Raw genomic sequence first — 135,280 nt, forward strand, 5'->3', positions numbered from 1 at the left:
GAATCTTGCAGCCAAATCAAGTAGCCTATATTTATAGGCCTTTATATGGCTACAAACTTCTGCTCGGTTTCTAGCTGGCTACTTGTTACCAAGTTACAACTTTGTTGCAGGGGCATTCTTTGTCTACATTGCGAGCTAACAGTGTCCGGTAATTATGTCGCTATAAATAATGATGTTAAACCGAGACCACTAAGCCCTCAAAGAAAATGTAAGGTCAAAGAAACAAAAGAAAGGTTTGAGGTTACTCTGAAAATTATTAATAAAATAGGCTTCTAATATTAAACTGCTAAATCCTTCTCTAACTAGGCTCCTCTATGATGCATAATGAAACTTAACGTTTTTTAAGTAATCAAGAAGCCTACGCTTGCCCTCATTACTCAAATGATGCCGTTCAGGGCGTTCAAATTACATAATAGGGCGATGATAGGAGGATAATAGGACATAATAGGGCAACCAACAAGTTGTTTATATCTGATTACAATTTAATAAGTTATCTAGCGCTGCATCTTCATGAGCTACATTTGGCCTCCTTCTCTTCCAACCAACCAGTATCACCTCTCCTCCATCTGAGTGATGCATGTCATTTTTACAAACTTATTATCAAGGGAACACAATGGTCAGAACTGTAGTCATACACTTAAATGCTTTTTGAAATATGTAAACACCAGGAGTGTATGGAAAGCTGGGGCAGCCACAAGCACACCCTCACAATTTCCCCAGAAATTGTATGCTCTCTAGTTACGTTTGTCATGCCGTGAGCATAGCGTTCATTACGAAATGGTTAAATCTGCTTTAAAATAACGGGCATAAACTCTACAAACAACCGTCATGTATGTGTGCAACCATTTGTAAAACGTGCTACAAGAAAAGCAGGCAACTGTAGATTATCAAGCCCTTTCTCCTTGTCCTCATTCAGCTCAGGTAAATCAGCGATTTGCTGATGTTCCCTTTTGTGCTCGTTCATTGTTCGTATCCGCGAGCACGTTTCCAGGCAACTTTTCTTGAAGTAAGCAAATAAATGAAAAATTATTCTATAAAAAAGCTAGTAGTATGAGCCAGGTTCGAGAATCGAACAAAAATTATTGGGGGAGATAGTTTTGTAAATGTTGACTGGATTGGAGTTAATAGAATAACGACCGGAAGACACGGGAACCTAACCATAAATGCAATACCACCTACTTCTCTCAGCTTGCTTTCTGATTGGATATGTTTCGTTTCACATGATAAACTCGGCGTTTGTCCTCGGGGTTCCCCCCACACATATTGTTGAATATTTAGGATTCACTTCACACCAAGGGAACATCTGATAAAATAATCTGAAGAACCATCAAGATAATCGTGATGTTACCTAGGATTGTGGGAAGGGGCGAAATCGGCCCAATTATCCTGTAGTTAGTGTGTCCCCAGCATAAGATGCTTCCTTGTTCCAACACACCTGATTCAAATGAATGGTCATTAGCAGGTTTCTGCATAACTAGATAACGACCCATTCATTGGAATCAGGTGTGTTGGAGCAGGGAAACATCTAAAACATGCAGGGCAGGGAGGCCCGAGGACCAGGATTGGGAACCCCTGCCCTATATACATCCACTCTGCTAAAGTCAAACCTATTTCCATGTCTATGGTTATCAAGAAATGCTCAAATCTAATATGTGAGTGGCTTGACTGAAATACACACACAGCAACAAACAAATACCAACATGCACACGCACACACATCCAGTATATCCCTGCTGAACATGCTGAAAATGATTAGACTGGCATGCAGCTCTCAGATACTACAAGTGTTGGTCAAATGTATTGACACCAATCAGAAGAGAAGCATTTCAAAGGGATGCTGATTATTGCCTTGTGAAAGACAGTTGCTTCATGACATTCTGATGTGTGTCACACCACAGGTGTGGTGAAAAGATACTGTCATTTGGTGTGTCAATTGAACATGTGAACTCATTGGGACCCCCAAGGCGAGTGGCGAAGTCAGTTACCTCGCTATATTGTACACTTGAGATTTACTTGTGTAATAAAAACTGTTTTAATTTAACCGTTTTCTGATTTTTTGGGAGCAGCAGTTAAGCGATGGCAGCGTTTAATTGAAGAAATATGGTACTTGTAATAATACTGTAGTACCAAAGTGATCAACAAAAAAACGTATTATTCTGCTGTCTGATCCACGTCTCTGTTCATCCCACACTGCTGTGGACCTCTACTGGTGTGGACTTCAGACGGCAAAAGGCAAACCCTCGACCCCTCATCATCAATCGTGAGGAAGTGGAGAGGACCTCCTGCTTCCAGTTCCTGGGGGTTATGCTCTCAGAGGACCAGAAATGGAAGATGAACACAGTCCAGAAAGCACAGCAGCGGCTCTACTTCCTGTGAACACTGAAGAGAAACAGAGCTGTCTCCAGAGCTGCTTCAGTCTTTTTACCACTGTGGCATTGAAAGCGTCATCACAGACTGTATCACTGCATGGTACGTCAACTGCACAGACAAGGACAGGAAATCCCTCAGTGGGGTCAGAAGGTCTGCTGAGAGAAGAATCAGACTTCCACTGCCTCCCCTGGACGACATCCTGAGGACACGCTGCCTCGGCCGGCCAGGGGGCATTTGGAAGGATGAGACTCACCCTGCAGATCTCTTCTCCCTGCTGCCCTCTGGGAGGCGCTAGCGGGCCACCACAGCCCACATTCAGACTGCAGGACAGCTTCATCCCCAGGGCCATCACAGAACTACACACCCACACAGCCCTCCTACCCCCCACCCAACAAAACTATTCATGTTGTTCATATATTTACAGTGTTATGCAAAAGTTAGGCACCCCTCTGAGGCTGCATGATAATTTGCTGTCTTCACCAAAAAAGATCAATATAATATTGTAATATTATTTTTCTAGTTAACACTGAATGCTGGGGTGTTTTACAGAAAAGGATATTTGGTGTAGCAGTATTTAGTTGTGTGAAATTAAATCAAATGTGAAAAATAGGCTGTGCAAAAGTTTGGACACCCTAATCATTTATTTGATTTGAATACCTCTGCCTACTAAATGCTGATTAACTGCAACACATAATTAGTCTGATTAACTCGTTAAGCCTTCAATTACATAGAAAGGTGCATTCAATCATTAGAAAGGGTATTTAAGTTGGCCAATTGCAAGTTGTGCTTCTCTTGAATTCTCCTCTGAACAGTGGCAAAATAGGGGCTTCAAAACAGCTATCGAAAGATCTAAGACAAAGATTGTTCAGCAGTATGGTTTAGGGGAAGGCTACAAAAAGTTATCCCGGAGGTTTCAGCTCTCAGTTTCCACTGTGAGGAATGTCATTAAGAAATGGAAGGCGACAGGCACAGTTCTTGTTAAGGCTAGAAGTGGCAGGCCAAGAAAAAACAAGAGGAAAAGGTGAAGAATGGTCAAGGACAACCCTCAGACCACCTCCAAAGACCTGCAAGGTCATCTTGCTGCAGATGGTGTCACTGCAGTGCTCGACCGTTCAGCGCACAGAGAACAGCTGTATGGGAGAGTGATGCAGAAGAAGCCTTTTCTGCACACGCGCCACAAACGGGCTCTCTTGAGGTTTGCCAGACTACATTTGAACAAGCCGGGCTCATTTTGGAACAAAGTGCTGTAGACTGATGAGACAGAGAGCTATTTGGTCACAATGAGGCGTTACGCATGGAGGCGAAAGAACACAGCCTTCCTAGAAAAACACTTGCTGCCCACAGTAAAATGTGGTGGGGGTCCATCATGCTGTAGGGCTGTGTGGCTAGTGCAGGAACTGGGAATCTAGTTAAAGTTAATAAAGGTCTCATGGATTCAACTCAGTACCAGCTAATTCTGGACAATGATGTTCAAGAATCTGTAACAAAGCTGAAGTTACGGCGGAGTTGGGTGTTCCAGCAGGACAACGACCCGAAACATTGCTCCAAATCCACTAAGGAATTTATGCAGAGGAACAACTACAATGTTCTGGAATAGCCATCCCAGTCCCCAGACTTAAATATAATTGAAAATCTATGGGGTGACTAAGTGGGCTGTCCACGCTTGGTACCCATTAAAACTTACTGAACTGGAGATGTATTGTAAGGAAGAATGGTCCAAATTACCTCAGTCAAGACACTCATCAGAGGATATAAGAAGCGTCTAGAGCAGGGGTAGGCAACCCTGGTCCTAGAGAGCTGCTGTCCTGCATGTTTTAGATCAGAGGTCTTCAACCCTGGTCCTCAGGGACCCCCTGTCCTGCACGTTTTAGATGTTCCCTACTCCAGCACACCTGATTCAAATGAATGGGTCGTTATCAAGCTCTGTGGAAGCCGGGTAATGACCATTCATTTGAATCAGGTGTGCTGGTGCAGGGAAACATCTAAAACATGCAGGACAGCGGCTCTCTAGGACCAGGGTTGCCTTCCCCTGGTCTAGAGGCTGTTATTTTTGCAAAAGGAGGCTCTAGTAAATATTAATGTGATTTCTGTTGGGGTGCCCAAATTTATGCACTGTTTTATTCTCTTATGATGCGTATGGCATTTTCTGTTTATCAAATAAACCTTATTTCAGTGTGTGTGTGTATATAATGACAGAGATCCCCAAAGTAATGGAGATTATCAGGGGTGCACAAACTTTTCATACAACTGTGTGATTGAATAAAACGTATGGTTACATGGCTTACTTCTGTGTGCTCAGTGTCAATGCAGACTGCCTTCATTTAACAGTTGAAAACCTCAGGATCGCCTCTGAAGCATTAGCCCCTCCAGTGACTTGTACTGCCACCTAGCATGTTCCTGACAGCAGCAGAACTATGTTCTGTACCAGCTTTAATGGAGTCAGCACGGTCACCTGCAGTTCCACAGGCAATCCGCTTAGGGGCAGACCACACACACACAGCTAATGCACAAGCCATCAGGGAACAGATTGAATCACTATTGTGAAACGCTGTGACTGCTAATTGTAGGTTCTTAATTATGTTTTTTAAGACTGTAAAGTCTATCTAGATTGCAACACTTTTTGAACCATGTCATACAATGCCATAACCTTTTCACATATGAATATATCAAGGAATATATCACATATTTATTTCACATATGAATATATCAAGGTTGAAATGGCTCGCTGTTAAGTGTCAAGTTGACACTTCATTTTGGCAGCTCTAATCTGCTACAGCACAACAGCGCTCTCCCCCCTCCCCACACCAGTGACCATGCTCATGGCCCAGGCCCTTCTGGAACAGCACAAGGTCTCCCTGGAGCTGTTTGGCTGTGACCACTAGCTGACATCCACAATGTCCACAAAACAACAAACCTATCATGGAAGCGGGTCTTAATATCACCCGATCTTTCTTTCAACACAGGCACCCTGATGTTCACATACAAGATCTACTTTACCTAAAACCTGCAGTAGACCTCATGTTCTGCTCTGTTACCTCTGATCTGTCTCAAGCCTCCTTCATGCTGTTTGTCTGTCTCCTGCCTCTGGCTCTCTTATGGAATGCTCTGCAGGGTTCTAAGGTGCTTGGGTTCGTGTGTCTTTTTCATTGAAGAATTGAACCACATGGAGAGTCTAAGAGGGATTCTGGTCTAATCCCTCTGCTGCATTGTGCACCGTGTTACAAAACTTTTACATTGAAATGATGCCACATTTTAACTTTAATGTTCAAAATGCTGTTGAATGCTGTACTTCAATTATTTGGACCCTAGTGTAGCAGAGACTATATATTTTCATTTTTATGTATATATATGTATATATATATTAGTGCTGTCAAACGATTAAAATATTTAATCGTGATTAATCGCATTAATGTCATAGTTAACTTGCGATTAATCACAATTAATCGCACATTTTAATCTATTCTCAATGTCCCTTGATTTCTTTTTGTCACATTCTTTTTTTCAAATTTTAATGCTCTTATCAACATGGAAAAGTGGTTCGGATTGCTTCGTGGCAATATTTTTTTATTGAAAACAACATTGCAATCGCCTGGCTTTGACGAGGGGGCGGAGAATTCGCATCAGCTGAGTGCTTGGCCATCAAGTGGTATTTCAGACTGGACGTGCTGCTATGATAGCTCAGTTTACAACGACAAAACACAGTGATCACTGGTCTTGTCAATGGAACCATTTGGCAACTTTTTAAAAGTAAACTCTCCATTCAGAATCTTATTGGCATCCATTTCGGCATCTCGCACTCGCCATCCACTCAAAACGTAACGTTAGCCTACTACAAGAGAATGTCTAATATCCGTTAACGGGCTCTGCTACTACTCTTTAGCCGGCTCGCAAGCCAAACAAGTGTTTGTTTCTCTTTAGCCGGCTGTGTTTGTGGCGCGCCTGTTGTTTTGTTTCCGGTCTAGCTAGATCCGGTGTGGTGTTGTAGTTTTTCTAAAATCGGTAATTGTTGCAACAGCATGTGAAAAAAACTACAAAGTCTAAGAAAATTGACGCCGTTAATTTGGGTTTGCGTTAACGCCGTTAATAACGCGTTAAACTCACAGCACTAATATATATATGTATATTTGTAAATCAAAATAATGAACACTGACAAACACGCTATTTTCAGTAAATCCCCATAAATAAAAAGACAACCACAAAAAAAGACATGGCTTCAAATGACATTTTCTTTTGTGCTCAGGCTCTGTGATGAACACAGGTTCTGTCCAAGGGGTCCATATTGATGATATTGCCTGGTCCTCAGGTCCCTCTCACTGTTGGGGAGCCTCTCTAGTCCTCCTCTTCTGAGGAGGCAGAGCAGCAGGTAAAGAGCTTCCTAATTCGACGGAGGAATCCTCTTATCCCCCCCCCTTATCTCCTCCCCTCCATCCTTCTCCTGTTGTCCGCCCACTGAGGAAGAAAACCTGCATTAACACTGTATCTGCATGTTCTCCACACAGCTTCCTGGTATATCTGAGAAGTGTGTATGTAGTAGAACGTGTGCATGTAGCTTCCTGGTAGCTGAGAAGGTACTCACCAATGCAGCTCTCCTGTTCCACGTCAGCTGGGACCTCACTGGTCTGTGAACAGACAATATTAAGCATGTAAGACCATCAACTATACTGTAGAGCAATGGCATCAACTTCCAAACTGAAGTATGTTCATACCACATGTACAATGGTAATATTCAGTCTGATGAAACGTGTCAACAAAAGAATGATGTCATGTTCACACCATGAGGAGTCTTGGAGCCTCCTGAAGGAAGACACCATGGATGCTCAGCAATGGCTCATCTTCTAGAAGCAACAGCATCTTGGCAGAAGCTCCATCCAGGGTCTTGTTTCTGGTGAGGCCAGCTTCTAGATCCAGGGTCTTGTTTCTGGTGAGGCCAGCTTCTAGATCCAGGGTCTTGTTTCTGGTGAGGCCAGCCTTTAGATCCAGGGTTGTGGTGCTGGTGAGGCCAGCCTCTAGATCCAAGGTCTTGGTGCTGGTGAGGCCAGCCTCTAGATCCAGGGTTTTGGTGCTGGTGAGGCCAGCTTCTAGGGCCACGGTCTTGGTGCTGGTGAGGCCAGCTTCTATGGCCAGGGTTTTGGTGCTGGTGAGGCCAGCCTCTAGATCCAGGGTCTTGGTGCTGGTGAGGCCAGCATCTAGATCCAGGGTCTTGGTGCTCATGAGGCCAGCCTCTAGACCCAGGGTTTTGGTGCTGATAAGGCCAGCGTCTAAGGTCAAGGTCTTGGTGCTGGTGAGGCCAGCCTCTAGATCAAGGGTCTTGGTGCTTGTGAGGCCAGCCTCTAGATCCAGGATCTTGTTTCTGGTGAGGCTAGCCTCTAGATCCAGGGTCTTGGTGCTGGTGAGGCCAGCTTCTAGATCCAGGGTCTTGTTTCTGGTGAGGCCAGCTTCTAGATCCAGGGTCTTGGTGCTGGTGAGGCCAGCCTCTAGATCCAGGGTCTTGGTGCTGGTGAGGCCAGCTTCTAGGGCCACTGTATTGCTGCTTGTGAGGCCAGCTTCTAGATCCAGGGTCTTGTTTCTGGTGAGGCCAGCTTCTAGATCCAGGGTCTTGGTGCTGGTGAGGCCAGCCTCTAGATCCAGGGTCTTGGTACTGGTGAGGCCAGCTTCTAGATCCAGGGTCTTGGTGCTGGTGAGGCCAGCCTCTAGATCCAGGGTTTTGGTGCTGGTGAGGCCAGCTTCTAGGGCCACTGTCTTGGTGCTGGTGAGGCCAGCTTCTATGGCCAGGGTTTGGGTGCTGGTGAGGCCAGCTTCTACATCCAGGGTCTTGGTGCTCATGAGGCCAGCCTCTAGACCCAGGGTTTTGGTGCTGGTGAGGCCAGCTTTTAAGGCCAAGGTCTTGGTGCTGGTGAGGCTAGCCTCTAGATCAAGGGTCTTGGTGCTGGTGAGGCCATCCTCTAGATCCAGGGTCTTGGTGCTGGCGAGGCCAGCCTCTATATCCAGGGTCTTGGTGCTGGTGAGGCCAGCCTCTAGATCCAGGGTCTTGTTTCTGGTGAGGCCAGCTTCTAGATCCAGGGTCTTGGTGCTGGTGAGGCCAGCTTCTAGGGCCACTGTCTTGCTGCTTGTGAGGCCAACCTCTAGATCCAGGGTTGTGGTGCTGGTAAGGCCAGCCTCTAGGGCCAGGGTCTTGGTGCTGGTGAGGCCAGCTTCTAGGGCCAGGGTCTTGCTGCTGGTGAGGCCAGCATCTAGGGCCAACTTTGAGGCCTTGCCTCTTTCCAGCTTCCCCTCAGCAGCATGAGCCTCAGCCTCCCTTAGGGTGAGTTTGAGGCCAGACTCAGCCAGAGAAGCTGTGGACAGCTGAGATGCAGTCAGATGTCTGGTCTGACTGGTCTTCATGTCACCTCCAGCACTGGCCAGGGCGTTGATGTCCTTCTGGTCCTGGATGATGGCCTTGATGGTGAGGCTTTTCTCCATTGAGGTAGACCAAGACTGGAGGGAGAATTAAGGTTCAGTTGCCATTGAAAACAATCTCCCATTTGGTCACGATTACACTGAACCCAAAGCCAACTATGAATCAATCTGCTTTCTTCACCTTTTCTGCCTGGGGATCAGTGGCCACGGTGATGCTCTCCTTGAGGCTGAAAGAGCTCTCAGCACCTGGCTTGTTATGACCCTGTTGATAGACAGTTCAAACAGTGAGACTTAGTTTAAGAGCTAGTTTATGCCCATATGTTCTGGATCTGTCGTGAGAGAAACGTGAAATGTGAGTGATTTTGACATCTATAAGCTACAGACTGAAAACACAATGACCTTGTTCCCCCTTGCCAACTCATCGACCACCTTCCTGGTTGCCTCCAGAGAATGCAGGTTGTAGCTGTCATTCAGCAGGCAGAAAGTGGTAGACTCCACCTCAAACCTGTCAAAGACAGCCTTCACCACATCCCGGGCCAGAGCTGAGGTGATGAACACAATCTTGTGCATCGGGACGTCCCAGTACGGAGCCAGGACAGAGGTGACGGTGTCCTTCAGCAGCCACCGGATCTCCTCCATGGCGGCCTTGGCCCTCAGCCCGTCTACGGAGGTCCAGGTGGTTCCTCCCTGTGTACCTCCACCCAGCAGGTGGCGGAAGGTGATGGTGACCAGCCTGGGGGTGATCTCTCCAGTTTCCTGCAGGAGACTGGGAGCTCCGGGGACCTCAGAGGTGGAGTGAGAGGGCATCAGGCTGTGAGGAAGGCCAGAGAGCAGATGTCGGACCTCTGTCTCTACAGACGGTCTGAACATCTTCATGCTCCTACGAAGTCCCTCCATGGTGACCTTCACCAGAGAAAAATATAAGAGAGTTAGAGAGAGAGAGAGAGAGAGAGAGAGAGAGAGAGAGAGAAAGAGAGAGACAGCGCGAGGAGAGAGAGAAAGAGAGAGAGATAGAGAGAAAGAGAGAGACAGCGCGAGGAGGGGGAGAGAGAGAGAGAGAGAGATAAATTTGTCAGTCAGGGAAATAAAGGAAATCCTTTGTTCCAGAATGTGAAGTACTGTTTCTCTGCACCAGGTTGTTGTCCATACCTTTCTGCCAAACAGCCCAGAGAGACGACACTCCTTCTCGGTCTCTCTAAGAATCTCCTGCTGGATCTTCAGAAGCTGGTCGCGTCTCTTCATATACCAGACCTGAGTACAGAAACACCATCAAAAGATCAATTCTGTGCAATCACACACTAACACCTTGAATAAATTAATGTAACTTGCACTGTTACTGTCTTCAATATAGAGACCGTAATACGAGTCTTTGGTTCTCTGGGAGTTTGTACTGTGAACAAGGTCCACCATGAAGCTCTTACCCTTAAGGCAGTCAGCTGTCGCAAGTCTTGATTGCAGGCCCGACACCTTCAAAATAGAAGAAATAAAGAGCAAACCATCACTTTTTGAATGACAATTGTTCTTTCTCTCTCTCTCCCTCCATCTCTCTCTCTCTCTCTCTCTATCTCTCTCATACACACACATTCACACACAACAATCACATATACACATATGTGCACAGACATGTATTTTGTAACTCCCGAGAGAAAGACTAAGCCTGTCTCACTTGCTGATGAAGCATTCTTCCCCAGAGAGCCACTCGGTGATGTCCTTCAGAGTAACAGAGGATGGAACCGCTCCTTGCTCCAGTAAGGACATGAACTGCCTCATGGTTGTTCTCTGGGAGACAATTGTGTCAATGTCTATGCCAGTCATCATATATAATGCCACTGTCATCAAGCACAGTGATACTGTTGCATTGGGTTCTGGTTTATCACCACAATCTTACCTCATCCAGACATTCTGGTGGTGTCAATAAGTCATACAGCTCAGTGAACTTCACAGGAGCATGTGGATCAATGGTGGGAAGTTCCCAATTCATGGCTGCAGGTCTGTGTGGAGAGAAACATGTGTATCAAGACTACAGGGAGTAACATTGGCATGCAGGTTTGGTAATGTTATGTTTTATATCTAATTATTTGTGTTGAAATAATGTTTTGAGGAAAAAAAAAACACACTACATGAGACTGGTCTCCTGTTGAGACACCAAAAGTCATGAATAGGCCTATACAGTTTGAACATAGTACATTGTTTTGTACATACTGTAGGCAATAACCTTCTTAGGTGTTAACTTACCTCGCAGTGAATGAGGAATTTGTTGGTCTGTCTTTCGTTTTTTGTGTAATTGTAATTGTAAAGAGGCAGTGCTTGTCTTGTGTCAATGATTTCTGCTCTGTTTGGTATATCATATTCATGGTAACTTTAGAATGGAATGTTCGACACTGTGATTCATTCATTGTGACAATGGTTTGGAATTCCATCAAACGAGTTTGATCTTCTTGGGATTGTCATGGATACAAATAAATACAACATTTTAGCTCCCTAGTAGGTCAATCTTTTATTGAGTTAATGTTAAAAATCACAATATTTACCAAGATCTTTTGAATTCTTATTGCTATTCAAAAATATGCATGTCACAATAATCGCTATTCCAAGAAATTCCCCAAAACAAAATGTACATTATGTAAATAATCATCAAGATTTTACTGCTAACTAAACTGTCATCCATCATGGGGAATCAAACATAGTTTTTAACAAATTAAATGTGACAAAAGACTGTTGGTGTGATAGATTGATTTTGTGGTTGATTTATTTTATTTTGGAAGCTATTTTGGAATCAATAAGTTCAATAGGTATTAAAAACAGTCAAAGGGGCATAACATGGAAATTCATTTATATACAGTGTTAATCTATGATCGACTTGTTGAGCCTTTGAGGGCTGTGATTGTTTAGTCATGCCTGCAGAGGCCGGTAGGGGGAGTTTTCGGCCACGATGCCTCATTCTCAATGAAGCTGCCAGAAGAAATGCAGCGTGTCCAAGCATCTTTATTGATATCTCCCCTTTTCAGGTACAACATGAGTATTTGTGCTCTTGAACTTTAGAATATGTTGGATAAATTGTTTTGTTTATGTTTTATTAACATGCCAATGTGTGTGATAAAGAGGGGGGGGGGGGGTCTAACTCACTGTGAGGGATAAAGAGGGGTGTTGGTAGGGGGGGGGGTCTAACTCACTGTGAGTGATAAAGAGGGGTGTTGGTAGGGGGGGGGGGGGGTCTCACTCACTGTGAGTGAAAAAGAGGGGTGTTGGGAGGGGGGGTCTGACTCCAGCACTCAGGAACTCCTCCAGGCTCCTGCACTGTGTTGTGTCTATCTGATGACTCTAAGAGCGTGGAGGGTGGTGTTGTCACTCAGGGACTCCCTCAGTTTAAGGAGGTGGGCAGCATCGCCACTCTCAGTCAGGTATCTGCACCCCAGTCCTGGTAGCCAATCACAGCACTTCTCTCCAGTTGTCAGACATGTCTCCCCTCCTCTCCTGTGGCTGTGTCTCTGGACTTCTCTCCAGTGGCCCTGGTCCCAAGTGTCCCCAGCTGGGGAGCTCAGTGGTGGTAATCAGGGAATGAGCTGGGAGAGCTTGGAGAGGAGTGCAGCAGGGGTGCTGTCCATGGTGCTGCTGTCTGATGGCTGGTCACTTCCTGCTGTAGAGACCAGGGCTGCTGTCTGATGGCAGGTCTCTTCCTGCTGTAGAGACCAGGGCTGCTGCCTAATGGCAGGTCTCTTCCTGCTGTAGAGACCAGGGCTGCTTTCTGATGGCAGGTCACTTCCTGCTGTAGAGACCAGGCCTGCTGTCTGATGGCAGGTCACTTCCTGCTGTAGAGACCAGGGCTGCTGTCTGATGGCAGGTCACTTCCTGCTGTAGAGACCAGGGCTGCTGTCTGATGGCAAGTCACTTCCTGCTGTAGAGACCAGGGCTGCTGTGTGATGGCAGGTCACTTCCTGCTGTAGAGACCAGGGCTGCTGATGGCAGGTCTCTTCTCATGTATAAACGTTGTGTACGCTGGTTTCACGCACACCGTGTGATGTTTAAAAAATGAACTTGACGTGAGAATGTGCGGCCCGTCCGCAAAGTCTTGTCTGGCTCTGTAACGTGGCGAATTCTAACTGAAAAGTGCCGAAATTCACCAAATATTACAAAATAAAGTTTCCACTACACTTACTGTCATACGTCTATGACGTTGACGATTCAAAAAACATAATTACCTCCGCTAATAAAAGTTTGATAATTGATGTGGATGATTCACATCAAAATGCCAAACCCAAACTGGAAATGCTTTTAACTGTTTAATACGCCACCACTTAATAACTCCTGTTAAACTTGACGGTGTCAAACGAACGACAAAATCACTCAGGAAATGCATGTCACTCCCTGTATATGGTTAATATTGCACGCAGCACAGATTCTTTACCACAGATGATATATACTCTCTGTGCTGTGCAGCTCCAAGACAGTCATGGGAAAATGCCCTTGTCTTAGTGAGCCTGACTCTGGCTCACCATGACCCACAGGAGGCCTGAGGCACGGGTCCACCTCCACAGGATGAAACACAGTAACAGGTGGGCTGAATCCCTCCCGTATGATGCTCAGTTGATCCTGTGGATGATGTGTAAACCACACTGGGCTTCCTCCCAGCGGGGGCTTTCCAGAGAGAGCTGGCTGAGCGCTCAGGCATTTCCCAACCCTCCCTGAGCCGCACCATGCCAGCTGGATGGAACGCTCTCATCCGTATGTCACCCCGGTACAGACACTTTCCCTTCACTGGCGCTGAGCAGGCCAACATTACACTGCAGTTCGCAGCGATGAGCCGATTTCCTAATGTAATGGGAGCCATCGACTGCACTCACGTTGCTATGAGGGCCCCATCTGATCATGAAGTCGCTCATGTGAACAGAAAACACTTCCACTCTATTCATGTGCTGGGATCTGGGATGCACTCATGTGTTTGACACATGTTGTGGCACGGTGTCCTGGCTCTACTCAGGATTCATTCCTCCTGTGAAACAGCAGTGTGGGGAACAGACTCACACAGGTGCTGTGCAGGATGGCTGGCTTAGTGCTCATATGTGTCATTTAGGATCATTAGGCTACGGTCAAATAAGGCAATGATCTTGTATTGGCATCTGAGTATGTGGTTAATGTATACCCGTAGGTGACCATGGTTACCCGTTGCAAACTTGGCTCCTCACCCGCTGACAAACCCCCAGAATGAGCAGGAGGGGCGCTACAATGCTGTACATAGTGGGGCTGGGTCAGTGGTGGAGTGGACCAGAGGGCAGCTGAAAGGCTGTTGGTGCTGCCTGGATACAACTGGTTGTGTCAGGCCAAATAGTGTCCTAGGGCCAAATAGTGTCTTACCTGACGTCACAATGCCGTTCCGAAGCAAGGATGCGTCCGTCGCTAAGCAGAATAAACTGGTTTAAATAAGACAAAATACAAAACTTCCTACGTAGTATAGCAACCATGACAGTTTCCTGCTAGCACGCGTAGGTATCTCAGGAATTTAAAGGGGGCAGCATCAACATCTTGAGATGATTCCATACTGGGTAGTGGAGCGGAGGGTTGGGGTGGCACGGGGGCAGATTTCTGGGCATGGGGGCCAGGAGTAGGGTGGAGGTCTGGGGGAGGGAGTGGAGGACTGGGCTCTCAGTGGCCCCCACCCCCCGGTGCTTCTGCTCCGTGGACAAACTCCCCACCAAGGGGGAGAAGAGGTGGAAAGGGGGAGGCGGGGGGGAAGGGAAGGGGAGAGTGAGGGACAGAGGGGAACAGGAGTCCAGGGGGGGCCTTGTGCTCCTGCAGCCAGCACCCCCACAGCCTCCCTCCTGCGTCCTCCTCCACCCCCCTCTCACAGGAGGAGCTGCTGCCCCCCCGAGCCCCAGCCGGGTCAGGCCGAGTCAGGCAGCCAGTCCAGCCTCAGCCCTCCCCCTCTCTGGCCCCCCCAGCCATTGTCCCAGCCCACCGTCTGCTCCCCCTCTCTCTCCCGGTCCCCATCCCTCCCCCCTCCGGCCAGAGCCAAGCTCCAGTACCAGAGACTGCCCTCCGTGCCCCAGTCCTGGAGGTTCAGTTCCCCCCCGCTTGCCCCCCAAAGCCAAGAGCCTCCAGCCTGGAGAGGGAGGTACGACGGGGGGAGACGAGAGAGGGAGACACACGAGCCGTCAGCCCCACCCACAACCTGGCAACAGGAAGTAAGGACACCCACTCCTCTACTGAGACCACCGCCGCCCTGGAGACCGTGTACCATGACCCGGCGGCCGTTGCTACGGGAACAGAGACGGAGAGTCGAGCTGTTTGGTGTCTGCTGGTGAGAGCAGCATGGTGATAAGCAGGTCTTAGGGGTGTTTCAGTGTGTGTGTGTGCATGTTTCATTGTGTGTCTGTGTATGTTTTAGTTGGTGTGTATGTGTGGTCTCCTCTGTATGTCGGAGCTCAGACATTTATACCCACCAGTCTAGTCTTGCAGTAACTACAACCACTACACCACCTGCATGCTGGATCCTCCTTCCTGCAGGCAGCATCACCCCCCCGGGCTATCAGCAGGAAGTACAGGAAGTCTCTGCAGTCTTGAAACCATCCTCACCCCCCCATGACAGCTGCTGGGAGGACGTCCAGGGGCGACGGACACATGGATCAGGTCCTGCTGTGTGCTGCTGGAGGGGCATCAGCACCCACACACTCTCCCATGTCCACACCTTCCATCACTGGCCTGACACGGGGGAACTGGGAGCTTGTTGGGCTCCCCAGGAGCTGGAGGGGACCATCTCACAGGAGACCCTCCACGCGGCCATAACCTATCTGCTGGTTACCATCTACCCTCAGCAACAAGGTCCCTCCACCCTCCTGTGTCCACATGGACAGTGGAGCCATCCAGCCCACTTCCACCTGCCTTGGCCCCACACCAACTGTTTGTGCCCTGCAGGCCCCACCTGGGAGAACGGGACCCCCAGGCCGTCACCTCCCAACCTGCCACTCTGCCACCAGGGACCCTCTCTCATGGGGGACAGGCCCCCTCGACCCGGGGGGTCTCTACGGAGGAACAGGGGCGCCGTGTGGAGGTCGCTGACTCAGAGGAACCAATGGACACGGACCACCAACCGTCAGGGGAAATGTCCTCCTCCGATCGTCCCCTCTGCCCCCCATGACGAGCCCCCCGTGGTGGAGGCAGTGGACTGGAGTGACATCGACCATCTGGAGGGTGCTGTGTGAGCAGAACCAACACGGACAGGCAATGTGTCATCCTTGACTGACAACATGTTGTCTGTATGTTCCAGGTACTGTGTGCGTCAGAGGGGGAGGACCATCCTGCAGCAGGGCTGGCTCTCTGCTCCTGGACCAGCCTTGCTGCCCAGCCTCTCCCTGCAGCAGGGCTGGCTCTCTGCTCCTGGTCCAGCCTTGCTGCCCAGCCTCTCCCTGCAGCAGGGCTGGCTCTCTGCTCCTGGACCAGCCTTGTTGTCCAGCCTCTCCCTGCAGCAGGGCTGGCTCTCTGCTCCTGGACCAGCCTTGCTGCCCAGCCTCTCCCTGCAGCAGGGCTGGCTCTCTGCTCCTCCACCAGCACCTGGAGGGACACCAGCAGCCCTTCCTCTGTGTGATGCAGCAGGACCAGCAGCACGCCAGGCTACCCAGCAAGGACGGCCCAGCCCTGCAGCCCCCACTGCCATGCCTATCCTGCAGCCCCCACTGCCATGCCTATCCTGCAGCCCCCACTGCCATGCCTATCCTGCAGCCCCCACTGCCATGCCTATCCTGCAGCCCCCACTGCCATGCCTATCCTGCAGCCCCCACTGCCATGCCTATCCTGCAGCCCCCACTGCCATGCCTATCCTGCAGCCCCCCTCGCAAGGTGCCAAAGGGGTAGGATGTCTCACAAGTCGTGTTATTACATACTGGGGAGGACTTGAACATATGCCTCCATCTATTCTTATAGTAGCAGAGTTAACAGTGTCTGGTCCCTTCTCTTTGTGTCATTTACAGGTGTCTTGGTGTGGTCATCATCAAGCCCTCCCTGAAGTCTGCAGCACCAGGTGATGAAAATGGATTGGAGGGACATTGACCGTCTGGAATGAGCTGGCATGGACCCTCAAATACACCAAGCCATGACCAGGGTTGACAGACTCATCACCGCACCCCTGATAGGAGACACCCAGAACCCTGGTCAGGGGTTGGTTTCAACCCTGAGTCACGGAGCCACTGACGCCAAATCTCAGGGTAGAACCTCCCCACTCTCACCACTGTTGTCTCTGGTGGACCTCAATACTTTTCTCATAAGTAATTGTTAAATTAAATATTGATAAAGCTACCGTTATTTTAAATGAACCCATAGTGTGCCGGCTCAGCGCAGCTGGGAATGTCCCAGACAGCGCTCCATACTACCATGTGTTGTCCAATCACATGCGTTACGTAAATCACTTCACAAAACTCAGACAATCAAAGCGAAAGTTTACAATGCATGTTAGGAGGAGAGAGACAGCGAGAGAAGCAACAGCTGGAGCGACAGAAGTTGTAGAATGGTGTTCGCAAATGTCAAGGTATCTCCATGTGTCAGTTGTCCCACACTCTAAACCACCAGGACCAGGATTCAATACAACATGAACCATCTTCTGTCCTTAATACCAGAACACTTGTAAAGTCTTGACATTGTTTCAATGAGACAAGTGTAGCACCACTAGGGGGCAGCATTAAGACATGGCTGCATTGTGAACCACTTGTCTGGGCCTCCTGTTTGTGTGTCTGTGTTCACCCCACTACCACACAACAACCACACACACTTAGTTAACAATGAAACACAATGAACACCCCCCCCCCCCCTCTCTCTCTCTCTCTCTCTCTCTCTCTCTCTCTCTCTCCCCCTCTGTCTCTTTTTCTCTCTCTCCATCGTTTACTTTCTCCCAATAGCTACTTTAAATGTCAAGTGTTTCACTGGCATGTTTGGATATATAATTGAAAGAAGCCTGTGACAAAATGGGTGAGAATGCTCCTTTTCTCACCACATGGGTTAGGGTCAGAGGTCATCACTGTACCATGTGTGTTTTTGTGCCTTTACCTGGGCTGTTTTAGTGTAACAGGGCTTCAATTACTATCTCTGTTTGTTTGTGTCAGCATTTGGTTATAGCTTGCATCAAAGCACATACACACCACACTGCTAGCTTAGATACCTTTAATTATGACGCAGGATGGAACATAAAAACAGGTTTGAATCATTATGTTCATAGTCAGCATTGCTTGTTCCTTTCAATCATACACACATACACACACATACATGCATACCTCCGTTCATATAGTTATACACATATGGTTGACAGAGTATTGTCTATAATAACTCCCACACCACAGGGTGTTCAATTCGGTGTTCAACTTTGGTGTGCATGCAAGCCCTAACACTCTTGCATGCACTCTTACAGAAGAGAAGTTCCAAGTTAAAACGAGACTCCAAACAGGATCAACTGGTCCAAACAGAAGTGTGTGTGGGTGTATGTATGTAGGAGTGACACATTCAAACTGTACTGTATATTATGTACTGTATGTTCCATGAACAGAAACGATACCAACAGCAGTAAGAGCAGTCTTTAACGTTGGGATCAGATGAGTACAAGGCAGCACTACAGGTGATCAGACTGTCAGCATTACTGTCAGACACACACAGAACCAGATGGAGCACAGAGAGGAGGCTGATGGTGAAACCAGAGTTTTATAAAGGTCAGTAGAATGGTGTTTATTCACATGTTGGAGAGTGGATGATTTACTGTCAGTCCAGAATAGTTTATGATTAAGTAAATGAGCATCCCTAACCCTGGTCTGATGTCTTATCCTTTCAAATACTGCAGGTGTGTTTGTTTGACAGCACAGAACCTAGGCTGTACAATATAACATTGTTTCATGTCCATTAAAGATGTCAAGTGTGTCTGTAAATGTGATCATAAGCTAAAATGTGTTAACAACACAGCCAGTCAGTGGTTAAGGACCTCCTACCTGTGATGTAACAGGAAGAGGATGTACTGTGTATCAGTTAACAGTGGCCATGGAAGGAGACAGGCTATGACAGTTGACAAGGAAACTATACATGTGTAATTAGGGGTTTAAATGAACATATCAAATGTATATATCATATTTAGAGTGCTTTGGTCTTATATAGACTACAGACTGGGGAGCTAGTGCTAACAGCTTTTGGTTGTGGTTCAAAGAGATGGCTAGCCCATGACAACCCATAATGACATAAACCTTCACTCAAAACACCCCCAGGTGTAAACCTGTTCCACATGTTCCTCTGTGCATTGGGGAAGGTTTCATTTGTACAGTGCAAGAGTATCCTGAGCATGAGAGAGACCCTGATCAGAGGCAGGACAGAGAGAGGAGTGTTCTGGCAGGGCAGGTGATCAGAGACAGGGCAGAGAGAGGAGGGTTCTGGCAGGGAAGGTGATCAGAGACAGGACAGAGAGAGGAGGGTTCTGGCAGGGCAGGTGATGTAGGCTGTAGGTGAGGGAGGACACACATCCAGAGTTACAGTACAGAACACAGTACAGTGATAATCATGTGAAAGGATGAGAAGTCATTTTTCTGGAGATTATTGGACATTTGACTGAGAGTTACGAGTTACATAATTTGTCATAATTTGTTCAGATTGTGTTATATTTGCCCATCATTGACCAAATGATGGGACCCACAACTCCTAAAACCGCCCATAATTTCTACTGGCGTCAAGTGAAAAACAATAGTGTTTCCTCATACATGACATCGTTTCTACAGAGCACTGTAACAGCTGAAATGTAACAGAGAAGACATCTGAACCAGATAGACGAGAATCAGACTGAATTCTACAGTGGAAAGAGAGAGAGGCAGAAAGAGAGATTAACCCCTTCTTATTCCTGTTAAATGTGCCCAAAAACGCCTAAACAGCATACCCAAAGTAAATTGACTGCTGTTCTTGAACCATTTGGAGTACATGCAGGTAAATGGACTCTTTTCAAAGCTGACACTCTGAAGTTATGTTCCTTGTTGTCAGGACCCCTGTCAGTCCTACTGGTGTTGAGTAATAGAAGCTTGAACACAAGGAAAGTGAAAGTTTCTATTTCCGCCTAGATTTTGTGTTGAAAACAGAGGCCTGAAGAGGCCTAAAGGTGGTAGGTATTAGCTGGAAGACAGCATTGGACCACAGGTTGAAGCCTTACCCAATTCAGATCAAAAGTCAAACATAATACCACAATATATTCATATTTGACACGTTTTTATAAGAGTACATCCATGCGTTTTCTAAAAGGGCCTTTTGGAGACTCCAGAAAACCCTTGTAACCAAGGTCATATTCTTAGGATAAAAAGGTATAATTGTAATCTCTAATGAAAGGTGGTACTTAGAACTATCATATAACAGCTAAATCCCTCATTAGTATTACTGAAACACAAAAACTGAAGCATGAACACATTGGAGTGCTTTATCTGATTCCCAGGATTGGCGCACAAAGAACACTGACATATTGCGCAATCGACTTTTATTTTGAAGGCTCCACAAAACCTGGCATATGGGGTATCGCCATTTACAGCTAGCGCTAAGCTACAAGGATAACTAGCTCATTTCATAGCCAGTCTAAGCCAGTTAGCAAAAATCGTGTAGAGGGGAGAAGGGTCCAAATGCAGTGCTCCCTCCTCAGGCCAATAGGGTCCAAATGCAGTGCTCCCTCCTCAGGCCCCTCTAAACCGGAACTCTCTCCTCAGGCCCCTAGAGCCGGAACTCTCTCCTCAGGCCCCTTTTTTCATGTGTATCCGAGGTATTAGCGCCACCGCTGGTCGGAGGATACTGTAGGCTATTTATATTAATAGGCTACCTTACATTGAACTTCGGTTTTAGCATAAGTCAATAATGTTTAACAAAGCGGAAATTAGCATTGCGGCTAGCGTTAGGTACAGAGTTCTAAATTAACACCCTCCAAATGCGGGCTAAATTTCATTTTCATAATAAAAACTCGCAAGCCAGTTTGGCCGGTGATAGCCTAAATGAGGCATTTCATCAACGATACATAAGGCTATGTTCTCGGCATGGTTATTATTAATTTATCCCCCTGCAGTAGCCTAAGTTTCCCATGAACACCGTAATCCTACGTTATTGGAATATGGAATATATGTTTAGTGCTCTTACACATCTTTATGATTGAAGTGGTAATTGATGAAGCAACATTTAACATAAATACAAGGATGGATATTGATTTCAGATTAAGAGAGTAGTGTTGTTTGTATTATCAACGTTAAAAAATGAATTATTTCAGAGCCGGCTCTTGTTGCCGTGGAAACAATAAACAATAACACGAGCCAGCTGTTGCTGCTGCAAATGACCAACGGAAAAAATGTGATATTCTATAATGACCACTAGATGACGCTAAACTGCCAAACCTATTTTCTATGCTTGCCAGGGTTAGAACAGTGATCATGTTTGTAATGTTAGCAATACGTAACGCTAGCCGCAATGCTAATTTCCGCTTTGTTAAACATTATTGACTTATGCTAAAACCGAAGTTCAATGTAAGGTAGCCTATTAATATAAATAGCCTACAGTATCCTCCGACCAGCGGTGGCGCTAATACCTCGGATACACATGAAAAAAGGGGCCTGAGGAGAGAGTTCCGGCTCTAGGGGCCTGAGGAGAGAGTTCCGGTTTAGAGGGGCCTGAGGAGGGAGCACTGCATTTGGACCCTATTGGTTTTATTCGCCATGAAAGTTTGCTCAGACAAGGAATTTACTAAGTCAAATAATGCAGCCACATTCTTAAAATCAAAATGCATTTCTGGAAATGCATTTTCATTTGAATTTTGGTCACGATTTGCTTCTATAGTCGCAAAGCATGGTAGGCCTATTGCCTTTGTCTCCGCTCAAAGTGGTTCGTGCGCAACATTGGAGCTACTGACTGATGGCTCCAAATCCACCCATAAAACACTTTAAACTGACGGCTTAAAAGACCTAAAGGGCAATGTATTTCATAGGGTCATAACACAATGTTAAAATCTTAAATGAGTCTTTATTAACAATTCTCGAAATAATTAAAATATGTGTAGCCTATATCTAGGCAAACCCAAACCATAACATATTGTTTCTCAAGTCTATATTGTCATGAGATTATACTGCTGATTATGTAAATAAATAAATAAAAGCGTAAATATATGGCCAACACTAACATGCAATTCATACAAATTAACTTGACAAAAGATTGAGTCATCCAAAGTTAATGTAGCTAGCTACATGCTATGGTAGCCTTCGGCAGTTCTGTTAGCTCAACAGCCTGTTAATGGCCGTCGTTAAATCCATCGCCGTCCAAAATATATGCTCCCTCTATCGACGGACGTCCCTGCTAATCAGGGACGGCACTCTGAACAGCATCGCCGTCCGTCCATCCATGCAAAGATCAGCAGCCATCGCCGTCAGTCTATGGACGTCCATATGGACGGCTATGACGCCGTCCATGATCTATGCTCCCCCTAGCGACGGACGTCCCTGCTAATCCATCGCCGTCCAAAATATATGCTCCCTCTATGGACGGCACTCTGAACAGCATCACCGTCCGTCCATCCATGCAAAGATCAGCAGCCATCGCCGTCAGTCTATGGACGTCCATATGGACGTCCATGACGCAAAAAAATATTTAGCTCCTACTGGAAATATGTATGCTGATGATTATAGCTACTGTAGAGCTAGCTAGCTAGTCTAGCTCTACTTTCGTAAACGGTGTAAACGGTCTCCTATTTTCACAGAGAAGTTAGCTCTAGCTGTTACACCGGCACATCTCTGCTACTATCTGTTACCAAAGGTGTTAGACCGTAAGTTAGAGCTAACTTGCGACCTTGTAGTCTTCCGTTCCAGATCGCTTTGGCCTGGGGAGGTAGCCTACAGTACTGTACAATATGTGGCAGGTAGCTACAGTATAACGACAAATTAGTTAGCCTAGCTGTTAATCCTACAGCTAATTTTCTACCTTTCGTCGTCCGTTCCAGACCGCTTTCGGGAGGTTACTTTACAATTCGTCCAGCCACCAGATAGTGCCGTACTGTAGTAGCCAGATATATATAGCACTATATATATTACATCTCGTCAGCTTTGTTGTCTTTGCGCTGTTGGTCAGCTAGAATACAATGTCATTCTTTACAGTCAAGTAAGTTAAATGTTCGGTTTACATAGTTATAGGCCTACACATTACAACAGATCAGAGTGGTTTACAAAGATGCCTTTTACATTCATACGTTTCTGAGCTTACTTTTAAATAACATAAAACATGTAGTAAGATGCTTTTATTAATCAGAATGACCTACACCAGCTTGCGATTGACTTTTGGGTCGGGACCCACCACTTGAGAAACACTGTCCTACACATAGACAAATGCAATAGACGTCCCATAGCATACACGGGACCCTTTCAATACAGCAAAGATGGGTGTTCATTTTTGAATCATTTATGTGTTGTGTAAAATTGCATTAAATTCGATGTGTTTCTAACCAGGTGCAACTAAATTTATCTTCCAGACCTGCCGTAAAAAAAAATCCACTCTTCCCGGACAAGCCTATAAGCTACATGGCTAGACTGTTGATACAGATCAGAATCCATCATATCTTGGACACTCAAAATCAGCGAATCTTGCAGCCAAATCAAGTAGCCTATATATATAGACCTTTATATGGCTACAAACTTCTGCTCGGTTTCTAGCTGGCTACTTGTTACCAAGTTACAACTTTGTTGCACGAGCATTCTTTGTTAGCTACAAACTTCTGCTGGGCATCTAGCATATGGTCTAGCTGGTTATTTAAGTAACAACTTTGTTGCAGGAGCATCATTCTTTGTATACATTGCGAGCTAACAGTGTCCGGTAATGATGTCGCTATAAATAATGATGTTAAACCGAGACCACTAAGCCCTCAAAGAAAATGTAAGGTCAAAGAAACAAAAGAAAGGTTTGAGGTTACTCTGAAAATTATTAATAAAATAGGCTTGTAATAATAAAACTGCTAAATCCTTCTCTAACTAGGCTCCTCTATCATGCATAATAAAACACGTTTTTTAAGTAATCAATAAGCCTGTGCTTGCCCTCATTACTCAAATGATGCCATTCAGGGCGTTAAAATTACATAATAGGACGAGTGTCTCAGAAATAATATAGAGCAATATTTGTCTTCAAGGCCAAACAATGAGAATATTGTGAATAAAAACAACACAGACACAGGCGGCAAATAAACAGGCAGATGTTAGCCTTGCATTGTTTGAAAAAGAAGAAGCGGGAAGCCAGCTAGTATATAAGAGGCTGATGTTTTGGAAAACCAAAGTCGTCCCCACGTCTGGATCGTTGGCAGCTTGTTGGTCTACTGGTTTGCGCGGCACGCGGAGGTCGGACTGTACCCCGACCTTGCACTGGAGTGCCATATTGAATGGGTAGGGGTGAGGGGCATGAGGTGGGCAGACCTTGTGCCTAAACTCTGTGAGAAGCGTGGCATGCTTCCCAGCCCGGACATAATGGTGTTCCACGTCAGGGGAAACAACCTCGGCCAACTGACCGGGGTAGACCTGACGAGGCAGATGAAGCGAGACCTGGGGGCCATCATGGAGATGTTCCCAAACACTCTGCTGGTGTTTTCGGACATCCTGGAACGCTGCGTCTGGAGGTATCAGAGGAGCACCAGCGCTTCTGGTATCGACAGGGCAAGACGTCGAGTCAACGCAGCCGTGTCTAGCTTCCTGGCCGACCGTGGGATGGGGAGCATTCAACACCCCCAAATAAGACACGGTTTCGTGTGGATGTACCGACCCGACGGTGTCCACCTTGATCACATTGGAAACAATGTGTTCTTGGGAAACATCCAAGACGGTCTCCGATGACTCCTGTGCTAGCCACAGCACACACAACAACAGCTCTTTTAAGGGCCACCCAAAATGTAAAAAAGAGAGCAATTAGACCGTTCAAAGTGCCGTTGTAATTTTACAACCATGGGGCAGGGACGGACTGGGAGTAAAAATAGGCCCTAGACTTTGATCCAGACCAGCCTACCAGAACCGGTCCCGTATACGCCACCACAGCAAGCGCCCTGCTAATGCATACAAATTCTGTGCCTTATGTGATGCTTTGGGACTTCCACGCTTAATGCGAGCTAATTATTTTGGCTGATTTGAGCGAAAAGTATTTTTTTGAGCTTGATGTAAAACAAACAAACATAGCCTTTTGTCCAATTGGTAAAACATTGTCTCGTGAAGGTAATTACGTTTACGTTTCTTAACCTGGTTTTCCATCTTTATATTGTCTCTATAGCTAACTTTAGATCTGTCAGTGTCGCTGTTGTGTATATAAGCGGCACAAAGGGCTGCATAGACGTTCATTTGGAATAGACCAACCGGCCTGGGGGAAAGGGGGGCCGGCAAACCGTGTTGCTCAATCTTCTTCCAACATTTTTATTAGTAGTAAAAAATTATGGGTCGGAGGGCCGGCGGCCCTCCCGGCGGCCCTCCGGCCCAAAAGTGCTTCGGCCCATCGGGTATTCTCCCGATTCTCTCGATGGCCAGTCCGCTACTGCCATGTGGTCTTACAGGGTTAAATCGCACCATCTTTACATCTTTGAAGTGTGTCATAAAAAGCGGCGTCACGTAGGCTAGGGCTAGGCATTGCGAGCTCAGCTCACGGTGTCTGGTAGGCTACTCTAGGCCTATATAGCGAGCAACTCTACATTCATACATCTCTGAGCTTACTTTAAAATAACAGAAACATTAATATATTGACGTTGATAGGCTACATTTAGATGCTTTTATGAATCAATATGTCCTACCACTTGAGAAACACGGTCCTACACATAGACAAATGCAATATTAGACGTCCCATAGCCTACAACCTCATAACCAGGTGCAACAGTTGCCTTGAGAGGATTAAGGAGTTGAAGAAGCAGATGCTGTGTCTTCCTCTTGTTGGGCAACCAACAAGTTGTTTATCTGATTACAATTTAATAAGTTACCTAGCGCTGCATCTTCATGAGCTACATTTGGCCTCCTTCTCTTCCAACCAACCAGTATCACCTCTCCTCCATCTGAGTGATGCATGTAATTTTTACAAACTTATTATCAAGGGAACACAATGGTCAGAACTGCAGTCATACATCTAAATGCTTTTTGAAATATGTAAACACCAGGAGAGTATGGGCAGCTGGGACAGCCGCAAGCACACCCTCACAATTTCCCCAGAAATTGTATGCTCTCTAGTTATCTCTGTTTGTGTTAGCATTTGGTTATAGCTTGCATCAAAGCACATACACACCACACTGCTAGCATAGATACCTTTAATTATGATGCAGGATGGAACATAAAATCATGTTTGATTCATTATGTTCATTCTCATCATTGCTTGTTACTTCCAATCATACATACATACACACCTACACACATACATACATACGTTCATAGTTATACACACATGGTTGACAGAGTATTGTCTAAAGTCTGAGGTTGCGTCTCTTCTTCTCAACTCCCCTATCTTTCCTCCTCACCTCCTTATATCTCCTCCCCTCCTCACTTCCCCTATCTCCCCTTGCCTTCTCTCCTCCTCTTTCTACCTCTGTCCTCAAATCCACCTATTTACCCTTCTCTCCTTCTCCTCTCTCCTCCCTTCCTCCTCCCCTCCTTCCTTTCTCCCCTCATGTTAGGCCATGCATATACCCTTACAGAAGTGAGTTCTAGTAATGACACTCCAAGCAGTGAGGGGTTCATGTTTGGAATTGTGAATTATACCTAATGTATATACACCCTCTTAAGTAGAGCTTAAAATAAAACAATCTATTTCCTTGTTTGTTTAATAATTCCTGTCTCTTTCCCCATCATTCTTATAAGTCATGGGACCTACAAATCTTGGCAGCACCCAACATTTCTACTGGCAGCGTCAAGTTCCAAACCACTGCATTTCCTCATACATTAAATGGTTTCTCCAGAACAGGCTGACAGACTGATAGACATCAGACAGCAGGAATGATGTGTGGAGTTGAGGAGTGAGGGCCTGTTGTCAGAAAGAAGAGCTTCATATCCCCTTTCTACATATGTAATACATTCCATCAGTTACAAAAAGAAGAGATTAACATTGTAAACATTTAATAATTTATGAATGAAGCAAGTCCAAGTCTATCTACTTTCTGCCGAAACTCACAATAAATGTCACAGACTATCTTTAATTATCTCTGTCCTCTTTTCCTCCCCCCTTTCTCTCTCTCTCTCTCTCTCTCTCTCTCTCTCTCTCTCTCTCTCTCTCTCTCTCTCTCTCTCTCTCTCTCTCTCATCCTCCTCTTTCTATCTTCTTCCCTTCTATTTGTCTCTCTCTCCCTTTCTCTCCCCCCTTTTCTCAATCCATTTCTGTCTTCCTCTCTCCCCACTTTCTCTCTCTGTGTATTGTCTCTCCATCTCTCTCTCCCGTCCTTCTCTCTCCCCTCTCTCTCCCTGTCTATTTTTCTCGCTGCCTCTGTCTCCTCCCTCTTTCACTCTTTCTGTCTTTCTTTCTGCCCTTCTCTCTCTCCCTCTACTTCTCTCTGTCTTCCTTTCTCTCTGTCTTCCTCCCTCTTTTCTCTCTTCCTCTCTCTTTTCTCTCTTCCTCTCTCTTTCTCTCTCTCGTCTTTTGTCTCTCCCCCCTGCTGTAAAGGAGCCCTGGAGACAGTGTAACCCCCCTCAGTCTCACCATGTGTCCATCTCTGGGTTATCTTTTACCCAGAGGTTTATGTCAGACAAAACAACCTCTCTGGTACCTGAACTGGTTAGACTAGCTCTGTCTTCTGTTACAGGGAGGGACAAGTTCACAACAACTACATTTCCTCATTCATGACATGGTTTCTACACAACAGAGGCTGACGGACTGGTAGACATCAAACATGGACAGGGATCATGTGAGCAGCTGAGGAGTGACTGGCTGGTTCTAAGAAATAAGAGATTTATATCAGTTTTTTCATAAATGTAATACGGAAGTTCTAAACATCACTTTCAAAAAAGAGATGAGAATATTTTTTGTAAACATTTAATAATTTATACATGAAGCACACCTAAATAAAACTAGTGGCATTTTCCAAGTTAGAGCCTTTAGTCTTTCTGCAGAACCTTACAAAGAACGTCACAGAGTCTGTCTTTATCTCTCTGTCTCTCTAATTCTCTCTACCTCCCTCACAATCTTGTCCTTTTCTTTCTCGTTCCCTGACCCTCCCCCCTTTGTCTCTCTCTTCCTTTCTCTCTCCCCTCTTTTCTCAATCCCTTTCTTGGTCTTCCTTCAGTCTCTTTGTGTATTTCTCCCCCCTCCTTCTCTCTCTCCCCTTCTCCTGTCTTTCTCTGTCTTCCTCTCTCCTTCTCTCTCTCCCCCTTCCTTCCTTCTCTCTCTATTCCTCTGTCTTCCTTTCTCTCTGCAGAACCTTGTCCTCCATCTCCTCTCTATCTTGTTCTGTAGTACAGTGTTGTCTTCTATTCAGGTTCCATGTCCTACTTTGTTCAGGCAGCATCACACACTCTAGCCAGCCGATGTTAGCAGCTAACCCTATTTCTCCTCCTGTCCTCCCCTCTCCTCCTTTATCCTCTCCTCTCTTCCCCATCTCCTCTCCTCCCCCTTTCTCCCCTCTTGTGGGGCATGCATGCACCCTTAAAGAAGTAATTTCCAGTAATGAGACTCCAAACAGGATCAACTGGTCCAAACAAGTGTGTGTGGGTGTATGTACGTGGGTGTGACACATTCAAATATGTACTGTATGTTAGTGTACATTACTGTCAGACACACAGAGCCAGATGGAGCACAGAGAGGAGGCTGATGGTGAAACCAGAGTTTTATAAAGGTCAGTAGAATGGTGTTTGAGAGAATGTTGGAGAGTGGATGATTTACTGTCAGTCCAGGATAGGTTATGATTAAGTAAATTAGCATCCCTAACCCTGGTCTGATGTTTCATGTCCATTAAACATGTCTAGTGTGTCTGTAAATGTGATCTTAGGCTAATGTGTGTTAGCAACACTGTCTAAACAGTCAGTGGTTAAGGACCTCCCACCTGTGATGATTGACAGGAAGGGGATGTACTGTGTTATTAGTTAACAGTGGCCAGGGAAGGAGACAGGCAGTGACATTTGGCAACAACACTGTACAAATATTGAGGCCAGAAGTGAAATCCAAGAGCATAACTTAATCTGAACAAAGGATCAGAGGTACCAAGGGCTAATCCAGAATCAGGTGAGGGTCAGTCCAGGTACAGCAGGTTTTTTGATGAACATTCTAGAATTTTTGTTTGTCAAGTTTGGCCCTTGAAAGCTTCCGGTTTCAGCCGTGCGAATATTGTTTTGATGGAAGTCAGTGAGTTTAGAAGCATAACACCTGGGGACACTGGCTGCGAAGCGCCCTGAAGTCCCCGGAAGCGCCACCAGACCCACATTTCTCCGTGCGGGTCATCAAGCCTTTCACCTCCTCTGATCTTGTCTTTTTCACATGTAACGCTGACATGGTACATAAACATGGCATAGGCTATATTTATGAAATGTATTATTCCAACAGGCGCCCCAACAGCATCCCAGCATGATCTTTACGCTGTCCTTGTAAAATTGGTGCTGGGGTCATACAACCACTCCCTGTGCTTTTCAACTTCGAGAAATAATTTGATGTCGTCCGTTTCAAAATAGACTGGGGGGTTCTCTCGATATGTCTGCAAGCTTGTGTGTTGTGTGCAACGCGTGACAACTAGTTTCTCTCTGCCAGGGCTGGCCCAAACCTTTATGGGGACTTAGGTTGAAGTGATTTGGGGGCCCCTCGTTAACGCCAATACAATTGATTATTCTTAATGCTTGATTATTCGCACACTATTAATCTAATGCACTAATTAGCTTGTGTTGCTTACATAATATATATTATTTTTCAATTAAGATGTCATTTAATGTGCTCTTGGAGGCCCTCTGGTGGCCACAGGGGCCCTAAGCAGCAGCTTAGGTCACTTATGCCTTGGGCCAGTTCTGCTCTCTGTCAATAGACAGACCGTTCAGAAACAACTACAGGCATGCTGGCTCAACAGATCAATCCGTTTATTTTCATTAGTTTTTATCAGGGTAACCACATGGAACGGCCGTTCGTTACCAAGATTGTGTAGTTATCTTAAATTATATAGGGTGAATGTTGGTAAAGTATGTAGGCCTATAAAGTACTATTTAAGAAATAATTATAGGTTACAACTTTACAAATGTTCACCGTAGTCCACAATTAATGTAGTGAAATAATAACAACATGTTTTGTTATTCAAATATATAAAATAATAACATCTCTCATGACGGTGTCTACATCACTGGACTCTGACCAGTTGTATTGTACTGTTCAGTTTACCCAGTGGACTCTGACCAGTTGTATTGTACTGTTCAGTTTACCCAGTGGACTCTGACCAGTTGTATTGTACAGTTCACTGTACCCAGTGGACTCTGACCAGTTGTATTGTACTGTTCAGTGTACCCAGTGGACTCTGGCCAGTTGTATTGTACTGTTCAGTGTACCCAGTGGACTCTGGCCAGTTGTATTGTACTGTTCAGTTTACCCAGTTAAATTTGTGACCATTAAGTTCATCAGCGATAAAATGAGCAAACAGCGCAAAATCGGCCATGATGAATTTGAATTGTATTTATTTACAAAGTTAGATCCATTTGATAGATTGCCCCCCTCGGGCATCCAGTGGGGAGAACTGAGTTCAACTCCCCCTCCCCCCTCCCCATCTTGGAATTCTGAGTGGGAGACCCCCCCAGCCTAGGCAGTAGTCTGCCCAGCTCACACACTAGAGCCCAGTATGTCAAGGTGAATTGTCCCACATGGTGACATTAAAGGCTATCATTTACGTGACCTGCAAATGAGCGATAGAGACTGAATGTTCCGATTTTTTTTGTTTTGTTTTGTGCGGGTGCCCTGTGCCGCCTCCAGCAAAATGCCCTGAATGTACCTGCTACTAAAATGAAGGATGCCCTGAGTGTACCTGCTACTAAAATGAAAGATGCCGACTATATGACCAGACCTTGACCTGTTGTATTGTGCTGTACCTGTAACTAGAATGTTCCAGAGACACTCCTCGTTGAGGAATTGGGGCGAACACTGGGATAACATAGGTAGAACACACGTAGAACAATGGGGCACAGCTGTGGACTTGAGACATAGATCAATGCTTTCTTTTCCCTCCCCAGGAAAACTGCTGATGAGTCTGGACCACGTCCCTCACCCTTCCCAGCCTGCACCTGTAAGTCTGCTCCCCTCCCTTGGGGTGGGCGTGGCCCTAGGGTCGTAGTCGGAGCAATGACCTCAAACATAGGTGTGGTTCTGGTGGAGTTAAGGTACCAGTTCACAGACAGCAATGGCAGCATCATCTCCATCGAACCCAATGAACATTACCTCCTCCTGGAGAAGACCAGTGACAGATGGTGGCTCGTCTGCAAGGATGAGAGGACCAAGTCTTTTAACATCCCCACCAGGTGTGTCAGGGAACTTCCCAGCAGGTTCCCACCAGACCCTGCTGACCCCCCCAGATCAGAGACCAACAGAGTCCCTGAGACAAGACGACAACACAAGACAACACAGGTGGGTTCCAGTGTGGTAAATAGGATCATACTGAATGTAGAACAACATGAGGGATGATGTTCTGAAATACTAGAAACACTCATTCACATGGATTTTGAAGCATGTTTAGTTCCTAAATGTGAGGTGCAGAAGGATGTGTTACAGTAGTGAACACTGAACTGTTTGAGCTGTTTTAAGCATGAGCCGCTGTCTGTAAACACAGGGAGTATCTGTACAGCATGAGCTGCTGTCTGTAAACACAGGGAGTAACTGTACAGCATAAGCTGCTGTCTGTAAACACAGGGAGTATCTGTACAGCAACAGTGGATAACCCCTGACACAGTGTCAACATGTGACTCTGGGGTTTAGGTTTTTGATAGATAGGGTTAGTACTGGCCACTGCAGGATGTAAAACATTTGTGTTTTCTCTTACATTAAGTGGTTTCCATAGGACCAAGCACCAATAATAGAGTATCTCTTTGCAAAGTAACTAAGAATAAGAATTCAAACCAAAAGCCCCAAACAACTTACTCCTTTATACAAAAATACATTTTGAACACTTCCAAGCAGTCTCTTCCAGAATCCAGAATCATATTTCTAATGCCACTGTGTAAACATTTTAATTAGGCTCTAACAAATTTAGATGGCCACTAATCACAAAGATACATAATTATCTTAATAATACTAGTCTAAATGAAGCTGAGAGTTAAAAGCAGTATAACCTAAGCCTGTGACAACTTGCCCTGGTCTTGCCGTGTCATCAATCAATGAATCATCACTGATTTTCAGATAAGTCTCTCTGGAGAACATGACATGGACACCAAAGCTAAGAGGTAAGATGAGAATGCATAACTGTTCATGACTGTTCTCCATCTCAGAGCTCAGCAGTGATATTATGACATCATCATTAGTCAGAATATATAAGAGACTGAAGGTCTGTCTCTGTTGTGTTGAAGCCCAATCCAGCAGGAGAGACCAGCCTCACCTATACCCAGCTGTGTGTCCATGAAGAGTGACTGGTCTATGGATCTACCTGATATGTTCAGAGACAAAGACATTACTACTGAACATAGGTAAGAACTAGTGCTGTCAGTTTAACGCGTTATTAACGGCGTTAACGCAAACCCAAATTAACAGCGTCAATTTTTTTATCGCGTGATTAACGCTCTTTTTGGCCTAGCAAACTTTGTAGTTTTTTTTCACATGCTGTTGCGACAACTACCGAAGTTAGAAAAACTACAACACCACACCGGATCTAGCCAGACCGGAAACAAAATAACAGGCACGCCGCACACACTTGTTTGGCGATCCGGCTAAAGAATAGTAGCAGAGCCCGTTTACGGATAGACATTCTCTGGTAGTAGGTAGTGATGGGCAAATCGTATGGCAGGCCGTTTTAACATTTATTCCTATAAACGTACTAGTCACTATTTTAAAGTTACTAGTACTTATTCTTTAGTTACTAGTAACTAATCCAATAGTTACTAGTATATATTCCCGTTTTACTAGTAACTTTCATTAGATACTAGTAACTATTCTTTAGTTACTAGTAACTAATCCAATAGTTACTAGTATCTATTCCCGTTTTACTAGTAACAAATTGGACAATTTTACAATGGTATCCTATGGGGCTCTGCTTTACAGATATCTACTATTTGTGTCCAACTAGTATCTATTCAAATAGTTACTAGTATCTATTCCAGTTTTACTAGTAACTATTCATTAGATACTAGTAACTATTCTTTAGTTACTAGTAACTAATCCAATAGTTACTAGTATCTATTCCCATTTTACTAGTAACTTTCATTAGATACTAGTAACTATTCTTTAGTTACTAGTAACTAATCCAATAGTTACTAGTATCTATTCCCGTTTTACTAGTAACATTTTAAATTGTACTATCAAGTAGTCATTTTTACTCGTCATAAGCAATGACGAGTAAAAACGCATTTGTTACTAGTAAGAATAATAATGTTACTAGTAAGAATTGTAATAGTTACTAGTAACTAAAGAATAGTTACTAGTATCTAATGAAAGTTACTAGTAAAACGGGAATAGGTACTAGTAACTATTGGATTAGTTACTAGTAACTAAAGAATAGTTACTAGTATCTAATGAAAGTTACTAGTAAAACGGGAATAGATACTAGTAACTATTGGATTAGTTACTAGTAACTAAAGAATAGTTACTAGTAAAACGGGAATAGATACTAGTAACTATTCTTTAGTTACTAGTAACTATTCCAACAAGAGATATCCCGAAACCAATAAGTACTAGTAACTATTGCCAACAAGATATCTAGTTAACATGCAAATTAGCTTTAGAAGATATCTAGTTAACATGCAAATTAGCTTTAGAAGATATCTAATTAACATGCAAATCGGCTTTAGAAGATATCTAGTTAACATGCAAACTAGCTGCCGAAGACCACACCTCACAGAAGGCAGCACTACAGTGAACTTATCGACACGAATTTATTTCAGAAATGGCACACACGTGTTATTGAACAAATTCCAACAAGGCAACATACGCCACGCACAATTGATTGCCTATTGATTCATTACTGGTGAATTTAAGAAGACTCGAAGGCATTTTTTCGATGGAGACATTGGAAGAACGTGTTGCTAGTCTTTCCGAACTCGAGCTCTCATCACCACACGCACTCGATGTCTGCACAGCGAAGACGCCTTCTCAGACCCTCGTATGCCATCAGGTAACTTTTGGATTTCGCTTTTAGAATAACATTACTCATACAATGGTAACATGGTTGGCCAAATATACGTTGTACTAGAGATACCCGTAGGTTATATTATTTAAACTAGCTTGCTAGCTGGCGAGCGCTTATGTTATCTACCTAGATTACCAGGACTTAGCGTTAGCTTATACTTATCAAAATGTCTAGCCACTGCACTGGGTGACCAAAGGCAGGCAAGGGGAACTCATATTAATGTTAAATAACCTCATAAAGTGACATTTGAATGCCTTAAGACCTTAACAAAACAATCACCATGGCAATAACTACACAATGGAACTTGCATTTAGCTTAGCTTAGTTCTAACAATAAGGGCCAATAAATGGTTATAGTGTTGCATGACAAGTTATTGGCTATCCAGTCAGAATATGCTAAATGTGTGTCATTCAACAGTTTGTGATGGTGCCCTTACCTGTGTTGCAGCTGGCTAGGGCACACTCTCTCACACTTGTGTCCTGGCGCTCCCCACTGTCCTATCTGAGGCAAAGGCTACTATTTGACTGTAGTTCCAAATTTGTGTCCTGTTTTTCATTACTGCAGGTACATGGATGACCTCCGCGAAGCAGGACGACTGACATTATCCACCTCTGCTGCTCACCAGGCTGCTGCGCTGCTTTTTGAAAATGGCGTGGGCACAGAATTGGACATGGAAGCTGGGCAGTGCTCTGTCCGTCACAGTAAACCAACACAGCGTACAAAGTAAACTTGTTACACTTCACGTGTGAGGAGTGAAGTGTGGAGATGGTGGCGGGACTTCCGCTTCCTGGGGGTCCACATACAGGACAGCCCATCCTGGAGTGTGAACCCCTCTGAGCTGCTGAAAAGGTCCCAGCAGAGACTGTACTTCCTGAGAACACTCAGCAGGAATAACATCACACAAAGACTGCTGGGGTCCTTCTACTGAGCCTCCATTGAAAGCATCCTCACATACTGCATATGCATTTGGTATACTAGCTGTACAGTGGCTCAGAGGAAAACGCTCCAGAGGGTCATCAATACCGCTCAAAAGATTGTTGGCTGCCCTCTCCCCGCACTGGAAGACCTACACAGATCCCGTTGCCTCAGAAAAGCCCAGAACATCATAAAAGACACTTCACACTCCTGGGGACTCCCTGTTTGAAATGTTGCCTACAGGCAGACTATACAGATCAATTCAGGCAAGGACAAACAGACTAAAACACAGTTTCTATCCAACTGCAATAACCACTGTTAATGTTGCCAAAACATAATGTGCACAATGTTATGTTATGTATTATGTAATGACTGTGTGTGGTTGTTCACGGCACTGTCTTAGGTATATTAATTCTTATTTATTTGAGTAATGTTAGCACTTTAGTAATTTTATCCTTTTTATTGATATTGAGTCAATGAATGATGCACTGACCGGAAGAAGTTAAATTTCGTTGTACCAGTGACAATGACAATAAAGATCTATTCTATTCATTTGTATAGTATGTGATTGTGTTGGGGCACAGCCTGACCCAAGGAGAATGCTGTATACTGTAGTTACATGGAGATTTTTGTTAATGGACCCAGTAGTGTTTGTTAGGGGACAATTTATACATGAGATGATCAATAAAACTACCATACTTGAGAAATCCAGAGAACAATATAATCATCAATTCTTGTAACTGGCTGAGCCTAAAATATCAGAACAATGGCCATTTGGTCTCATAAACACAAGTCATTGTATTCCACACCTACACTGGTACAACATGATGCTAGTGTGGGGGTCTGTCCGTGCGGAGGAGACACCAGAGAAAGAAGACAATATATCTTAATGATTATTTGTATTTTCCCATGGGACCAGTGTGGTATCATCCCTGTATAATTAATATATCTCATATGTATTTTGTCCAAGAATAACTGGTGGAAGTTGTGGTTCAATGGCAAAATGTACAAGCCAGAAGTATCAGCACTACAACAAGCTGGATGATTATCAATGACATTTTCTGTTTTGAGTACAATTGAATAGCTATATTTCTTGATGATGCAATATATGAAGGCTAAGAGAATTCATCATGAATTGTGTTGCCGATGATGAACTCAGCAGAACAGACCACACTACTTAAGGCCTTGCGGTCCCTGTCTGTGCAGCTCCCATACCACACTGAGATGCAACCAGTCAGTATGCTCTCTATAGTGTATCTGTAGAAGTTAGTGAGGATAACTGAGTCCATGCTGAACTTCTTCAGTCTCCACAGGAAGAAGAGGCGTTTACAGGCCGCTTTGACCACCTTTGTAAGTGTGAGCAGACCAGGTGAGATCATTGCTGATTGTAAGGATGAGATCTCCGGCAAGCCGGAAGGAGGCACGACTATTAGAAAAGGGTTGACTCGGTTTTATTAGTAACAACGTCGGATCATGCCATCAGTCCATGACAGAGGGATAGCATGTGAGAGAAACAAGTCTGTCAGAGGTCCATTATATACATGAGCTGGCCCATACAGATATAGTAACCACCAAAACATGCCCTTAAACAGTACACTACTACAGTACAGTGTTTGTACTTTTCTCAAAGGTTAAACAGAGCACATTCCCTGATCTATATGGGTATTGTCAAAGGCCCACTGCGTGACCTCTTGACCACAGCAAGAGACAACCTCACATATGTATAGAAAATCTTAATATCACTGATGTTCACCCCGAGGAACTTGAAGCAGCTGACCTTCTCCACTTCGGATCCGTTGATGTGTAAGGGTGCATGCTCTTCTTCCTGCCGCCTCCTATAGTCCACAATCATCTCCTTGGTCTTGCTGACGTTGAGAGAGAGGTTATTGTCTTGACACCATGATTTCAGGTCATCAACCTCCTCTCTGTAGGCTGACACTGTCTGAGATGAGGCCCACAATGGTTGTGTCGTCAGCAAACTTAACAAGGAGGTTGCCGCACAATCGTGAGTGAACAAGGTTAAGCGCACAGCCCTGGGGGGTGCCTGTGTTGGTGATCAGTGTGGATGAGGTGCGGTCACCGATTCTCACCACCTGCTTCCCCGTCAAGAAGTTGAAGATCCACTTGCAGAGGGAGGAGCTTAGTCCCAGGTCCACAAACTTGGAGACAAGTCTGGAGGGGATAATGGTGTTGAATGCTTAGCTGTAGTCAATGAACAGCATCCTCACATACGTATTCCCTTTGTCCGGGTGGGAGAGAGCGGTGTGCATTGTCAGAGCGATGGCATCGTCTGTAGACCTGTTGGACCGGACAGAGGTCAGTGCTATCGGGCAATAGTGGTTCATACATGTGACCCTGGTGTTCTTGGGCACAGGGATAATGGTGGTCATCTTGAAGCGGTGGGGGGTACAGACAGGCTGAGGGAGAGGTGGAAGACGTCACTGAAGACCCCTGCTAGCTGGTCAGCACAACCCAAGGGCCCTACCTGATATACCGTCTGGGCCAGGAGCCTTGCGAGGGTTGATCTAAGCTGCCTCACCTCAGCTGCAGTTAGTGTATGATAATGTAGGAAATATGTGTTGGGCTGGTTGACCTCTCAGACTGTCTGCCTGAGAGAAAGTGACACACTGTTGTTCTGATGTTTTAGGCTCAGCCAGTTGCGAGAATTGATCATTATATTGTTCTGGGGATTTCTCAGGTATGGTAGTTTTATTGATCATCTCATGTATAAACTGTCCCATAACAAACACTACTGGGTCCATTAATAAAAATCTCCATGTAACTACAGTCTACAGCATTTTCCTTGGGCCAGGCTGTGCCCCCAAACACAATTGCATACTATACAAATGAATAGAATAGATCTTTATTGTCATTGTCACAGGTACAAAGAAATTAAAGTGCTTCTGGTCAGTGGATCATTCATTGACTTAAAAATCAGGATAAAATTACTTAAGTGCTAAAATTACTCAAATAAATATACCTAAGACTGTACCGTAAAGAACCACACACAGCCATTACATGATACATAACATTGTGCACATTATGTTGGTATGTGGTTATTGCAGTTGGATAGACACTGTTTTAGTCTGTTTGTCCTTGCCTTGATTGATCTGTATTGTCTACCTGAAGGCAACATTTTAAACAGGGAGTGCCCAGGAGTGTGAAGTGTCTTTTATGATGTTCTGGGCATTTTTGAGACAACAGGATCTGTGTAGGTCTTCCAGTGCGGGGAGAGGGCAGCCAACAATCTTTTGAGCGGTGTTGATGACCCTCTGGAGCATTTTCCTCTGAGCCACTGTACAGCTGGTATACCAAATGCCTATGCAGTATGTGAGGATGCTTTCAATGGAGGCTCAGTAGAAGGACCCCAGCAGTCTTTGTGTGATGTTATTCCTCCTGAGTGTTCTCGGGAAATACAGTCTCTTTCAGCAGCTCAGAGGTGTTCACACTACAGGATGGGCTGTCCTGTATGTGGACCCCCAAGAAGCGGAAGTCCCGCCACCCTCTCCACACTTCACTCCTCACACGTGAAGTGTAACAAGTTTACTTTGTACGCTGTGTTGGTTGACTTTGACGGCACAGAGCACTGCCCAGCTTCTACGTCCAAATCTGTGCCCACGCCATTTTCAAATAGCAGCGCAGCAGCCTGGTGAGCAGCAGAGGTGGATAATGTCAGTCGTCCTGCTTCGCGGAGGTCATCCATGTACCTGCAGTAATGAAAAACAGGACACAAATTTGGAACTACAGTCAAATAGTAGCCTTTGCCTCAGATAGGACAGTGGGGAGCGCCAGGACACAAGTGTGAGAGAGTGTGCCCTAGCCAGCTGCAACACAGGTAAGGGCACCATCACAAACTGTTGAATGACACACATTTTGTATATTCTGATTGGATAGCCAATAACTTGTCATGCAACACCATAACCATATATTGGCCCTTATTGTTAGAACTAAGCTAAGGTAAATGCAAGTTCCATTGTGTAGTCATTGCCATGGGTATTTTTTTGTAAGGTCTCAAGGCATAAAAATGTCACTTTATGAAGTTATTTAACATTAATACGAGTTCCCCTAGCCTGCCTTTGGTCACCCAGTGGCTAGACATTTTGATTAGTATAAACCAAGCCCTGGTACTGTATTCTAGGTAGATAACATTAGCGCTCGCCAGCTAGCAAGCTAGTTTAAGGAATATAACCTATGGGGATCAGGTATATTTGGCTAACCATATTACCATTGTATGAGTAATGTTATTCTAAAAGCGAAATCCAAAAGTTACCTGATGGCATACGAGGGTCTGAGAAGGCGTCTTTGCTGTGCAGACATCGAGTGCGTGGTGATGAGAGCTCGAGTTCGGAAAGACTAGCAACAAGTTCTTCCAATGTCTCCATCGATAAAATGCCTTTGAGTCTTCTTAAATTCACCAGTAATGAATCAATAGGCAATCAATTGTGCGTGGCGTATGTTGCCTTGTTGGAATTTGTTCAATAACACGTGTGTGCCATTTCTGAAATAAATTCGCGTCGATATGTTCACTGTTGTGCTGTCTTCTGAGGTGTGGTCTTCGGCAGGTAATTTGCATGTTAACTAGATATCTTCTAAAGCCGATTTGCATGTTAACTAGATATCTTCTAAAGCTAATTTGCATGTTAACTAGATATCTTCTAAAGCTAATTTGCATGTTAACTAGATATCTTGTTGGCAATAGTTACTAGTACTTATTGGTTTCGGGATATCTAGTCGGAATAGTTACTAGTAACTAAAGAATAGGTACTATCTAATGAAAAGTTACTAGTAAAACGGGAATAGATACTTGTAACTATTGGATTAGTTACTAGTAACTAAAGAATAGTTACTAGTATCTAATGAAAGTTACTAGTAAAACGGGAATAGATACTAGTAACTATTGGATTAGTTACTAGTAACTAAAGAATAAGTACTAGTAACTTTAAAACAGTGACTAGTACCTTTATAGAAATAAATGTTAAAACGGCCTGCCATAAAATCGAGGCTTTTCGAAACACCGAGACAAGTGAAACACTGGAGTCGGGGCCTTTGAAACGCTCGAAACATGTACTCAACGGCGACATCTGCTGGCAACTACGAATATGGCATATCTAACATTCTTATAGCTAATTCCACATCGTGTTCTTAAGGATCCTTGTGGTTGAACGGAATTATTGCCGTTTTGCAAAGCAGATAGCGTGGTATCGAATACGGAAGCGATGGCCTTCATCGAACAATACAAATACGATCAAATATGATTTTCGAACTGTTTGAGACGATAAACTCAGTGTACAGTTTTACATATTCATATATATATTTAACGTTCTCTAGCCGTCTCTAATTGTCTCAAACTGTCTCAAATTCACAAATCTCACTTGTCTATATTTGATTTACAAATATTTTCTACAAGTAGACCTACACAAATATTTTTTTATAGAGCTCCATCTCCTGGCAATAATTTCACGCAATACCATAGGCTCACGCACTCATTTTATAGGCTACCCCGACACATCAGAGTCTTTTGGCAAGTACGAGACAGGTTTCGTTCAAGATCACGTCACAAAAACGTTTCGAAACACTTTGACAAGTGACCGGAAGTGTTTTCAAAACCGGTCTCGAAACGTTGTTCCGATGCACTGAGTGTTGAATGTGTCGGGACAGTATCGACACCTTAGTACCGAGCAGCCCATCACTAGTAGTAGGCTAATGTTACATTTTGAGTGGATGGCGAGCGCGAGACGCCGAAATGGATGCCAATAAGATTCTGAATGGAAAGTTTACTTTTAAAAAGTTGCCAAATGGTTCCATTGACAAGACCAAAGTGATATGTGTGTTTTGTCGTTGTAAACTGAGCTATCATTGCACCACGTCCAGTCTGAAATACCACTTGATGGCCAAGCACACAGATGATGCGAATTCTCCGCCCCCTCGTCAAAGCCAGGCGATTGCAATGTTGTTTTCAATAAAAAAATATTTGCACGAAGCAATCCGAACCACTTTTCCATGTTGATAAGAGCATTAAAATTTAAAAAAAGAATGGGACAAAAAGAAATCAAGGGACATTTAGAATAGATAAAAATGTGATTAAATATTTTAATCCTTTGACAGCACTAGTAAGAACAAGATGTATTAACTAGAGAGGGTACAATTTCTGGGGAAATTGTAGGGTGTGCTTGTTTGCTTCAGATGCAGGTGGGTCCGTTTTCCCTTCTAGTGATATTTTCAAGCATTTAGCCTACTTATATTGCATAATTCATTAAGAACACCCTTTGAAACAAGGAACCCCCTTTGAAACAAGCTACTGTAACAACGTTGTCACTGGCAGTATTTCAGATGGAATTGCGATTCAAATAGTATCGTCTGCTAACTGAAAAAAAGCCCCCCAAAACGTAAATAAGTTCGATATAGGACATTTCAGCCTGACGTCACAACAACAAATATCTTACTTCCGGGTGGATAACGTCGATCTTGGCTAGCGATAGTTAACCCAGAGCCTGTTTAAGGAGAGCCTTGCCACTCCCTATTAAACCCCATTGTACCGAATTTGGCTGCAGTTCCACCAGAGTTCCACTGGGGGTGATCGCGAGCGAGTGCATGTTGAATGGGAGTCTATGGAGCTAAACGGCTAAATTTGTCTCTTTCGCCTGATTGTCGTTGAAAAATCTCAGATTTGATTGTAGTTTGTGCATGTTCAACATGGATTATAGGTCGAAAATTGAATGAACGAGTACTTATGTCCTTTTGATTTCTTACATGGTGAGTCGTTGTTGCCCATAACACGCTAGCATTCTGCTACTGAATGCTGATTGGTTAGTAAAGGACTGATACGACCAGAGCTCCCGCTTGATGGCATCCGAAGCGGAATCAGAATGTTGGAGCATTAGCAACATTAGCAACAAAATTAGCAAGCCAAAACTCTTTCGAGCATGTGTATTGACAGGTAGAGCCTATCCTGTCAGCTGTGTTGTCGATGCCCTGAGAGAAAAAAGTAAGTGACCAGAGCTTGCCGTCAAGCAGTAGCTCTGGTCGTACGCTCTGTGTATGACGTCAATGACATTTTCAAAAGCTTTTTAGAACAGAAAGGCGACTTTCAAAAAATCTAAAACCCGGCAGTGTGTATTTTTTTGGCCTCCCCTTTCGAATTCAGAATTCAAATTACTGGACAAAAAATTATATCCTGAGAAAAGTGGATTTTGAGGGGTACCGCTCCATAGACCTCCATTCATTCTGCACTCGCTCGTTAGCGCCCTCACATGGAATTTCAACCAGTTCAGAACCCGGAAGTTTCCCGAGAGTGGCAGTTCTCTCTATATTAGACATTCTCTGGTTAACCTTAACAAGCCATTGAAGCCAACAGGATTTTCCATGTCATTTAACCACAAACACGTTTTATGATTATTATGATTATAACACGTTTCATGATTATGCTTGTGAACTGAAGAACGAGACGTTCCCGATGTCGTTGCTGTTGATATTGTTAGCGAATAACGGTATATTGTAACGGTGTATCAAACTTGTATACAGAGTGTTTCATATAGTAGGTATATGTCTGTATATAGCATATATATATATTGTTTTCATATAGTTCAAGTTCAAGTCTTTTATTGTCCAATGCACATTCTTAAGACAACGCAAGCACCTGGCATTTACATAGGCCTAACATAAGTACACAGAACATAAATTACATCTATACTAAGCTTAAATAAGTAAACCTAAATATACATATATCTATAAATAATACAATACAAATTACTGTAAATAATGTGTTTACTGTAAATACTGTGTGTACTGTACTTACTGTAAATACTGTGTTTACTGTGTGTGTGTACTGTACAAATTACTGTAAATAATGTGTTTACTGTAAATACTGTGTGTACTGTACTTACTGTAAATACTGTGTTTACTGTGTGTGTACTGTACAAATTACTGTAAATAATGAAATATTTGTATTTTGCTTTCATGGCCATTTTATAATAGTGTTTGGCCTAGCTACATTTTAGCTGCTTTCTCCCCTTGAGGAATGAAGGCATGACCAGTGTGGCACCACATTTAGCCAGTTCTTCAACAATCAAAAAAAACCATGTCTGCCATAACCTGATCTCCTGAATTGATGCAAGTCAGACTGTGCACTGATCTCCTTGTCTGATATTCTTCCTTCCCACATCTTGGAAACAAATGATATTGAGCCATAGGGCTTGATACCTATTAGAGCCTTGAGTGTGTTATGATGTTTGTAGTTTGACCTGAGGTCTAGGCCCTAGGCCTGAAATTGAATGGCCTGTAAATGAAAAACTCCAGCCAGATCACGCCACTGTGTGTGGTTTGTTTATTTACATCAACTGGACTAGTAACTCTCACGCTAGCAAGCTTGCAGTATATGCTACCCAACGTTATGCTACCCAACAGCAACCCAACAAAAACGTTTTATAAATGATCTGTGAGGAAATGTCTTCCTTAAATCCGGTCATGAGTGGTTGGTTGCCAGCCTGTCCATTGGTACCGTTAGATGCAGCGAGACCGCCCGGTAAACGTAGACTAGGCTATTATAGCTGGATCTGTGCTAACGTTATCCACAGGTTCCGTTGGGTCGATTGCGATTTAACCGTGGCAAAACGGAAAAAGCCTTATCCTTTACATGCCTGTGTACATTTGACATTACAACCCCAAACACAACAAGATTTCGGCATGACGTTTATCTTTTCGATCTAATCTTTTAAATGAACTACTATGAACTACTATGCTATGCTACCATACTAACTGCTGTTGACAGGATGACAGATATATCCACCCGGAAGTGTCTTGGCAACCTTTGTTTACAAACATTCTGATTAGGTCTATTAATTTAGGGGGACATGGCTAATTCAAAAGCAGTTTGCTAGAGGCAAGCTAGATGCCGTTGCTATCCACACCACTGATTGTTTGAAAGTGCAGGAAATTAGAACGTTTCTTTTGTAAGGGATAATGCCACGCGAAGCTGGAGCATTCTACAGCATTAAGAACAGCCGTGTAATAAGACATAATAAAGTTTAGCTATAGCTGTGGCATTGAATACAGTACTGTAGCCTACTATATTGCCAGTGTAGCGAGCCGAGTCTGTGACTCTGTGGCTAACGTCAAAACAAAACGCAGTCTCACTCAAATTCCAAGTTTTACACAAATAACAAACTATGCTGACCCGCTGGCTGTCTTCGCAATCGCCATATCTTTAAAACACTGCTGTCCATTTAGATGTAGAATTGACCCTGGTAGAAATTAAGAAAATACTCACTACGCAGATCGACAGTTGACTGAGTATCAACACTGTTGTTGACAACATTCCGCAATCGTCAATGGAGGCTGACAGGCTCTCACGTAGCAAACAAATCAACGTTTTTACAGCAACCTATATTAAAATCTGTTTTCACAATAGTCATATCGTCATAACATTTCCCTCTTTCAGTTTTTTCGTGTAAAATTGAACTATAAAATTAGCTACTACTAGGACGAGTTCCAGCATGGCTGCCGCCTAAAAGACTAGGCGGTCTCACGGGCGACCTACACTCGCTCAAATTTCAAAGACTATCACGACCTAAATCAAAAATCCGAGATTGCAGTTCCACTCAAAATCGCTTTCTCTACAAAGCCAAATGGTTTAGATTTTTTGTGGGTGGTATTTTTCACTCGTAATCCAAGCTCCAATTTGCAGCTAGAAAGTCTATCACGTTGTATCCATGTGTCGTTGCTAGAGGCGGTCTCACGGGCGACCTGCACTCTCTCAAATTTGAAAGACTGTCCCGACCTAAATCAAAAATGCGAGATTGCAGTTCCACTCGAAATCGCTTTCTCTACAAAGCCAAATGGTTGTGATTTTTTGGGGGTGGTATTTTTCACTCGTAATCCAAGCTCCAATTTGCGAGCTAGAAAGTCTATCATCCATGCGTCGTTGCTAACGTGTGTTGACGTGGTGACGTAGCTAGCACATATTACCCTTCGTCGACAAAATACACTTTGTCCCCACAAAAACGTAACCTCCTAAACTGTGCAACAGAACGTAAATCCAAATACAAGCAACTCAATCTCTACCAAGACGAAACTTTTGACACCTAGGTTGTCTATGTAGTCCAAATATTGACAAAGTTTTAGGGGGGCAAAAAGAATAATAACTAGAAAAGGCTGTTCCTGCGAAACAGCAGTGAGAATGCTGAAAACCTGAATGGGGATAGCTGACCATGCTAAAAAAGCTGAAAACAGTGAAAATTTAGTAGAAAGTTATAAGCTGAATGTCTTGTGAACATTTTAAAGGTTGAATGATGTCTCTATCTGAAAGTATGCTGAAGTAGTTAAGTTTGAAAGGGGAGGAAGCTTTTTTAATGATTTGAAAGGATTTACCATTACTATTAAAGGGAGAATAATTTGCAGAAAAACCTTAACTTTTTTTTTTGTATAAAAGGGAGAAATACCAAAACACAAAGCACACATCTCCTGAAGGAGCTGAAAGTTTTTTTTTTAAATATTTTTTTTATTTTTATTGCTGAAAAGAATTTCAAAAATGTGTGAGTCACACAAAAGAGGCAGTGTGGAAGCTGAACTGCATGATCTAACAAAGCTAAGAGCGAAAATAGCCTACAATGCGGGAGAAGCTGAAAGCTGAACTGTTAAACAGGAGAAGAAGTAGGCTAGCTAGTCGTAACAAGAATATTACCTTTTTAACAGCTGAAATTATAGCCATACCATTGAGTGTATTTACTCGGCTTTCTTAGTAGGATTCAAACATACAGCAGTAGGGCCGATACAAGAAGACACGGCGACACTTTGTTGCAGAAGGATGATGGTGCAAGTTTTGTCCGTGGAGCATACAACGATTAATAAAAATAAATAATCATGTAGACGTGTTTATTGAGTAATCGCATAAATAAGCGCAGCTAGTTCTGGCAGGGCAATCGGGCAGCGCGCGTCAGTCAGTGATCGGGGACGTAAGGCGTCTTACTCCACCTTCCTTACTCCACCCACTACCACACCCATGTTAGCAGCGCCTATCCATTGGGCCACGTCCGATTAGGCGTCTTTAAAAGATGCGCGGATATGCACACACTCACCCCGGTCGTTGTATGATCAGTGCTGCTGCTGCCACCCTCCACCGTCCCCTTCTCCCCCATGCTGTCCCCCATGCTGTCTTTCCAACAGGGGGATTATATCTCTATTGCTCCCTGCCTCATATGTCATGTATGTATGTGTTGCATCGAGGAGGCAGTCCCTTTGGAGTGCTTCCCTTATATCATCCACTCCGCCAAAGTAAATCTACATGTCCATGTCATGTAACAATAAATGCTCAAATCTAATACGTGATTGTCTTGACTGAACTAATTACACATGTAAACGGAGTAATTGTATTTTTGGCATAAACCGGCAATTGCTAGTAATCGGGTTTGATGAATGATGAACTTTATTGGTTCGTCGAGATTAACAGAAATTTGCCTAGCATCTACACCTCAAACGAGTTAACCTAGACGCAAAACTACACGTCCAATCCAAAAAAAAAAAATATATATATATATATTTTCCGAGACCCAAGACTCTGCCAAAATCATTGATATCCTTTATGTGTCTGTGCGGTCAGAAATACAACTCTTTTTGCAGTTTCCAAAACGTTACCCAATTCACCGAGGTAAAGTTAGTTTCATATTCGACATTCGTCTCACATTCGTAAGACGCTACTTTGCAGCGTCGAGTTAGGGACCGGGTGAAAATTACCCATACAATTTTGAAAAATTATGACATTTATAATATTTGTATGACTATAAAACCTAAAAAAACTGCAGAGCATTCCAACAATGTCTGACCTACTTCCACACCCTTTAATTTTTCAATAAAACTTTTTTTTAAATGATAGAAAATCGCTAATCTCTGAAAATAGCATGAAATCATTGATAATCTCAATAACTTTTTCAAACTTGTTTCAAAAACTCTCTAATATACACCAATATTCCACAATAAACATTATTGAAAAAGGAAAGGGTGTGGAAGTAGGCCAGACACTATTAGAATAATCTGGTGTGTATTTGAGATTTCTTGACCCAAATCTGGAAAAGTTATTGAGATTAGAAGGGATTTCATGCTTTTTTCAGAGATTAGCGATTTTCTATCATTTAAAAAAAAACATAATTGAAAAAGTAAAGGGTGTGGAAGTAGACCAGACACTATTAGAATAATCTGGTGTATATTAGAAAGTTTTTGAAACAAGTTTGAAAAAGTTATTGAGATTATCAATGATTTCATGCTATTTTCAGTGGAAGTAGGTCAGACATTGTTGGAATGCTCTGCTGTTTTTTTTTAGGTTTTATAGTCATACAAATATTATAAATGTCATAATTTTTCAAAATTGTATGGGTAATTTTCACCCGGTCCCTAACTCGACGCTGCAAAGTAGCGTCTTCCAAATGTGAGACGAATGTCGAATGTCGAATATGAAACTAACTTCACCTCGGTACCCAACCCTGCTTTCATGGTGCGTGTCTGTTTGGTTGCCACTGCAATGGAGCAGCTGTACTCGCTAACGAGCTGGGCAGAGAGAATGACACATTTAGCTAGCATCCACACCTCAAACAAGTTAACCGAGGGCCAAACCTATACGTCCAATCCAAAAAATTTGGATATTTTCCGAGACCCAAGACTCTGCCGAAACCAGAGATGTCCTTTATATGTCTGTGCGGTTAGAAATAGACTATACCTGCAATTTCCAAAACGTTACCCAATTCTGCTTTCATGGTGCTTGTTTGTTTGGTTTCCACGGTGATGGTGCAGCTATGATTCCTAACACGCTGATGGCAGAGAATAACCAACGTTTACCGAGCATCCACACCTCAAACAAGTTAACCTAGACGCAAAACTATACGTCCAATCCAAAAAATGAGGATATTTTCCGAGACCCAAGACTCTCCCGAAACCAGACATGTCCTTTATATGTCTGTGCAGAAATACGACTCTACCGGCAGTTTAAAAACACGTCTACTTTCGAAATTCTCTGATGAATTTTACCCACCTCTCCATTGAAGTTAGTGAGAGAATTTGAAAGGCTGCTCTCGCTTCAAGGCTCAAAGCTGAAAATCTGTAAATGTGAGCTCTTTAGTAGTTACATTGGCTGAAAGAGGACAAGTTTTCCTACATTTTAAGGTATAACTTGTTTCTGTAAGTTACTATATGAACGTCAGAGGAATTTGTTTGACAATTTAGTTGAATATCAGAAAAAGAGCAGCCAGCAGTGTGCCACTCTGCTGGCTGCTCAATCATAAAAATCAACTAGAAAAGGCTGTTACTGCGAAACAGCAGTGAGAATGCTGAAAACCTGAATGGGGATAGCTGAAAAAAAATAAGCTGAAAAAAGTTTTTTGAAAGTTCTAAGCTGAAGCTTCAAAGCATCCGAAAGATATTTTAAATAGGGGCTGGAGCTGGACGAAGGCATAAAACTACAGAAAAGAGAAGAAAAATGCAAAACAAAAAGTGAAAAAAATCAGGAAGAAGATAAACAATGCATACAAATGTGAAAATGTAGCTGAATAGTATTTGCTGGAGTTTTAAAAGGCCTGAAATGTATTTTTGAAAGGACCTGGTGCAAGATGAAGGCAGAAAACAGAAGAAAAGAATAAGAAAATGCAAAACAAAAAGGGGAACATTTCAGAAAGATGAGCTGCAGGAAAATTTGAAAATTTAGCAGAAAACCAGTTGCTGAAGTCTGGGTTGAATGAATTTGAAGGTAAAAGGTCAATACTGGAATGACTTGTACTTGCTGAAAAAAAAGGCAGAATTGATTAAATGGCTGAAAAAAAAGTTATAAGTCCTAGCAGAAAAAGTTGAAGGTTTAAAGAAGATGGGAGATGAATTATGTTCATATTTTGAATTATTTTTCAATCCTTATAAAATGAAGTCACCTAAAGAAGCTAAATAAATTGAGAAAAGGACAAAATTAGCAGAAATGTAGTTTCTGGAACTCTTTTCAGAGCTGGAAAGTACTTGTGGAAGGACAGTGGAACAGTGAAGTGCGATGGCCAATCGGATTGGTTGCTTGTTTCTTGTAACGTAGCAACCGTTGGTCATTGGCAACATTTCTAACCCAGAATCTAGGTTTCAGGTTCAAACGGAGGAGAAACTAATCATGTGTGCCTGCACACCCAGTCCTGTTCAGACACTTAATTTAAGATAACATCATAATAATAAATAGTGCAGGGTTGCCGATGTTGTCGTTGTCCCTGGTGAGTTTTTTATACGTAAATAATAAGATCATGCTATCTAACCAGCGGATCATTTCTTCTAAGTGTGTCAAAGTGGTATGTATTAACACCGTACTGTAGGCATAACCGGTAGAGAGAGGATGCAATGGAAGATTTCCTACATAAGCTACATCTACTGCTTCAAATTGAAAACGGAGACCATCTTTGGATTAAGGACAAGTTCCTTAACCTCTGTTGTCAATATCGCCAATAAAAAGTAAATACTTCAGTTACGAAGCATTTGTTGGTAGGATTAACGCCAGCTGCAGCATACACTTACCCCAGCCCTGGTTTGGCTGTTCGTGACGGTCAGCTATGACAGTCGAGCCTCGATTTTTGCAGATTTCTCTAAAACTTGCTAAAATAAAAACGATCTAGCTAGATTATGTACACTTTAAGCTCAATGTACATACCTTGTTTGGCCAATTTGGCCGATTGTGGAAAAAAAGTCGAACCGTTATTAGCCTAGTTATGGAGAGCCATCACGCTAGCTCGACTATGAGAAATTTAGCTAGAATCCACACCTCAAACAAGTTAACCTAGACGCAAAACTGTACGTCCAATCCAAAAAATAAGGATATTTTCCGAGACCCAAGACTCTGCCGAAACCAGAGATATTCTTTATATGTCTGTACAGTCAGAAATAGACTCTACCTGCAGTTTCGAAAACGTGTTCCTTTTGCTTTCCTGGTGTGTGTTTGTTTGGTTGTCACGGCAATGGAGCAGCTGTGCTCGCTAACGAGCTGGGCAGAGAATCACGAATTTAGCTGGATTCCACACCTCAAACAAGTTAACCTAGACGCAAAACTATACGTCCAATCCAAAAAATGAGGATATTTTCCGAGACCCAAGACTCTCCCGAAACCAGATATGTCTGTGCATTCAGAAATACGACTCTACCGGCAGTTTAAAAACAAGTCTATTTTCGAAATTCTCTGACGAATTTTACCCACCTCTCCATTGAAGTTAGTGAGAGAATTTGAAAGGCTGCTCTCGCTTCAAGGCTCAAAGCTAAAAATCTGTAAATGTGAGCTCTTCAGTAGTTACATTGGCTGAAAGAGGACAAGTTTTCCTACATTTTAAGGTATAACTTGTTTCTGTAAGATAAACAATATGAACGTCAGAGGAATTTGTTTGACAATTTAGTTGAATATCAGAAAAAGAACTGCCAGCAGAGTGTGCCACTCTGCTGGCTGCTCAACCAAGAAGGAGCTTACCATTACTTTTAATGGGAGAATAATTTGCACAAAAACCTTAATTGTCTAAAAAGTATAAAAGTGAGAAATACCAAAAGTCATAGCCATCATCTCCTGAAGGAGCTGAACGTTTTGATACCAAAATTGTCGGAATCAGTTAAAGTATGCAGGACTAGTTAAAGGCCAAAAAACGGCGGAAGAACTAAGAAGTTGGAACTAGAAAAGGCTGTTCCTGCGAAACAGCAGTGAGAATGCTGAAAACCTGAATGGGGATAGCTGACCATGCTAAAAAAGCTGAAAATTGTGAAAATGTTCAGAAAGTTATAAGCTGAAGCTTCAAAGCCACCGAAAGGTATTTTAAATAGGGGCTGGAGCCGGACGAAGGCATAAAACTACAGAAAGAGAAGAAAAATGCTAAACAAAGTGAAAAAAATCAGAAAGAAGAGAAACAAGGCATAAAAATGTGAACATTTAGCAAAAACATATTTGCTGGAGTTTCAAAAGGCCTGAAATGTATGTTAGAAAGGACCTGCAGCAAGATGAAGGCAGAAAAGTACAGAAAAGAGGGAAACAATTCTAAAGTACTGGCAGTTGGAAGATACTGCTGTGAAATGTATTTTTGAAAGGACCTGGAGCAAGATGAAGGCAGAAAACGGAAGAAAAGAAGAAGAAAAATGCAAAACAAAAAGGGGAACATTTCAGAAAGATGAGCTGCAGGAAAATGTGAAAATGGAGCAGAAAACCAGTTGCTCAAGTCTGGGTTGAACTAATTTGAAGGTAAGAGGACAACACTGGAATGACTGGAACTTGCTGGAAAAACGTAGCAACCGCTGGTCATTGGCAACAGACTGGCAACATTTCTAACCTAGAATCTCAAAACGGAGGAGAAACAAATCATGCGTGCCTGCACACCCAGTCCTGTTCAGACACTTAATTTAAGATTACATCAAAATAATAATTCATAGTGCAGGGTTGCTGATGTTGTTGTCCCTGGTGAGTTTTTTATAGTAAATAACAAGATCATGCTACATCTAACCAGCGGGTCATTTCTTGCAAATGTGTCAAAGTGGTATGTATGTATTAACACCGTAGGCTTGAATAATAACCTAAGGCGTGAAGCTAGAGAGAGAGGATGCAATGGAAGATTTCCTACATAAGTAGACTATATCTACTACTTCAAATTGAAAACGGAGAAGATATTTAGAGTAAAGACAAGAGTGTGCCACTCTGCTGGCTGCTCAATCATAAAAATCAAGAAGGAGCTAAATGTTTAATTTGCACAAAAACCTTAATTCTTTAAAAAGTATAAAAGTGAGAAATACCAAAAGTCATAGCCATCATCTCCTGAAGGAGCTGAACGTTTTGATACAAAAATTGTAGCAATCGTGAAAGTATGCAGGACTAGTTAAAGGCCAAACAACGGCGGAAGAACTGAGAAGTTGAAAAGCAATAGTGAGAATGCTGAACAGCATTCTCACAATAAAGAGAAACAGAAAAACAATAGTGAGAATGCTTAACAGCATTCTCACAATAATAATATATATGTGAGATTACAATGGTTTGTGCTAGCCGAAGGCAAGCACACCCCAATAACATTCCAACTTTCAGATTCAGTGATGGAGGAGGGCCTTCTAATGATGAAGGGTATCTACTGACCTCTGCTGGTGTTCAGTGGTATGTGATGTAGGTGACCTGGTAGTTCTGGAAGTTTAAAGTAGTAATTTGCTTCTGGCATTCCTACTAACTATTCCTAGTGTTTGTCATTCTAGTGAGAAAGGGTATGTACTGATGTCTGCTGGTATTCAATATTATGTGATGAAGGTGACATGGTATGAAGAAGCCATCTGCACTGGGAATCAGCATTCCAAAATTATAATATTGTATTATAGTTCGTTAGTATTTAGATGTTTTTGGGCCCATATGAATCAATACAACATTACATATCCATATGCCACATTGTTGTACCGTATGCACAACATGCCAGACTCAACTGCCCCTACTGTTTATTCTTTTTTATTACTTTACTGTCTAGTTGTTTAGTGTATTTACATTTAGTCATTTAGCAGACGCTCTTAACCAGAGCGACTTACAGTAAGTACAGGGATATTCCCCCCTGAGGGGGTGAAGTGCCTTGCCCAAGGTCACAACGTCATTTGACACGGTCGGGAATCGAACTGGCGACCTTCTAATTACTAGCCCGATTCCTTAACTGCTGAGCCATCTGACTCCCTGTGTATACAGTTGGGCAGGCCACACATTAATTCCCATCACATGTATTTTTGTAATACGGAGCAGTTAAAAGTTTTGGGAAGGAACCATAAAAGGGGACATGCTGGTGACTGGTGAAGACTGTTTTTTTAAGTGAAGAAAATTATAAAGTTATATTTATAATCTAAAAGCCCAATGTAGCCCTTTGCTTTATAATGTAAAATCTACTAAAACACAGGGTTAGAGCTGCTGACTGTAGATACTAAAGTATTCGTGAGCCTCTGCCAATACACATATAGATTGGAGAATGTGCTACTTTCACCTTTGGAAAGAGCAACGCAGATGCTTGCAGAAAATAGTACAAACGATGAGCTATGACCACACCCCCTGTGTATCGTTTTCCCTGTGCAATAAGTTGTAGAATGTGTACTGTTTAAGGACATGTTTTGGTGGTTACTATATTTGTACTGTCCAGCTCATGTATATAATGTCCATCTAAGAGACATGTTTCTCACTCATGCTAGCCATTCTGTTGTGGAGTGATGGTATGTTCCGACGTCGATGCTAATCCACATTAAGCCAAACCCTTTTCTATCGTCGTGCCTCTGTCCGGTCTACCTGTTAAGAGATTTCATCCTTACACACAGGGCTGGAGATACTAAAGTATCCCTCATCACATCCCTACTAAAACACAGGGTTAGAGCTGCTGACTGTAAACCATGTGATAAAGGTTCACAGTGGGAGATACAGAGGAAAAGGTCTGGAAAGATCATTTTAGCAACCCATATTGGCATGTATGGATTTATCTGTGGTATGGATACATCTGTGGTGTCTACTTTAGTGATTTATGTTTGTAAGACTCTTTGTTGTGTGTGTTGACAGGATCAGGCAGCAGAGACCAGCCTCACCTGTACCCAGCTGTGTGTCCATGAAGAGTGACTGGTCTATGGATCGACCTATTGAGTTCAGAGACAAAGACATTACTACTGAACAGAGGTAAGAACATGATCTATTAATACCATTCCAACCTCCAGATTCAGTGATGGAGGAGGACCTTCTAATGATGAAGGGTATCTACTGACCTCTGCTGGTGTTCAGTGATATGTGATGAAGATAGTGGAGGGAACGTCCTCTGTTGTCACTCGGGATGGGCATAATTAAATCGACGATCGATTATTAAGATTATCGATCATTAAGAATTTCGGCGATGACATTATTTGTTCATTGATAAAACTAATGCGTGTTCTGTTGCGTAGTGTGAGTCTTGAAGGAATGCAATGGATTTCGCTATGTGGCAGCAATTAAACATTTTACCAAACGAAGCCAATGTTTGGAAAAAAACGCCACAGGCCTACTCAGTTACCGGCGAGTTTCCATGTATTTCAAAAGTAAACATGAAGAGGTCACGGCAAAGTGTGGCGTGAGACCAGTTTGACTTAAAAATTTCTTTGTTCACTGCCAACACTGCAAAGCTGAGTATAAATACAACTCCTCCACGACTCAAATGATGTACCACTTGAAGAACGTACATCCGACCCTGGTTAGTGGCGGTGCATCCTGCTCTCTGTGTTAGCACGGAGGAGCTGCGATGCACAACGAGCAAAGAAAATTACCCAACGGATCTGCAAGTCCATCGAGATGGATATAATACCCTTAAGTATTGTTGAGGGCAAAGGTTTTTATGAAGCTTTGTTAATTAGCCGGTTTGAGCACCGGCTTCTAGCTGTCGGCTCCGCTTCTAGGAGTTACAGAAATAGTTGTTCTTCTTGTAATAGCTACAGATGTCAATGCAGAAACACGCTGTGTTTTTTCTATTTTCACTGCATTTTAATATAGCCTATAAATAGTGAATTTTAATAGAAAAATGTTAATGATTAATCTAAAATCGATCGTTAATTCTCCGACGATCGATTAAGACAATTTAATCGAATGCCCATCCCTAGTTGTCACCTCTGCTGGTGTTCAGTGGTATGTATGTAGGTGAACTGGAGCCCAGTGCACCAGCTGGGCGTACGCTACGTCTGACGTAGAACTGAAAGTTACGACTAACTTTAAGTTAGACTAGTGCACCAGTTAGACTTAAGCCATTTATGTGCTGCACCTGGGTGTACATTTTACGCCTAGTGGGGAGCAGGCGTAAGTTGGAAAATCAATTTAATCGAATGCCCACCCCTAGTTGTCACTTCTGCTGGTGTTCAGTGGTATGTATGTAGGTGACCTGGAGCCGAGTGCACCAGCTGGGCGTACGCTACGTCTGACGTAGAACTGAAAGTTACGACCAGAGCCTGTTTAAAGGTGACATGACATGAAAACTTCATTTTATGAGGTTATTTAACATTAATATGAGTTCCCCTAGCCTGCCTTTGGTCCCCCAGTGGCTAGAATTTTCGATAAGTGTAAACCAAGCCCTGCGTGTTCTTCTCCGCCTTTGACTAAATGAAGGCTCAATTGCGCTGTTTGAAAATCTCCCCCTAGTGACGTAGATAGGGGGAAGGTTACCTCCCCTCTCTCTGCTTTGCCCGACCAGATCATCTGGCCCGCCCATGAGAAACTGAGCTACCACCGTGCAAGCGCGAGTGCGATATAGTTTTTTCCTGGAGAGACATCATGGCGAGCAAACAAACGAAGCATAACAGTTGCTTAGTGCTTGGATGTACAAATGCAAGCACACATCTTTTTTTAGTTCCTTCATCCGAGCCTCTGCACAACCCGTATCTTAATTGTATTTTCGCTGGAAATGCGACACAACTTCCCAAAGTGTTGTATGTCTGCGCCAAACATTTCCTCAACTTGAGCCAACACAAAGCTGGCCTTGCTGAAATTAAATTCTGGATCATTACTAAATCTCCTTGGTCAAGCTACAAACCTTGGACAAGTAAGTTAACTAACGCTATATAATTTAGTTGCTTTACTGTAACCTATATGGTTACCTAGCTTGCTACCCTTAGAATGTGGCTGTAACATTAGCTCTGCAGCTAACAGCTGAGTTACTGTTGCTAACGTAAAGATAAATGGCATCAAGTGTGTGTGTGAATACAGACGCTGTAACGCCAGTGTTCTTCTTTACACTTCTTTGTTATTTGGATAACCGTTATGCTGTTGGTGTTATGGCGTGCGCGATATCCGCCTTTCCCCTCATTGAAATTATTATGAGTGTGCACCTCTGCAAACCAGGGTGATCAGATGAGAATGGGAAAATTCGAAGCATTTTACAGCAACGGGGCTACGAGCCAGCTGAGTTACTGTCGCTAATGTAAAGGTAGATGGCATCAAGTGTGTGTGTGTGAATACAAACGCTGTAACGCGAGTTTTGTACACTTCTTTGTTATTTGGATAACCGTTCTGCTGTTGTTGTTATGGCTCGCGATATCCGCCTTTCTCCACATTGAAATGACTGAGTGTGCACCTCTGCAAACCAGGGTGATCAGATGAGAATGGCTAAATTTGAGGCATCTTACAGCAACGGGGGCTACGAGCCATTGCGATACATCCGTTGTAAACATTAGCGCATGTTGCCGCCCCTCTTCTCCTCATTAGGATTTAAAGCTACAGACACAGAAACAGCGTTTTGAGGAAACATGATTGTGGGACTACTTGTAGTGGCTATAACTCTGCGCCATGGCTGAATTTCGGGAAAGAGACTTAAGATACAGTATTAGGGGACCACTAAGGCCTATATAAAAGCATCCAAAAACAGCATGTCATGTCACCTTTAAGGAGAGCCTTGCCACTCCCTATTAAACCCCATTGTACCGAATTTGGCTGCAGTTCCACCAGAGTTCCACTGGGGGTGATCGCGAGCGAGTGCATGTTGAATGGGAGTCTATGGAGCTAAACGGCTAAATTTGTCTCTTTCGCCTGATTGTCGTTGAAAAATCTCAGATTTGATTGTAGTTTGTGCATGTTCAACATGGATTATAGGTCGAAAATTGAATGAACGAGTACTTATGTCCTTTTGATTTCTTACATGGTCGTTGTTGCCCATAACACGCTAGCATTCTGCTACTGAATGCTGATTGGTTAGTAAAGGACTGATACGACCAGAGCTCCCGCTTGATGGCATCCGAAGCGGAATCAGAATGTCAGAGCATTAGCAACATTAGCAACAACATTAGCAAGCCAAAACTCTTTCAAGCATGTGTATTGACAGGGAGAGCCTAACCTGTCAGCTGTGTTGTCGATGCCCTGAGAAAAAAAGTAAGTGACCAGAGCTTGCCGTCAAGCAGTAGCTCTGGTCGTACGATGTGTATGACGTCAATGACATTTTCAAAAGCTTTTAAGAACAGAAAGGAGACTTTCAAAAAATCTAAAACCCGGCAGTGTGTATTTTTTTGGCCTCCCCTTTCGAATTCAGAATTCAAATTACTGGACAAAAAATTATATCCTGAGAAAAGTGGATTTTGAGGGGTACCGCTCCATAGACCTCCATTCATTCTGCACTCGCTCGTTAGCGCCCTCACATGGAATTTCAACCAGTTCAGAACCCGGAAGTTTCCCGAGAGTGGCAGTTCTCTCTATATTAGACATTCTCTGTTACGACTAACGGTGCATTCACACTGCAGCGACGCAAATCGCTTGCCATCGCTCACCTTCCCACAGTGCACCACGCTCGGGGGCGTTTCAAACAGATTGATGTAGAATGTAGTTCTCTTAAGTCACTGTTGTAGTTGTCATGGCCAAGTGTGCAGACTTGGGTTTACGTACTCGCAACATCGATCAAAATACCAAACTGTTTAATAGACATACACGTTGACGTGTATGTCTATTAAACAGACGTGATGTGTATTATATTACTCAGTCTCTGCTAATCTGTCGATACGATAGGGAGTTCCAGCCGGGCTAGCTAGCTAGCTAGCTAGTTACTACAGAACAAAGTTACATAATGTCACTAAACTGAATTAGAAAGTACAAGCACCAACAACTTCAGCAACCTTGAGCCATGCTTCGTTTTTTAAAAATTAACATCTCTGTACGAATACAGCTATGTATCATACAGGACTGGGTAAGCAGCCACACAAACGATTAGTTTCTCCTCCATCTTGAAACCTAGAAAGCTAGAAATGTTTACCATGGTTGCTACGTTACGAGAAACAAGAAAACACCCCGATTGGCCATCGCTAGCGAAAATCGCTCCTCATTTGCATAAAGTTGAGAAAATCTCAACTCTGTCACGTCGCGTCGCTACCCACAATGCACCATGCAAGCGATTCGCCTGGCTCCATAGAAAATGAATAGAAAACATGTTGTCGCTCGCATCGCTGCAGTGTGACGTTCCTACTCTCGTCTTACTTTGTCGTACACAACAGGGATTTGTTTTGCCGGAAAATAGCTTCCTATTCTTGCTAGAGGTACCGGTGGAGTTAGCCACTGACTGTAGCCATAGCTGAATCCGGGGAGGCAGACATTTCCACAGAAATACCATGTAGCCTCTTCAGGTGACAACCTAAATTAGCCGTGCTGCCTGTGTACTTTATAGCAGTACGATATATCTTGCCAATTGCATGGGTGTTGTCAAATTGCCCATCTTTCTTGTAAAATTTGTAGGAATGTGTAACTCTTCCTCCGCCATGATAACACTCGCCCAAACACGCCTCCAACTCGCGCGAAACTTTGCCGAGAGACTTCACGAGAATCGGCCACTGGAAGCAGTGGAGATAAGAGCGTGCTTAAGAAACTAACTAAATATAAAATTATTGGTCACAAATCATTGGTCAAATTTCTAAATACTAAAGGTGTTTGCATACACATAATTCTATTTAAATACATCGGATTATACCGATGCAAAGATGTTAGAAACGATGCATCGCAATTTCATCCCGCATTGTATCCGGTGCACACTTTTTTGATCCGGGCCATCGCATCGTGAACTTTTATGCCGATGCACCGATGCGAATCGGTGAATCTTCCCATCCCTAAAGGATATGTACTGAAGTCTGCTGGTATTCAATATTATGTGATGAAGGTGACATGGTGTGAAGAAGCCATCTGCACTGGGAATGCCATAGTCTGTAGAGTTGAACGCAATCACCAACGATTTCTCATAACTTCATTAACACTTCAAACACTGAGAGTTTTCTTAAATGCGTTTCCTTTGATCCTTGTGGTTTTTTAAGGAATCGCATTTGAGACAACTCTGGACGATTTACGACTGCTATTTCGAGTTTGAAAAGTCTTCTTAAGTTCAGAACAAATCCCAGATGAGAAAACTTTCATGAATGCAAAATATTTTCCTAAATACTGTACAATTCAGAAGAAATTCCTTCTTAAATTCTTCTTAAATGCGTTCGAGAATGAGGCCCAATGTTTTGTTTGTTTTTTCAGGTGGGGCAGACAATGTGAGGGCCCTATATAAAAGAAACCTGGAGCTTGATTATAAGAGGCTTTTAATTAAAAAAAACAAGGCTGGAGACAGAAAAGCTGGAATATGAGAAGAGATAGTACATGACGGAATGAATGACACTAAACTTAGTTACACTGACATATTTTTCTGTGTTCGTAGGGAAGGGAGAACACATGAGGATGTATTTGTTAAACTTTTTTCTTTTGGTCTTTTTATACCTTTTTGTGGCTTTCTTGTTGTACCTTTTGAATCTTTTCTGGGGGTTTTCACTAGCCTGGCTGCCAGCCCAACTTCTCCGCGCCCACAAAAAAATGTGGTCAGGAAGTTGGGTCTGGAAGGTCTCGTATTGGGAACAACTACATAAAACCAGGATCGGGACGGACCAATGAAATTGCCAGGGCGGGCTTTATACGATGATGGACAGATGATCAACAGTAACGTAATCAACAACGTCACGAAAGAGCCCTAGGGTTGAATTCGTTTTCAACAAACAACATATTACGTTGCTCTGATTGGTTGTAGGTCTATCCAATTGAGCGAAGAGGCATTTGTTTTACGAGTTCGGTTGAAACACGCCCCGTAGTCACAGCCCAACGGAGAGTTTTCAGACTCATATTCTGACTAGAATTGTGAGTATGACAACGTCAGGCTAGGTTTTCACTACTTATCTCTTTCAATGTCCTATTTATTATTTTTGAAAAATGCTATAAAAGTGAATGAAACATTAAAATTCAATGAAAGTAAAGAAATGATCATTTGTGTATCACTTGTGAAGACCTTTTTACAGATACCCGTTGTTATTTTTGGTTTGAAAGGTTTTGGTTGATATGTAAATGATTAGAAAATGGGTCAAAGCAACCCAAGGACAAAAGGGTTAAGGGGAGACACCCCAGTGAATAGGGATAACATATCAACATGAAACCTCCCCAGTTGAAAACTAATAGTAGGTCAAATATTGTTTTCATTACTAGTTTCCTGTAAATGTATGTTTAAATGAGCAAATGATTAAGTTGTAAAATATGATATCATTTGCATACATTTCCAGAACGGAAATCAGAACATTGAGTGAAAAACCTTGTTTCATTTTGTCAACATATCAGAGTCCAACATTTTTACAAAGGGAACTTTGGATATATATTTTTTCATCAGTCCATTAATCAAAATATGGTGGCAACAGCCGTTTAAGAAAATCCGTTGTAAATTGCACTGCATTTCATTCATCAGACAATAACACTAAACCATCTGGCCATGAAACATACGATCAGAGTCCACGTGCATCTAAAAGCACCGAAATACCTCAACAGATTCTGATGCCCAACGCATCTTCAGAAGCAAAATTTAGAAATGGTGCCATTTAATTTGTCAAACGGATAGTTTAAGGAAATTATTGATTACTCAGTCAGCTAGTGTCCAACAGGAAACCCCCTCATGGAAAGGAACAAATCAGTGCCATCTAGTGGTATAGAAGATAGTCTACTCTGTATCACTCTTAAACAGTTTGTTTGTGTGTATGCATGAATGGAGACAGTCCAGTATTTTAGTCTTAGATATTTAGCCCATGTGGTTCATGTGTTTAAGTAATGTCATCTCTTGTCCACAGAGATCAACAGAAGTTAGACCAGAGTCACCATGACAACTTATCTTCTATATTCACAGTGAGTTTTGTGTTGATTTCAAGTACAAACAAGACATAATCATTTGAATCCATTTCTACTACTGTGTACAGAGTTCCTGGTTCGTCTGATATATTCCCTCTCTGTTTCAGGTGCTTGAGGAGACTGTCATCAGTTTTGTGAAGGAAGAGCTGAAGAGGATGAAGAGGATTCTGAGTCCAGATTTCCCAGAAGGCTTAGAGAGTCAGAGGGAGGACCAGGAAGTGGTGGACCCTGATTATCAGAAGCAGGAGAGCAGTGCCAGAGAGGGAGCTCTGAAGATCACACTGCACGTCCTGAGGAACATGAACCAGAAGGAGCTGGCTGACACTCTGGAGGAAAGTAAGAGACTCCATATTTAGTCTTCGATGACCGACTGATGGTATATGATGAAGGTTACATATATGAAGAAAGTTATGAGTAGTACATAGTAACCCAATGTTCCTATTATCTGGTACTATGTGTGAGTATACAAAGCTGTTTCATTATTGTACCTGATAAATGATCATATAGGTGACATATGTTTAGAATTGAATATTAAGGACATATCGTCAGTTCATATTTTTCCGTTTTTGTGAATAATCAAAACTAAGTATAACATTTTTTGTTGTTTTTTTTCAGATGAGCGTGCTGAAATTTGTCAACAGAAACTCAAATCTAAACTGAAGAAGAAGTATCAGACTGTCTTTGAGGGCAAAGCTCGACAAGGAAACCCAACTTTACTCAATCAAATCTATACAGATCTCTTCATCACAGAGGGTGAGAGTGGAGAGATCAATAAAGAACATGAGGTGAGACAGATTGAGACAGCATCCAGGAAATCAGCAAGACCAGAGAGAGCCATCAAATGCAACAACATTTTTAAACCCTCAGCTGAACGAGACACACCTATCAGAATTGTTCTAACTAAAGGAGTTGCTGGCATTGGAAAAACTGTCTCTGTGCAGAAGTTTATCACAGATTGGGCTGGGGGACTGGCCAATCAGGAAATCCAGTTCATCTTTCCTCTGCCGTTTCGAGAGCTGAATTTGTTGGTTGGAGAAGAGTTCAGTGTGATGGAACTTGTCAATCACTTCTTTTCAGAAAACAGAGAATCAGGAATCTCCAGCTACGACAAGTATAACGTTCTGTTTGTCTTTGACGGTCTGGATGAGTGTCGACTGCCCTTAGCCTTCAAAAAGAACAAGAGCTGGTGTGATGTCACAGAGTCCACCTCAGTGGATGTGCTGCTGACCAACCTGATCAGAGGAAACCTGCTTCCCTCTGCTCTCATCTGGATCACCACTCGACCTGCAGCAGCCAATCAGATCCCTTCTGAGTGTGTTAATCTGGTGACAGAGGTAAGAGGTTTCAATGACCCACAAAAGGATGAGTACATCATGAAGAGATGCAGTGATAAGAAGCTGGCCAGCAGAATCATCTCACACATCAAGGCATCAAGGACTCTCTACATCATGTGCCACATTCCAGTCTTCTCTCTAATTAGTGTGACAGTCCTGGAGCACATGCTGAGAACAGAGAAGAAAGAGAAAATGCCCAAGACCCTGACTGAGATGTACACAGCCTTCCTGGTGTTACAGACCCAACAGAAGAAGGTGAAGTATCATGGGAAAACTGAGACAGATCCACACTGGGATGAAGACAGCATTAAGAGCATTCTGTCACTGGGAAAACTGGCCTTTCACCAGCTGGACAATGGCAACCTGATTTTCTATGAGAAAGACCTGACAGAGTGTGGCATTGATGTCCGTGATGCCTCAGTGTACTCAGGAGTGTTCACACAGATCTTTAGACAGGATGGTAAAGTCTTCCAGGAGAAGGTGTTCTGCTTTGTCCATCTGAGCTTTCAGGAGTTTCTGGCAGCTGTGTTTGTGTTTCTATCATTTATCAACAACAATGAGAATCTGGTGTCTCAGTCCACCTCAGACACATCTGACGTCCACCTCTACAAGAGTGCTGTGGACAAGGCCTTGCAGAGTAAGAATGGAAACCTGGACCTTTTCCTCCGCTTCCTCCTGGGCCTCTCAATGGAGTCCAATCAGACTGACTTACGAGGCCTACTGTCACAGACAAGAAGCAACACACAGAGCCATGAGGAAACAGTCAAGTACATCAAGGAGAAGATCAGAGAGGATCCCTCTCCAGAGAGATGCATGAATCTGTTCCACTGTCTGAATGAACTGAATGACCATTCTCTGGTGGAGGAGATCCAACAGTACCTGAGCTCAGGAAGTCTCTCCAGTGAGAAGAAGCTCTCAACTACACAGAGGTCAGCTCTGTTCTTTGTGTTGCTGACTTCAGAAGAGAAGATTGATGTGTTTGACCTGAAGACATACTCCAGATCAGAGGAATGTCTTCTGAGGCTGCTGCCTGTGGTCAAAGAATCCAAAACTGCTCTGTATGTATAAAGCAATTTTAATAATTATATAATTTAAGACATATTGTGATGTGATATTTGATTATCATATGATCCTATTGTACAAACTATGACTCTGATGATGTGTCATGTTCTCCTTATGTCATTTAGGCTGAATGACTGTAACCTCTCAGAACGGTGCTGTGAAGCGCTGGCCTCAGCTATCCCCTCCTCAGAGCTTACAGAGCTGGACTTGAGTAACAACAACCTGGGGGATTCAGGCATGAAGCTGCTCTCTGCTGGACTGGGGAACCCACTCTGCAAATTGGAGACACTGAGGTCTGTATTTATGTTCAACATGAGACAATAGCAAAGTTACAATAGCACAATGTCTTCATATGGTTGATTTTAAACAATATAATTTATTCTCAAGTTGGATATTAACATCATGCCAAGATTAAGATATGCTTTCTGTCATCAGTGAGGACTAGTTTGATAAGTATTCGATGGTAATTCTGCATACCTTGGTTGTAAGTTAACGAGTGGTTATTTGAGTTATTGTTGCCTTTCCATCATCTCGAACCAGTCTGCCCGTTCTCCTCTGACCTCAACAAGGCATTTTGGTCCACACAACTAGAGATGGTTGTGCGTGAAAATTCCAGATCAGCAGTTTCTGAAATACTCAGACCAGCCTGTCTGGCACCAACAACCATGCCACGTTCAGTCTTTTATTGTCAGATGCACAGAACACCACAAGGTCAGACTAGGCACTGAAATTCTTAGGACAAGACATCGCAAAGTCAGTTAAATCCTTTCTTCCCAATTCTGATGCTCAGTTTGACAACAGCAAGTTGTCTTGACCACGTCTACATGCCTAAATGCATTGAGTTGCTGCCATGTGATGCGATTTATGTTAACCAGTGACCGGTGAGAGTATTTGGGTAGTGTTAACAATCTCGAAGCCTTTGTCCAAAGGGTAATGAAACGCATCTTATTGGGGTGTGCTTGCCTTCGGCGAATAATAATAATAATAATTATTATTTCTTTATGCCCCCCTAAAACGTTGTCAATATTTGGACTACATAGACAACCTAGGTGTCAAACGTTTCGTCTTGGTAGCCATTGAGGTGCTTGTATTGGGATTTACGTTCCGTTGCACGGTTTAGTAGAAATTAAAGTTTTTGTGGCGAAAAGTGAAGCTAACGGTGGCTAACTTGCTAGCCACAGCCACTGACGCCACTGACGCCACTGACACCACTGATGCCACTGACGCCACTAACGTCACGAAAACTCGCGTGACTGTCTCTAGCAGAACATTAGTTTAGCAGCTTGTTAACTTCTGGGAGATGGCTAGTAGTGATGGGCATTCCGGCTCTTTTTCGTGAGCCGGCTCGTATGGCTCAGCTCACTAAAAAGAGCCGGCTCTTTTGGCTCCCGAACGGCTCTTTAATAAATACATGTTTTAACTATGATAGGTGTGAAAACAATTTGAATTAAATTATGAAATGAAATCATACTCGACCTTAACCACATATCTTAAAAAATGCATTGATATGTCATGGCTCTCCTCCGAGTTTTGACTACTTGTCTGACTGTGTGGACTGTGTGTGAGTTGGCTCGGCCCTCCCTCATGCAGTATTGACAGGAACAGAATGTGAGGATGATCGTGTGCGCCTTTAAGCCCACACTTATTTTTTTGTTGTTCTTTGAATTAGTCAATTATTTTATTATTTAATTAAAATTCATTGTTTCATAATCATTTAGTTTTATAGGCTCTATTAATCTATCTCTATAAAATAGAGTCGGCTTTTCAGATATGCGAGCCAGCTCCCAACGTTCACCTTCAAGAACCGGCTCTTAGAGCCGGATCGTTCGCGAACACTAATGGCTAGGCTAACTGCTTTACTGCAAGGCAGCTGCAGAAACGCCACAAGCAAAGAGGCCTGGGTGATAACTATTTGCTCATTTTACTCCGTGATATGACACACAATTGTGATGTGTAATGTACAGTATAAAGTAATATCATTAAGGAAGTACATTTACTTTTGGAAACAGTCGGCTACTATTTCACTGAAGCATTAGTATCATGACATTAGCCTATGTTGCCCGGGCAACACATACTACAGTGGTTTATGATGCATCTGTTTTCAATCGTTAAAATAAACATTCCTCACAAATACATTTTCGTTGTAGGATTTATTATGCCATTAGATTACAAGTAAACGATTTGAGTGAAATTATCATTACCTGTGGTTTCAAACCAGTGTAGCTCACTGCAACGTTGTAGCCTAGTCTAGTACTGTAGCTAACAAAAACAACTCCACGGCTGTAAACAGTAACGCTACTGTTTGAAACGGCAGCACATGTTTGGCACTACCCGTACTTAAATCAAAAGTATTTCAATAAGTGAAACTATCTGATTAGTGACTACAAACCTGAACTCCATTGCCACAGCCTAAACGTTGTCAATCTGTTCCTTAAAATAATTCATTTCAGCCTAGACCGTACAATGGAAGTAAGGTTAAATCGAATTCAACCAACACAATCTCTACCAAGAAAGTCTACAGTAGTAGTAGCCTACAATTTACCGGGGCAGCTTCTCTACACTAGGTCTATATCCCATTTTGCCTTGTTACTGACAATTAGGTCAATTTTTACACCGGTCTGCCAAATGTATTCGTTTTGATTCAACTATGAGGTTGCTGATCACCATTCCCTCTTGCAGGGGAAGTAACAACTTTGTTTCACGAGCATTCTTTCTTACTACAACTTCTGCTTGGCGTCCAGCAGAAGCAGAACGTTAGCAGAATGTTGCGGCAACGTTGTCCATGGGACCAAAAAATACGACGAAGGTACAACGTCGCGGCAACGTTGCCCACAGGTCTAAAAATAACGTAACCAGCCGACCAAGGTACGACGTCGTGGCAACGTTGTCCATGGGACCAAATGGCAACATTCCCTTTTGCTACGACGTTGCCACGACGTTGCCAGAAGATAACGTTGCGGGTTACCAACTGAGCACCTACTGGCAACGTTGCCGCAACGTCATGTGTTAGCTGGGTGGTCTAGCTGGCTAATTGTTACTAAGTAACAACTTTGTTGCAGGAGCATTCTTTGTACATTCGAGCTAACAGTGTCCGGTAGGCTTCTTCGCTTTAAATAATGATGTTGCTATAAATAATGATGTAAACCGAGGCTAAGTCCTCATAGAAAATGTAAGGTCAAAGAAACAAAAGAAAGGTTTGAGGTTACTCTAAAAATTATTAATAAAATAGGCTAATGTAATAATAAAACTGCTAAATCCTTCTCTAACTACACTCCTCTATCTTGCATAATGAAACATAACGTTTTTAAGTAATTAATAAGCATGCGCTTGCCCTCATTTCTCAAATGATGCCGTTCAGGGCGGTAAAATTACAAAATAGGATGCGAGTGTCTCAGAAATAATATTGAGCTATTTGTCTTCATGGCCAACCAATGAGAATATTGTGAATACAAACAACACAGACACAGGCGGCAAATAAACAGGCAGATGTCAGCCTTGCATTGTTTGAAAAAGAAGAAGCGGGAAGCCAGCTAGTATATAAAAGGCAGATGTTGGATCATGGAGACCCAAAGTCGTCCCCGCGTCTGGATTGTTGGCAGCTCGTTAGTCTACTGGCTTGTGCGACACGCAGAGGAGGTCGGACTGTACCCCGATCTTGCACTGGAGTGCCATATTGAATGGGTAGTGGTGAGGGGCATGAGGTGGGCAGACCTTGTTCCTAAGCTCCGTGAGAAGCGTGGCATGCTTCCCAGCCCGGACATAATGGTGCTCCACGTCGGGAGAAACAACCTCAGCCAAGTGACCGGGCTAGACCTGACAAGGCGGATGAAGCGAGACCTGGGGGCCATCATGGAGATGTTCCCAAACACTCTGCTGGTGTTTTCGGATATCCTGGAACGCTGCGTCTGGAGGTATCAGAGGAGCACCAGCGCTTCTGGTATCGACAGGGCAAGACATCGAGTCAACGCAGCGGTATCTAGCTTCCTGGCCGACCGTGGGATGAGGAGCATTCAACACCCCCAAATACGACACGATTTCGTGTGGATGTACCGACCCGACGGTGTCCACCTTGATCACGTTGGAAACTATGTGTTCTTGGGAAACATCCAAGACGGTCTCCGACGACTCCTGTGCTAGCCACAGCACACACAACAACGACTCTTTTAAGAGCCACCCAAAATGTTAAAATTTTTAAATTAGACCGTTCAAAGTGCCATTGTAATTGTACAACCATGGGGTCTTACAGGGTTAAATTGTACCATCTTTACATATTTGAAGTGTGTCATAAAAAGCGGCGTCATGTAGCTTAGCTCACTGTGTCCTACTCTATATAGCGAGCAACTCGACATTCATCCGTCTCTGAGCTAGCTTTAAAATAACAGAAAACATTAATATATTTACGTTGATACATTAAGATGCTTTTATGAATCAATATGTCCTACCACTTGAGAAACACTGTCCTACACATAATTAGACAAATACAATATTAGATGTCCCATAGCCTACAACCTCATAACCAGGTGCAACAGGTGCCTCAAGAGGATTAAGGAGTTGAAGAAGCAGATGCTTTGTCTTCCTCTTGTTGGACAACCAACAAGTTGTTTATATCTGAATACAATTTACTAAGTTACCTACTGAGCGATACCATCTGAGTGATACATGTAATTTAAAAAAAATTATTATCAAGGGAACACAATGGTCAGAACTGCAGTCATACACTTAAATGCTTTTTAAAATATGTAAACACCAGGAGACTATGGGTAGCTGGGGCAGCCACAAGCACACCCTCACAATTTCCCCAAAAATTGTATGCTCTCTAGTTTGATATGTAATCTCTAAATCTATTATGCATGAAGACCAGGGACGGATCTAGAAAAATATTCATGGGGTGGCAAGAGGGTGGCAGGAGATTTTGAGGGGTGGCACCCCGTGGCAGAAGTATATATGCTGATTTAATCGCAGTCATATTAATCAAGGTTTGTTTGGAATCAATGTTTATTTGGAATGCCCCCAAATTAAGAAATTTTAACTCAAAAACATTAGGTAACATTATTATGGCACATTGTTAAAGCCTCAACATGTATGTTTTCATTGATTTATTAGCTATTGGTTAATCAATAATAAACACAACCAAACCAAAGGTTGGACAACTTGGTCAGCTAGTAGTAGAAGAATGTGAAAAAAGTTTGAAGTTTGTATGGTTGATTTTGACAAAGATATTGAAGAAACCCTGAAAATTGTGTGTATTCAAATGTCTGTTAGGTTTTTCGGCATTCAGACTGTCTACTCTTTTACCCCGGTCCCTAAATATGACACAGAACCTGAACTGCTTTCACCTTGGTCTCAGTGCATTGGGGAGGGTGGTTCGAGTTGTTTAGTGCTGCATTCACTTGCAGTGGGATATTAGCAGGCCCAAACGTAATTCGTGCGAGCAGAATTCCGTCAAAAACCTGCGGAATTTCAAATAGAATGCATTGGTCTGAGGCAAACATTTAATAAACTTGTCCACTTATATTACGTCTCTATACTTTCGAAATAATTAACCTTTAAACAGAGCCCATTGCCATCAGTGTTGGTAGTAGGCGTGATAGCAATCAAAGGAAGTTTGTCAACCCTGAAACTGATACAGTAATGTTCACGTTAGTGTAGACAATATTTAAACGTTTGTCAAAAATGCCCAGATTCATTCCTGAAGAACATTCAATCAACCACATTCGGCGTCAAACTGTTGTGGAACATCTTCGGTAGCTCAAACACAAGAACAGGAATACAATTGGAATTCTGCAGATTTTCACTCTGAATAACAGCAGAAAATGTGAAAAAATCCACAGATTTTGTTTGGGTTGTATATTAGAAATTCGCTCTCGCAAATGTCTGATGAGCCGCATGTTTTCTTTGTTTTCAAAGCTGCCAACTGGGGTGGCAAGGCTATTTTTAGGGTGGCAGTTGCCACCCCATGCCACCCCGGTAGATGTTCCCCTGATGAAGACACAACCGGTCATCCATCACGCACTTTGTGAACATCTGGGGTTTCCCTCATAATAGTACAAAAAGACTGAATTCAATCGGTGGACACCACTTGTTTTAGTGAAACTGTCACGATGGCTGGCTGGTTGGTAGACCCAAATGCAAGATTCAGACCCAAAAAGTAAATTAAAGATTTATTTTCTAAACTCAGTTGGAGAAAAGGCAGGACTGCGATAGCGGAGAATCCAGGATGAATACTGGACTGATGAGACTGGAGCAAGCAGGGGTATGAACCGGGTCTAAGAAACAGACAGAGCAGGGGTGCATAATTCGAAATTCGCCATTTTTGATCCAAAATATACGGGAACGGGGCACCCAGCACCGCTCCTCTGGACCATAACCCTCCCAGTCCACAAGGTACTGGAAGCCGCGGCCCCGGTGGTGCACCTCCAGCAGGCGGTTCACAGTGTACACTGGGTGACCGTCAATCAGCCAGGGAGGCGGCGGAGCTGGATCAGGAGGGCCCAGCGGGCTGGATGACACAGGCTTTAAGAGGGAGGTGTGGAACACTGGGTGGACTTTCAGGGAGGCAGGCAGCTTCAGGCGGACAGCTACCGGGTTGACCACCGATACCACCTCGAAGGGACCCACGTAGCAGGGAGCCAGTTGACGCAAGGCCACCTTGAGGGGCAGGTCCTTAGGCAGGAGCCAAACCCGTTGTCCGGTGGTGTAAGCCAGGGTAGGGACCCATCGTCGGTCTGCGCAGCGTTTGGTGGTGGCTGAGGAGCGCAGCAGGGTGGAATGGGCTTTTCTCCACACTCGCTGGCAGCGGCGTACATGGACCTGGATCGAGGGAACGGATATCTCCTCCTCTTGGTGTGGAAACAGAGGTGGCTGGTAGCCCAGGGAGCAGTTAAATGGCGACAAAGCGGAGGAGGTGCTGATTAGGAAATTGTGTGCGTACTCCACCCAGGGCAGGTAAGAGCTCCAGGACGTGGGTTTGGAGGAGCACACACTGCGGAGAGCAGCCTCCATCTCCTGGTTGACCCGTTCTGTCTGGCCGTTGGTCTGGGGGTGTTACCCCGAGGACAGGCTGGCTGTTGCCCCCATGGCTCTGCAGAAAGCCCTCCAGACTTCTGATGTGAACTGTGGGCAGTCAGTCAGTCAGATACGATGTCCACCGCGCAAAAGGGTCCATCCTCCACAGCCCATACATCACCTTGTCTCTCAGGCCGACACTTCCACTCCCATTGGTGAGAGGCCTCATTGTGCTCACACCAGTCCCTGAGCACCACCATGTTCCCTCCCATGTCAGTGTGCTGACCTTCAGCATTCTTATACACACACCAAAGCTACATTTCAGCATGACATAAGTTACCGCACAGACCCAAAATTCTGTTGCATTATCCCATATCCCTGTTCTTATTTAAAGCAATTGATCACAATTGGATATATGTTTTAGTATTAACCATTACACATGTTATATACTTGAGGTAGTGATTAGCAGTATAGTTATCAGTCCTTCACAGTAACCAAAACATGAAGCATACGAACATGAAGAACCTCCACACCCTCGGAAAAAAGGGTGGATCACTGCTGCCATTGAATAAGGTACATTTGTACACACAGGAAAACGCACTCCTGGTTTACACCTGCTTTTAAGAGGCGCAAAATAGAGGTGCGCTCTTACTGGCAGTCTTTGTAAATACCTCAGAATATATAAATAGGCGCGTATCCTCCCACCTTTTTGGGTGGAACTCCCACTTTCCCCATGACCCTCCCACTTTCCCCACGACCCTCCCACTTTCCCCATGACCCTCCCACTTTCCCCATGACCCTCCCACTTTCCCCCTGACCCTTCCACTTTCCCCATGACCCTCCCACTTTCCCCATGACCCTCCCACTTTCCCCATGACCCTCCCACTTTCCCCACGACCCTCCCACTTTACCCATGACCCTCCCATTTTACCCATGACCCTCCCACTTTCCCCACAACCCTCCAACTATCAAACTGAGGCTTTAACGTATCGACCGAGCTTTAACGAGGTTGATACGCCGAAACCCAAGTTATATGGATAGTAAAACTCAGACTGATCGCTTTCGCTCATTTTGAAATTTTCGGCGGAGCGCATTACGGATCCGCATTGAGCTGTGAGTAGGTCACCACGCGGATGGCATGACTGCGCATCAGCCAATCGGAACTCTCGTACTCGTAACTTTTTTGAGTCTTTTGTTTTTAACTCAAGTTTTGTCTCATGTGAGGCAGTTGTTTTTGTTTGTAATAAATAATCTAGTGCGCTGATGAAGTACGGTATGGTTATTTTGTACCATTTCTTAATTGAATTTACAGAACAATTACTATACCGTGGTATATACCGTACCCGTGGAATTACTCATACCGTGATACAAGATTTTGGCCATATCGCCCACCCCTACTGGAAACAGGCGCAAACGGCTTCAAGTTCACTGTCGGATCTGTAGCCCACCCTTATAATGACATAGAACTGTGGCAGACACTGATGTGTGTGTGGTAAAGCTAAAATGGTCAAGACAGGTAGAGAAGGAGGGGCCCCTAAACTCAGCTTTGATTGGGGCCACAAAGTTGACGAACCCGCCTCTGCGCACACCTTAACCCGACTAGTCTAAAACATGCATTTGACACGCTGCACACAGGGTAGGTCACAGGCTGGACGCCGGGGTCTGTCGGGCCACAGTTCAAATGAATTCCGACCCCCATACCCAGCTACCTCTTTCCAGTTTTTCAATCCCTCTCCTGAGTTTAAATCTTCCCAATCCCACACATGCACAAGTTATTATTTATCTAAAATATAAATGGAATGACTGTAGTTCGTCTACCGCAGTCTGCCCTTCTGGTTGCTGAGTCGGTCTTTTCTAGGCTTGTTTGCCAAAGCGACCACGCTCCGTGTCAAGCTTATGGTCAAGCTAAATTAAGATGTGTTGCAAATCATTTCAAACAGGCGGAAACAGAATCTCAATAGAATGCTAGCGTTCCACGACTTCACGACTAACGGACCTAGCTGGAAAATTTAACGAACCCCGTGGGGATCAAAGATTGTTCTTGCTCCGGCTTTAACTTCTGGATATTCGGCAGCGTTGTCACAACGAACCAAATGGCTTCGCTCGCATCTTTCTCCGCTGCAATTACGGAACTACAACTCAAACTAACGCACGACATCAACGTCATCGTTCTCAGCCACTCCCTCTGTTTGCTGATTGGACAGGTAGAAAGTTAACCGGAGACATCTGACTTGCGTACCTCATGCCCAGATGCAGTACAGATGCAAAATCAAAATTGAGCGGAAGTACGTAGGAGGGCAGAGCCAGGCTACTTCTGTTCTGTCCGTGATCGGAAACATAAGTTCAGACTTTTCATCTCATAATATGACCCAGCATGAATGGATTTACGTGTTTACTTCATCTCCAAAGAATGTATTAATTTAAATAAACAAGTTAAGAAATAATGTAACTTTAACTACAAAAGTAATTGGTTAATTGACATAAAACGGAGCCTAAACAAAGCAGTGCGTCTTTGACAAGTTATAATCAATAATGGCGTATAGGCTATCCGTTCTTCAACCCTGTGGATGATGGTGTTCAGATTATACAAAGAGCATTTATTCCACCAGTCCCACGGGTCTTCAGAGACATAAGTAATGCTTCACTGACCAGTATCTGTGGAACAGGTATAGGTTCAGCAGGCCCAGCATTGTTTATCTACATAGATTTTGTCATTCTTTAAAATATGTATATATATTTACATTTAGTCATTTAGCAGACACTCTTATCCAGAGCGACTTACAGTAAGTACAGGGACATTACCCCCGAGACAAGTAGGGTGAAGTGCCTTGCCCAAGGAAACAACATAATTTAACATGGCGGGGAATAGATCCGGCAACCTTCTGATTACTAGCCCGACTCCCTCACCGCTCAGCCATCTGACTCTCTCTATATATACATATAGAAAAACATTTTAGCCTTCAGTGGACACATACGTGAACGTTTTCTGTTAAAAGATAAACTGTCTCTGGATAAAGCCATACAGAGTGCTAATCGAGTGGAATCAGCCGCGCGCAACGCAAGTGAACTCTCAAACAGTGAAGTGCTGGTGAGGGAGATGAATACGCTGCCAAAGAAGGAACCAAAACATCCGAACAGCACAGGGGTTGTTCCATCAACGTCGATTAAGGGAATGCAAGACTTATTTTGTCAAGTCTCACTTACTTTAGCGATAGTTCCGTACCATTAAGGTGGATTATTATAGTTCTAGCTACGTAACCAAAGATCTGGACTAGCCTGATCCGTGTCAGGCTAAAAGTCAAGCTAAACAAAAATGTGTCGCAAATAATTTCAAACAGGCGGAAACAGAATCTCAAAAGACAGTTCCATCGAGTAAATTCCTGCGCGCGAAGCACTTTAGTCCGTGTTCGGGAACGTAAATTCAGACTTTTTGAAGTGCAGACATGAATGATTAGCGTGTTTAGGCCTACTTCATCTCCAAAAAATATATTAATTTAAATTAACAAGTTAATAAATAATGTCACTTTATCTGTTTTCAAAAGCCATTGGTTAATTGACATAAAATAAGTCCTTAGAAATTAAGCAGAGCCTCAAGACAAGTTACAATCAATTATGGCGTATCCGTTCTTTGACAAGCCTGTGGTGGATGAAGGTGCTCAGATTAGACAAAGAGCGTTTTTCCCACCAGCCCCAAGGGTCTTCAGAGACAAAAGGAATGCTTCCCTGACCAGTATCTGTGGAAGAAGTATAGGTTCAGCAGGCCCAGCTTAGTTTATCTAGATAGATTTAATTGTCATTCTTAAATAAAATAAAACATGTATATATATAAAATAACACTTTAGCAACTCTTAAGGATGGCAATGAACACATAAGCAGCCTACCATCCTTTGTAGAAAGTAATAGAAAGGAGAGTAGACTATGATAGTAGAAAGGAGGGTAGTAGACTGCAGGTTATGTAGGTAGGCCTAGACTATGTAGTCTGCTGGAATCACACACAAAGAAGCAAACCCACTGTAGCCAAGCCTTGACACTGTTCAGTGTGTCTGCATCTGTCTATGTCTTTGCATGTGGGACGTTCTTGAACTATTCCAGGAAATATGAAGGGTATACTTTGCTCCAAGCAGTACCTGAATATTATCATCAGTTTTTCAGGTAATCGTGAAACACAAAGAATCAAGGATACTTTTTATTCAATTGTATAAAGTATTTTCATTGTTTAAAGGTGACATGACATGAAAACTTCATTTTATGAGGTTATTTAACATTAATATGAGTTCCCCTAGCCCGCCTTTGGTCCCCCAGTGGCTAGAATTTTTGATAGGTCTAAACAAAGCTCTGGGTGTTCTTCTCCGCCTTTGACAAAATGAAGGCTCAAACACTGTTTGAAAATCTCCTCCAAGTGACGTAGATACGAGAAAGGTTACCTCCGCTCTCTCTGCTTTGCCCGCCCAGATCATCTGGCCCGCCCATGAGAAACTGAGCTACACCGTGCAAGGGCAAGTGCGATATCGGTTTTTCCTGGAGAGACATCATGGCGAGCAAACAAACGAAGCACAACAGTTGCTCAGTGCTTGGATGTACAAATGCAAGCACAAATCTTTATTTAATTCCTTCATCCGAGCCTCTGCACAACCAATATCTCAATTTTATTTTCGCTGGAAATGCGCCGACACAACTTCCCAAAGTTTTGCATGTCTGCGCCAAACATTTCAGCCCTGCTGTTTCCTCAACTTCAGCCAACACAAAACTGGCCCTCCACCTCTGGATCATTACTAAATCTCCTTGGTCAAGCTACAAACCTTGGACAAGTAAGTTAACTAAAGCTATATCATTTTGTTGCTTTACTGTATATGGTTACCTAGCTTGCTACCCTTAGAATGTGGCTGTAACATTAGCTCTGCAGCTAACAGCTGATCTGTTGCTAACAAAGATAAATGGCATCAAGTGTGTGTGTGAATACAAACGCTGTAACGCCAGTGTTGTACACTTCTTTGTTATTTGGATAACCGTTATGCTGTTGGTGTTATGGCATGCGCGATATCCGCCTTTCCCCTCATTGAAATTATTATGAGTGTGCACCTCTGCAAACCAGGGTGATCAGATGAGAATGGGCAAATTCGAAGCATTTTACAGCAACGGGGCTACGAGCCAGCTGAGTTACTGTCGCTAATGTAAAGGTAGATGGCATCAAGTGTGTGTGTGAATACAAACGCTGTAACGCCAGTGTTGTACACTTCTTTGTTATTTGGATAACCGTTCTGCTGTTGGTGTTATGGCTCGCGATATCCGCCTTTCTCCACATTGAAATGACTGAGTGTGCACCTCTGCAAACCAGGGTGATCAGATGAGAATGGCTAAATTCGAGCCATCTTACAGCAACGGAGGCTACGAGCCATTGCGATACATCCGTTGTAAACATTAGCGCATGTTGCCGCCCCTCTCCTCGTCATTAGCATTTAAAGCTACAGACACAGAAACAGCGCATTCTGAGGAAAGCTGATTGTGGGACTACTTGTAGTGGCTATAATTCTGCACCATGGCTGAATTTCGGGAAAGAGACTTCAGATACAGTATTAGGGGACCACTAAGGCCTATATAAAAGCATCCAAAAACAGCATGTCATGTCTCCTTTAAAGTAGCCTATATGTTGACAAGCCTCTATATTACCTCTCCTCTGGCTTCCCCAATATTATAGGTGCAATATACTGTTCCCATGGGTGTATCCAGGCCCATTGGAAGACTCAGGGGGTGACTGCCTGGTGCCCCCATGGTTGAAAGTGTTTCTAAAATGCCTTAGAGTGGCAAAGATTAGACCAAGTGCCCTACTGTCTGCCATTCACATTGTGAAATATGCTTGAGTGCCCAGGATGCCCCACGCAATAAATGACAGTGTGCCCTCTATAAATGTAAAAACATGTCTTAATGAGTTCCTTTATAGTATAGAAAATGTGATGCAGTACCCTATATGGTGCCCTTATAATGGCCTAAATTGGACTGTTCCCATGCCCTTACTTCCAATGGAAAAGGGTGCTTTATGCTGCCCCTACATGACAGTGTCCATCATGTTGCCCTTTCCAAAGAAGACAATTAGATGCTGTGCCCAACAGTCTCCCCTTATGTTCCCAGTAGGGCATGCTTTCCCAAAGTGAGTCTATCACTGTCCAAGCCCCCTCTTGATCTGTGGAGGCAGACTATGTTAATTGGAAATACTCATGGTAAAATAATGATAGTCATGCTGAGCAATTTTAAATGACTGTTCTGCCAAACAAAGTGTGCAGTTTGGGTCACCTTCTGATCTAAAAAGTCAGTGCTGGATCTGTGCAATACTAGTCATTTCAGTGAATCCCTATTTTAGTCATGGTTATCTTTCCCTTTTATCTTAAAGCTCAGCATTTAGCCTATCAGTTAATAAATGCCTGTGGCAAAGTTATTTTGAAGTAATTTATTGATTTTGTTCAAGATGTGAAGACAAAAACATTATTAGCCCACATCAAGTGCAATTAACCATGGCTTTCTTCAGTGTTTTGAATTTTATCCTACAATTTTCAATTGCTCCCACGTTCTTTTTTGGGCTATTATTCTCAATCTCCTGTTGAGAATATCAGCCATAGGCTAGCCTGTCAGAACGGTTTCAGACAGCTCATCAAATTACGCTAATTATCAATAGGCCTAAATGCATATGTTAAGTAGATTTGGTAGGTCTACAATATACGCATTTTAACGGTCGTAATGGTTTGACAAGTTGTCTCCCTTGCCATGTTAATTGCGGCAAGGGGACAACTCCCAAAAAACTCAAAATCAATTTACGCTGCTGAAACAACACCTTTCTGCTGCTTTACGCTTTGCTTTTTGCGACATAACTCCTCTTTTCGACGATCGCCTGATCTGGGCTGCGAGTCTAAGCTTATTGAGGTCTAACTTGAATTAGCGTTGCCTGTTAGTGGAACGGAACGTTAGTGGAACGGCTTCAGGCTTAAGTCTAAGTTGACGTTTACCCAAGTGAGACTTATTCGTGTTAGCGCGACTTGCGTTAGCAACGTTGGTGGAACACCTCCCAGGTGTAACGCCAGAGCCTTCTGCAGCTGGTAATTGGCTGCCACGCTCGGCATCCCCGGAATATTAGGACAATCGGCTGCACCTGTGACTCGTTTAGTTTTGTGTCTGTTTGTGTATTGTCCGGTGCAAAGTCTTGAAACTGTTTTGCTGTTTAGTCCGAGCCTTGTTTTACGGTGGCCGACATGTGCAAACGCGCTGCAAATTAAGACAACACATGCAAATAGACAAAACACAAGGAAATTAAGAAAACATCTTCATTAATTTGACAACACATACGCACAATTCAGCAAAAGCGCTGCAAATACACACAACACAACCAAATACATAAACGCGCTGCAAATACATAAACGCGTTGCAAAAACGAAAGCACGCAAACCAAAAACGCTGCAAATACATAAACGCGTTGCAAAAACAAAAGCATGCAAACCAAAAACGCTGCATCCAGTTTTCACAACGGAAGTTGACCAGGCCTCTAGAGGGAGCGCTAAGTGGAAGAGCTTGATTTTCGACCCCACGGAGTGTAAGAGAGAGAGAGCATGTGAGAAGTTTAGACCAACATCGAAGTAAAGAGGTGACATAAAAAGGTTAGTATTCATTTTTACATGTGGCCCTCCTCTTTTACAGTTTTTCAAAAGAGCAACTGCTATTTTGGTCCCATTTCCAAAACAAACTTGTTCTCTCTCTCGCTCCGTGGGGCCGAAAATCAAGCCACTTAGCGCTCCCCCTAGAGGCCTGGTCAACTTCCATTGTGAAAACTGGATGCAGTGTTTTTGGTTTGCGTGCTTTCGTTTTTGCAACGCGTTTATGTATTTGCAGCGTTTTTGGTTTGCGTGCTTTTGTTTTTTGCAACGCGTTTATGTATTTGGTTGTGTTGTGTGTATTTGCAGCGCGTTTGCTGAATGCTGCGTATGTGTTGTCAAATTCATGAAGATGTTTTCTTAATTAACTTGTGTTTTGTCTATTTGCATGTGTTTTCTTAATTTGCAGCGCGTTTGCACATGTCGGCCACCGTATTGTTTAGCCTGGCTGCCAGCCCAAATTCTCTGAGACAACTCTGGACGATTTACGACTGCTATTTCGAGTTTGAAAAGTCTTCTTAAGTTCAGAACAAATCCCAGATGAGAAAACTTTCATGAATGCAAAATATTTTCCTAAATACTGTACAATTCAGAAGAAATTCCTTCTTAAATTCTTCTTAAATGCGTTCGAGAATGAGGCCCAATGTTTTGTTTGTTTTTTCAGGTGGGGCAGACAATGTGAGGGCCCTATATAAAAGAAACCTGGAGCTTGATTATAAGAGGCTTTTAATTAAAAAAAACAAGGCTGGAGACAGAAAAGCTGGAATATGAGAAGAGATAGTACATGACGGAATGAATGACACTAAACTTAGTTACACTGACATATTTTTCTGTGTTCGTAGGGAAGGGAGAACACATGAGGATGTATTTGTTAAACTTTTTTCTTTTGGTCTTTTTATACCTTTTTGTGGCTTTCTTGTTGTACCTTTTGAATCTTTTCTGGGGGTTTTCACTAGCCTGGCTGCCAGCCCAACTTCTCCGCGCCCACAAAAAAATGTGGTCAGGAAGTTGGGTCTGGAGGGTCTCGTATTGGGAACAACTACATAAAACCAGGATCTGGGCGGAACCAATGAAATTGCCAGGGCGGGCTTTATACAATGATGGACAGATGATCAACAGTAACGTAATCAACAACGTCACGAAAGAACCCTTGGGTTGAATTCGTTTTCAACAAACAACATATTACCTCGCTCTCATTGGTTGTAGGTCTATCCAACTGAGCGTAGAGGCATTTGTTTTACGAGTTCGGTTGAAACACGCCCCATAGTCACAGCCCAACGGAGAGTTTTCAGAATCATATTCTGACGAGAATTATGAGTATGACAACGTCAGGCTAAGCCTTGTTTAGAATATGTAGACTATTACGGACCTTAGCTTGTTTTCTGATATTACGTTTTGGAGCTCCTGTATTACCCTGTCTACCGTGTACCGATCTTTGCTTGTCCGACCATTCTATTAAATCTGCGCTTCGACCCGACCCTGTCTGGCATTCCTTACTGTGACCCTTGAAACAAACTGAGATTCCTCTGGTGACGTACTCAAGACAGAGAATCCCAGTATTGGAACAACTGGATACAAATGGATACATGATGGATGTTCTGCTCCAGCCTCATTTGACATTGTAGAATCAGGTTCACCACTGCTCAGGTTAGACTTAATCCAGGCACTGAAAATGGTCATTGTGGGAAACAGAGTAAAACTCAGATCAGAACAGACAGTGAGAGAAATAGCGGTTCCACCCTTGCCTGCCCCTACAGCTTCACCTCTACCTACCGTGGGCTGTGTGAAAACTTGTGCAGAAAGTAAAAGATTATGTGAAACCTATGCAGCAGAATTTTTTCTGAAAATTGCCCTTTACATTTTTAGTCATTTAGCAGACGCTCTTATCCAGAGTGACTTACAGTAAGTACAGGGACATTCCCCCCGAGGCAAGTAGGGTGAAGTGCCTTGCCCAAGGACACAACGTCATTTGGCACGGCGGGGAATCGATCCGGCAACCTTCTGATTACTAGGCCAACTCCCTCACCACTCAGCCATCTGACTGCCCTTCTCTGTCAGGAAAGCTGTTTCGCTGAATTAAAACGTCTGTTAGACGCTGACATCATCGAAAAGATAGACCCTTTTCCCTGGGTGACCCGCAAATCAGTGTGACTCAAGGAAAGAGCTCAACAAGAATATGGACGTGTACGGACCTCAGGGAGCCCAACAAGGTGGTGCTAACTGATTGTTACCCCATTCCTCACATGGAGGAGCTCCTTTCAGAACTCGGGGGAGAAACCATGTTCTCCACCATCGACCTCGCAAATGCTGACTACCAGGTTCCTCTACATGAGGACAGCAGAGACCTGACTGCCTTCATAACTTATGAGGGGTATGGACTAGCATCTGCGCCGTCAGCATTTCAGAAAATGATGTCCATAGTGCTGCAAGGTCTACCTGGAGTTCAGGCGTATCTTGATGACATCCTTATCTACTCATCTTGCCGTGCTGATCACAAAACTCGCCTGAAAACGGTACTCTAAAGGTTACATGACGCTGGACTACATCTGAATACAGAGAAGTGTAAATACTACCAGGAAAACCTGACCTATGTGGGACACACCATAAGTAAGGATGGCCTTCTACCGAATGATGACCTCATTGTAGCTTTTCATGATTCTCCAGCACCCAGTGATGCTGCGTCTCTCAGGTCCTTCCTTGGCCTGACAGCGTGGTACTCAAAGTTCATACAGAACTACGCAGCCGTCATGGAGCCGATGAGAAATGTACTCTGTGGTGCTACATTCACATGGACCGGGGAGGCACAGAAAAGCTTCCAGCGGGTAAAACCACTTAGAACTGACAGTTCAGCACCTGCTCTGTTTGACCCCTCTCTGCCCACCATTGTGTCCACAGACGCCTCAGACTATGGCATAGGTGATGTACTTACGCAGACAACTCTGAAAGAACCGGGACTTTTGCTTCTCGTCACTACTGTCTGAACCAGCATCATGAGGAGTAGTGTGTATGTGGTCACTACTGTCTGAACCAGTATCATGAGGAGTAGTGTGTATGTGGTCACTACTGTCTGAACCAGTATCATGAGGAGTAGTGTGTATGTGGTCACTATTGTCTGAACCAGTATCATGAGGAGTAGTGTGTTTGTGGTCACTTCTGTGTTCAAACCATTCCAAAACATACCAAAGGATGTATTGTGTTATTGTATTGTAACTCAGCAATTCAGTGGGAGAGTTCCACTCTTCCAGAGGTGGTCGGTGTTGAAGAAGAGGTGCAGACCATCAGCAAAGCATAATCATGCATCAAGAGTAGAGGTAACAATAAAAAGTGTTTGTAATCCCTCCTTAATGATAACCTTCTACAGGCTGTCAGGCTGTCACATCACAGAGGAAGGCTGTGCTTCTCTGGGCTCAGTGCTGAACTCAAACTCCTTCCTGAGACAACTAGATCTAAGTAACAATGATCTGAAGGATGCCGGCATGAAGCTGCTCTCTGTTGGACTGGGGAACCCACTCTGCAAACTGGAGACACTGAGGTATGTAATCAAATTCAACAAGAGACAACAACTAGTTACACAATATCACACACCACACACTGGCTGCAAGTTTGTGGTTAATTCAAGATACAAGGAGGCCGGCCAAATAATATTCAGGGCAGGCTAGGGTCATATTCTACAAGGTAGAGTCATTCAGGTACAGGGCGGCTGGCAGGCTCAGAGTCAGGGCAGGCAGGAGGCCAAGCAGGGAACTAAGAGGTAGAAAAGACTAAAGGAGGTAGAAAAAACACAAGGAAGGCTTTTATAGGCATTGCAAACAAAAACTGTCCCCAAGCAGAAAACACAGAGATAAATGAGGGTAGGAACGAAGATGGGAGACACCTGGAGGGGTGGAGACAAACATGACATAGGTGAAACAGATCAGGGTATGACAGGAATCTGTATAAGACAAACTACTCCATGATATTATTGTAGGTTGACCTGGGCAGTATGTTTTGTATTGTTCTGCCAATGTACTGCTTCACATGTGGTTAACACCCTAACTCTGCATTAAAGTTTATGGGTCAGAAAAGGTGCCTTGTATACTGAGACACCTGCTACTGGATGTAGTATGTAATACATTCTTGGAGTATTGTACAACTATGTAACTGGATTTACAATGTTCTACATATCAAAGGATGGTATTGCATTTAAGATAAAGGGAAAGCTAACCAACCATCTGACTTATCAAACTTTCTTCGGGTTTGAGAGGAAAATGATCAGACTGATTATTCTATATTTCTACCTCTAGAGGGTAGTAGTGTTTGTGATCCCTCCCTAATGATACTCTTCTACAGGCTGTCAAGCTGTCACATCACAGAGGAAGGCTGTGCTTCTCTGGGCTCAGTGTTGAAGTCAACCTCCTTCCTGAGACAACTAGATCTAAGTAACAGTGATCTAGAGAATGCCGGCATGAAGCTGCTCTCTGCTGGACTGGGGAACCCACTCTGCAAACTGGAGACACTGAGGTATGTAATCAATTTCAACAAGAGACAACAACTAGTTTCACAATATCACACACTGGCTGCAAGTTTGTGGTTAATTCAAGATACAAGGAGGCCGGATAAAGAATATTCAGGCTCGGGTCATATTCTACAAGGTAGAGTCATTCAGGTACAGGGCGGCTGGCAGGCTCAGAGTCAGGGCAGGCAGGAGGCCAAGCAGGGAACTAAGAGGTAGAAAATACTAAAGGAGGTATAAAAAACACAAGGAAGGCTTCTGTAGGCTTGACAAACAAAAACTGTCCCCAAGCAGAAAACACAGAGATAAATGAGGGTAGGAAGGAAGATGGGACACACCTGGAGGGCTGGAGACAAACATGACATAGGTGAAACAGATCAGGGTATGACAGGAATCTGTATAAGACAAACTACTCCATGATATTATTGTAGGTTGACCTGGGCTGCATTTCCCGATAACGATGGATCGTAGCAACTATTGAGCAAAAAAATGACACCATCGATATTTCTTACGTGCCTTTCCCAAACATGCTCGTAAGGTGTAGGCTAATCTATGAGCTTTCAAGAGTTACACATTTTCAAAAGACACTTTAGCTACAATGTCTTTGGGAACGGCCCGTAAAACTAAGATTCGTCCTACGACGGATTCTACGATCAACTTAGGCTTACGACGCTTTCGGGAAACGTAGCCCTGGGCAGTATGTTTTGTATTGTTCTGCTAATGTACTGCTTCACATGTGGTTAACACCCTAACTCTGCATTAAATGTTATGGGTCAGAAAAGGTACCTTGTATACTGAGAAACCTGCTACTGGATGTAGTATGTAATAAATTCTTGGAGTATTGTACAACTATGTTACTGAATGTACAATGTTCTACATATCAAAGGATGATATTGCATTTAAGATAAAGGGAAAGTTAACCAACCAGGACAGACAGTCATCTGACTTATCAAACCTTCCTTGTGTTTGAGAGGAAAATGATCAGACTGATAATCTTTATTTCTACCTCTAGAGGGTAGTAGTGTTTGTGATCCCTCCCTGATGATAACCTTCTACAGGCTGTCAGGCTGTCACATCACAGAGGAAGGCTGTGCTTCTCTGGGCTCAGTGCTGAAGTCAAACTCCTTCCTGAGACAACTAGATCTAAGTAATATTGATCTGAAGGATGCCGGCATGAAGCTGCTCTCTGCTGGACTGGGGAACCCACTCTGCAAACTGGAGACACTGAGGTATGTATTTATGTTCTACGTGAGCCATTAGTAAAGTTATAATCGTGCAATGTATTTGTGTGGCTGATTTAAACAATTTAGTTAAGTCTCAAGTTGGGTATAAACTTCATGCCAAGAATGAGATATGCCTTCTTGTCATCAGTGAGGACTAGTTTGATAAGAAACTCACAGATTTGCTGTATCTGAAACACTCTAAAACATGCTGTAGGGGCTTATATTTTATTTTACATTTTTGTTTATTTTAGACAGAATAACAATGTTGATGCAATTGTTCCTGAATGTGCAACATGATTGCAGTCTCTTTGGGTAGTGTTAACAATCTGTATGTCCTTGCCCAAAGGGTAATAAAATACAGCTTAACTTAATTTTCAACCTTAAACCTATTTTTCATTGAAACACAACCTGTCATTCATCAAACTTTGTGAAAATCTGGGGTTTCCCTCTTCACAGTTGAAATACATTGACTTTAATCTGTGAACACCACTTGTTTTATTACAACACTGAAATGTTCAGTCATGGCTTTCGCAAAGAGAGAAATGGAGGTACTGTCATCTTCAGCACCTTTTATAGACTGTAACCTAAATCGGTAGCACACATAATTTCAATTTCTTATTCTGTACGTGTGTGTCAGAGATTGTTGTGATGTATTTTTATGAATGTTAGGGTCACTAGGAAAAGTAAGACATTTGAAGTAAAAAAAAAAAAAAAATCTTTGAGGGTTTTCTCTGCTGTTAAATATAATAGCAGTCATGTTTGACCCTGAGGACAACACAAGGGTTAAGATATACTATTCATCATATTATTGTACATTTACCTGGGCAGTGAGTTTAGCATCTGGCTGTGGCTGTTGTTCCTGTGGTTGACGCCTCTTCCACTACATGAAGGGTTTCAAATTAGGAAGGGCAAGAAAAGTGTGCTTGGATGCATGATACTAAAGCAATATTGTACAAATGCGAGTGAGGTTGGTAGGGGTTCACCACCCGTGGTATATCCCTTACCAACCCCACTCGCAGTCGTACTATATTGCTTTTATAAAACAATTTTACAGTCAACCAATTTACATTTAAACAAAGCTATCGATGAAAAAAATGTTTATTTTGCCATTGTTCCTCCGCAAAGAAAAAATAGTTCCGGTGTTATGTCCCAACTGGTTCCCAATTTAACTGGTTCCCCAGCTGTGCGTGCACCTATCAGTCTGCCTCTATCACCAGATTTGTCACAAATTCACAAACATATTCAGAGCTCTCAAGTGTCACACATTGAGCGTGACAGTCACTCATTTCGGTCTTTTGTCACGTCCTCCGGCCACACATTGTATTTCTCAAGCAGAAAAAAAATATTTATAATATATTTAATATGCCGCAGCACCCAACCAAAATTTGATTCGATTTTTCGTAAAAACGGTCATGACATGATGGCAAATAGGCCTATATTATGTTAAGCACGAGCATAGATTGTTGACATGTCTATCTGGAGCAAAGACGAAGATTAATACTTTAATTGTTAACCACAATAGGAAATGATATATATTTAAATAATATTAGTCTTGCCTTCAGAAGCTTTTGTTAAACACACCCATTATTCTGTTTTTGATCGTGTCATCAAGCCAGACTGCTTTTGTGGGACACAGCGAGCTACTGAAGCCGATGAGACAATTCAAATTCAGTCACAAATTTATCAACTACGTTGGGTTTCAGGCAACATTTTGTTTTGGCTTCTTCTGAAACAACTTGTTACCGTTGACACACTACCCAAATGTAGGCTACTAAAAAAGTATTTGGGGTTAACTCGAGGCAATAGCCATATTCACCAAGATATTACAGCCCCGTAATGGCTACCACATATTGCAAAGTAATACTTACATGGTCGCTGTTAACCCAGACAATATGATCAGTTTAAATGCAAACACTGCCGAGTAGTAGTCTATACATGGGGTAAAATTCTACCTGCAACAGGGCTCTCAAGTTTTGAAGACAAGCAAGGTAAGTTCAAGTTTTGAAGACAGGTAAGAGTGACATTCCCCCCCCCCCCCCCCCCATCAGGGTTTCAACATTAATGACATTATTTTAAAAGTGACCTGTAACATCGACTATGCAAAACACTTAAATGTATTTAGTGCTAATACAATTATTACGCCTATTCGGAAAGAGATGTTTATAATGTGACAATATGTCAGTCATCGTGTGATAACGAAAATATAACTAGGCCTAATATACGTAACAGATGGGGGATTGCAAGCTTCGTGAGAGGTATCGGGCCTATATTAGTCCCGCACTGGGTCCGAACCTGCCACCTTTGACATCTCAAGCGCCACCACTACCAACTACGCCAACGAAAATCTAACGGTTGACGCGGGTGGCTTTTAATTAACTGAGGAGTGAGTTTCACCGATACACACATCGTTCTCAGCCACTCCCTCTGTTTGCTGATTGGACCTACAAAAAATGTGTTTCTGAAAACCGAACTCCCAGACCTAGTACAGAAGCAAAATCCAAATTGAGCGGAAGTACGTAGGAGGGCAGAGCCAGGCTAAGTTAGAGTGGCCAGAGGAATTTTGGTTGGGTGCTGCGGCATATGAAATATATTCAGGGTTCGTACGGTCATGGAAAACCCGAAAAGTAATGGAATTTTAAAATGGTTATTTCCAGGGCCTAGAAAAGTGCTTGAAAAAAATAAAATCCCCAAAGTTTTGGAAAAGTCATGGAAAGTTGTTATAATCATATTTTCATGTTGTTCATTTACGCTGAGTTTTAAATAATTCACATGCTTTTAAAAGAAATACGTTCAAAATATAAGCAGGCATACGCTCTCATACTAACTGAAAAGTTCGATGGCCATAGCAACAGTAACTCAGAGAAGCGCGAGGGATAATTCAAAATGCCAGGAAAGTGTAGATTTAACGATGCTTGGCTACAAATGGAAAGATACATTACAACAGACAAATCCCCGGGACAAGCAAAATGTCGGTTGTGTGGTGGAAAATCATTCGACATTTCAAACATGGGAGAGGCGGCATTAACTAGCCATTCCAAAGGTAGCAAACATCAGAGCGCTGCTGCTAGCAAAGCTACAGCAGCCGGTGATGGGTGCTGCTAGCAAAGCTACAGCAGCACCCATCACCGGCTTTCTCACCCAACGAGGTCCACTGCTACGCCTAGCAGCAGGGGTTGATAACCGATGCCGTGACAATAAATGAAGTCCTAACTGCTGAGGTAATGTGGGCTGAAGGGGCTTATTTTCCCGACTATGACCGGCGTTCTATACATTATGCCTCTTATTACACGGCTACTTGCCAAAAAAATAACTTAACACAGTGTGTCTTTTTACAATTTATTTGTTACCATTCGTAGTGTTGATCAGCAGAAAAATAGTTCGCCAAAGACGTTGAACTTCATAGACGTTGAACATTCTTTAGGCTTCAAATCAGCTGACGTCACTAAGCAACGGAGTACGCTGGGGTTGAAAAGTTACCGGACTGCTTGCGGAGTGCTACGAAAGATGTGAATCCGAGGCAAAAAGGCCACTTCCCTTGATAGCGGTCAAATATGCATAGCCAAGATCAAATATAAAAACTATTGTCAAATATTGTTCACCGCAGAACATTGGGAAGCCCCATTTAAGTGAATGGAGCATTTTACAGTATTACGAACAGCCGTGTATACACCAAGATTTCACAAAAAATTTGGTCTTGGAAATTTGGTTTAATGTCATTGAAAAGGCATGGAAAAGTCATGGAAATCCATTGGTCAAAATGTGTATGAACCCTGTATATTATAAATATCTTTTTTCTGCGTGAGAAATACAATGTGTGGCGGGACGGCGTGACAAAAGACCGAAATGAGTGACTGTCACGCTCAATGCGTGACACTTGAGAGCCCTGCTTTATGTAGCAGATGTCCTGATGTTCCATAAAACTACTAGCACCAAACTGACCACAAACCTAACCTTCCTGAACTGAGGGGAAAGGTCACTCTGTGTAATGAGGGGGAGGAGCAGCTATGACAGCACCTGCCAAACCCCTCTGTGCTGACTCACTCTGGAGGCCCAGATGGATTCTGTCCCAACATTGATCCTCTTTCTACAGGCTGTCAGGCTGTCTGGTCACAGAGGAAGGCTGTGCTTCTCTGGCCTCAGCTCTGAGGTCCAACCCCTTCCACCTGAGGGAACTGGACCTGAGCTACAATCATCCAGGAGAAAAAGGATTGAAGCTGCTCTCTGCTGGACTGGAGGATCCACACTGCAGACTGGAGAAACTCAAGTAAGGACATGTTTGTGTTTTTATATACCTCTTAATGTAATGTTGCTTAACACTGAATAGACATCTAAGTATGTTAATAGTCCTTGCATTTCATGATGATACAATTACAGACTGCATGTTTATTTAGGACAGTGGGTTAGGAAGAGAGAAACCCTATATCATCTACAATAGCCTTTAGTGCAATTATGATTATATAGCTACAATCATAATTGTATTTCCTTGGGTCTATTCCAGAAAGTGGGTTTTAAGTGAAAACAGTGAGTTAGTTAACCCTGAGATGAGGGAAACTCTGGGTTTTCTGTTCCAGAAAGAGAGGATACACAAACTCTGGTTACGTTACCACGGTAACTGATGGTAACTAACCTAACCTGCTTGCTGGTAGCTAACAAACCATGAATTTCTCCCTCTCTCCTCCCTCATGCCGAGCCTGAAGCAACTATCAGACATGGGGTGTCCTTTCCTCATCCAGGGCTCCAGACTAACTTGTTTTACTAGCAGCACTGTAGCCCCTAACTGAACATGTTGGGGGCACGGGCAGAACATGTAGGGGCCTACACATTAAATTGACCTGCAAAGCAATTATTCACATTTTCACCATTTTAAATGTATTACTGATAATGTGCTGTTGTATTTTAGTTTGCAGTAGGGCTGTGTGATATGACCCAAATCTCATATCCTGACATTGATCCTTTCATATCCCGATAACGATACATAACACGATATGGCCCATTTCCTTTCAATTCAATGAATAAATAGTTGATGTAAAATGACCATATGGAGAGGCTCTAAATTACGGCCATTTTGGTTGCATATGCTCCCGAAATGTTATCTGTGCGACCTCAAACTATACAGTATTTGGGAGTGTTGCAGACTACTTGTACATAATTCAGTGGACAGGTTCAAGTGGACACTGCACCTTTAAGGGTGCAGTGAGGTCTGGGCTACGTTGTGGGTAGCTAGCATAGACTGTATATATAATGGACGTAGTCATCATGACGTCACCCTATTGGTTTGTGAAAGCCCGTTTTGAAGCCTCGAGTTTTGCACTTCCTGGTCGCCATCTTATGTTTTTGGAGCCAGAAGTGACCATATTTGGACGAGAGGGTGAAGTCGTGGAAGGGCGAAGGATTGGTTAATATTAGGCGTCAATCATTCCCTTTGCTAGACACGAGAGACACAAAAGTGTAGATGACGTTACACACACAGTTGAATAATAACTCACGGACCCTCCCCCCTCACACATGTTGGCCAACTCTGGCAGACTCGCTCCCTCCTCCTTTTTCTACATGAAGAAAAAAGTATTTATGTTCAAATCCTAGAAATGTCAAATTCACAGGTCGCACTTGTATGAGTATTTGTAAGAGATACTCGCACCATCAAAAAAAATACATCTTGCAAAAATCCATCTTTCAGTCTAGAGCCCTGTCATCAACCCAATTGTTGTTGAAGCCGTATAACACATAAGGATGACATGAAATTTTCCATGCAGAGCTAACCTGGTATTTACTGAACATGTCCCTGTTAATCTGTGCTGTGGAGGTTGATGGACCCTCCTCAGGGTTTCCTGCAGCACTTTCCAGTTAAGGCGGCCGCCTAAGCAACACACGCCTGCCGCCTTAACCAGGGTTCTAAATTAACACCCGCCAAATGCGGGTTGAAATTCATTTTGGCGGGTGTTAATAAAAACTCACTAGCCAGTTTGGCCGGTGATACATGAGGCATTACATGAATGATACATAAGGCTCTGTTCTCGGCATGGTTCTCGGTCATTTATCCCCCTGGCAGTACTTCCTGAGTTTCCCATGAACACTGTGCCGTAATGCTACGTGATAACGTTTTATACGCCCATTGGCTGCGCGCAGTTGAAGTGAAACTGGCGCGAGAAACCGTGGAAACGAACGGAGCGTCCACCAGAAAACACAAGGAAGAAGTCAAACGAAGCATAGCGGATCATAGGAGGTAATAAGAGCTAGCTAGAGTAGTAAAGTAATGCGGCGGTGGTGAGGACAAAGTTCTGGGGGCGAGAAGAGGAACGAGGCAGGGGATGAGGATATTGATAGCACTATAGAAACGAAGAAAAGAAAATGTAATGCCAAATGGCTGACGAGTCGGGAATGGCTTGTGTTTGACAATGAAAATGTTGTCATGTTTTGTGAAGATTGACGCATGTATTCTACGCATAAGGAAAATTATGTTGCTTACTGACACAGTCTAGTGTAATGTAAATACACTGTTCTTAATAAATAGTATATTAGGTCAGTTTAATTAAAGCCTGCTTAGGACAAAACATTACTGTAAATGCATGGGCAGGAGTCAATCTCATCATGATGCGAATGGACGTTTTAGCCATTTACAATAAATCGTGTCCTTACTTAGTCATGTGTTGGTGATTTCACATACCCTTGCATCATACTTCTGTGCTTCATTTAGCTTCATTTTCTGTGTTTTTTCATGCCAACAATGTTAATAAAATTATCAAATGCATTCATTGAAACTCATAATTGTTCTTATTATCACCGGAAAGTGGAAATTTTGATTGGCTGGTAACTTTAGAAAGTTACCAGCCAAATTGGCTGGTGATCAAAAAAGTTAATTTAGAACCCTGGCCTTAACTACGTTTTCCAAAAGAAAATAAATTATTAATGCCGTGTTACTCTTTACTCTCTGTGTTACTGTTTGCTCCCTTTCATTACAAACCGCCCCTTCTCTGCAGAATGCAGTAGTCTATTGTCCCCCCCCCCCAAACCCTACCACCTTAACTAACACATTTTCTGCGGGAAACCATGCTCCTCCTTGTACTGCCCAGTCATGCTCTGTTATAAAGGAGAAGAATGTGCCAGTTGTTTTACCATTCAGTCTTTTTTCTTATCACGTCGATGTACATGTCAAACCCATAATTCCACACAAGAACCTCAAAACATGTACATGGGGAGAGAACAGTGTAGCTCAGTAGCTACCATACAGTAAGATGTATACCTCTGTAGGTCTTTCTGAATCCCTCTCTGTGGCAGCAGACAACATATCTGTATCATTCTGTGATGAAGAGCATTCTGTTCTACTGTACTGTACACATTCTTTGCAATATTTGCCTTCAGCTACTGGTCGCCCAGCGTTCTGGCTCAGAGCCAGCTCTTCTGCCTCTGTCAGAGGTGGTGCCCTCCTCTGCCTTCTTTCTGTTAGTCCACTACAAGTCCAATGTTCATATACTGAGCAGGATATTAGGTGAGACAACATCTATGTGTTAAAACAGCATTCTCACAAGTTGAGACAGCCACTGAATGATTTTGACTTGGTTTAATCCTGTCAAACATGATTAAAACCATCATGTGTCTGGTAGGCCTAAGCAAAATATGCCCTACCTGTTTGAACTGATTTGATATTTCATTTTCAGCTGCTGCCAAGTGTGTTTTGTGCCCATAGGATTGTTCCACCACTTGTTCAGCTGTAGTAAGACGTGTGTCAAATAAATAGACTGACCAATTGTCTGTCTTTTGCTGTTGCAGTTGTTGTTTATCTTTCAGAAAATGTTTTCATACTCGCCTGCACACATGAGAATTCCTAATTCCAGTGAATTAGTATTAAATGAACTCAGATCAGCTTTTCTGGAGGAAAAGTTATCGGTAACTCTCTACTTCCCATCTCAGGGTTCATCAAGTCAGAGTTCAGGGTTAGGCTCAGAGTTTGTAAAACCTGCTTTCTGGAATACATCTCTGATGATAAACATAGAAACAACATGTTTACTTTAGTCACTTAGCAACAAGTGAGGTGTCATTTCCTCATCATTCCTCTGCTTCTCCCTACAGTGTGGATCATGGTGGAGAGTGCAGGATCAAACCTGGTCTTAGGAAATGTGAGTATTGACTGCTACTTAGTTCGAGTACACAGGGTCCAGTGTTTCCCACAGATTAGAAAGCTATTTGTGGCGGGGGGTGGGCGGGGGTTTCATAATTCCTTCGTTAATAATTTGTTTCCCAGAACTTTATTATATTAAATATCAAATCAAATCAAATCAAATTTATTTGTATAGCCCTTTTTACACGCAAGCATGTCACAGAGGGCTTCACATACGCCCATAGAACTGCCCCTCAACCAACCTAAACCCTCAAGGAAGACAAGGAAAAACTCCCAGAAAAACTCCCAACGGGAGAAAAAATGGAAGAAACCTTGGGAGGAGCAATTCAGAGAGGGATCCCCTCCTCCAGAGACGGTTGGCAAGAGAGAGGAGCAGAACACAAGCTAAACATAGTCATACAGTGTCAATGGGTTTTAAAACACCAAAAATCCATTGTTCGGCTTTATAGACGTTGGATGGGACCTGGAAACTCGCTGTTGACCGTCATGGAGGCTGGTTTCCGGTTGACGACCTGGTCCAGCGTTGGTAGACCGACGACCAGGCAGGTCCTGACAGCTCAGACCCCCCACACCACAAGGGATGTGTGGGGGGGACAGAGAGGAGAACAGGGATTAGAGAATGCCAGGAGCAGCTAACAGTTTCAGTCGTAATAGAATGAGATCCCCACCGGTCAAGTGTGGACTAGTGCAGCAATTTAACAAAGCTAAGAGGGTATGTGATGCAGCCCCACACACCAAGACAGCGACAGCCCCCCTTGGTTGGAACATGAAATCTGTTCCAGGGGAAACAACTCTAAAATAGGTTATATTTATACGAATAAGGATGAAAACAACCAGCCCCCCGTTGTCTCCAACTAGTAAACTATAACAATTAAAATATACAGCAACGGAACTATTACAGTAACAATATACAATAACAGGTTTACTTTATTTGTAGCATTTAAATGGGCAGTGTGAACATAAGCTAAAATTACAATTTAAAAGTTACATGTGATACACACATAGGCAAACGCACACCCCAGGTTTACATAGAAAGTACACACATTTAACAATCATAGGATTGACTAAACAGGAACGTTTTTAATCTAGTTTTAAATGTCGAAACAGTATCAGCCTCCCTAATTGAGACAGGTAATTTGTTCCAGAGAAGAGGTGCTCTATATGAGAACGCCCTACCTCCAGCAGTTTTTTTCTTAATTTTGGGTATTACCAAATATGAATCCAAATGATTTAGACCTTCACAAAATCAACAACAACGCACAAATAATTTCTGCATATGCAGGTAGCCACGCTAGTGCTAAATAACTATTTAACTGGTCGGCTCCATGACGCCGGGTAAGTAGCTTAGCTAGCCTGGCCTGTGCATTTTTGACAGAGATACGGAGGGAGAGCAGGGAAAATAAAGTGTACATTTACATTTCTTCATTTATCAAGACGCTTTTATCCAAAGCGACTTCCAAGAGAGAGGTTTACAAAAGAGCACAGGTCACTAATCATAAACAACAATAAAAAACATTGTGAACATCGGACATGTGAAAAACATTGCCCCAAAAACATTGTAGGGAGCCAAAACATGAAGCCTACATTTTGAAAAGCAAATAAGTGCCAATGGGAAGAACCAGAAGAGCATGTAGTTAAACAAGTTTCAATGAAACAACATGAACCTCAAAAGTGCAAAAGTGTACCTGTAGAAAAGCAACAAGAATAGAATTCACAGCGAGTACAATAAGTTAAATCAGTTACAACAAACCAACAAGAGCAACAAGTCCCTCAATAAGAGTCATTGTGTCCCTGGAGGAAACTCACATTAGGTCCAGCAAACCGTTCCTAAGTACCGTAGTACAGGAGTAGATAAGGGAGGTAGGGGGGGGGGGGGGAGAGAAGGAAAGGAGAAGGGCAGGAAGAGGGAGACATTCTAATGTGAATGATGATGATCAGTAATATATTGTGTCTTGGTCTCCCCCATCAGATGCCTGTGAGCTCACACTGGACTCAAACACAGCATACAGAAACCTCTCTCTGTCTGAGGAGAACAGAAAGGTGACATGTAGGGAAGAGAAGCAGCCGTATCCTGATCACCCAGAGAGATTTGAGAACCATCGACAGGTGCTGTGTAGAGAGGGTCTGTCTGGGTGCTGTTACTGGGAGGTAGAATGGAGTGGATGGAGGGTTTATATAGCAGTGACATATAAAGGAATCAGCAGGAGAGGAGTGGGTGATGACTGTAGGCTTGGATTCAATAACAAGTCCTGGAGTCTGGAGTGTTATGGTAACACTTACTGTGCCAGGCACAATAATAAGAGCACTGTCATACGTGCCCCCCTCTCCAGCTCCCACAGAGTAGGAGTGTATCTGGACTGGCCGGCCGGCACTCTGTCCTTCTACAAAGTCTCCTCTGACACACTGACCCACCTGCACACATTCCACAGCACATTCACTGAGCCACTCTATCCTGGGTTCAGGGTTTATCCTGACTCCTCAGTGTCCCTGTGTCAGGTAGAATAGCCCACACACACTCACACACTGTGCTCACATAGATGTGATTGAAGGTTGAACTGTATACAGTTGTAATTGATATCCCAGAGTGTTTGTAAATATTGGTGTGTGTTGAATGTTTGGTTTTCATTGTTGACAAACAACAATCCTGTCTTTGATCTCAGTTCCACTGAATGTGATGAACTAAATAGTGTCTGTCTAAATAAGGAGAAATAAAGATGTTTTATACAGGATGATAGAAGGCATGCTGTGTTCGTTGGACCCAGTGGTCCTACACACACACATACACACACCCAGACACACAATGTTAACACTACATTTAGGACCAGTAATGGGACACTATTACCCACTTGAATATACACTGTGTGTGTCTAGTGTGATCCCCTCTCCCCCTGACCTCCTCTCTACCACCACCTCCTCTCTACCACCACCTCCTCTCTACCACCACCTCCTCTCTACCCCCACCTCCTCTCTACCCCCACCTCCTCTCTACCACCACCTCCTCTCTACCACCACCTCCTCTCTACCACCACCTCCTCTCTACCACCACCTCCTCTCTACCACCACCTCCTCTCTACCCACCACCTCCTCTCTACCACCACCTCCTCTCTACCACCACCTCCTCTCTACCACCACCTCCTCTCTACCCACCACCTCCTCTCTACCACCACCTCCTCTCTACCCACCCACTAACTCACTGTGAGTGATAAAGGGAAAGAGGGGGGGGGTCTAACTGACTGTGGCCCTCATGGCGCAGTTTACGCTGCGTCTGTTTATGCGAGTTCGGTAATAGCGCCCGCTATGCTTCCTCATTTTGCGTAATATTTATCAAACCTGACACTCATCAGGCAATCAGCGCATACTCCGATACCCAAGTGCGCCCTGTTTGTAAATGGCCTGCATCGCTAAGTCAGTCTTTGTGAACAATTAACGCCTGGAACGGGCGCAAACGTCTTGATAAATGAGGCCCTCAGTGTCTAGTGTGACCCCCCCCCCTTCTCTCCCCCCACCTCCTCTCTCTCCACCCTCATTATCTACTCTCTCCCCCCATCTCCTCTCCCCTGATATGACATTTTAGGTTGTGTAAAATGAATGTTTTAATATGAATTAGAAGCTTCTGTGTTCATTACTAGGAGACACACCACTCTCTCTCTCTCCCTTTATAGTATCTTCTGTAAATGAATAATATGTTTATCATTTAGTCTGAGATCAAGTCATGTTTAACTATGTCATATCTCATTGTATTTAGTTATGAAGGTGTGTTTATGCTGGTCACAGGAAATTGTACTTCTAATTGTGGAATGTTGCTCCTAAGTCAAGACCACAAACCAGTTGATGGATACAGGGAAGAGATGGTTAACCGGTGTGACCTCTGACCTTGGTGTAAACTGTTCAGTGTAAGGAGAAAACACATGTGAAGTTGATCGTCTGAGGAAGTGATCAGTTCTTTGTGGAGGTTTTGTTTTAAAATGTGTGTCTGATCGAGGAAGAGGAGTTTGGCAGACTGGGAACAGACTGTTGGTTAGCACGCTTTGTTGCAGTTTGGTCCAATTCATCAATTGTAATATTACGTAATAAAGGCATTTCATACTTTTAATGAGTTATTCAGCATTTTTCTACAATATGGGTACATCAAGTTTTGATGGTGGTTGTGTCCGAAAAGAATTCATGTGATTTGAAAGATGTTGTCAATGAATGCATTTTGTGCCTAAGCAATGAAAATGTATCCACAGTTTAGCTCCATGTATGAAGAGTTTTGAAAATGTGACTTAAGTAATGTAAAATAGGTCCTAGCGATTGTATAACAAAATTACTGTAAGCAATCTGTCCATCTGTTGATTGGCTGATGAGCTTCAACAGAGCAATAGTCAGATCACACAGCTGACTGAGTGGACTTGATTGGAGGGTTAGAGGCTGAGCTAATGATACCTGATGAGAGAGGGGAGGGAAGGAGAGGAGGAGAACGGCCTCCTCTGTTGATCCATTAGGAGAGGATGAGGGCGAGAGAGAAGGACGAGTGGGACTGAGGATGACAAGCAGGAGGAGAGAGAGAGAGAGTGGAGGAGGAGGAGGAGAGAGGGGGTAGGGGTGCCATGTCCCAGTCAGAGAGGGACAGGGCAAGAGAGGAGGACAGTTCCCTGGACCACGGTTCATCAGGGGAGTTTAGGGGGTTTGAGTGATACTGGGAGGGCGGGCCTGGGGGTGGGACCAGTGGTGGGGGGCATAGGGGGGAGGGAAGGGGGGCTGGTGTGTTTGATACGTCCTCCTCTAGGGAGAAAGGGGGCAGCATCAACATCCTGAGATGATTCCATACTGGGTAGTGGAGCGGAGGGTTGGGGTGGCACGGGGGCAGATTTCTGGGCATGGGGGCCAGGAGTAGGGTGGAGGTCGGGGGGAGGGAGTGGAGGACTGGGCTCTGAGTGGCCCCCACCCCCCGGTGCTTCTGCTCCGTGGACAAACTCCCCACCAAGGGGGAGAAGAGGTGGAAAGGGGGAGGCGGGGGGGGAAGGGAAGGGGAGAGTGAGGGACAGATGGGAACAGGAGTCCAGGGGGGGGCCTTGTGCTCCTGCAGCCAGCACCCCCACAGCCTCCCTCCTGCGTCCTCCTCCACCCCCCCTCTCACAGGAGGAGCTGCTGCCCCCCAAGCCCCAGCCGGGTCAGGCCAAGTCAGGCAGCCAGTCCACCTCAGCCCTCCCCCTCTCTGGCCCCCCCAGCCTTTGTCCCAGTCCACCGTCTGCTCCCCCTCTCTCTCCCGGTCCCCATCCCTCCCCCCTCCGGCCAGAGCCAAGCTCCAGTACCAGAGACTGCGCTCCGTGCCCCAGTCCTGGAGGTTCAGTTCCCCCCCGCTTGCCCCCCAAAGCCAAGAGCCTCCAGCCTGGAGAGGGAGGTACGACGGGGGGAGACGAGAGAGGGAGACACACGAGCCGTCAGCCCCACCCACAACCTGGCAACAGGAAGTAAGGACACCCACTCCTCTACTGAGACCACCGCCGCCCTGGAGACCGTGTACCATGACCCGGCGGCCGTTGCTACGGGAACAGAGACGGAGAGTCGAGCTGTTTGGTGTCTGCTGGTGAGAGCAGCATGGTGATAAGCAGGTCTTAGGGGTGTTTCAGTGTGTGTGTGTGCATGTTCCATTGTGTGTCTGTGTATGTTTTAGTTGGTGTGTATGTGTGGTCTCCTCTGTATGTCGGAGCTCAGACATTTATACCCACAAGTCTAGTGTTGCAGTAACTACAACCACTACACCACCTGCATGCTGGATCCTCCTTCCTGCAGGCAGCATCACCCCCCCGGGCTATCAGCAGGAAGTACAGGAAGTCTCTGCAGTCTTGAAACCGTCCTCACCCCCCCATGACAGCTGCTGGGAGGACGTCCAGGGGCGACGGACACATGGATCAGGTCCTGCTGTGTGCTGCTGGAGGGGCATCAGCACCCACACACTCTCCCATGTCCACACCTTCCATCACTGGCCTGACACGGGGGAACTGGGAGCTTGTTGGGCTCCCCAGGAGCTGGAGGGGACCATCTCACAGGAGACCCTCCACGAGGCCATAACCTATCTGCTGGTTACCATCTACCCTCAGCAACAAGGTCCCTCCACCCTCCTGTGTCCACATGGACAGTGGAGCCATCCAGCCCACTTCCACCTGCCTTGGCCCCACACCAACTGTTTGTGCCCTGCAGGCCCCACCTGGGAGAACGGGACCCCCAGGCCGTCACCTCCCAACCTGCCACTCTGCCACCAGGGACCCTCTCTCATGGGGGACAGGCCCCCTCGACCCGGGGGGTCTCTACGGAGGAACAGGGGCGCCGTGTGGAGGTCGCTGACTCAGAGGAACCAATGGACACGGACCACCAACCGTCAGGGGAAATGTCCTCCTCCGATCGTCCCCTCTGCCCCCCATGACGAGCCCCCCGTGGTGGAGGCAGTGGACTGGAGTGACATCGACCATCTGGAGGGTGCTGTGTGAGCAGAACCAACACGGACCACACGGCACCTGTCACAGTGAGCCCCTCAACCAATCATCACCTCTACGTACTGCAGTGGACCTGTCACAGTGAGCCCCTCAACCAATCATCACCTCTACCTACTGCAGTGGACCTGTCCCAGTGAGCCCCTCAACCAATCATCACCTCTACCTACTGCAGTGGACCTGTCCCAGTGAGCCCCTCAACCAATCATCACCTCTACCTACTCCTGTGGACCTGTCCCAGTGAGCCCCTCAACCAATCATCACCTCTACCTACTGCAGTGGACCTGTCCCAGTGAGCCCCTCAACCAATCATCACCTCTACCTACTGCAGTGGACCTGTCCCAGTGAGCCCCTCAACCAATCATCACCTCTACCTACTCCTGTGGACCTGTCTGAGTGAGCGTGTGGCAGGATCTTGACGAATCAGAGCCCCCAGATCCCGCCCTCCTGCCCCCCACGGCTACGCCCCCGTGGTTGAGTCTCTAAACATGACTGTGTAATCCATGACTGACAACATGTTGTCTGTATGTTCCAGGTACTGTGTGCGTCAGAGGGGGAGGACCATCCTGCAGCAGAGCTGGCTCTCTGCTCCTGGTCCAGCCTTGCTGCCCAGCCTCTCCCTGCAGCAGGGCTGGCTCTCTGCTCCTGGACCAGCCTTGCTGCCCAGCCTCTCCCTGCTGCAGGGCTGGCTCTCTGCTCCTGGACCAGCCTTGCTGCCCAGCCTCTCCCTGCTGCAGGGCTGGCTCTCTGCTCCTGGACCAGCCTTGCTGCCCAGCCTCTCCCTGCAGCAGGGCTGGCTCTCTGCTCCTGGACCAGCCTTGCTGCCCAGCCTCTCCCTGCAGCAGGGCTGGCTCTCTGCTCCTGGACCAGCCTTGCTGCCCAGCCTCTCCCTGCTGCCAGGCCGCTCCACCAGCACCTGGAGGGACACCAGCAGCTCTTCCTCTGTGTGATGCAGCAGGACCAGCAGCACGCCAGGCTACCCAGCAAGGACGGCCCAGCCCTGCAGCCCCCACTGCCATGCCTATCCTGCAGCCCCCACTGCCATGCCTATCCTGCAGCCCCCACTGCCATGCCTATCCTGCAGCCTCCACTGCCATGCCTATCCTGCAGTCCCCCTCACAAGGTGCCAAAGGGGTAGGATGTCTCACAAGTCGTGTTATGACATGCTGGGGAAGACTATGCCTTCATCTATTCTTATAGTAGCAGAGTTAACAGTGTGTGGTCTCTTCTCTGTGGGTCATTTACAGGTGTCTTGGTGTGCTCGTCTCTCAGTGTTTAGGGCAGCAGAGACCCCTGACTTCCCAGGTGCTGCAGGTCAAGGTGATGAAGGTCATCAAGCCTCCTTGAAGCCTGCAGCACCAGGTGATGAAGGTCATCAAGCCCTCCCTGAAGCCTGCAGCACCAGGGGATGAAGGTCATCAAGCCCTCCCTGAAGCCTGCAGCACCAGGGGATGAAGGTCATCAAGCCCTCCCTGAAGTCTGCAGCACCAGGTGATGAAGGTCATCAAGCCTCCCTGAAGCCTGCAGCACCAGGTGATGAAGGTCATCAAGCCCTCCCTGAAGCCTGCAGCACTTTGAAGAATAAGTTACTGAAATGTAAAGATTCAGGAATGGGCCGACGACAAGTCAGTTGCCTTCAACTGACCTCTGTGAGAATGTAATTCTTAATTACTCTGCAACTTTATAGTCTACTTTGTGTGAAATTCACAGGCAGGTGACAGAGATGTTTACTCATCCAGCGACAGGTCCGTTGCAGGACCTGAAACCAGGTGATGAGGAGGAGGAACGGGTCCCCACGCCCTCCAAAATCCAACCTGGTGACAGCGTGTTTGTCAAGGTCTACTGTAGACAGTGGAACACTCCCCAGAGAGAGCGCCCAGTAACACGGGCATCTCAGACCGCAGTACAGGTTGAAGGATCATCAACGTGGCTCCATCTAAATCACTGTTAAAGATCCAAGGCAGAACTTAGCAACACAAACTGACTCATTCTCCTGTTGCAGCACCCGACGGTGCTGTCCTGAATGAAAGTACACAGAATGACTCTGTTATTGTCAGTCCTAGGACTGTGCTGTCTTGAATGAAAGTACACAGAATGACTCTGTTATTGTCAGTCCTAGGACTGTGCTGTCTTGAATGAAAGTACACAGAATGACTCTGTTATTGTCAGTCCCAGGACTGTGCTGTCTTGAATGAAAGTACACAGAATGACTCTGTTATTGTCAGTCCTAGGACTGTGCCTGATAATGGGGTTGGAGAGCTCCCTGCCGGGGTCTCCTGCACTGGAACACCTCGAGGTCCAGACCAAAGACCTAATACCAAGTCCAGGGCCTGGGCTTGGAAGTCCAACCAAGCCACCCCTGACATCGACCATTGAGAAACCCAAGCCAGTACCACCCCCACCCATAACAGTGGTGGTAGAGTCACCTGAGTCAGTGCCCCCCCCCCCCCACCCACAACAGTGGTGGTAGAGTCACTTGAGTCAGTGCCACCCCCACCCATAACAGTGGTGGTAGAGTCACTTGAGTCAGTGCCACCCCCACCCATAACAGTGGTGGTAGAGTCACTTGAGTCAGTGCCACCCCCACCCATAACAGTGGTGGAGGTGAGTGAAACCCAGGGAGCCATAGTGGAAGAGGGAATGTGAGTTTGATTTGAAATGTATCACCAAATGAATTGCTAATGTAATGCCTACCAGTTAAAGGTGGTTAGGTTTGTAGCCAAGATAACAACTCCACGAGGAGACATGTACACAGGGATGAAGGAGAAATGGGTCATCGTAACTAACACAGTGTGGACTCTGGGAGAACACAAAAAAGTGGGGATTAGATGCTTGGAAGGATTGTGTCCTGCTGCAGACTCAACATGGGAAACAAGCACGGGACAGGGGAAGGCAGATCCCCCATCAAGAATGTTGGAGAAACAAATATGGAACATGACGCCCCGTAGGAATACTCAAGGTGGACAATCGAGGCCCCAAACAAAGAGTGGAAAGTGATAGTCTCACAGGCAGCAGGGCAGTGTGGGGTGATGGAAAGAGCAGCCGTAACGTATAGGAGAGTTCGCTGTTGGAAAGAGTATTGCCATGGCAACTAACGGAGCCGGGAGGATGTTGTATTGAAGGCACTTCAGTCAAGGAGTTAAAGAGTTAAAAGTTGTTCTTACTTTCAGAACAGTAAAAAGAGCCACCTGTCCAATATATCCAGAAAATAAACCCCCAACTAGATCTTTCTGAATCTGAATCACATACAGTACCAGTCAAAAGTATGGACACATTTTCCCATTCAAACTTTTGACTGGTACTGTATGTATTCATTAAGACCCTGTAAAGGCCCACCTTCGGACCATTTCGCAAAACACACAGGCTGCAACGAAACATGGGTGACTTTGGTCATTTGGATGAAGGCTGCCCCTAGACATTTACCTGTAATTCAACATTGGAGATGGTCAGTGAGAGCCAAGGTAGAAAGGATGATACCTGGTGGGACTTCCCTGCTTTCCGCCTGCTGAGGCAGAGGAGGGCCTTTCTCATTCCAACACGTTTGTCAGTGTTCTTCTTCCCCGTCCTCTGGCCTGTGAACACAGTCGGTGCTCAGGTTCATCCAGGGGGAGTCTGGAGAACACGAGGACAGATAACATGGGGAAGGAGCCAACTGCACTCACCCTTATCTCATCACACAAGTGAGTTTAAAGACAGACCTGCTAACTGATATCAAGTAAAAGATGTATTTGGAGAAGCACCCACAGCAGTCAAATCCCATCCTGTTTTTCCATCCTGGAATCCTCCTTTTAACACCAAGACAGCCCCTGAAGAAAATATGTGAAGTCAGAGGAACTTTTATGCTGTCTGATCAAGGTGAGTCCTTTCTCTCCATACAGTCGTTGTCCAGACCCCTATGTGTGTTCTATCTCTGAAGGACCAGTGCATCTGAGTGTGGGGCTAGGATGTGTAAGATTGTAGGATTTACCGTGGTTACAGGCCTGAGCTTACCAAACTGCAGGCAAAACTATTGGCCACATGAACTGCCCCAAGCCATGGGAAAGTTGGACCCTGGAGACCAGTGTGAGATTGTCTCACCAGATGTGGAGTCCCCTACACGACTAAAGAGACAGGCAGGGCTGGAACAGGATCCTGTGATGATGTTCTCTCACATTGCTTCTCTCAGTCCAGCCGAGACTCACCTGAAGAGAGAGGTGATGGTGAAGGGCGGGCGAGATGGTCTATGTGGACTGAAGAGAGAGGTGAGGGTGAAGGCCGGGCGAGATGGTCTATGTGGACTGAAGAGAGAGGTGAGGGTGAAGGCCGGGCGAGATGGTCTATGTGGACTGAAGAGAGAGGTGAGGGTGAAGGCCGGGCGAGATGGTGTATGTGGACTGAAGAGAGAGGTGAGGGTGAAGGCCGGGCAAGATGGTCTATGTGGACTGAAGAGAGAGGTGAGGGTGAAGGGCGGGCGACATGGTCTATGTGGACTGAAGAGAGAGGTGAGGGTGAAGGCCGGGCAAGATGGTCTATGTGGACTGAAGAGAGAGGTGAGGGTGAAGGCCGGGCGAGATGGTCTATGTGAACTGAAGAGAGAGGTGAGGGTGAAGGCCGGGCGAGATGGTCTATGTGGACTGAAGAGAGAGGTGAGGGTGAAGGGCGGGCGACATGGTCTATGTGGACTGAAGAGAGAGGTGAGGGTGAAGGGCGGGCGACATGGTCTATGTGGACTGAAGAGAGAGGTGAGGGTGAAGGGCGAGATGGTCTATGTGGACTGAAGAGAGAGGAAGGACAGGAAACCCTGAGAGCACGGGCTGAGTCACAGAGCACCTTCACAATCACAAAGGAGGAAAACACATGGGAGGGTAGAGGAATATTAGCTAAACAATGGACACCCAAACATGAACTATGTATAGATTAGAGGTCCAGGGATATGGACCCCCCCTACCAGAAGGCCCCCACCTGCTTCAGAACACTTGCCCGTAGTTCAGGGTTTAATACCCATAGATATATGTATAAACACTAAATGTCTCATCCGCGTTGCCGGACAACGGAGTCGAACGTCCGCACATGGCGGCCATCTTGCTACAGTCAACTCGCTCACCCATAACATTGTGTCGATGCTACATGTACTTTTTAAATGACCATAACTTGCTCAATTTTCAACCAATTTTGAAACGGTTTGGTTTGTTCTCAACGTCAGAGATATCGGTATGCCACTGCATACTTATGAATAATTATGTTTTTTTTTTGTTTTTTTTATAGAATAGAAGTATGCAGTGGCATACTTCTCAACGAGAAGAGTCACTTACGGCGGAGTCACGTAAGACATCTAGTGTTTATATATATCTATGGTAATACCTGTCCCAGACCTACTGGTACAGGAGAAGGAAGTTGATAACAGTGTCTGATTTAACCGAGCTCAAGCTAACCAATGGTACAGATGGACTGTGTATACAGGAAAAATGAATAACTGACATGTGTGCACCAAGACAAAACCTGAGCAACTGTATATTGTGTTCACTCATTTAGGGTGGGGAAGTTGTGAAGAGACAATGAGTGAATGGATGCGTGTGCCCTAAAATAGAACTAAACAATAATTCCCGATGTGTGAAGCTGAATGCCTGGTGTATTTGGGATCCAGGGAGTTTGTTGACCGAACTGAATATCATGATGAACGAGTGGGTGCAACAATGATGGAAATGTGCCACAAAATGGATGTTAAACTGCCCTTTATTTCTGATGAAGTAGCTCCCCCTGTCAGAGTTGCTTTGACTCTGGGAAAGCCCTTCCAGTGTTAGGAGAACATTGGTACTGTAGATGAAGGTTGTATTCCTGTCCCAGATTGTAGTTCCATCAGGATTCAATACAACATGAACCATCTTCTGTCCTTAATACCAGAACACTTAAAGTCTTGACATTGTTGTTTCAATGAGACAAGTGTAGCACCACTAGGGGGCAGCATTAAGACATGGCTGCTTGTGAACCACTGGTCTGGGCCTCCTGTTTGTGTGTGTCTGTGTTCACCCCACTACCACACTACAACCACACACACTTAGTTACACAATGAAACACAATGATCACCCCCCCCCCCTCCCTCTCTTTCCCTCCCTCTCTTTCCCTCTCTTTCTTTCCCTCTCTCTCTTTCCCTCTCTCTTTCCCTCTCTCTCTTTCCCTCTCTCTCTCTCTCTCTCTCTTTCTCTCTCTCCTCCCCCCTCTATCTCCATCTTTTACTTTCTCCCAATAGCTACTTTAAATGTCAAGTGTTTCGCTGGCATGTTTGTATATATAATTGGAAAGAAGCCTGTGAAAAAGTGGGTGAGAATGCTCCTCTTCTCACCACATGGGTTAGGGTCAGAGGTCACCACTGTACCATGTGTGTTCTTGTTCCTAGGATTTACCTGGGCTGTTTTAACAGTGCTTCAATTATTATCTCTGTTTGTGTCAGCATTTGGTTATAGCTTGCATCAAAGCACGTACACACCACACTGCTAGCATAGATACCTTTAATTATGATGCAGGATGGAACATAAAATCATGTTTGATTCATTATGTTCATACTCATCATTGCTTGTTCCTTCCAATCATACATACATACACACCTACACACATACATACATACGTTCATAGTTATACACACATGGTTGACAGAGTATTTTCTAAAGTCTGAGGTCGCGTCTCTCCTTCTCACCTCCCCTATCTTTCCTCCTCACCTCCTTATATCTCCTCCCCTCCTCACTTCCCATATCTCCCCTTGCCTTCTCTCCTCCTCTTTCTACCTCTGTCCTCAAATCCACCTATTTACCCTTCTCTCCTTCTCCTCTCTCCTCCCTTCTCCTCCCCTCCTTCCTTTCTCCCCTCATGTTAGGCCATGCATATACCCTTACAGAAGTGAGTTCTAGTAACGACACTCCAAGCAGTGAGGGGTTCATGTTTGGAATAGTGAATTATAACTAATGTATACACCACCTTAAGTAGAGCTTAAAATAAAACTGAATCAATTTCCTTGTTTATTAATTACTGTCTATTTCCCCATCATTCTTATAAGTCATGGGACCTACAAATCTTGGCAGCACCCAACATTTCTACCTGCAGCGTCAAGTTCCAAACCACTGCATTTCCTAATACATGAAATGGTTTCTACAGAACAGGCTGACAGACAGATAGACATCAGGCAGCAGGAATGATGTGTGGAGTTGAGCAGTGAGGGCCTGTTGTCAGAAAGAAGAGCTTCATATCCCCTTTCTACATATGTAATACATTCCATCAGTTACAAAAAGAAGAGATTAACATTGTAAACATTTAAGAATTTATGAATGAAGCAAGTCCAAGTCTATCTACTTTCTGCCGAAACTCACAATGAATGTCACAGACTCTATCTTTAATTATCTCTGTCCTCTTTTCCTCCCCCCTCTCTCTCTCTCTCTCTCTCTCTCTCTCTCTCTCTCTCTCTCTCTCTCTCTCTCTCTCTCTCTCTCTCTCTCTCTCTCTCTCTCTCTTTACCTCTCTCATCCTCCTCTTTCTATCTTCCTCCCTTCTATTTGTCTCTCTCTTCCTTTCTCTCCCCCTTTTCTCAATACCTTTCTGTCTTCCTCTCTCCCCACTTTTTCTCTCTGTGTATTGTCTTTCTATCTCTCTCTCCCGTCCTTCTCTCTCCCCTCTCTCCCTGTCTATTGTTCTCGCTGCCTCTGTCTCCTCCCTCTTTCTCTCTTTCTTTCTGCCCTTCTTTCTCTCCCTCTACTTCTCTCTTTCTCCATTTCTCTATCTTTCTCCCCCTTTCTCTCTCTCTCTCTCTCTCTCTCTCTCTCTCTCTCTCTCTCTCTCTCTCTCTCTCTCTTTTGTGTCTCCCCCCTGTTGTAAGGGAGCCCTGGAGACAGTGTAACCCACCTTCAGTCTCACCATGTGTCCATCTCTGGGTTATCTTTGCCCCAGAGGTTTATGTCAGACATAACACTCTCTGGTACCTCAACTGGTTAGACTAGCTCTGTCTTCTGTTACAGGGAGAGACAAGTTCACAACAACTACATTTCCTCATTCATGACATGGTTTCTACACAACAGAGGCTGACAGACTGGTAGACATCAAATATGGACAGGGATCATGTGAGCAGCTGAGGAGTGACTGGCTGGTTCTCAGAAATAAGAGATTTATATCAGTTTGTTCATAAATGTAATACGGAAGTTCTAAACATAACTTCCAAAAAAACGATGAGAATATTTTTTGTAAACATTTAAGAGTTTATACATGAAGCACACCTAAATAAAACTAGTGGCATCTTCCAAGTTAGAGCCTTTAGTCTTTCTGCAGAACCTTACAAAGAATGTCACAGAGTCTGTCTTTATCTCTCTGTCTCTCTAATTCTCTCTACCTCTCTCACAATCTTGTCCTCTTCTTTCTCGTTCCCTGACCCTCCCCCCTTTGTCTCTCTCTTCCTTTCTCTCTCCCCTCTTTTCTCAATCCCTTTCTTGGTCTTCCTTCGGTCTCTTTGTGTATTTCCCCCCCTCCTTCTCTCTCTCCCCTTCTCCTGTCTTTCTCTGTCTTCCTCTCTCCTGCTCTCTGTCCCCCTTCCTTCTCTCTCTCTCTTCCTCTGTCTTTCTTTCTCTCTGCAGAACCTAGTCCTCCATTTCCTCCCTGTCTTGTTCTGTAGTACAGTGTTGTCTTCTATTCAGGTTCCACGTCCTACTTTGTTCAGGCAGCATCACACACTCTAGCCAGACGATGTTAGCAGCTAACCTTATTTCTCCTCCTGTCCTCCCCTCTCTTTCTCTATCCTCTCCTCTCTTCCCCATCTCCTCTCCTCCTCCTCCTCCCCCTTTCTCCCCTCTTGTGGGGCATGCATGCACCCTTACAGAAGTAAGTTCCAGTAATAAGACTCCAAACAGGATCAACTGGTCCAAACACAAGTGTGTGTGGGTGATTGTATGTGGGTGTGACACATTCAAATATGTACTGTATGTTAGTGTACGTTACTGTCAGACACACACAGAACCAGATGGAGCACAGAGAGGAGGCTGATGGTGAAACCAGAGTTTTATAAAGGTCAGTAGAATGGTGTTTATTCACATGTTGGAGAGTGGATGATTTACTGTCAGTCCAGAATAGTTTATGATGAAGTAAATGAGCATCCCTAACCCTGGTCTGATGTCTTATCCTTTCAAATACTCCAGGTGTGTTTGTTTGACAGCATAGATCCTAGGCTGTACAATAGAACATTGTTTCATATCCATTAAACATGTCTAGTGTGTCTGTAAATGTGATCTTAGGCTAATGTGTGTTAGCAACATAGTCTAAACAGTCAGTGGTTAAGGACCTCCCACCTGTGCTGATTAACAGGAAGGGGATGTACTGTGTTATCAGTTAACAGTGGCCAGGGAAGGACACAGGCAGTGACATTTGACAACACTGTACATGTCTAATACAGGGTTTAAATAATATTGTATTTTTGTATCATATTTACAGTGCTTTGGTTCCCTTTAGACTGGGACACTAGTGCTAACAGCTTTTGATGATGGGTCAAGGAGCTGGCTAGCTCATGACAGAGAGAGGAGGGTTCTGGCAGGGCAGGTGATCAGAGAAAGGGCAGAGAGAGGAGGGTTCTGGCAGGGCAGGTGATCAGAGACAGGACAGAGAGAGAAGGGTTCTGGCAGGGCAGGTGATCAGAGACAGGACAGAGAGAGGAGGGTTCTGGCAGGGCAGGTGATGTAGGCTGCAGGTGAGGGAGGACACACATCCAGAGTTACAGTACAGAACATAGTACAGTGATAATCATGTGAAAGGATGAGAAGTCAACTTTCTGGAGATTATTGTACATTTGACTGAGAGTTACGATATACGGTCACAATTTGTTCAGATTGTGTTATATTTGCCCATCATTGACCAAGTTTTGGGACCCACAACTCCTAAAACCGCCCATAATTTCTACTGGCGTCAAGTGAAACACAAAAGTGTTTCCTCATACATGACATAGTTTCTACAGAGCACTGTAACAGCTGAAATGTAACAGAAAGGACATCTGAACCAGATAGACGAGAATCAGACTGAACTACAGTGGAAAGAGAGAGAGGCAGAAAGAGAGATTAAGAATGGAGGTGAGAGAAAGAGAGAGGGAGGGACAAGGAGCAGGACTGTGTACAGAAGCATCTGTACATCTCTCCTCCACCTGACTACCTCCACCTGTATTTATAGAACAGAGGCTGACAGACTAATAGACATCAGACATGAGCAGGAATGATGTGTACAGTTTTACTCAGGTGTTGTCTTCTGTACACACCCTGTGTCGTCCAGGGTCAACCCCCCTTGGTTGAAACCCTGCTTGGTGTGGGGCAGTATACATGTGGGGCAGTATACATGCGAACAGGCTTTGCAGACATGCCTCTTACACCTGTGACAAACGGTGGACGTTTTACAGTCCTTCTTCACCGGGCAGCCTTGACATCTCTTCCTCTTACTGGCAGAGACCAGTGAGGCCAGTTCCACCAATGTGGCAGCATCTTCGGGTTTTGATTTAGGAAAAGTTGTCACAACATGGTGGTTGGTCACAACGCCCCAAATACAGTTAGAGGGTTCCTCCTAGTGGTAACTAGTGATATAACGTGATATATCCCCCCCCTTCACATTCCCTCTCCTACGCATCTACGTTGTTGTATTAGGAAAAGTTGCACGACATGGCGGGGGGGGGGTCACATTACCCCGAGACATGGTGAGAGTGGCGGTGTCGTAATACACAACTCGGACATGACCCTGAGACAGCAACTGATTGCATATGTTAGATTCACTGCATGACTTGTAAACAGAGAAAAGTTGTCGCTATCAAACATTGTCTACTTAATCAACTGAATTTGTGTACTGGTGAAGCAATAGATCAAATAGGCTGGTAGGTAGGTTTGCCAAGGGATTTAATGCTCCCTTGTAAAAGTATTTTTAGTATTTTTTTTATGTAAAAAACACAATCGTTTATTTTTATAGTTGTGGCTGCTGTATTTTGTAGCTTATTTTGATACACTTACAATTAAGGTATTTGGAATATATTTAAATATTTTTTATGTATCTTTGACCATCCCTGGACATATTGATCATGAAAGTTTATGAAAAAGATATTTGAGCGAGTGCTCCACATTCTGGATGCTGTCCTCAGGAATGATGCTGACCCTGCCTGGCTGTGTGTTCTGGATGTTGTCCTCAGGAATGATGCTAAACCTGCCTGACTGTGTGTTCTGGATGTTGTCCTCAGGAATGATGCTGACCCTGCCTGGCTGTGTGTTGAGGATTCTCCTAGTGCTCCACACAGCAGACTGCGGTAAACTAATCACTGTCATGGAGTTGTGTGTTTTACACTATAATAGTCATAGTAATAGTTAACAGTAGGACTGATAGTAACAGTTTCAAGTAATGCAGAACAACTAGATTGCAGGCCTCCATCAGACCAGAGCAAGTGGAGGAGAGAGGATGTTCGTCCTTTGAGATTCACTCTTTATCTGTTGTCTTCTCCTCAGTTACTCATAAGGTCATTACTCCAGTTCCTCACATCACTGCTGTGGCTGGGGAGAGACTAATTCTGCCGTGCTACGTCGACCCCAGCGTCAGTGCTGAGGGCTGGACGGTGGAGTGGTTGAAACTCTTAGGAGACAGATACCAAGGCATTGTCCATCTTTACAAAGAGGGTAGAGATGACTATGAAAATCAGAATCCCTCCTTCAAGGCAAGAACAGCTCTGTTTAAAGAGGAACTGAAGACAGGCAACACCTCCTTGAAGCTGCTCTGGGTTAGAGGCACTGATGAAGGAACTTTCAAATGTTTTGTTCGGTCACCTACCTCGGAATGGTATGATGATTCCAACATTGAGGTCCATGTTAAAGGTGAATTTCGTTTTTAAAGTCTAGTTTTTTTTACTTGCTATTGTGCCTAAACCAAGGCCCTCCTTCTAATAACATGATTGAATCTGTATCTGTGTGTTTGTAGCTGTGGGATCTCAGCCAGAGGTCTCCATTGAGGGACACAGCGAGGCAGGGGTGGGTCTGCTGTGTGAAACACAAGGCTGGTACCCTGAACCAGAGATGGTGTGGAGGGACAGTGAAGGAGTCTCTCTCTCTGCTGATCCTCCAGAGACGACCAGGGACTCTATGGGACTCTACACACTCAGACTGAGGGTCACTGTTCAGAAGACAAGAAGAAATCTCTTTAACTGTACAGTTAAACAGAAATACATGAAGAGAGATGAGATGGCAGGGATTCATGTTCCTGGTGAGTTATTCAGCCTCACATCTTCCTCTGAGAGTCCACAAGGTTTGGGATTTTCCGGGAACGTGAGAATTTGTACTAGTGAATAAGGAAGGAAGCACAACAACATCACACAAACACCACAACAAAAAGGACAATATTATACACTTCAAAACCAATATATACATAGTGATAGACAGACATTGCAGCACTAGGTATAAACAATTGTAAAATAATAGCACTGCTATAAACATGCATGTTTCAGGTGAGCTGTTCTATCAAGATAACTCTTGGAAAGTGCCCTTGACTGTGGTGTTTGGTGTCTTTGTCGTGGGATTAGCTGTGGCCATCTGTGTCCTGGTGAAGAGACATAGAAATAAAGGTAAATGATGGATAACTAAAAGATTGACAGACATGTTTACAGACATTCAATTATTCTTCATTATCATGTTATTAGTCAAATCTTTTCCAAGTCTTATGTCACAGGGTGACCACATTCAGTACCGTATTAGATAAACTAGCTGCAGGTGTGCAGCAGGGAAGCACCCAGCTGCCCTACACTGTAGATGATCCATGAGTGGATTCATGTTCTATAGGTGACCTCTACAGAGTCATGTTCTATATGTGACCTCTACAGAGTCATGTTCTATATCTGACCTCTACAGAGTCATGTTCTATATCTGACCTCTACAGAGTCATGTTCTATATGTGACCTCTACAGAGTCATGTTCTATATCTCACCTCTACAGAGTCACGTTCTATATCTCACCTCTACAGAGTCACGTTCTATATCTGACCTCTACAGAGTCATGTTCTATATGTGACCTCTACAGAGTCATGTTCTATATCTCACCTCTACAGAGTCACGTTCTATATCTGACCTCTACAGAGTCATGTTCTATATCTGATCTGACCTCTACGGAGTCATGTTCTATATATGACCTCTACAGAGTCATGTTCTATATCTGACCTCTACAGAGTCATGTTCTATATGTGACCTCTACAGAGTCATGTTCTATATCTCACCTCTACAGAGTCATGTTCTATATCTGATCTGACCTCTACGGAGTCATGTTCTATATATGGCCTCTACAGAGTCATGTTCTATATCTGACTCTACAGAGTCATGTTCTATATGTGACCTCTACAGTCATGTTCTATATCTGACCTCTACAGAGTCATGTTCTATATCTGATCTGACCTCTACAGAGTCATCTTCTATATCTGATCTGACCTCTACAGAGTCATGTTCTATATATGACCTCTACAGAGTCATGTTCTATATCTGACCTCTACAGAGTCATGTTCTATATCTGACCTCTACAGAGTCATGTTCTATATGTGACCTCTACAGAGTCATGTTCTATATCTGACCTCTACAGAGTCATGTTCTATATCTGACTTCTACAGAGTCATGTTCTATATGTGACCTCTACAGAGTCATGTTCTATATCTCACCTCTACAGAGTCACGTTCTATATCTGACCTCTACAGAGTCATGTTCTATATGTGACCTCTACAGAGTCATGTTCTATATCCGACTCTACAGAGTCATGTTCTATATGTGACCTCTACAGTCATGTTCTATATCTGACCTCTACAGAGTCATGTTCTATATCTGATCTGACCTCTACAGAGTCATCTTCTATATCTGATCTGACCTCTACAGAGTCATGTTCTATATCTGACCTCTACAGAGTCACGTTCTATATCTGACCTCTACGGAGTCATGTTCTATATGTGACCTCTACAGTCATGTTCTATATATGACCTCTACAGAGTCATGTTCTATATCTGACCTCTACAGAGTCATGTTCTATATATGACCTCTCCAGAGTCATGTTCTATATCTCACCTCTGCAGAGTCATGTTCTATATCTCACCTCTACCGAGTCATGTTCTATATCTGACCTCTACAGAGTCATGTTCTATATCTGACATATACAGAGTCACGTTCTATATCTGATCTGACCTCTACAGAGTCATGTTCTATATCTCACCTCTACCGAGTCACGTTCTATATCTGACCTCTACAGAGTCATGTTCTATATGTGACCTCTACAGAGTCATGTTCTATATCTCACCTCTACAGAGTCACGTTCTATATCTGACCTCTACAGAGTCATGTTCTATATCTGATCTGACCTCTACAGAGTCATGTTCTATATGTGACCTCTACAGAGTCATGTTCTATATGTGACCTCTACAGAGTCATGTTCTATATATGACCTCTACAGAGTCATGTTCTATATATGACCTCTACAGTCATGTTCTATACCTGACCACTACAGAGTCATGTTCTATATCTGACCTCTACAGAGTCATGTTCTATATGTGACCTCTACAGAGTCATGTTCTATATATGACCTCTACAGAGTCATGTTCTATATATGACCTCTACAGTCATGTTCTATATATGACCTCTACAGAGTCATGTTCTATATCTGACCTCTACAGAGTCATGTTCTATATATGACCTCTACAGAGTCATGTTCTATATATGACCTCTACAGAGTCATGTTCTATATATGACCTCTACAGTCATGTTCTATATATGACCTCTACAATCATGTTCTATATATGACCTCTACAGTCATGTTCTATATATGACCTCTACAGAGTCATGTTCTATATATGACCTCTACAGAGTCATGTTCTATATCTCACCTCTACCGAGTCACGTTCTATATCTGACCTCTACAGAGTCATCTTCTATATATGACCTCTACAGAGTCATGTTCTATATCTGACCTCTACAGAGTCATGTTCTATATGTGACCTCTACAGAGTCATGTTCTATATCTCACCTCTACAGAGTCACGTTCTATATCTGACCTCTACAGAGTCATGTTCTATATCTGACCTTTACAGAGTCACGTTCTATATCTGATCTGACCTCTACAGAGGCATGTTCTATATTTCACCTCTACCAAGTCACGTTCTATATCTGACCTCCACAGAGTCATGTTCTATATGTGACCTCTACAGAGTCATGTTCTATATCTCACCTCTACAGAGTCACATTCTATATCTGACCTCTACAGAGTCATGTTCTATATGTGACCTCTACAGAGTCATGTTCTATATCTCACCTCTACAGAGTCACGTTCTATATCTGACCTCTACAGAGTCATGTTCTATATCTGATCTGACCTCTACAGAGTCATGTTCTATATATGACCTCTACAGAGTCATGTTCTATATCTCACCTCTACCGAGTTACGTTCTATATCTGACCTCTACAGAGTCATGTTCTATATATGACCTCTACAGAGTCATGTTCTATATGTGACCTCTACAGAGTCATGTTCTATATCTGATCTGACCTCTACAGAGTCATGTTCTATATGTGACCTCTACAGTCATGTTCTATATCTGACCTCTACAGAGTCATGTTCTATATCTCACCTCTACAGAGTCTCGTTCTATATCTGACCTCTACAGAGTCATGTTCTATATCTGATCTGACCTCTACGGAGTCATGTTCTATATGACCTCTACAGAGTCATGTTCTATATCTGACCTCTACAGAGTCATCTTCTATATCTGATCTGACCTCTACGGAGTCATGTTCTATATATGACCTCTACAGAGTCATGTTCTATATCTGACCTCTACAGAGTCATGTTCTATATCTGATCTGACCTCTGCAGAGTCATGTTCTATATATGACCTCTACAGAGTCATGTTCTATATCTGACCTCTACAGAGTCATGTTCTATATGTGACCTCTACAGAGTCACGTTCTATATCTGACCTCTACAGAGTCATGTTCTATATCTGATCTGACCTCTACAGAGTCATGTTCTATATATGACCTCTACAGAGTCATGTTCTATATATGACCTCTACAGAGTCATGTTCTATATCTGACCTCTACAGAATCATGTTCTATATATGACCACTACAGAGTCATGTTCTATATCTGACCTCGACAGAGTTATGTTCTATATGTGACCTCTACAGAGTCATATTCTATATGTGACCTCTACAGAGTCATGTTCTATATCTCACCTCTACAGAGTCATGTTCTATATGTGATCAGCTGTTGTCTTATCACCTCTGTGTTTCCTTTGCAGGGAAACTTATCAAGGCCTAGAAAGGTGTAGGGGGTAAAATATTGGCCAAACAACCAAAACGAATTCCCCTATGGTTTAAAGGAAGATTGGAAACTGAACAGTGTATTAGCATGAACCAAATAATGCCAATACCAATAGAATGACAGTTATTTGACTATGACTCTATGGGTTAAATCCGATCAAGAATGGTCAAAGTAAGGTTAAAATGAAATACGAATTTAATAACATTGCAAATGAATGAAATCAATTACAAGGCAAACATGTTACAAAATGAAGGCTTTAAATCGTACCTACTCTACCATGATCATTGAAATCAGAGAGAAAGCAAGAGATGAGCAAGGAGTACGACAGTAGGACAAGCCAGAACTGAGGAGAAGGTCTCAGGAGATGAAGAATCCAAAGAACAATGCATTACAATTCCCTTTATACACAAGAACAACCAATCAGACCACATCTTGAATGGGGTGTGAGAGCCATCAAGTTGAGACCGTCCAGAAACTCCAGACTTTAGCATATGAGAGGTGGGGGCAGCTTGGACACCCAGCCTTAAAGAAGGTGATAACCACCATTAGTCTGCAGAGGGAAGTGACTTCACTGTCAGGACAGGAGCATGTATAGAAAGGTTAACATGTTCTTAAAAGGCTAATGTTTTGAGATGGTCAGTGTATGTTCTTATCAGATAACATACATTTAAAACACCACCACTCTTGTAAACTCAGATGATATATCAGTTGCTACTGCAGAGTGGTCTCAAGGTAAGTAAAGTGTAAAGTGGTGTTAAATTACAACTGTTAACAAAAGACTGATGAACAGTTGCTAGAAGAGAGTAGGTAGTGGTAGGGTGCTGGCTCAGCTGGTCGCTGTAGATCCCAGTTCTGGTTCAGATTCAGGTGTTCATATGTCTGATTCTCACTGTCTCTCATCTCAATTCATTTCAGCTCAAGGTCCAGTTCAGCTCGATGGTGTGTATGGTAAGTGATATCCAGTTTATCACTATGTGAGGATGTTGAAGCACAACTGTCATGGTAGAACAGCTGTGCAGCGTGGTGGAACTGTCAGAAGGATTCCTGCAGAGTGGTTTTAACTGCACTGCCCGGACAGGAGCATGTTCAGGAATGTCTCCTCTTGTTCAGCTGTTATTAGAACACTGATAAAGACCTTGATATCTTGATGTCATACAGAGTTGAAGAGGTTGTCACATGTACATGGTTGTTACAAAGAATGAAGAACACTGATGTACTGCTGTATCTCTTCATCTCTGGTCTAATCCCAAATGGGACCAAAAGCCTTATTTACAATCTCCAGTCTTTCCATTCATATCTCTGTGCTGTGCTGCCCCCCTACTGTTCACACTGGTAGTTCTTGACTGTGGAGTAGGGTCAGGACTGTTTAATGTCGTCATCAGAGGGAGAGAGGGTAGTGGTAGGGTCCTGGTTCAGCTGGTCGCTATAGATACAAGTTCTTGTTCAGATTCTGTTGTTCATATGTCTGATTCTCACTGTCTCTCATCTCACTTCATTTACAGAAATGCTGTGGAAAGGAACAAAAGAAAATGGTAAGTAATATCTAGTTTATCACTATACTATGATGTTGAAACACAACTGTCATGGTAGAACAGCTATGCAGCGCGGTGGAACTGTCAGAAGGATTGGAGCAGAGTGGATTTACCTGCATTGTCAAGACAGGAGCATGTATAGAAAGGTTAACATATTATTAAAAGGCTAATGTTTTGAGATGGTCAGTGTATGTTCTTATTAGATAATATTGTACATTTAAAACACCATCTGACTCATTGTAAACTCAGACCATACATCAGTTGCTACTGTAGAATGGTCTTAAGGTAAGAAATAAAGTGGTGTTAAATTACAACTGTTAACAAAAGACTTCTGATGAACAGTCACTAGAGTAGGGTAGGTAGTGGTAGTGTGTCTTGTTCGTTTGTCTGATGTTCTCTCTGTCTCTCCCCTGTCCCCCTCTCCTACACCTCTCCCTTTTCCCCTCCTCTATTCCCCTCCATCCCCTCTTCTCTGCTCCTCCCCTCCTCTCCTGCCTTCCTCTCCCCACCCTCCCTCCTCTCCTCCTCCCTCCCTTCCCTTCACATCTCCTCGATTCTCCTTTCATCTCCTCTCCCTTCTCCACTCCCCTCCCCTGTCTCCTCTACCCCTCCTTTCATCCCCCTCTTCTTCCCTCCTTCTCCGATTCTCTCCTCCTGTCCTCCACCCCTCTCTTCTCCCCTCCCCCAATCTCATCTCTCCCCTCCTCCCCACTTTTCTCCTCCCTCTCCTCCTCCCCTCTCCTCTCCACCCCTCTCTTCCCCCCTCTGGATGGATGGATAGTTGAGAGACAGAGAGAGAAGGATGACGGAAGAAAAGGGAAAGAGAGGAAGAGTGGCGGAAGGAGGAGAGAAGGGTGGGATGGAGAGAGAAAGAAAAGGGGGGATGAAACGGAATGTGGAGGGAACATGAGGAGGATAGAAAGATGGAGGGCTAGGGGAGCAGATCCCTCCCTCTCCTCTCTATGAGAGGCCGTCTAGTGCCAAACTACAGAAACACTTGCTTACACATACACACACACTCATCACTTGTGCTTTAGTATTATTATACTGATGTCATGCCAATACATCCTGAACTAACACATTAAAAGACATCATTTTAATGAGCAATTCATTCACGAGGAAGAGAGAGTATAAGGACTTGGACTGATGACTGGATGTGTATGAGTGTTTCATGGGGTAGCACAAGTGATGAGTGTGTGTTGTGGTGGAAAACTCTGACGAAGCTGTGTAGTTTGAACAGTCAAGATGGCGGTTCAAATACAATTTATTTAGTTTGCACAAAACATAATAAAACAGAGTACTCTGTGACCAGTCATAACGAAGGACATGTATGTTACAGGTCATTCGGAAGAGTGGTCCAGAACAGAACATCACACACACTGCCTTATATAAACGTATAACATATGGTCAATCAATCAATGTAATCGTGTCTGTGATTGGCTAACACCACTCAGTATCAGTTGAGACAAAAGCCTCAGTGCCTAGTGTCCCAAAGTTCTTTGATGTCACATCTCTCTCTGGATGAGGAGATACTGAAGATAACATATGGTCATCCTCAAACAAGGAGTAATTAAACACAAACAGGACAAGATCTCTATAGCCAAAAGGGCAGAGCAGCTGCATCAATTGACCCTCCTAAAACTTCTCCCCCAGGTCATAAATGCCTTAAGCAAGTTACAATTAAACAACATGAATCGCTAAAAGTGCAAGTGTACCTATGGATAAGCAAGCAACAGTAAAAAAAATAATAATAACAAAATGAAATATTTTGCAGTGAGTACAACAGTTTAAATCAGTTACCACTAACCATCAAGACCAACAAGTCTCTAAGCAAGAGTCATTGTGATCCTTGAGAAAACTAGCATTGGGTCCAGCAAACCATTCCTAAGTACCGTTGTACTCCCGGAAAAAGTGCCTCTCCTCTCCTCCCCTCTTCCCCTCCTCCCTGTCCTCTGCTCCTCCCTTCCTCCCTCTCCTCCTCCCCTCCTCCCTCTCCTCCCCTCTTCCCCTCCTCCCTCTCCTCCCCCCTCTCCTCTCCTCCCCTCCTCCCCTCTTCCCCTTCTCCCTCTCCTCCTCTCTTCCCCTCCTCCCTCTCCTCTCCTCCCCTCTTCCCCTCCTCCCTCTCCTCCCCTCTTACCCTCCTCGCTCCTCTCCCCTCTCCCCTCTTCCCCTCCTTCCTCTCCTCTCCCCCTCTTCCCCTCCTCCCCTCCCCTTGCCTCTCCTCCCTCCCTCTCCTCCCCTCTTCCCCTCCTCCCTCTCCTGTCCTCCCCTCTTCCCCTACTCCCTCTCCTCCCCTCTTCCCCTCCTCGCTCTCTTCCCCTCTTCCCCTCTTCCCTTCCTCCCTGTCCTCCTCTCCTCCCCTCTTCCCCTCCTTTCTGTCCTCCGCTCCTCCCTCTCCTCCCCTCCTCCACTCCTCCCTCTCCTCCCCTCTTCCCCTCCTCCCTCTCCTCCTCCCCTCTTCCCCTTCTCCCTCTCCTCCTCTCTTCCCCTCCTCCCTCTCCTCTCCTCCCCTCTTCCCCTCCTCCCTCTCCTCCCCTCTTCCCCTCCTCGCTCCTCTCCCCTCTTCCCCTCCTCCCTCTCCTCTTCCCCTCTTCTACTCCTCCCTCTCCTCTCCTCCCCTTGACCCTCCTCCCTCCCTCTCCTCCCCTCTTCCCCTCCTCGCTCTCCTCCCCTCTTCCCTTCCTCCCTGTCCTCTGCTCCTCCCCTCCTCCCTCTCCTCCCCTCTTCCACTCCTCCCTCCCTCTCCTCCCCTCTTCCCCTCCTCCCTCTCCTCTCCTCCTACCTCTTCTCCCCTCTTCCCCTCCTCCCTCTCCTCCCTCTCCTCCCCTCTCCTTTGCTCCCCTCGCAAAGGCTCCCTGCTGCTCATTCGTTCATTAGGATATCATACAGTAATTGTATTTGAATGATATGAATTACAAATGTTAGAACGTTTGAGTTCACATGTGGATGTTTTTTCTGTAGATAAATATGCAGAAAACATCAAAGACAACAAACTCAATCATCAAAGACTTCTAAAATCTAAGTATGAAGAAATAGTTGATGGGATGAAAAAGCATAGTGAGAAGATCTCCCTGGACAGTATCTACACAGAGCTCTACATCACAGAGGCTGGAGGTGGAGAGGTCAATGACCAACATGAAGTACGACAGATTGAGGGAGAATACAGGAAGATTAGAGGGTCAGAGAAAAAAGTTGAATTCAACGACATCTTCAAATCCTCAGATGAACGAGACAAACTCATAAGAAGAGTTCTGACCAAGGGGATTGCTGGCATCGGAAAAACGTTTTCTTCACACAAGTTCACTCTGGACTGGGCAAACAAAAAACAAAACCAAGACATTGATTTCATTTTCCCACTCCCTTTTCGACAGCTGAATTTGTTGGAGAAAGAGAAGCACACCTGGATTGGTGTAATTCAAAAATGCTTCAAAGAAATGGAGAAAGAGTTTCTTACTGCCATTTTCACAAGGGGACAAGAAAACAAGACAGAATTGAAAGTTCTGTTTATCTTGGATGGTCTTGATGAGTTCCAGATGCCCCTCAACTACAAGAAGTACGAGCGCTGTGATGATGTCACAGAGCCAAAGACCATAGATGTGCTGCTGACAAACCTGATCATGAAAGATCTGCTTCCTTCTGCTCTCCTCTGGATCATGTCCCGACCTGTCGCAGCCAATCAGATCCCTGATGAGTGTGTTGACCTGGTGACGGAGGTACGAGGGTTCAATGATGATCAGAAAGATGAGTACATCAAGAAGAAATGCAGTGATAAAGACCAGGCCGAGAGAATCATCTCACACATCAAAACATCAAGGATCCTCTACATCATGTGTCATATTCCAGTCGTCGCTTTCATTATTGCAACAGTTTTAGAGGCCTATGGAGAAAAAGAGATGCCCAGGAATCTGACTCAAGTTTATATACACTTCCTGGTTGACCAAGTCAGAAAGATGAATGTGAAGTACAAAACGAAAGCGGAGACTGATGCACCCTGGGATAAAAATAACATTAAGATGATTCGATCACTGGGGAAACTGGCTTTCACACAACTGGAAAATGGCAACCTGATTTTCAAAAAGGCAGACCTGAGGAAGTGTGGCATTGATGTTGAAGTAGCTGCAAACTACTCTGGGATGTGCACAGAAATCTTTTCAGAAGATAAATGGGGTGGTGAGGAGAAGGTGTACTGCTTTGTCCATCTGACCATCCAGGAACTTTTTGCTGCTCTGCATGTGTTTCTGTCATTCATTTACTACAAGACCAATGTAATGGAAAAACAATTTTACAAGAGAATAACCTTCCTCCAACCGGCTGTCAGATTCTACAAGAGTGCTGTGGACAAGGCCTTGCAGAGTGAGAATGGACGACTGGACCTCTTCCTCCGCTTCCTCCTGGGCCTCTCAATGGAGTCAAATCAGACTCGCTTAACAGGCCTACTGACTCATACAGGAAGCAACACACAGAGCCATGAGGAAACAGTCAAGTACATCAAGGAGAAGATCAGAGAGGATCCTTCTCCAGAGAGATGCATGAATCTGTTCCACTGTCTGAATGAACTGAATGACCATTCTCTGGTGGAGGAGATCCAACACTACCTGAGCTCGGGAAGTCTCTCCAGTGAGGAGCTCTCATCTACACAGTGGTCAGCTCTGGTCTTTGTGTTGCTGACTTCAGAAGAGAAGATGGACGTGTTCGACCTGAAGATATACTCCAGATCAGAGGAAGGTCTTCTGAGGCTGCTGCCAGTAGTCAAAGAATCCCAAACTGCTCTGTATGTATAAAGCAATTTTAATAATGATATAATTTAGGACATACTGTGAAGTGATATTTGATTATCGTATGATCCTATTGTACAAACTATGACTCTAATGATGTGTCATGTTCTCCTTATGTCATGTAGGCTGAATGACTGTAACCTCTCAGAGCGGTGCTGTGAAGCGCTGGCCTCAGCTCTCCTCTCCTCAGAGCTTACAGTGCTGGACTTGAGTAACAACAACCTGGGGTATTCAGGCATGAAGCTGCTCTCTGCTGGACTGGGGAATCCACTCTGCAAACTGGAGACACTGAGGTCTGTATTTATGCTCAACATGAGACGATAGCAAAGTTGTAATAGCATAATGTCTTTGTATGGTTGATTTTAGACAATATAATGTATTCTCAAGTTGGGTATAAACATCATGCCAAGACTTAGATATGCTTTCTGTCATCAGTGAGGAGTAGTTTGTTGCCTTTCCATCATCTCAAACCAGTCTGCCCGTTCTCCTCTGACCTCAACAAGGCATTTTGGTCCACACAACTAGAGATGGGTGTACATGAAAATCCCAGATCAGCAGTTTCTGAAATACTCAGACCAGCCTGTCTGGCACCAACATGCCACGTTCAAGTTCAAGTCTTTACTTGTGAGATACACAGAACACCACAAGGTCAGACTGGGCACTGAAATTCTTATGGCAAGACATCGCAAAGTCACTTAAATCCGTTCTTCCCAATTCTGATGCTCGGTGTGAACATCAGCAAGTTGTCTTGACCACGCCTAAATGCATTTAGTTGATGCCATGTGATTGGCTGATTAGCTTTTTCTGTTAACAAGCAGTGGCTGGTGAGTGTATTTGGGATGTGTTAACAATCTGTCATCCGTTGTCCAAAGGATAATGAAACACAGCTTATCTGAAATGTAAACTCTAAATCTATTATGCATGAAGACACAACCTGTCATCCACCACAAACTTTGTGAACATCTGGGGTTTCCCTCATCACAGCAGAAACACTGAATTGAATCTGTGGACACCACTTGTTTTAGTGAAACTGTTACAATGGCTGGCTGGTAGGTAGACCCAAATGCAAGACTCAGACCCAAAAAGTGAATTAAAGATTTATTTTTCAAAACTAAGTTGGAGAAAAGGCAGGGCTGCAGTAGCGGAGAATCCGGGAGGAATGCTGGACTGACGAGACTGGAGCAAGCAGACAGAAAAACTAAGTTAATAACAGAACACGATTTCAAGACTGACTAGGATAAATCAGACGGCCGACTGACGTGGAAGATAACAAAGTTGAACTGGCAAAGAGTGGATGTGAAACCGGGGTTGATATTCAGATGGTGAAGAGGAAATGATCCGCAGATGTGCGTAGTTATCACGGAGCGTGTGGACAGGAATGCAGGAGCCTGTAATTGAAAATAACAAGGGACCGACAGACAAAAGAACAGACAGAGAACAAAAAGGGCAGGTCCAATCCAGGGACATGACAGTACCACCCCCCCTAACGGGCGCCTCCAGGCTTTAACCCTTGTGCTGCCTTCGGGTCACATGACCAAAAGGTTCATAACGCACCATCGTTGTGTTTACCCAATTTTACCCTATACAAAAGCAAATAAAACTAATTTTCTTTTTACCTTCTGAGACAGCCCAACGATTAAAAGAAAATGCTTCATTTTGTTTTTGTATGCGGTAAAGTTGTTGCAAACAACGGTGGGTCACGATGACTGATGGGTCAGAATGACCCGAGGAGAACACAAGGGTTAAGAGGGAGGTGTGGAACACTGGGTGGACTTTCAGGGAGGCAGGCAGCTTCAGGCGGACAGCCACCGGGTTGACCACCGATACCACCTCGAAGGGACCCACGCAGCGGGGAGCCAGTTTACGCGAGGCCACCTTGAGGGGCAGGTCCTTAGTCAGGAGCCAAACCCGTTGGCCGGGGGTGTAAGCCAGGGCAGGGACCCGTCCTCGGTTTTGGCGGCGTTTGGTGGTGGCTGAGGAACGCAGCAGGGCGGAACGGGCTTTCCTCCACACTCGCTGGCAGCGGCGAACATGGACCTGGACCGAGGGAACAGATATCTCCTCCTCTTGGTGCGGAAACAGAGTTGGCTGGAAGCCCAGGGAGCAGTGGTCACAACCCGGAGGAGGTATTTATTAGGGAGTTGTGTGCGTACTCCACCCAGGGCAGGTAAGAGCTCCAGGACGAGGGTTTGGAGGAGCACACACTGCGGAGAGCCGCCTCCATCTCCTGGTTGACCCGTTCTGTCTGGCCGTTGGTCTGGGGGTGGTACCCTGAGGACAGGCTGGCTGTTGCCCCCATGGCTCTGCAGAAAGCCCTCTAGACTTGTGATGTGAACTGTGGGCCACGGTCAGATACGATGTCCACTGAGCAAAAAGATCCATCCTCCACAGCCCATACATCACCTTATCTCTCAGGCCGACACTTTGACTCCCATTGGTGAGAGGCCTCATTGTGCTCACACCAGTCCCTGAGCATCACCATGTTCCCTCCCATGTCAGTGTGCTGACCTTCAGCATTCTTACGCGCACACCAAAGCTACATTTCAGCATGACATAAGTTACCACACAGACCCAGAAACATCCTGTTGCATAATCCCATCTGTTCTTAATTAAAGCAATTGATCACAATTGGATATATGTTTTAGTATTAAGCATTACACATGTTATATACTTGAGGTAGTGATTGGTATAGCAGCATTGATTAGCAGTATAGTTATCTGTCCTTCACAGTAACCAAAACATGAAGCATACGAACATGAAGAACATCCACACCCTCGGAAAATAGGGTGGATCACTGCTGCCATTGAATAAGGTAAATCTGTACACACAGGAAAACGCGCTCCTGGTTTACACCTGCTTTTAAGAGGCGCAAACAGAGGCGCGCTCTTACTGGCAGTCTTTGTAAATACCGTCTGTTCTCGCTCATGTGGCAGGCAATCTGCGATTTTACCCAAGTTCGCCCTGTTTGTAAATAGCCCTCATCGGTTAAGTCAGTGTTTGCAAACAATTAACGCCTGGAAACAGGCGCAAACGGCTTGATAAATGAGACCCTCAGTGTACAAATACCTTAACACTGCAAAGGAATCTTCTAAAATGTTTGTCCTCCTCGTCATGCCCCACCTCAGCTTGTTACAGCAGCACCGTTAGCACAAACCTACCGGATAACGTTACAGTGACTAGCTCAGAGGATGGTTAGATTCTGATTGCAGCAAAAGCTACTAGAAGGTAGTAAATGTATTTCACTCTCCTGTTTAACTGACACGAGAACACCTTAGTTCAAGTGCACTGTCGGATCTGTAGCCCACCCTTTTAATTACATAGGACTGTGGCAAACTGATGTGTGTGGTAAAGCTAAAATGGTCAAGACAGGTAGAGAAGGAGGGGCCCCTAAACTCAGCTTTGATTGGGGCCACAAAGTTGATGAACCCACCTCTACGCACACCTTAACCTGACTAGTCTAAAACATGCATTTCACACGCTCCACACAGGGTAGGCCACAGGCTGCGTGCCGGGGTATGTCGGGCCACAGTTAAAATTAATTCAGACCCAAATCCCTAGCTACCCCTTTCCAGTTTGTAATCATGAGTTTAAATCATCCCAATCTCACACAAGCAAATCAAATCAAATTTATTTGTACAGCCCTTTTTACACGCAAGCATGTCACAGAGGGCTTCACATACGCCCATAGAACTGCCCCTCAACCAACCTAAACCCTCAAGGAAGACAAGGAAAAACTCCCAGAAAAACTTCCAACGGGAGAAAAAATGGAAGAAACCTTGGGAGGAGCAATTCAGAGAGGGATCCGCTCCTCCAGAGACGGTTGGTAAGAGAGAGGAGCAGAACACAAGCTAAACATAGTCATACAATGTCAATGGGTTTTGAAACACCAAAAATCCATTGTTCGGCTTTATAGACGTTGGATGGGACCTGGAAACTCGCTGTTGGCCGTCATGGAGGCTGGTTTCCGGTTGACGAAAGCACAGAGCTGCCAACTCTCACGGTTTCGCCGTGTGACACACCCATTTCAACCATTTCTCATACTCTCACGCCACACCTTGTATATCTCACGCTGAAAAGGCAACACCAAACGAGTAGTCAAGCTAACGTTGTAAACAGTAACGGACGAGGCGCAGGTTAACGTGAAGCAATATTGACGCGCAAACAGCCGTGTAAACTCGCCTGGGGGGGGGGGGGGGGGGGGGGGGTGAAGCTAGCAAAAGCTCGCCTCGGGGGGGGGTGTAAGTTATGATTTATCTAACATATAAATGGAACTACCCTCTGTTTGCTGATTGGACAGGTAGAAAGTTAACTGGAGACATCTGACTTACGCACCTCATGCCCAGACACAGCATAGAAGCAAAATCTAAATTGAGCGGAAGTACGTAGGAGGGCAGAGCCAGGCTACTTCTACTCTGTCCGTGTTCGGAAACATAAGTTCAGACTTTTCATCTCACAATATGACCCAGCATGAATGGATTTACGTGTTTACTTAATCTCCAAAAAATGTATTCATTTAAATAAACAAGTTAAGAAATCAATCAAATCAATAATGGCTATCCGTTCTTCAACCGTGTGGATGAAGGTGTTCAGATTATTCAAAGAGTGTTTATTCCACCAGTCCCATGGGTCTTCAGAAACAGTAGTAAGGCTTCCCTGACCAGTATCTGTGGAACAGGTATAGGTTCAGCAGGCCCATTATAGTTTATCTAGATAGATTTTATTGTCATTCTTTAATATATATATATATATATATACTGTATATATATATATATATATATATATATAAAGAGAGAGAAAAACACTTTACCCTTCAGTGGATGCATACGTGAACGTTTGCTGTTAAAAGATAAACGGTCTCTGGATAAAGTCATACAGATTGCTAATCAAGTGGAATCAGCCGCGCGTAATGCAAGTGAACTCTCAAACAGTGAAGTGAGGGAGATGAATATGCTACCAAAAAAGGAACCAAAACGTCTTAACAGCACAAGTGTAACGCCAGAGCCTTCTGCAACTGGTAATTGGCTGCCACGCTCAGCATCCCCGGAATATTACGACAAATGGCTGCACCTGTGACTTGTTTAGTTTTGTATTTAAGTGTCTGTTTGTGTATTGTCCAGTGCAAAGTCTTGATGCTGTTTTGGTGTTCAGTCTGAGCCTTGTTCAGAATATGTAGACTTTTATCAACCTTAGCTTGTTTTCTGATACTATGTTTTGGAGCTACTGTATTGCCCTGTCTACCGTGTATCGATCTTTGCCTGTCCGACCATTCTATTAAATCTGTGCTCTGCGCTTGGATCCAACCCCGTCTGGCATTCCTTACAACAGGTTACTCAAGAAAATGTCAAAGTAAAATCTAAATGTACACGAAAATGTTACCAATGTGGCTTGGATAAGCACCTGGCAAACTCCACAAAATGTCCTGCCACAAACAAAATATTCAAATCATGTGGAAAGACTGGACATTTTGCTTAAGTGTGCCACTCAGGTCAAAAACATGAGGTGAGGGAGGTGGTTATTCCCGAGCTGACGGTGTTCTTTCTAAAAGGTACTGTCCCAAAAGATAAGAAAATAATGTGCACAGTAGAATTAGGCACATCACTTAATAAGCAGCCATTCCAGATGATAGTGGATACTGGATCATCAGTGTCATTGCAGCCTGCTGAGGTCTATGAGAACTCATTCTGTGACCCTTATCCCTTATCCCTCTGGTGACGTACTCAAGACAGAGAATCCCAGTCGGGACAACTGGATACATGATGGATGTTCTGCTCCTGCCTCATTTGACATTGTAGAATCAGGTTCACCACTGCTCAGGTTAGACTTAATCCAGGCACTGAAAATGGTCATTGTAGGAAACAGAGTAAAACTCAGATCAGAACAGACAGTGAGAGAAATAGCGGTTCCACCCTTGCCTGCCCCTACAGCTTCACCTCTCCCTACCATGGGCTGTGTGAAGAACTTTGTGGAGAAAGTAAAGTAAGAGGTTATGTTAAACCTATGCAGCAGAAACTGAGGAGGCTGCCCTTCTCTGTCTTCTAGACTCCGACATAATCGAGAAGATAGACCCTTCTCCCTGGGTGCCGCCAATCATTGTGACTCAACGAAAGAGCTCAACAAGAATATGGACGTGTACGGACCTCAGGGAGTCCAACAAGGTAGTGGTAACTGATTGTTACCCCATTCCTCACATGGAGGAGCTCCTTTCAGAACTCAGGGGAGAAACCATGTTCTCCACCATTGACCTCACAAATGCTGACTACCAGTAGGGATGGAGATATGAACTGATTTCACTATTCGAATAGTATCCTAAATTATTTTCGAATATCCGGATAATCTATTTTTGTTAATGTGGTTCCGTTAATTAGCCTGCCGTGACGCAAAGCATACAGTAAACACATGAACCACCACACATTCTGGCAATAATTGGGACTGTTCAGCTATTAGATTAAATAAGGGTTGAATAAAGAAAACAAATGAAAGATCAATTTATTCACATGACGAAAAGACAATGAACTTGAAAAAACGCTGCGTCTTCAGACGTAGGCTCTCAATTTGGCGGAAAAGCGATTAGCCTATTATTATGTGAAATAAAAAGTAGGCTACATTGGACTAAATTAAACACATTGGGAAGGCTATCCCTCGATAAAATGGAAAGACACACATGGAGAAATATTGCATATTAACTTGGATATTAACTTGGAACCGAAATCCTATAGGATACGGTGCGCCACCACACAATGCAAACATAAACAGCGGATTACGCTAGCTCTACATGGCTACTGGTAAGAAAATAAATAAGCCACAACTGCATTAGCCATACGCATTTTTATTCAGGAAAATGAGCATGTAAACATGCTCAGGGGAGAGGCCAGTACGGAGTCAATTTACGAGCAGGCCGGCGTAGAAAAAACTGCATGAACTGAGGTTGCTGCAAGGTAGCCTACTGCCTAGCCAGGACACAATGCTTCTTGTAGCGCCAAATGAAATGAAAGGAGACTCGCAGCAGAACGCAGGCGTAGCCTACCTTTTTTGATGGTTTTCATCATTTCTAACGTCACAACTATTAGAATTCACAACACGACGCGACGGTTTTTCATTAAAACATTTTTTTTATTAAACTACGCTCATAAGTATTCGAAAAAAGTATTCAAATACTAACTTACTTTAGGATATCCGGATATTCGATTAACCACGCCCATCCCTAACTACCAGGTTCCTCTACATGAGGACAGCAGAGAGCTGACTGCCTTCATAACCCATGAGGGTCTTTTCAGATACAAGCGAGTTTGTTCTGGACTTGCATCTGCACCGTCAGCATTTACATTTACATTTACATTTATTCATTTAGCAGACGCTTTTATCCAAAGCGACTTCCAAGAGAGAGCTTTACAAAATAGCATAGGTCACTGAACATAACCACGAGATAGTCCCAAACATTGCAAGCAGCCAAAACATGAAGCATACATTGTGAAAAAGCTAAACAAGTGCCAAAAGGGAAGACCCATAAGAGCATGTAGTTATACAAGTTAAAAATAAAACAACATGAACCACAAAAGTGCAGGACTGTACCTGTAAAAGAACAATCAACAGTAAAATATTACACAGCAAGTACAAGACTTAACTTCGTTATATCTAACCTACAATAGCAACAAGTCACTCAATAAGAGTCGTAGTGATCCTGGAGGAGACTAACAAATCCAGCCATGCATTCTTAAGTGCCGTTGTACTCCCGGAACAAGTGCGTCTTGAGCCTTTTCTTGAAGGTGGGGAGACAGTCAGTGTCCCTGATGGAGCTGGGGAGCTGGTTCCACCATTGGGGCGCCAGGCAGGAGAAGAGCTTGTGTTGGGACCGGGCAGTCTTGAGCGGTGGGACCACCAGGCGGTTGTCTGAAGAAGACCGTAGGTGACGGGTGGGGGTGTAAGGTTGCAGGAGAGACTTGATGTAGATGGGTGCAGTCCCGTTCACTGCTCGGAAGGTCAGTACCAGGGTCTTGAATCTGATACGGGCGTTGATGGGTAGCCAGTGGAGGGAGATGAGGAGCGGGGTAACATGGGAGCGTCTGGGTAGATTGTAGACCAGGCGGGCCGCTGCATTCTGAATCCTCTGAAGAGGGCGGGTTGCACATGCTGGGAGACCAGCGAGCAGCGAGTTGCAGTAGTCCAACTTGGAGAGGACCAGTGCTTGGACTAGCAGCTGGGTGGAGTGCTCAGACAGGTATCTCCTGATCTTTCGGATGTTGTAGAGGGTGAATCTACAAGACCGGGAGACTGCGGCGATGTGGGCCGTGAAGGAGAGCTCGTCATCCATTGTAACCCCAAGGTTCCTGGCAGAGGATGAGGAGGTCACCGTCGCAGATCCCAGGGTGATTGACAGGTCGTGGGAGATGGAGGGTTTAGCCGGGATGATGAGAAGTTCTGTTTTGGCGAGGTTCAGCTGGAGGTGGTGCTTGGTCATCCAGGCGGAGATGTCTGCGAGGCAGGCCTCAATCCTAGCAGAGATCCCCGGATCGGTCGGGGGGAACGACAGGTACAGCTGGGTGTCGTCAGCGTAGCAGTGGTAGGAGAAGCCATGGGAGGTGATGATTGGTCCAAGTGAGGTGGTGTACAGAGAGAAGAGGAGGGGTCCAAGGACGGAGCCCTGTGGGACACCGGTGGAGAGCTGGCGGGGGTCTGACAGTTTGCCTCCCCAGGAGACCTGGTAGGATCTTCCCGAGAGGTAGGATGAGATCCACTGGAGTGCAGTGCCAGTGATGCCCATCTCTCCAAGTCTGTAGAGCAGGATCTGGTGGTTAACCGTGTCAAACGCTGCAGAAAGGTCCAGCAGAATGATGACGGATGACCTCGAAGCCGCTCTGGCAGACTGGAGGGCAGTGGTGACTGAAAGGAGGGCAGTCTCTGTGGAGTGGCCGGTCTTGAAGCCCGATTGGTTGGGGTCAAGCAGGTTGTTCTGAGAGAGAAAGTTAGAGAGTTGGTTAGATGCAGCACGTTGAATTGTTTTAGAAAAGAAGGGTAGCAGTGATACCGGTCTGTAGTTCTGGAGGACGGCAGGGTTAAGGGAGGGTTTTTTGAGTAGAGGAACAACTCTGGCCTGTTTGAAGGCAGAGGGGAAGGTGCCAGAGGTAAGAGAGGAGTTTAGGACATGGAGCAGAAAAGTTATGATAGAGGGGGAGATAGTTTGAAAGAGAGGGGAGGGAACAGGATCAAGGGGGCAGGAGGTGGGGCGATGAGAGAGAATGAGGTCAGAGAGCTCTGACTCGGACAGGGGAGAGAAAGAGTTTAGACATTTAGTTGGGTCAGTCGTGAAAGGTGAGGGGGTAGGAAAGGTGGGTTTAGGGAACCGACTGCTAATGTCGGAGACTTTTTCCTCAAAGAAGGAGGAGAAGTCGTCTGCTGTCAGAGTGGAGGGGGGGGGTGGGGGAGGTGGGTTAAGAAGGGTGGAGAAGGTAGAGAAAAGTTTGTGGGGGTTAGAAGCAGAGTTAATTTTGTTAAGAAAGTAGAGGGTTTTAGCACCAGTTATGTTAGAAGAGAAGGATTTAAGGAGGGAGTGATACTTATCAAGGTCCAGACCGTCTTTGGACTTGCGCCATCTCCTCTCAGCTGCTCGAAGGGTGGACCGCTTTTCACGAATAACATCCGTAAGCCACGGGCAGGAGGGAGAAGATCGAGCAGGCCTGGTTGACAGGGGACAGAGAGAGTCAAGTGATGCAGTTAAAGTGGTTAACAAGGTGTCGGTGGCAGTGTTAGTGGGGTAGGACGAGAACTCGTCAATGGGAGGGATGGAGGATGTTACAACAGAGGAGAAATGGGAGGGGGATAGGGAGCGGAGGTTGCGCCGGAAAGTTACGAGGGGAGGGGAGGTAGGAGGAGTTGGAGGGAGAGAGACAGAGAATTTGATAAAGTAGTGATCAGATATGTGCAGAGGGGTTACAGAGGTTAAGTCAGTGATACAGTTACGTGTCAGGACGAGGTCTAGCTGTTTGCCTGCCTTGTGGGTCGCCGGTGTGCTCAGCAGCGTCAAATCAAAGGCAGTCAGGAGGGACAAGAAGTCAGCAGCCTGCGTTCCTTGGAGGTGGATGTTGAAGTCCCCAAGGACTATCAGGGGGGTTCCATCATCCGGGAGGATGCTGAGGAGCATGTCCAGCTCGTCCACAAAGTCAGCTAGCGGTCCTGGTGGGCGATAAAGAACAATTTCAGAAAATGATGTTCATAGTGCTGCAAGGTACCTGGAGTTTAGGCATATCTTGATGACATCAATGTCGACTCATCTTGCCGTGCTGATCATGAAACTCGCCTGAAAGCGGTACTCTACAGGTTACATAATGCTGGACTACATCTGAATACTGAGAAGTGTAAATACTACCAGGAAAACCTGACCTACCTGGGACACACCATAAGTAAGGGTGGCCTTCTACTGACTGATGACCTCATTGTAGGGATGGAGATTTTAACTGATTTCACTATTCGAATAGTATCCGAAATTATTTTAGAATATCCGGATAATCTATTTTGTTAATGTGGTTCCGTTATGTAATTAGCCTGACGTGACGCAAAGCATACAGTAAACACATAAACCACCACACATACTGGCAATAATTGGGACTGTTAAGCCATTAGATTAAATAAGGGTTGAATAAAGAAAACAAATGAAAGATCAATTTATTAACATGACGAAAAGACAATGAACTTGAAAAAACGCTGCGTCTTCAGACGTAGGCTCCTAATTTGGCGGAGAAGCGACTAGCCTATTATTATGTGAAATAAAAAGTAGGCTACATTGGACTAAATTAAACACATTGGGTAGGCTATCCTCGATAAAAACGAAAGACACACATGGAGAACTATTGCATATTAACTTGGATATTAACTTGGAACTGGAATCATAGGATACGGTGCGCCATCACACAATGCAAACATAAACAACCGATTACGCTAGCTCTACATGGCTACTGGTAAGAAAATAAATAAGCCACAACTGCATTAGCCATTTTTATTCAGGAGAATTAGCATGTAAACATGCTCAGGGGAGAGGCGAGTACGGAGTCGATTTACGAGCAGGCTGGCGTAGAAAAGACTGCAGGACCTGAGGTTGCTGCGAGGTACTGCTTAGCCAGGACACTATGCTTCTTGTAGCGCCAAATGAAATTAAAGGAGACTCGCAGCAGAACAGAGGCGTAGCCTACCTTTTTTGATGGTTTTCATCATTTTCTAACGTCACAACTATTAGAATTCACAACACGACGCGACGGTTTTTCAAGATTTTTTATATTTTTATTAAACTACGCTCATAAGTATTCGAAAAAAGTATTCGAATACTAACTTACTTTAGGATATCCGGATAACCACGCCCATCCCTGCCTCATTGTAGCTATTCATGATGCTCCAGCACCCAGTGATGCCGCGTCTCTCAGGTCCTTCCTTGGCCTGACAGTGTGGTACTCCAAGTTAATACAGAACTACGCAGCCGTCATGGAGCCAATGAGAAATGTACTCTGTGGTGCTACATTCACATGGACCGGGGAGGCACAGAAAAGCTTCCAGCGGGTAAAACTACTTAGAACTGACAGTTCAGCACTTGCTCTGTTTGACCCCTCTCTGCCCACCATTGTGTCCACAGACGCCTCAGACTAAGGCATAGGTGGTGTACTTACGCAGCTACATACAGACAACTCTGAAAGAACCAGGGATTTTGCTTCTCTGAATCAGAGAATTCTGTCTGAATCAGTATCATGAGGAGTAGTGTTTATGTGGTCACTACTGTCTGAACCAGTATCATGAGGAGTAGTGTGTATGTGGTCGAACCATTCCAAAACATACCAAAGGTTGTATTGTGTTATTGTATTTCACTGGTGAATTAATCTTTTATGTTTATGTTTAAGTTTGATGTCACAATAACACAATCAAGCGTTCCTGAACAGTTTCATATATTCATTGATAGTTTGATCATGTCAGTACAATAGTGCCGTTGATCTCATCTATAGCACTGATAAAAGGAGATACTAAATCTAGTATTGATCCTAGTACCAAGGGAATTGACATCTGATTTGATTAGAAAGACACTAGACAGTCTAGAACAAAAAAATCACTGATGGCCTACATTTCACATGATATGATTTAGAAATACCTCAGCAAGACCACATGATATCTCAGTATACATTAGACATGATAGTTTTGAGAATATTCCACAGGTAAAATCCAGCTTAGTAAAATCAGCTTCTCAGGCATTTTTCACATTGGTTACTGGCTACTGTTTCATTGTGTTCAAGTCAAATGTTATTTGTAGTGCTGTCAAACGATTAAAATATTTAATCGCGATTAATCGCATTAATGTCATAGTTAACTCGCGATTAATCACAATTAATCGCACATTTTTATCTATTCTAAATGTCCCTGATTTCTTTTTGTCCCTATCTTTTTTCAAATTTTAATGCTCTTATCAACATAGAAAAGTGTTTCGGATTGCTTTGTGCAAATATTTTTTTTATTGAAAACAACATTGCAATCGCCTGGCTACTACTAGAGATTGTCTAATATCCGTAAACGGGCTCTGCTACTACTCTTTAGCCAGCTCGCAAGCCAAACAAGTGTTTGGCGTGCCTGTTGTTTTGTTTCCAGTCTAGCTAGATCCGGTGTGGTGTTGTAGTTTTTCTAACGTCGGTAGTTGTTGCAACAGCATGTGAAAAAAACTACAAAGTTTGCTAGGCCAAAAAGAGCGTTAATCGCGCGAAAAAAGAATTGACGCCGTTAATTTGGGTTTGCGTTAACGCCGTTAATAACGCGTTAAACTGACAGCACTAGTTATTTGTATAGCCCTTTTTTGAGAGTTCCACTCTTCCAGAGGTGGTCGGTGTTGAAGAAGAGGTGCAGACCATAAACAAAGCATACTCATGTATCAAGAGTAGAGATAATAAAAAGTGTTTGTGATCCCTCCCTAATGATAACCTTCTACAGGCTGTCAGGCTGTCACATCACAGAGGAAGGCTGTGCTTCTCTGGGCTCAGTGCTGAAGTCAAACTCCTTCCTGAGACAACTAGATCTAAGTAATATTGATCTGAAGGATGCCGGCATGAAGCTGCTCTCTGCTGGACTGGGGAACCCACTCTGCAAACTGGAGACACTGAGGTCTGTATCTATGTTCAACAAGAGACAACAACTAGTTACACAATATCATGTACCACACACTGGCTGCAAGTTTGTGGTTATTCAAGATACAAGGAGGCCGGCCAAATAATATTCAGGGCAGGCTAGGGTCATATTCTACAAGGTCGAGTCATTCAGGTACAGGGCGGCTGGCAGGCTCAGAGTCAGGGCAGGCAGGAGGCCAAGCAGGGAACTAAGAGGCAGAAAAGACTAAAGGAGGTAGAAAAAACACAAGGAAGGCTTTTATAGGCATTACAAGCAAAAACTGGTCCCAAGCAGAAAACACAGGTATAAACTAGGGTAGGAAGGAATATGGGAGACACCTGGAAGGGTGGAGACAAACTAGCACAGGTGAAACAGATCAGGGTATGACAGGAATCTGTATAAGACAAACTACTCCATGATATTATTGTAGGTTGACCTGGGCAGTATGTTTTGTATTGTTCTGCTAATGTATTGCTTCACATGTGGTTAACACCCTAACTCTGCATTAAAGGTTATGGGTCAGAACAGGTGCCTTGTATACTGAGATACCAGCTCCTGGATGTAGTATGTAATACATTATTGGAGTATTGTACAACTATGTAACTGGATGTACAATTTTCTACATATCAAAGGATGATATTGCATTTAAGATAAAGGGAAAGTTAACCAACCAGGACAGACAGTCATCTAACTGATCAAACCTTCTTTGTGTTTGAGAGGAAAATTATCAGACTGATATTTTATATTACTACCTCTAGAGGGTAGTAGTGTTTGTGATCCATCCCTAACGATAACCTTCTACAGGCTGTCAGGCTGTCACATCACAGAGAAAGGCTGTGCTTCTCTGAGCTCAGTGCTGAAGTCAAACTCTTTCCTGAGTCAACTAGATCTAAGTAACAATGATCTGAAGGATGCCGGCACAAAGCTGCTCTCTGCTGGACTGGGGAACCCACTCTGCAAACTGGAGACACTGAGGTATGTATTTATGTTCTACATGAGCCATTAGTAAAGTTATAATCGCACAATGTATTTGTGTGGCTGATTTAGACAAAAGAGTTGAGTCTAGAGTTGGGTATAAACTTCATGCCAAGAATGAGATATGCCTTTTTGTCATCAGTGAGGACTAGTTTGATAAGAAACAGTCAGATTTGCTGCATTTGAAACACTCTAAAACATGCTGTACATAATGATTGGCTTACATTTTATTTTATGTTTATTTTAGACAGAATGAAAATGTTGATGCAACTGTTTCTGAATGTGCAACATGATTGCAGTCTCTTTGGGTAGTGTTAACAATCTGTATGCCCTTGCCCAAAGGGTAATAAATACAGCTTAATTTAATTTTCAACCTTAAACCTATTTCGCATTGTAACACAACCTGTCATTCATCAAACGTTGTGAACATCTGAGGTTTCCCTCTTCACAGTGGAAAAACATTGACTTTAAACTGTGAACACCACTTGTTTTATTACAACACTGAAATGTGCAGTCATGGCTTTCGCAAAGAGAGAACAGGCGCGCCCCCAGACATTTTTCATAGGGGTGGCCAGTTGGGGCAAGGGAAAATCTTGGGGTGGCACACTAAAATCAAAACACATTTCAGGAATTATATTTTGCTCTTGTACTTATTAGGCTAGATGTCAATGTGAGCATTAA

At 44.1% G+C, this 135,280-nt stretch overlaps 5 protein-coding genes and 1 long non-coding RNA gene across 8 annotated transcripts in view; 4 read left to right on the top strand and 2 right to left on the bottom strand.

The window, feature by feature from the left end:
- Window positions 1–6,585: 6,585 nt before the first annotated feature.
- On the bottom strand, window positions 6,586–11,086 carry LOC146219589 (uncharacterized). Its single transcript, XM_084694695.1, has 10 exons — window positions 11,001–11,086; window positions 10,654–10,756; window positions 10,432–10,544; window positions 10,187–10,232; window positions 9,915–10,016; window positions 9,165–9,668; window positions 8,947–9,027; window positions 7,143–8,843; window positions 6,946–6,988; window positions 6,586–6,818 (listed from the first exon to the last, which is right to left on the bottom strand). The coding sequence occupies exons 2-10, from the start codon at window positions 10,744–10,746 to the stop codon at window positions 6,745–6,747; spliced, it is 2,757 nt and encodes a 918-aa protein (XP_084550821.1). The 5' UTR covers window positions 10,747–10,756; window positions 11,001–11,086; the 3' UTR covers window positions 6,586–6,744.
- Window positions 11,087–60,789: 49,703 nt separating this feature from the next.
- LOC146219590 (protein NLRC3-like) lies at window positions 60,790–94,148 on the top strand. Of its 3 annotated transcripts, XM_084694702.1 has the most exons (7): window positions 60,968–60,976; window positions 61,175–62,951; window positions 63,081–63,248; window positions 87,400–87,573; window positions 91,377–91,423; window positions 93,395–93,606; window positions 93,765–93,926. In XM_084694702.1, exons 1-7 carry the CDS (start codon window positions 60,970–60,972, stop codon window positions 93,822–93,824), a joined length of 2,445 nt encoding a protein of 814 aa, XP_084550828.1. In that variant the 5' UTR covers window positions 60,968–60,969; the 3' UTR covers window positions 93,825–93,926. The 3 variants fall into 3 exon arrangements, with proteins under 3 accessions (XP_084550826.1, XP_084550828.1, XP_084550827.1); XM_084694700.1 differs by lacking the exons at window positions 60,968–60,976; window positions 63,081–63,248 and adding exons at window positions 60,790–60,895; window positions 80,956–81,126 and having other exon boundaries at window positions 93,395–94,148; XM_084694701.1 differs by having other exon boundaries at window positions 93,395–94,148.
- A 14,865-nt stretch (window positions 94,149–109,013) lies between these two features.
- Window positions 109,014–114,192, top strand: LOC146219591 (putative selection and upkeep of intraepithelial T-cells protein 1 homolog). Its single transcript, XM_084695238.1, has 5 exons — window positions 109,014–109,173; window positions 109,370–109,732; window positions 109,836–110,117; window positions 110,359–110,475; window positions 114,173–114,192. The coding sequence occupies exons 1-5, from the start codon at window positions 109,014–109,016 to the stop codon at window positions 114,190–114,192; spliced, it is 942 nt and encodes a 313-aa protein (XP_084551364.1).
- Window positions 114,193–115,122: 930 nt separating this feature from the next.
- Window positions 115,123–120,826, top strand: LOC146219592 (protein NLRC3-like). The gene is made up of 4 exons (XM_084695239.1): window positions 115,123–115,143; window positions 115,698–115,727; window positions 118,689–120,498; window positions 120,628–120,826. The coding sequence occupies exons 2-4, from the start codon at window positions 115,700–115,702 to the stop codon at window positions 120,824–120,826; spliced, it is 2,037 nt and encodes a 678-aa protein (XP_084551365.1). The 5' UTR covers window positions 115,123–115,143; window positions 115,698–115,699.
- Window positions 120,827–129,125: 8,299 nt separating this feature from the next.
- LOC146219593 (uncharacterized) lies at window positions 129,126–130,682 on the bottom strand. Its single transcript, XR_014751028.1, has 4 exons — window positions 130,488–130,682; window positions 130,070–130,173; window positions 129,343–129,449; window positions 129,126–129,270 (listed from the first exon to the last, which is right to left on the bottom strand). It is a non-coding gene; the product is annotated as an uncharacterized LOC146219593 (long non-coding RNA).
- Window positions 130,683–133,433: 2,751 nt separating this feature from the next.
- LOC146219594 (neoverrucotoxin subunit beta-like) overlaps window positions 133,434–135,280 on the top strand; it is a 9,231-nt gene continuing 7,384 nt past the window's right edge. Inside the window, exons 1-2 of the mRNA XM_084694710.1 lie at window positions 133,434–133,621; window positions 134,429–134,599. Of these exons, the coding sequence (XP_084550836.1) occupies window positions 133,434–133,621; window positions 134,429–134,599 (359 nt within the window). The remainder of the gene's footprint in view (window positions 133,622–134,428; window positions 134,600–135,280) is intronic.

The sequence above is a fragment of the Hypomesus nipponensis genome, chromosome 28, assembly GCF_054491055.1.
Source record: "Hypomesus nipponensis isolate SF chromosome 28, ASM5449105v1, whole genome shotgun sequence".
In the NCBI taxonomy this organism is placed as follows: domain Eukaryota; kingdom Metazoa; phylum Chordata; class Actinopteri; order Osmeriformes; family Osmeridae; genus Hypomesus; species Hypomesus nipponensis.

Coding starts and splice junctions, on each gene's coding strand:
- LOC146219589 (XM_084694695.1), bottom strand. CDS start 10,746: ATGAATTGGGAACTTCCCACCATTGATCCACATGCTCCTGTGAAGTTC. Junction 9,028..9,164: donor AGTTGGCAAGGGGGAACAAG/GTCATTGTGTTT, acceptor GTCTATCAACAG/GGTCATAACAAGCCAGGTGC. Junction 6,819..6,945: donor GGAACAGGAGAGCTGCATTG/GTGAGTACCTTC, acceptor TTTCTTCCTCAG/TGGGCGGACAACAGGAGAAG.
- LOC146219590 (XM_084694700.1), top strand. CDS start 60,859: ATGAACCAGAAGGAGCTGGCTGACACTCTGGAGGAAA. Junction 62,952..80,955: donor AAAGAATCCAAAACTGCTCT/GTATGTATAAAG, acceptor AACCTTCTACAG/GCTGTCAGGCTGTCACATCA. Junction 81,127..87,399: donor TGCAAACTGGAGACACTGAG/GTATGTAATCAA, acceptor CTCTTTCTACAG/GCTGTCAGGCTGTCTGGTCA.
- LOC146219591 (XM_084695238.1), top strand. CDS start 109,014: ATGATGCTGACCCTGCCTGGCTGTGTGTTCTGGATGTTGTCCTCAGGA. Junction 109,174..109,369: donor GCTCCACACAGCAGACTGCG/GTAAACTAATCA, acceptor TCTTCTCCTCAG/TTACTCATAAGGTCATTACT. Junction 109,733..109,835: donor CATTGAGGTCCATGTTAAAG/GTGAATTTCGTT, acceptor GTGTGTTTGTAG/CTGTGGGATCTCAGCCAGAG.
- LOC146219592 (XM_084695239.1), top strand. CDS start 115,700: ATGCTGTGGAAAGGAACAAAAGAAAATG. Junction 115,728..118,688: donor GAAAGGAACAAAAGAAAATG/GTAAGTAATATC, acceptor TTTTTTCTGTAG/ATAAATATGCAGAAAACATC. Junction 120,499..120,627: donor AAAGAATCCCAAACTGCTCT/GTATGTATAAAG, acceptor TATGTCATGTAG/GCTGAATGACTGTAACCTCT.